Source organism: Schistocerca serialis, chromosome 3 (genome assembly GCF_023864345.2).
Source record: "Schistocerca serialis cubense isolate TAMUIC-IGC-003099 chromosome 3, iqSchSeri2.2, whole genome shotgun sequence".
NCBI classification, from domain to species: Eukaryota; Metazoa; Arthropoda; class Insecta; order Orthoptera; family Acrididae; genus Schistocerca; species Schistocerca serialis.
This window is the reverse complement of record NC_064640.1, coordinates 1,031,658,545-1,031,802,723: the sequence shown is the minus strand read 5'-3', so window position 1 is coordinate 1,031,802,723 and position 144,179 is coordinate 1,031,658,545. Positions and strand designations below refer to the sequence as shown.

General features: G+C 42.6%; 1 protein-coding gene and 1 non-coding gene across 2 annotated transcripts; both read left to right on the top strand.

Annotated features, from left to right (window-relative positions):
* The first annotated feature begins 6,730 nt into the window (after positions 1–6,730).
* Positions 6,731–6,805, top strand: Trnas-cga (transfer RNA serine (anticodon CGA)). The gene has a single exon. It is a non-coding gene; the product is annotated as a tRNA-Ser (tRNA).
* Positions 6,806–26,811: 20,006 nt separating this feature from the next.
* Positions 26,812–99,302, top strand: LOC126471378 (very-long-chain 3-oxoacyl-CoA reductase-like). The gene is made up of 5 exons (XM_050099500.1): positions 26,812–26,956; positions 86,285–86,331; positions 86,409–86,484; positions 93,557–93,897; positions 99,051–99,302. The coding sequence occupies exons 1-5, from the start codon at positions 26,812–26,814 to the stop codon at positions 99,300–99,302; spliced, it is 861 nt and encodes a 286-aa protein (XP_049955457.1).
* Positions 99,303–144,179: the final 44,877 nt, after the last annotated feature.

Sequence of the window (144,179 nt, the reverse complement as noted above, 5' to 3'; positions counted from 1 at the left end):
CCACAAGTCTCGGACGATCATGAGTCAAGCTTATAAGTTTTGGTCCCTGAACACTAATAGAGTTAGGACAGATTTAAAATTAGCAATGCTACGGCAGTTTATCTATGAGTCGGAAGCTGATATAGTTCTGTTACAGGAAGTGTCTATCTTAAGTTTTCATGTATCAGGATTTGCAACAATCGTAAACACCGTGGCGGACGGGGGTACAGGTACGGCCATTCTATCATGAGACGGAATCCCAGTGAGCAATATCGAAATGTTGGACTCCGGTAGAGGCATAGCTTGCCAAATTTTTGACGTCACCCTCGTCAATATCTATGCTCCATCTGGAACGACCTTAAAATCAGAAAGAGTTAACTTCTTTAAACAAGACATCATATACTTGCTACGCCGCAACCCAACCCAGTTGATAATTAGTGGTGATTTCAACTGTGTGATCCACAGGAAAGACCAATCGCCAAACTTTAATTACTGTAGGCAACTACATGATCTGGTGCGTCACCTTCAGCTGAAGGTCGCGTGGAAACTAAAATTTCCTACCCTGGTAAAGTACACGTACCTGACCACCACCGCATGTAGCCGTCTAGACAGTTTGTACATCTCTGAGAACATTGGCCAACATGTTCTGGACGCCGATGTCATTCCGGCTAGCTTCTCCGACCACTGCGCCCTCTGTGTCACGATAAATCTGGCCAAACAGCATACTAAATGGCATAGGATTCCGTGGAGCCTAAATATTTCTATTCTCGCCGATGCCTTTCTACAAGATGTCATCTCCACGACATGGGCGGATTGTCTCAAGCAATGCTGCAGATATCCGAGCAAGATAGCCTGGTGGAATGCTGTGGTCAAACGGAAAATGCGATTACTCTTAAGAAACTACAGTTGGCAACGGGCGCAAGATGTCAAACGCACGATTGATTTTTACCAAACAGTTCTGCGAGAGTTGTATGTGACTACGACACCAACCAACACACAGCTGACGACCATCAAACAAATAAAGGCGAAGCTTATAGGCATAAAGCGAACGCAGCTTGAAGGACTGAAGATCAGATCTAAAGCAAAATCGCTTCAAGAGGACGAACTTGCATCGCTGTATCACCCCATAAAACGTCGTGCCCATCGCAAGCGAGCTTTTATCGGGGAGCTGGACACAGATGATGGACTCCGTTTGACCCGACAGAGTGATATTCTTACTGCAGTTTACCGGTACTTCACGGATCTGTACTCGCAATGCTATACATATGGTGATGACGGCGGCGATATCGTGAGTGCTCTGGCCACCGTAGTCACGCCTGCGGACAACTCGGTGGTCGTACACGATTTTACTCCAGACGAAGTCCTTGAACTGATTTCTGGCTCGCCATCGAATAAATCCCCTAGCCCTGATGGTTTGCCACGGGAATTAACTGGAAATGGGTGCAGCAGAGGCTGGGCCTGATTACCCGCAGCAGCCCAGCCAGCCACTGCACCGACATCCTGCTCTGGCCGGACGCGAAACATTTTCCCGCTACCAAGAACAACACCGTGATGTGGATGTTAGGACAGTTTGTGACATATGTCTTCATCCACAATAGTGAAGATAATCTCGTTAGTTTCGAGGCTTACATGAGAACGGCACGCTGGAAGATGAAACGTTTCCCAAATTTCAGGAAGATGTTTGCTAACATGTTAGATATAATTTTTGAAAAACAAGGCGTAGGGTAATTCTCAATGCCGGTAAGGACACAAGTCTCATGCAAGACTATGTAGCGAACAAAATACACAACGAATAAGGGGTTATACCAGTTCCTAGGACTACTCCTGACTTCTCAATGGTGTTATTAACTTCATTATGACGTTTTCATTAGTTTATGTTCCTGTGCATCTCTTGTTATCCAAATGACTGAGTTTGGACGGTTATGAATCAAATGACAGAACTGTCATTCCAGTTAAGACAACCAATTATATATATGTTTGCGTTTCGGTTCTATGTCTCTGCCTGGACTGAAGAGGTTATTGTCAGTTGACTATTTATGTTCTATTTTGTAAGCTTACAAATGGCACTATATTGAAATGTGTTCTTCAGTCTATTGTAGGATACAATTCGTGTTGAATCAGTTCCAACACTTCAATATTTTGTTTTTGTGCTTATGTACATATTGTTGTTGTTGTTGTGGTCTTCAGTCCTGAGACTGGTTTGATGCAGCTCTCCATGCTACTCTATCCTGTGCAAGCTTCTTCATCTCCCAGTACCTACTGCAACCTACATCCTTCTGAATCTGCTTCGTGTATTCATCTGTTGGTCTCCCTCTACGATTTTTACCCTCCACGCTGCCCTCCAATGCTAAATTTGTGATCCCTTGATGCCTCAAAACATGTCCTACCAACCGATCCCTTCTTCTAGTCAAGTTGTGCCACAAACTTCTCTTCTCCCCAATCCTATTCAATACCTCCTCATTAGTTACGTGATCTACCCACCTTATCTTCAGCATTCTTCTGTAGCACCACATTTCGAAAGCTTCTATTCTCTTCTTGTCCAAACTGGTTATCGTCCATGTTTCACTTCCATACATGGCTACACTCCATATAAATACTTTCAGAAATGACTTCCTGACACTTAAATCTATACTCGATGTTAACAAATTTCTCTTCCTCAGAAACGATTTCCTTGCCATTGCCAGTCTACATTTTATATCCTCTCTACTTCGACCATCATCAGTTATTTTACTCCCTAAATAGCAAAACTCCTTTACTACTTTAAGTGTCTCATTTCCTAATCTAATTCCCTCAGCATCACCCGATTTAATTTGACTACATTCCATTATCCTCGTGTTGCTTTTGTTGATGTTCATCTTATATCCTCCTTTCAAGACACTGTCCATTCCGTTCAACTGCTCTTCCAAGTCCTTTGCTGTCTCTGACAGAATTACAATGTCATCGGCGAACCTCAAAGTTTTTACTTCTTCTCCATGAATTTTAATACCTACTCCGAATTTTTCTTTTGTTTCCTTTACTGCTTGCTCAATATACAGATTGAATAACATCGGGGAGAGGCTACAACCCTGTCTCACTCCTTTCCCAACCACTGCTTCCCTTTCATGCCCCTCGACTCTTATAACTGCCATCTGGTTTCTGTACAAATTGTAAATAGCCTTTCGCTCCCTCTATTTTACCCCCGCCACCTTCAGAATTTGAAAGAGAGTATTCCAGTTAACGTTGTCAAAAGCTTTCTCTAAGTCTACAAATGCTAGAAACGTAGGTTTGCCTTTTCTTAATCTTTCTTCTAAGATAAGTCGTAAGGTTAGTATTGCCTCACGTGTTCCAACATTTCTACGGAATCCAAACTGATCTTCCCCGAGGTCCGCTTCTACCAATTTTTCCATTCGTCTGTAAAGAATTCGCGTTAGTATTTTGCAGCTGTGACTTATTAAACTGATAGTTCGGTAATTTTCACATCTGTCAACACCTGCTTTCTTTGGGATTGGAATTATTATATTCTTCTTGAAGTCTGTGGGTATTTCGCCTGTCTCATACATCTTGCTCACCAGATGGTAGAGTTTTGTCATGACTGGCTCTACCAAGGCCATCAGTAGTTCTAATGGAATGTTGTCTACTCCCGGGGCCTTATTTCGACTCAGGTCTTTCAGTGCTCTGTCAAACTCTTCACGCAGTATCTTATCTCCCATTTCACCTTCATCTACATCCTCTTCCATTTCCATAATATTGTCCTCAAGTACATCGCCCTTGTATAAACCCTCTATATACTCCTTCCACCTTTCTGCCTTCCCTTCTTTGCTTAGAACTGGGTTGCCATCTGAGCTTTTGATATTCATACAAGTGGTTCTCTTCTCTCCAAAGGTCTCTTTAATTTTCCTGTAGGCAATATCTATCTTACCCCTAGTGAGACAAACCTCTACATCCTTACATTTGTCCTCTAGCCATCCCTGCTTAGCCATTTTGCACTTCCTGTCGATCTCATTTTTGAGACGTTTGTATTCCTTTTTTGCCTGAAAGCTGCATGTCCTCGGGAAAAATTATGGCTTTAGTTTCCCCTTGCTTTCAGCCGTTCGCAGTACCAGCACAGCAAGACCGTTTTGGTTAATGTTACAAGGCCAGATCAGTCAATCATCCAGACTGTTGCCCCTGCAACTACTGAAAAGGCTGCTGCCCCTCTTCAGGAACCACATGTTTGTCTGGCCTTTCAACAGATACCCTTCCGTTGTGGTTGCACCTACGGTACGGCCATCTGTATCGCTGAGGCACGCAAGCCTCCCCACCAACGGCAAGGTCCATGGTTCATAGGGGGTATGTACATATATGGTTGTTTTAAAAAAGGAAAAAAAAAGGCGTTGGGTTAATAAGCGGAAGGTGAAGAGTTCAAACCTTGTGCGGTGCTTGATATTTTCTTTATTTAAAAACAATATCGAAGTGTCTTAATTAACGAATTTCATTCGTTTGAATGCAATTTTTTGAAATTTCTAGTGCTTTGTCTCTTCATTAACCCTTTCGCTGCTGCAGACACGTGCTCCCCGCATTCCGCGCTGTGCGCGATTTTGTCATCACTGCACTCCTCGCCTGTGCAGACACATCGTGTTCCCACTGCTTTGACACACTTATCATTCGATTTCACAAAAACTATTTGGCCCAAAAATTCGATTTTTACACATCTTCTTGACTGATACCTTCCCCCCATAAATGACTTAATTTTGTTTCGATGTTCAATCCAGTTATTATGCAGCATTAAATGTAGTAAACCATTGCACGAAATTTTGAAGAGTTTGCAGAGGCAAAAGTCCATAGCGTATACTTTCGGTATGGTTTATTTTAGTTGTCATAATGTTGAGAATGAAATGTGGACAAGATACCTAAATTTCGTATAAAATTTACTGTATAACAATATCTCATTTAATTTAAGTGCCACATATGTGCCAATTCCTAAGAAGAGGTGGTGGGATGACTTAGGTTAGTGGAGGTAGCCAAAGTGACCTATTTTCCCTCCATTTTCTTAGGTTATTGGAGGTAGCCATAGTGCGTTGCATTGTCCTGATGGAATTTTAACTTCTCGCTATTTTCTGGGGGAGGGGTTATGTTAGTGGAGGTAGCCCAATTGACCTATCTTTCCACCAAAATTTGAAGTTCGTGCCATGAATGCATTGCGACGTTGCCATATCTATCGCCGCCATCTTGGATTCGCCATCTGGAATAAATTTGGCAACAATGAGAGAGGGGTGATACATACTTTGTCGCACTACTTATGGAGACGTGAAATCTGTACCTGAGGAAAGCAACGTAGATGCCCTGGACAGTTTTAACGTTAAAGGATTTGTCATTAAAATGGGGATTACGTTGCAGGTCAATCAGTTGAATCTGTACATGCACAGGGACGTCTGTAACTAAAGCAGCATTTGGTCTCGAAAACCGATTTAAGACAGAGTGTCCTCAAAATGCTTAGGAAACTATCCTTGTAATTCTTTCGAATCCACAATGAGTTCTTCAAATCATGCAATTAAAGAAATTTTACTATTTGTATAAAAAATTTCTTCACGTGTTGTGTGGTGTCACCGCCAGACACCACACTTGCTAGGTGGTAGCCTTTAAATCGGCCGCGGTCCGGTAGTATACGTCGGACCCGCCTGTCGCCACTGTCAGTGATTGTAGACCGAGCGCCGCCACACGGCAGGTCTAGAGAGACTTCCTAGCACTCGCCCCAGTTGTACAGCTGACTTTGCTAGCGATGGTTCACTGACAAATTACGCTCTCATTTGCCGAGACGATAGTTAGCATAGCTTTCAGCTACGTCATTTGCTACCTAGCAAGGCGCCATTATCATTTGCTATTTATCTTGTGATGCATGTCCCGTCAGACCGATGTTCACCAATTATGGATTAAAGTTAAGTATTCCAACAGATACGTACTATTTTTGCTAGTCTCATATCCCTGACCTGTTCCAGACCTCACGCCATCCTGCGTGAGTTTAAACGCGTGCCCTTCGGCCTCCCGTCCTAGTGGATTGGCTGTCTTGCCAGTCCACAAAATGTTGCATGCCTGTAAATTTAGCACAAAGCTCTTTGTGATGTGCTTAACAATGAATCCAGTCTGTCGATGGTTGTAATTTTTTGCTCTTTCGTTTTCAACTAGATCCTTAAATTCTTTTTGCGCAGTATCGCATTCGAATGTTGGTTGTTTATGCCCCATAGAAGAAGGAGAAACGTCTACCAGCATGAGGCAGGATCCAGGAGTGGCAGTATTGTAGCCTATTGAGACTTTGAAAGTTAACCCTATGGGGCTGTTATATAAATGATTGAGAATGAAGCAAAATTTACTAGAGTTCTAGCAACATTTATTTTTCAAAAGAAAAAACAGACATAAATTATGCTAAACAAGTTATGATTGAATACCGTAAACAACTAACAGTTTCCAGAATGAGATTTTCACTCTGCAGCGGAGTGTGCGCTGATATGAAACTTCCTGGCAGATTAAAACTGTGTGCCCGACCGAGACTCGAACTCGGGACCTTTGCCTTTCGCGAGCACTTGCCAGGAAGTTTCATATCAGCGCACACTCCGCTGCAGAGTGAAAATCTCATTCTGGAAACATCCCCCAGGCTGTGGCTAAGCCATGTCTCCGCAATATCCTTTCTTTCAGGAGTGCTAGTTCTGCAAGGTTCGCAGGAGAGCTTCTGTAAAGTTTGGAAGGTTGGAGACGAGGTACTGGCAGAAGTAAAACTGTGAGTACCGGGCGTGAGTCGTGCTTCGGTAGCTCAGTTGGTAGAGCAGTTGCCCGCGAAAGGCAAAGGTCCCGAGTTCGAGTCTCGGTCGGGCACACAGTTTTAATCTGCCAGGAAGTTTCATATCAGCGCACACTCCGCTGCAGAGTGAAAATCTCATTCTGGAAACATCCCCCAGGCTGTGGCTAAGCCATGTCTCCGCAATATCCTTTCTTTCAGGAGTGCTAGTTCTGCAAGGTTCGCAGGAGAGCTTCTGTAAAGTTTGGAAGGTAGGAGACGAGGTACTGGCAGAAGTAAAACTGTGAGTACCGGGCGTGAGTCGTGCTTCGGTAGCTCAGTTGGTAGAGCAGTTACCCGCGAAAGGCAAAGGTCCCGAGTTCGAGTCTCGGTCGGGCACACAGTTTTAATCTGCCAGGAAGTTTCAACTAACAGTTGTTGTAAGAGTTCAATGGACAAGAATCCTGGTTGGCAGAAGTGAGTCAAGTACTCTGGCCCTAAAAATTTAGATAACGCAATCTGAATTGATCTGACACTGAGCAGACCTTGATAAATCAAATCTACAGAAGTTTCTCTATATAGGTGCTGCTGAGAGCAAGTGGCGATTAAGATCTGTACGCCCTGACAATGCTGGATCAGCAGTATGTTACCCTGTTTGCTGCATTGGCGATGTAACTTGCAGCTGACGAGATGTCTGCGGCAGAGGAGAGACGTAAGGATGCCTTACAGAAGAATTCGTCGCCGCTCTAAACAGACAGTCTATAAAACCATCGAGAACATCGAATTCGCTACAACAGCTGGAGACAAGAAGAACCGCATACCAGTTAAGTGTGTTGCTGCTACTGCACTTGTCGACGGACCTTGTGTTTTCTGTGGTTGTAGACTTAATTTTAGTATTGACATTAACGATACATTTTCGCATGGTAATGGTTGGCTCACTGTAGCCATTGTACGTGGAAGTACAGGAGTACCTGTGAATCGATCACGGCCACGAAATAAATGCAAAGATATGACGGTCTATCGATTAGGCAGACGGATCGCAATTTACCCTCTACCAGAGCCGTGAAATCATGGTAGATTTCAGTGTGTGACGCACCTGTTCGCTGGTCGTACCAAGGACCAATTTAGCTCACTTATATGACAGAGCACACAAGGATACCAAACGTCAAGAATGGTAAACTAAAACCGAATTAGTGTGCCCTTGGCAAACGAGTAGTCCGAGACGTTTGAAGTCACACTGTCGGTACAGTAATAACTTCACCACAGGCTCCCCAGTCTAAACTAGTCACAAGTGAAGTTAGTCTTAGGACAGGTCCCAAGCACCAACTTCAACCAGAAGTGCTCTTACCAGACCAACGTCCAGCACCCGAGTGCTTCGACCTCCAAAAAAAAATCTGTTTTCCCACAAAGTGCATGAATGACACCACCTCCACGCCATCTTGAGCCAATCACAGGGCTCTAGAGGTGCTAAATCTCCCCTCTCACATGACAGCACAAACCATGTCGTACCAGAGCAAGAGTTAAGAAACTTGCGTCTCTGGAAAAAAAGAAACCCGCCAATTACTGGCTTTTTTAAGTTTTCATGGAGGGGTAGATGATTTTCTTCGAAGTCGTGTCACTTCCCACGCCAACAACTGAACAGTTACAATCTTAAATATCTTTATCTAAATTGCCTGTGCCTTGGAGCTTGTTAGTCCTAGCTATGAGGTGCAAAAGTTTCTCAGACGCCGGATTTTCTTACACAACTGAGACTGCCGATGGAAGTGGTTCACTGGTCTATTTGCGGTATCGGCGAACACGAAAACTTGTGAATTTTATTACATGTGGCTCTGCGCATAATGCCTGCTTTACGACTCCAATGTGTAGACACATTCCTTCAGTCTGTCCCCCCCCCCCCCAACCCAGCCTTCTGCTGGCGCTGCTGCAGGTAGCTTGGCATTGTTCTGCTGGAGACCTGTCTCAAGGAGGGGCTGCCCTGTCTGCCCTATATGGCTGTGGGCCTGTCCGGCAAGATTTACTGAGGGATAGGCTCGCTTTCAACTTCCAATATGCCATTTCTACGAGCTAAGAACCATAAAAATATCTCATGTTTTTAGCGCCCTACCAGGCTCCATCAACATCTGCTCAGTCTGTTAACTTTCTAGAGTTTCTGTCAAGGTGTGTCAGGTTGTGATAAAATCTTTAATGATTTTCCTTATGTGGAATATGGGTGAGAGAGTAACTTGTCCTACCTCAACTTATTTCTCGTTCTGTGATATTGCTGCCGCACTGGTCAGGATCTCATGACTGTCATGCAAATAGCCATATTACACACTGCCAAGAATCTCTACAGCCCCACCTGAGTATCGCCTGAGAGGACAAACATATTGCTCACTTTACCATACAGGATTGTACAGAGATGTCACATACCTTGAGTGAGGAAATGGGGTAGTTGTCAGCCTCATACACAGTGGTAAGGAGAGGTAGACTACAGAGTGGTAAGGCAGCTGTCGCCGTAGGAAAGCTGGACAGGAGGAGAAATGATTAGCAAACAATATAACGCGACAAACAGAAGATTTACTTAACTTTTACTTCTCCAAGCAAACGAAAACTCAAACAAATATTGCAGCAAGGAACAGACTGCAGCTATTACAACAGCAACAGAGGCAGAGCAGTGACTAGGTGGCTCCCGTCTAGTGTCCCGTGGCGAAGTGGCTCCTCGCACAAGTAGGTGAGTCGCTGCCAGTGGCAGCTGAGGGCACTCCTGTACAGAGTTGCTGGAGGCGTGACTCAGGGGGTGAGCTCCATTGGGTCCGTCGAATCCTGCACAACCACTATCGGTGTCTAATGGAAACTTGCTATTCCGTTACCTATGTTGACGCCTGCAATGTGGTATCGATACATGATACCACAGGGGTCATTTGCATCGAGACGAGCATTTGCACTGACAGTGTGATGACTTCTGGAACAGCACAGAATGTCAGCACGGTGACTATTGTGGCTTCTATCGATGCGGTAGCAGAGAGAGGCACACTGACACTGGTGCACCCAAACACGACACTGGTCGTAGGAGTGCCACCACACTGTATTTTCAAACCAGTCCCAATTGAGCATACAGCATAACAATGGTCGTGTCACTGGGTATAGGCTCTGAGGAGAACGAACGTTGCTGGTTTGCATTCGTCACCGACAACGGGCCCATCACCTGGTATGATGGTATGAGGATCCATTGGATACATAACACGACCATCTCTGGTTCACATATCTAGTAATTTGGGCAATATACGGTACATTTCTGATGTGTTAAGGCTGGTGCCTCTGCCCTATCGTCGATGTCTCCGTGCCGTTATCCTTCAGCAAGATAACGCAATACCACATGTTGCCGTACTGTCCTGACCCGCCGGCCGGGGTAGCCGAGCGGTTCTAGGCGCTACAGTCTGGAACCGCGCGACCGCTACGGTCGCAGGTTCGAATCCTGCCTCGAGCATGGATGTGTGTGATGTCTTTAGGTTAGTTAGGTTTAAGTAGTTCTAGGGGACTGATGACCTCAGAAGTTTAAGTCCCATAGTGCTCAGAGCCATTTGAACCATTCTTTTGTCCTGACCTATCTCAGTACAGAGGGTTGCCCTGACCAGAAAGATCTCCAAATCTCTCAACCACTGAAAACGTTCGATCGTGGGTTGCTGAGAGGCGGACACTTCACGACTCAATAGTCAGTACTATTGATGTACTGTAGCATGGAGTTTAAGCAGCATAGATGATGTACTTACTCTATCATCCAATCTCAAAAAATGGCTCTGAGCACTATGAGACTTAACATCTGAGGTCATCAGTCCCCTAGAACTTAGAACTACTTCAACCTAACTAACCTAAGGACATCACACATATCCATGCCGGAGGCAGGATTCGAACCTGCGACCGTAGCAGTCTTGCGGTTCCGGACTCAAGGCCTGGAACCAATCTCCATTCGACTATATGCCGATTCGGGTTGGAGCCACTGCAACTGTCAGAAGTGCGGCAGCTATGTATACTAAATTTCGCCTTCTGTATTCCGTCAAATAACCTACAAACTTCTATCATGTATTCCTCCTACGTTACTGTATATGAATAAATGAAAAGTGTTATTTTCTTTGTTTCCTCGTGTCGCAGTTTTAATGGCTTGCAGTGTATAAGAGAGATACAATAACAGCTGGAATGTTATCCTTAAGAGAAATTATATTAACAGTTCAAATATACCACTGGCCGTTTGCGCCTGAAAGTGGGCTAAATGGTTCAAATGGCTCTGAGCACTATGGGACTCAACTGCTGAGGTCATTAGTCCCCTAGAACTTAGAACTAGTTAAACCTAACTAACCTAAGGACATCACAAACATCCATGCCCGAGGCAGGATTCGAACCTGCGACCGTAGCGGTCTTGCGGTTCCAGACTGCAGCGCCTTTAAACGCACGGCCACTTCGGCCGGCTAAGCAGCATCGTCCACCGTACGACAGCGTACACAGCATGAATGCAAATAAATGAAATTTCTACGTTTGTCTCATTAGCATGTATACATCAATATCCGCCACTTTCGCCAAAGTAAAACATATCATCTGAAAAGTGGGTTCTGTTAAAACTTCGAAGCGAGCGCTATTTTGACTACTCAGTGTACAAAGACGGTTGCTTTGGCAATGAAAATATGCTATTTTTCTATATCTGCTGGAGAGAAGTTTACAGAGATGAACGAAAATAAAACGGGCGCCTAATCTATGTTTTGTACAGTTCTTTGCTTTCTGAATGCTGGCAAGATACACACAGCTACAAACATGTGAAGCTTGCGAGCCTGAGCAATGAAAGAATAATTTGATTGTTAACAGGTAAGTTGTACAGTTCAGGACGTCAGATCGTTGATAATGACGAACGAAGAGGGTGTAAGTTCAAAGAGATATAGAATCTGGTGAAAATATTTGATGAAGCGATTAGAGAAGATAGACGTTCCATAACAGCGGCATTTGGTATACCATTACGACACTATTGGAATAAAAACCAGCCGAACATTATATATAACAGGCAGTTAATTTCCACGAAGAGAACGTACAAAGCTCAATGAAATGAAACAATGAAAGCAGTTATGCAGAAAATCAGTTTGAAGTACGTATTTGATGGACTTAGAACGCCATAGTTATCGCTACGAGGGGTAGTCAGTAAGTTTCCTCAGCTATAGTCATAAACAGAATGAGAGCACAGTTACCAGATACACTCTAAGACGACGATCTAACGCGACAATTTGACAGAATTTGGCACTATATTCCTCACAAGGACATCCGACAACTCTGTCAATTAATACCAAGCCGAATAACTGCATGCATAAAGATAGAAATGAAGGACCGCGTTATTGACTTCCTAAGTTTTTAAAGCTGTTTCTCTTAAGGGGCTCCGGAACGCCCTATACTTGCAATGTTAAAATAACGCTTATAAATTACATCTTTCCTCACAAAGTATTTGAGGTAGGAAGTTGAACTTTTTACAGATTATTTATTGGAATATGGGCTACAACTTAACACAGGGATTTTACAAAATTTTAGTTCAGTTATTACAGATGATTTTTTTTTCAATTGTAATGAAAATTCACAACATTTTTTGCAATTTTTTATTTATATATTCAAAAATATACAGTTTTTTGGAAAAAGGCTGTGTTAAATTATGCAGAAGGTACTGTGTAACATTTACTGAAAGTTTGAAACAAATATGTTTGGAAGATCCTTAGAAAACATGTAATTAGTATGAGAAAATAAAAGTTTTGGGGATCGAGCGACAAAGATTGGATTAACTTTTTAGTGCATTCCAGGTCCATAGGATGGATTATCTTCATCCTCTGCAAACTCCTCCTCCAGCTTCCTCTTGTTCCTCCTCCTGTTTACTCTTGCTTGTATTTCTAGACTCTTTACAGCCCTGTCTGCAGCCCGAAGGCGTTCCTTGTCTAAAGCAAGCATCGCTCGTTGTTGTGTTCGTAGATTTTGCTACCATTTTCTTCAGTTGCAGTTACTGCAACACTGTTCCAAAAGGTGGTCATGTATGAACACTTATCACATTTCAGTTGTATTTCACTAGCAAGTCCTGTGCTTTATTATGGAGAGTTCCAGACCAACTTCACTACAATGAATACATCTTACACAGTTTGAAAAAATTCCTTTGAGAACCGACATATCAAATATTTCATTCACATCCGATTCGCCCATAAAACATTCATAGTTTTCACTCATTGAACCAAGCTTCTTCTGTGAAGTATTTTCTTTCCCACTTTGACTGCTATGGGCAGGTGTACTTGAGAGGTTAGGTTCACTCACTTGGTTATCGTCTTTATTGTTTACAGTAATAACACATGCCTTTGGCTTTCCAACATTTCTCCTTTTCTTAAAAGCCTTCAGAGGATTTCTAATAACTTTACTTTTACTCATTATTATACTTCAACAAAACAGAGACTCAAGGAACAGAATTAATTACGAATATTTTCGAGATAACGACATAGTAAATAAACATTAAACAATTGACCATCACACCAGCGATATATATTGAACCATCACAGGTTAGCCACAACACATACTTTATCTCACATCACTAAAATGTACCTGATGAACACGGACGTTAATAATAACACCATTTGACAGCAGTTTAACAGCGCCACAGTGGGTCACGCCCATGTAGAACACATTTCAAAAAAAATTTAAAAATAGTTGTAGTCTTCGGAATTGAATAAATTATATATCTATTAAAAGGTAATAGTCTGCAGATTCAGAAAACGCAAAAAAGTAAAAATTGAACTTTTCATGATTTTGAGCCTTTCCGGAGCCCCTTAAGTAAATCATCCTATTTTCCTGAAATTGTAGTAATTTATTTGTCCGTTCGTTTACATCACCTCTACCGATTTCTGTCCGAGGATAATTCCTTCGTGATGCGTCGTTTTTTGGTCTCACAGTGTGTAAACTGCCCGAAAAAAGGTGAATCACCCAGAGGGGGAGGAGGAAACGAAATGAAACTTCAAGGGGTTGAGAGGGTATGTGATGTCATTTCAGTGATTACAAAATCGAGTCAAAGCTACAAAGAATTTGGCAGTACAGACCCACTTATCAGTATAAGGTTGCACCCCCCACCTCCCCCTCCCCACGCCTTCCCACCAGCCTTGAATGGTTCATGCACTAATGCCGTTGGGCAGGGTGTCATAAAGCCGTTGTATACTCTTCCTCAAAGCTGTTGCAACTGGTCCTCGATACCTTGGATACTGGCATTGGAACCAAGCTGACATCCGAGATGGTCCCACATGTGTACTATTAGGGACAGATCTGGGGATTTTGCTGCTCACATGAGTACCTCAACATCATGAAGAGATTACAATGAAATGAATACCCTTAGCTGCATACAGTCGCTGATAGAAGTCAACAGGGACAGTTGAAAATGTGTGCCCCGACCGGGACTCGAACCCGGGATCACCTGTTTACGTGGCAGACGTTCTACCCATCTGAGCCACCTAGGACACATAGGATAGTGCGACTGCAGGGACGTATCTCTGACACGCCTCCCGTGAGACCCACATTCACAACTTATTGCCCCACACTATATTCATAGTGCCCCTGCCCATCATCCCCATTACTCTCGGCTTCACTGCCGATTCCCGTAAGACTTCGGGCACTGTTTGTGCATCCGCACAGAAGAAGATGGTCAAATGGTCGGTGAGCCTTATATATATATAATGCAGAGGGTATATATAGATGCACGTGTCGTGGGTGAACGAGCACTGTCCTGTTGACAAGTGGCACCACAATGCTGTTTTATGAGAGGTGACACATGAGGACACAGTGTGGTGTTGTGTCATCAGAGTTTCCTCAGTCACTACTAGCCGTCCAGCTGTGACCTGAAGTCATACCCGATGGCCCCCCACACCGTGATGTCAGGAGCTCCACCAAAACATTGGAAGAATGGGACCTCGACAGACTCGCCGACGACGGTCATCCAGGGTAGTGCAGAACCGCGATTCACGGTTGAAGACAATGCGACACCAGTCAGCAGAAATCCATGCTTCCCGGTCACGGTACCATTCCAAATGTAACCGTTGTATCAGAGTATTAATGGCAGCCTGCTGCTGGTCTCCTATCAGTGGTGCAGGATGACACAGAATGTTGCATAGAACTCACTACGTATTGTGCGTAGCAGGCGCAGAAGTGAGGGGGTTACGAAGTGCTCGGTGCGCAATACGGCGGTTCTTCCTTGTGACGTTCAGACGTAGTCGACGGGGAACCTAGACGACGACAATTCCTGCCCTCAGATCGCCGTGCAGCCCAATATCCGGACACTGTCCTATCCGAATGCCCCAAAAATCTGGATACTGCACGATTCGACAAACAGACCAATTGTAGACCCACAGTGAGGCTTCTTTCATACTCCGTTAGGTGCTGATAGCACTGTCTCACACAAATAAGCGCTATCTCCATGCCCTTCGCAGTGAGCGCTTATCATCTACGGATTTTCACGGCCCTTATTTACATCTACGTCTGCATCTACATGGATACTTCGCAAACTGAAATACGGTGCGTGGCGGAGGAAACCCTACTGCTTGTCATTTCCTTTCCTGTTCCACTCTCAAATAGCTAGAGGGAGAAACGACTATCTGTATGCCTCCGTATCACCCCAAATTTCTCGTATCTCATCTTCGTGGTCCTTATGTGCAATGTATGTTTGTGGCAGTAGGATCGTTCGGCAGTCAGCTTTAAATGCCGGTTCTCTAAATTTTCCCAATAGTGTTTCTCGAAATGAACGTCGCCATCCCTCCAGGGATTCCCATTTCAGTTCCCGAAGCATCTCTGTAACACTTGTGTGTTGTTCTAAATTACCGGTAACAAATCTAGCAGCCCGCTTCAGAACTGGTTTGATATCTTCATTCAATCCGACGTGGTATGGATCCCAAACACTCGAGCAGTACTCAAGAACAGGTCGCACCAGTGTCTTATAAGCGGTCTCCTTTACAGGTGAACCACTCTTTCCTAAAATTCTCCCAATAAACCAAAGTCGACCATTCGCCTTCCCTTCCACAGTTCTCACATGCTCGTTCCACCTCCAAACAGGACACTAGTAATACTGTATTCGAATATTACACGTTTTACCTTCCTACCCATCTGCATTTTTCCACATATAGGGTTAATTGCTACTCCTGATGATGATGATGATGATGTTTGGTTTGTGCGGCGCTCAATTGCGCGGTTATCAGCGCCCATACAAATCCCGAACCTTTGCTCAGCCCAGTCTCGCCACTTTCATGAATGATGATGAAATAATGAGGACAATACAAACACCCAGTCATCTCGAGGCAGGTGAAAATCCCTGACCCCACCGGGAATGGAACCCGGGACCCCGTGATCTGGAAGCGAGAACGCGACCGCGAGACCACCAGCTGCGGAGAATTGCTACTCATCACACCAACTGCAAATTTTGTCTGAGTCGTCATGTGTCTTCCTACAGTCACTCAACTTCGACACCTTACCGTACGCGACGGAATAATCAGCAAACAACCGCAGATTGCTCCTAACTCTGTCCGCCAAATCACTAATGTACACTGAACCACGAAAGAAACTGGTATAGGCAAGCGTATTTAAATACAGTGATATGTAAGCATGCAGAATACGGCGCTGCGGTCGGCAACGCCTATACAGGGTGTAACAAAAAGGTAAGGCCAAACTTTCAGGAAACATTCCACACACACAAATAAAGAAAATATATTATGTGGACATGTGTCCGGAAACGCTTAATTTCCATGTTAGAGCTCATTTTAGTTTCGTCAGTATGTACTGTAATTCCTCGATTCAGCGCCATGATTTCATACGGGATACTCTACCTGTGCTGCTAGAACATGTGCCTTTACAAGTACGACACAACATGTCATCGATGCACGATGGAGCTCCTGCACATTTCAGTCGAAGTGTTCGTACGCTTCTCAACAACAGATTCGGTGACCGATGGATTGGTAGAGGCGGACCAATTCCATGGCCTCCACGCTCTCCTGACCTCAACCCTCTTGACTTTCATTTATGGGGGCATCTGAAAGCTCTTGTCTACGCAACCCCGGTACCAAATGTAGAGACTCTTCGTGCTCGTATTGTGGACGGCTGTGATACAATACGCCATTCTCCAGGGCTGCATCAGCGCATCAGGGATTCCATGCGACGGAGGGTGGATGCATGTATCCTCGCTAACGGAGGACATTTTGAACATTTCCTGTAACAAAGTGAAGTCACGCTGATACGATCTGTTGCCGTGTGTTTCCATTCCATGATTAATGTGATTTGAAGAGAAGTAATAAAATGAGCTCTAACATGGAAAGTAAGCGTTTCCGGACACATGTCCACATAACATATTTTCTTTCTTTGTGTGTTTCTTGAAAGTTTGGCCGTACCTTTTTGTAACACCCTGTATAAGACAAATAGTGTCTGGCGCAGTTGTTCGAACAGTTACTGCTGCTACAATCACAGGTTATCAAGATTTAAGTGAGTTTGAACGTGGTGTTATAGTCGTCGCACGAGCCATGGGACACAGCATCTCCGAGGTAGCGATGAAGTGGGGATTTTCCCGCACGACCATTTCACGAGTGTACCGTGAATATCAGGAATCCGGTAAAACATCAAATCTCCGACATCGCTGCGGCCGGAAAAAGATCCTGCAAGAACGGGGCCAACGACGACTGAAGAGAATCGTTCAGCGTGAAGAAGTGCAAACCTTCCGCAAATTGCTGCTGCTTTCAATGCTGGCCCACAGACAAGTGTCAGCGTGCGAACCATTCAACGAGACATCATCGATATGGGCTTTCGGAGCCGAAGGCCCACTCGTGTACTCTTAATGACTGCACGACACTGGACTGTTGATGACTGGAAACCTGTTGCCTGGTCGGACGAGTCCCGTTTCAAATTTTATCGATCGGATGGACTTGTACGGGTATGGAGACAACCTCATGAATCTATGGACCCTGCATGTCAGCTGGGACTGTTCAAGCTGTTGGAGGCTTTGTAATAGTGTGGGGCGTGTGCAGTTGGAGTGATATGGGAGCCCTGATACGTCTAGATACGATTCTGACAGGTGACACATACGTGTGCACCCTGTCTGATCACCTGCATCCATTCATGTCCATTGTGCATTGCGAGAGACTTGGGCAATTCCAACAGGACAATGCGACACCCTATACGTCCAGAATTGCTACAGAGTGGCTTCAGGAACACTCTTCTGAGTTTAAACATTTCCGCTGGCCACTAGAGTCCCCAGACATGAAGATTATTAAGCACATCTGGGATGTCTTGCAACGTGCTGTTCAGAAGAGATCTCCACCTCCCTCGTACTCTTATGAATTTATGGACAGCCCTGCAGGATTCATGGTGTTAATTCCGGGGTCCCTATGCGATATTAGGCAGGTGTACCAGTTTCTTTGGCTCTTCAGTGTATACAGAGAACAACAGCGGTCCTACCACACTTCCCTGGGGCACTCCTGACGATACCCTCGTTTCTGATACCCTACTAGGTCTGGCAAAAACACGAACAAAACTGATGCACTCTATTGGCCGTTCTACTTGTCACGGAGAATTGAAACGCTATCATTTAGATAGCCACCTATGGTGTGTACGTGTACAAAGTCACAGTGGCATCCAGTCATGTCTTCACTTTTTTGTCAGGTAATGTATGTACTGGAACAGATGAGCTGCTTCTCAGGATACTCATACTGGGACTGAAACACCTCTCCTATCACAGAATGACATTTTGTTTTCCTGTGGCATACAAGATTATCATCTGGGATGGGAATCAATGTGTGATAAATGTCAGCACCTTTTCGTTCCTGTTGATACGTTAGCTGGGCAGGAACTTCTTCAGGTGTCAGAAAAGAAGGACATGGTCGGCAACACGATCATTTCTTGTGTAGTGATTCATCTGCAAAACTGCGAGGAGCCATTCAGAACAAAAGGCGACAAACGTAGAACAGTTGCTCTGGAGAACTCCGTTGTGAGGTTTCACCGATCCTGTAGTCCTGGATTTATTTCTTCGTATGAAGCCTGAGATAATCCTCTCTGGCCAATAAAGTAACGAACAGATACCGGCGATATTCACCATTTGTTTTATATCCAGGCGAGAAAATGTTCGTCATAGAACTACAAAAGACGTAGATCCTACTGGGATTATTTCTAATGTTATGTATCTTGAGATGTGGTTCAATGATTCCTTTATCTGGACCAATAATTTTTTCCAGGTAATTATGGTGGTTGCAATGGCTCTGAGCACTATGAGATTTAACACCTGAGGTCATCAGTCCCCTAGAACTTAGAACTACTTGAACCTAACTAACCTAAGGACATCACACACATCCAAGCCCGAGGCAGGATTCGAACCTGCGACCGTAGCAGTCGCGCGGTTCCGGACTGAAGCGTCTAGAACCGCTCGGCTACCGGCCAGCCAAGATTCGTATGTAATGAATTAGTTGTCTATGACACATTAAACCTAATCTTTCTTCCCTTCGCCTGCCGATGTGGCCGAGCGGTTCCAGGTGCTACAGTCTGGAACCTCGCGACCGCTACGGTCACAGGTTCGAATCCTGCTTCGGATATGGATGTGTGTGATGTCCTTAGGTTAGTTAGGTTTAAGTAGTTCTAAGTTCTAGGGAACTGATGACCTCAGCAGTTAAGTCCCATAGTGCTCAGAGCCATTTGAACCATTTCTTCCCTTCTGTAATACGGGAATACAGAAAGAAATAACTTGAGAATTAATGAAGTTCTTCATAGACATCTGAGTTTCCGTTTCAGACAGGTTTGGGGTCTCTTTACACTTACCGTCGAATTCATTAGACATAAATGTTGGTTTGTACAGGTAAAGATCACTGCTTGGGTAGATGGGATGACCGAATTGGAATGCTAACAACAATCGTCCCAGTTGTGGAAAGAGCAGCTTATTACTTCTACTTCTACACAAATACCCTGCAAACGATTATGAAATGTGTGGCGGAGGGTACTTAGCATTGTACCTTTCTTCCGGAAGAGTGACCTCTTGAATGCCTCAGTGTGAACTGCAGTTAAGTCAGACCATGTTAGTGTGGTCCCTATGGGAGCTACACGTAGGGTGCTGAAGAATATTTCTGGATCCTTCACTTAATGCTGGTTCTTGAAATTCTGTAAGTCGGCTTTCACGGTATAGTTTGCGTCTGCCTGTATAGTTTTTTCAACGTTTCCGTGACGCTCTCTCGTGAGTGAAACAAACCTGTTACCATTCGTTCTGCCCTTTCTGTAGACGTTCAACATTGGCCGTGAATTCTATTCACTATGGGTCCTACATACTTGAGGAATATTCTACAATGAAATACGTAACTCATCTGTAAGCACTCTCCTTTGTAGACTGGCTGCATTCTCCCAGTATGCTGCCAATGAACTGAAGTCAGCCACCTGCTTTACATATTTTGAAGGAAATGATCCGCACTGGCTGTAGAACACTTTTTTTTATGAAGGTCACGACCGGTTTCGTGCCATTAGAAGACGTATCCTCAGGTGATAAAGATCAAGCAGATCATTTGTTAATAATAAATTCCGTAGTATCGGCAAATGTTTGACTGCGAAAGTTGTAACGCCAGGTTTTTACATCCCAAAGAATAATAGGCATAAATTCAGGCATAGGGAGACTGCAGCACTGATTAAATGTAAGTGATCAGGGATATATAGTACTTGTGGTGATTTTAGTACTAGATACGCGATCAGACTCGAAAAAACTTCGGAACCCGCTTTAGAGACCGCGTCAACGATTCCAGCTCAAAGTCGTCACTAAGCGCTCATTTGCGCGAAGCTGGTCATCTTATCATCGACATTCGAAAGAATATGCAGGTACTACATCTCGAAAACAAAGGCAATACCCTTAATATTTTACTGAAGTCGAGATTTACCGTGCTCTAAAAGATTGCCTGAGTCTACCGTGAATGCACAATAGCTCTGTGACAAATGGGTCCTCTGGCAAATTTTGACTGTCTAAACAGAGAGGCATTACTCCTATAGCCCACAATTTCATTAACACAAGTCTTTAGTTTCCCAGACTAGCCCTGTGCTTTTGTCCATTAATATGGTATTGTAGTTGTAATATTTTACATTTTAATTATCCATTTTCAGTATTTTATAAATTGTATTTGTTAAAGAGGGAATTTGTATTATCGCTCAGATTTTATTGATGCGTTGCATTTTAATGTCCACTTTCAATATTTTTTAAATGGTATTCAGTATTTTTACATTTTTAAGTAGTTTAGTACATGTGCAGCCGTCCCCCACGCTTCACGCCCACGCCACCTCTAAACGTCTTCCCCATTGCACAGCGGTCAGTACTGCCTTGCCTGCTGCCGCTCAGCCACCGTCCTGCTTGTGGCGCGATTCTGCTATCCCCTCGGCTTTAATTAAGGATTACCGCTCTTAGCTCGCTATTTGTTTACAACATGACGTGATTGGTGGGGAGTGGCTCTAAGGCAGTTACCCTTCGGCGATGACTTGTTAAAAAGAATATTTATCAGCCGAGGATGGCGCGAAACCGATAGTGACTTAATAAAAAGTATCTGCAGTCCGTGCGGATTATTTCCTTCAAAATGTGGAAGTTTGGCTGCGGTTGCCCGCAGTTTAAAATATCGAGCTTCATATGTGGCTGAGTCTATGTGATCATTCTATTTCAAACACATACAAACTGACTGACTCCAACAGTGACTTATTGATAATGTACCCATACTTCTCTGCGTTTTGTAAAATGCAAAACTGTATACAGGGTGATTTCGTGATGTTACAAACTTCAAGAGATGATTGAGCAACGTGTATCAATCTGAGGCAAAGGACCCTGGTCCGGAAACGACCGAGTCGTAAGTTATAAGCGAAAATGTTCTACTACCTCTGACAGTGGAATACGTGTACTGGTACTGTTGCTAAGACTGTAAGAGCACTTACTTGTTGAGGCTGGGATGGTAACTCGACTAATCCAATGCGAATGTCGTACTGGAATACAATATCGGTACTGTAGCAGACTGCAATCTGTGTATACAAGCTGAAATAATAACGTCGACCAGCCCTAACCAAACGGAGTTGTAGCCGGTGACGGAACTGGGCAAACAAATTGAAGAATCAGGGAAGTGGCAAGGTTGTATAGGACCAAATATTCGGGAAGAAGACATCCGGCTCATATCATGTTTCCAAGACTGTTCCAACGGTTAAGTGAAGCGGGGTAATTGGTGCCACACTACAACGGCCGAGGAGACGATGATCTACACGGACTCCCGACTTGGAAGATATGACGCTTGCTCTAGTGGATCAGGCGCCTGCAGTCAGCATGCGAAATTCATTTTTCACAGAGTAGGGAAGGGCAGGGTACGTTTATGCCGGGGGAACGTTTACGCAGAGCACTTTTCTCGGGAACCGTCCTTGCTAGAGCGCTACCGACAATGCAAGATTAATACTGCCATCTACTGAGGCACCAGTTAATTGCGAAGAACATATGTGTATTTTTGTGAAAGGTAAGTAAATTTTATTACTCAAATATCGAGGCTCCTATGGAGCATAATTTTAGAACTGAGAGTGGATAAACGTAAGTTCGTTTACAGGAGAATATTTTACTTTACAAGGTATATTAGCACAGTTTGAAACCCTGAAAGCTATTACTGTAGTTTCGAAACTAATTCAAACGTGGCGATGGGGCACTGTTACGCATTTTTGTTGGGACGCGTTTACGCACTACTTTGCTTGCCATACGGACTGACACTCCCGTCGAGGAAACTTTTAAGACAACAGCAATTGTAAACGCAATCTAAAAAATTCGAGGCACAGGTGAATACAATATAAAAATGGCTAAGAAAGCTATTTGAATCTAATGAATCTGAAACACAAAGAATTATGCTCGAGACAGGCTTACTTCTAATATCGCCATTAGCGTTTACCCAAACGCATGTTTTCACATGGTAGCTCTCCATGCTCTCTTATCTTCAGCCATTCTCTTCAGACCCGCGTAATATCCGCTTTCCTTTATGTCGACCATCATCTTGTATCTCCTCTTTTCTCTCTATGGCCTCTCACAAACTAGTCCCTCCGAAGCATTCGGTGGCAAGCACTCCTGTTTCAACGAATGTCCCATCCAGTTCTTCTTCCTTTCTCTCATAAGCTACAACAGTCCGATTAAGAGGATGAAAATTGCATTTGTCTTTACTCTTGAAACAACAGAAGGAACCAAAAAGAACGCGAGAATGATTCCAGTACCATAGCATTAAAACGTGGGCTCACGACGATTGTCACACAGGAAATGCATTCTTTTTGTGTGCATAAATTGCAGCTCGGAAATGATGGATGGGCCTTTAAAATTAAACTTCTATGTAGGCTGTGTTATGCTAACAGATGGAAGTTCGCCAAAAAATTTGTTTAGTGTGCCAGTGAAATTTTTGTATTTTACCAAGTTAATTGGTGTAAATAAGCCTGTAATTTTGTTTACTGCTTATAAAACACATTTTCATACTTTTATTAGCCTGTTTTGGTTACTCATTATTGTATTCTGTGACGCGTTTAAGTGCCTCGATAGGTGCGTAAACCTGCCCCGTACCTGGGGGCACATTAATGCACTCGACTTGAGTCTATATAAAATTATTTTGAATTCTTAAATGTAATGTTGAGTTATAATTATATATACCAAGTTATGCTTTAATAACCGAGTTATAAGACTAAATAATTTTAAACACGATTAATCTAACCAAAAAATTTAAAAATTCAGAAATGAAATCCACGTAAATATGCCCGTGTATCCCTGGTATGGTGTTTACTATAGGAAATGCAGCTACATCCCTACCATTCACATAAAGTGCATGCTGACTTCGGACATCATGTCATGTTCAGCCAACGGTTGTTCTAGCGCCTTACAGTCGATCCTCACTTCCCTGCGTATGTACTTTCCACGGACGAAGTCTGGAATGCAAAATAGTCGCAATAGTCGTATTTGGACCAATGAGAATCCCCATCCTACAGTTCTGAAGAGTCATCAACACAGATTATCAGTCAGTGTGTGGGCATTTATAGCCATGATTACGTACTGGATCCGTTTCTTCTTCCTTCCCACTCAAATGCAGCAATGTACATAGTATTTATCAGAGACATACCACTCAGGTCCCTGGAACATTCTCCTATTGTTACTCGTCACCTTATGCGGTTCCAACATGATAGAGCCCGACCTCGCTTTGGACTGAGGGTTTGTGAACACCTGTATCAGACATTCCCTGTGAAGTGAATAGGCAGGAGAGGCCCTGTTTCGTGGCCAGCATGTTAACCTCATCTCACCCCACTTGTGGGGCCGTATGAGAAGTCACGTGTACGAGACTGAAGAGGATCTCCTGGCAAGAATTCTCACTGCTTCCAGCACTCATCAAACGAGGCCAGGGTTATTACAATTGGCACGGCAGAACTTTTTGCGACGACGCCATGCCTGCATTGTCGCTGGGGGACGTCATTTTGAACAACTTTTTTCAATGTAGCAGCTTGCGATACTTGAGTATGTAGATGGAATACATTTTTACAGTACCACGGATTTAGGATTTTTGGTCTCTCTGACATCAAGTTACATGCACCGTTACTAATCCATCAATCATCTGACGGTATTCGGGAGCATTCAGCTGGAATTCGGTAGGTCATGATCACGGGCCCTTAAATCGCGGTTCGAGACAAAGGCGGAACTTGAGTAGATTTTCGCTTGTACCTTTCGACTCGGGGGCCCATTTAAATCACGTTGTCAGTTTTTGCACCACTTTGAAATTTTATCAAGATCTACCTGGATATGTGTGCAGCCTTTTTCAGTCAACACATCATTACAGATAACTGCATTATCTGAGAAAAATCTACTGTTATTATTTACTATTATTTTTGTTGGTTCTTTGGTTGGTTTGGGGGAGAGGACCAAACAGTGAGGTCATCGGTCTCATCTGATTAGGAAAGGATGGGGAACGAAGTCGGCCGTGACATTTCAAAGGAACAGTCCGGACATTTGCCTGAAGCGACTTTGGGAAATCACGGAAAACCTAAATCAGTATGGCCGGACGCGGGTTTGAACCATCTTCCACCCGAATGCGAGCCCAGTGTGCTAACCACTGAGCCACCTCGCTTGCTACACTTTTGTCTGGAGAGCAAGATATGATATTTCAGTGCCTGTGTTATTCCGAATTACGATGCATGCATGCATATCTGAAGGAACAGGCACTGCGGCGACTACAACCGTTATGAAATACACGAAATGTATTCCCAGTTGCGAATATAGACTATGAGTTCGAGTCCATGTCTGGCACAAATTTTCACCGTCGTCATTCCGTTATACCGCTATGGTCCATATTCCGAACTGCGAATACATTTCATGTGAACGACAAGGGTCGCAGTACACTTCCCTGCGACGCGTCCGAAGTTAATTCATCTTTTGTTGAAGACTCTCCAAGCGAGGTAATACGCTGCGCCCTCCTTACCAAGAAATCCATAATCCACTTACAAATTCTGTTTGATACCTAATAATATAAGACCTATACGATCATATTTTTTAAAATGATTTCGTACCGACTCCAGCTGTCATTTTTATTTATTGGTTGGATTATTGTACAATTTCGGTCCTAGATCATTTTTACGTATCTAAAATAGAAGCATCACATACACAATGTGTTGGCATCAGTTAAGAATTAAACGCAAACTATGTCACATATCAAGATGTGGTACGAAAATTACTATTACATATGCCATACAAGTACTTGCTTCTGTGTGTAGTTAATTAGCGTTCATAGTTGTTGTGCTTATGACTATACGCAACTGTCATAATTTTGGAAATGTTAGCTCAGTTATTTATGGAAGCATGTCGTTATCATTAGTTGTAGAGATCTTATTCTAAATATACACTGATATACGGAGCTGATGTATTCAACGTCCAAAGATTGTGAACAACACAGGTTATTCTGTCATATGGACGTAAAAGTAGTAAGATTAATTAAATTAAAAGAAAATCAAGGTACACAGTTTACCATTAGAGCATTTATAGTCGTGCAAAGAAAAATGCATTAAAAATTGTGGAATTAGAATAAGACTGCCATGATTTATTATATGTTTGCGTAATCTTCATCGTAATGTGGCTCTACATGTTCACGATTATAACAATGATTGTGGTTTCTATGGCTCTGCGACGTTTAGTCGTAGAATTGGCGCAAAATTGTCCACAAATTTCTCATTGCGTAGTTCTCTTTGTTCGTTTAAAACTCTGTCAGAGGATTCGTTTAGATGGATGTATAGTTCAGTCTCTTCCATCACGTCAATGATTTTTTCTTTCTGTATTTTATGCAGGAAACACTGTGATTTATTAATACTCGGTGTTTTGTAGTGGGCGTCTTTTAAGTATGCAGCAGAGGTGGAGGGATTACTGTCACTTATTGTTGTGTACCCTTTAATCCAGTCGCTAATAATTCGTCCTGTTTGTTAATAAACGTTGGTGTCGTACAGAGTAAAAATCTTTTCATAGTTAAAAAATGCTATATTCAACTGCATAGTTTGATCCGTGGTTTTCAGTTCATGTGAGAAAAACTCGAGTTGGTAATCGCAAGACCGATTTTAAGAAATCCATGCTGGTTGGTATGGACGAGGTCATTCAGTTCGTGATGTCTCATTATGTTTGGGCTCAGAATGTTTTCTAGGATTCTACAACAGATCATTCCTGCTGCTCTTCTTGTAGACATGTGTCGTCTATGCTTTCTTCCAACCACTGGGCACTCCTATCTCACTGCTCATTTTGGTGAGCCGTAAATAGAGATGAACATGAGTAGATACATTTCATCTACGAAGAGATGTCTGCTAATGTAAAGTGACGACTAATTACGTGTTACTGCAAAACACACGTGTGCTTCGCGGCTCGTTTCAGTGTTATTTAGGACTGCGAAAGCGCGGCGCCAGGGAGGGGGCAGAGGCAGCTCCCAGCAGCCAATGATGCGAAGAGAAATTGGCCGAGATGCGCATGCGCAGCGCGAAGCTTTCTCTGGCGGTTAGCGTGCTCGCGGTGTATTCGTACGTCTCATTGTTGCGACGCGACGCGACTACTGAATTTTGACTTCGAAATGGACGCGTCTATGGCGACTGATGGTGAAGACGCTAGCGCGCCTTACGTGAAGATCGGCGTGTCGTGCCTGGTGGCCGCGGTCATCGTAGTGGCGTACACCGCCTACAGGCTTACTCACAGGCCGCCAAACTTCAAGACAATGGGACAATGGGCAGGTAAAATATCAGCATTTATCCTTTGTAAATAGTTTAATCGCGCCTCTATCAGATATTTCGTCATTATAATATATTGTAAGTCGTAGGATACACTTAGCAGTGCCAGTTGTGTTGATAGTGAGTGGAGAGGTTACTGTCCGACCAATCTCAATAAGAGTCCTGAAGAGAATACCATTAAGTGACTCCTTCCATTTAGGAATAAGTTTTACATCACTCGTCCTTAATTCCGAGGAGTGAGGTGGGTGGTAAAAGACTTACCAGCCCCATCGACCGAGCAAATCAGTCGCGACTTGCGCCATAAGCGCCCGAACATTGTCCTGCAAAATGATGGACAAGCCCTGCAGAAAATGTCGCTGCTTCTTTCTCTAAGCTGGTCACAAGCTGTGTTCCAAAAATGAACAGCTTAGAGAAAGAAACGCTGATGCTTTCTGCAGGACTCGTCTGTCATTTTGCATGACAATCCTCGGGCGCTGTTGTGAATGATTTATTCGATCGATGTGGCTGGGAAGTGTTGTACCGTCTACACACTCCACAGATTTAAGCCTTCATGACGTCAACTTAATTACTAAATTGAAGGTAGCATGCACGATATTCGCTTCAGAACTGTTATGGAGATTCATCGGGCAATAGACCGCTCCACTCGAACTACCAACAATTGACGCTACTAAGGATATCCTACAACTTCCACATCGCTGGCAACGGGTTATAAACAATCTTCGTGAATATTTTAAAGGACAGTGAAACTATGAATCATGCATCTATTTTGTATAAGTTGCAAATAAGTACAGCAGCTGCCACCAATAAAATTCCCCCTGGTAAATTACTGAATCTTATTCCAGTGCTAAATATTAAAATACGAAAATTCATTGCCATTGTAAAACCTAAGATCTGCAAGAGGAGAAGCGGAAAGAACTAGACCTACTGTATTACTCTAGCTTCAATAAAAATGTGCTATCTATTAAGCCAAGTGGAAAGAATGAAAATATAAAATGTCTGTTACCGTTTCTGGTTTAATACTGGAATTGTATAATTCTATAATTTACAAATTCTTTCACTTACCATCGGAAAAGTGGAACAGATGTAACATGCTGCAGTATATTATATTTCTTGTTAAGGAAGTCCTTGAGTGAATTTGAGTCCAATTAGATGGGGACTTAATCGAAAAATTGACATTTCAAATAATTTTATACAAACTGTAAAAATATTATATACTGAAGTCAGTGGCAGCTCGTAACCACACATGCGCAGTGACAGTTGTCACTACTAATTGTGATACATCCTGCACACTAGTTCCGTCGCGAATTCCAATCCAAAAAATGGTTCAAATGGCTCTGAGCACTATGGGTCTTAACGTCTGAGGTCATCAGTTCCCTAGAACTTAGAACTACTTAAACCTAAGTAGCCTAAGGACTTCACACACAGCCACGTCCGAGGCAGGATTCTAAGCTGCGTCCGTAGCGGTCACCTGGTTCCACACTGAAGCGCCTAGAATCGCTCGGCCACAGCGGCCGGCAATTCCTCTCCTGTGCCAATCTTTTCATATCAGAGTAGCACTTGCAACATATGTCCTCATTATTTGCTGGACGTGTCCCAACCTCTGTTTTGCTCTACAGCTTTTACCCTCTACAGCTCCCGCCAGTACAATGGAAGTTACTCCGTGATGTCTTAACAGGTGCCCTATCATCCTGTCCCTTCTTGTCAGTGTTTTCCATACATTCCTTTCCTCGACGGTTCTTCCCTCATCAGGCCACCTAGTTTTCAACATTCTTCAGCAACACCACTTCTCCAATGCTTCTATTATCTTCTGTTCCGGCATTCCCTCAGTCCGTGTCTCAGTACCATACAATGCTGTGCTCCAAACGCACATTCTCAGAAATTTCTTCCTCAAATTAAGACCTATGTTTGATTCTAGTCGACTTCTCTTGGGTATGAGTGTTCGTTTTGCCAGTGCTAGCCTGCTTTTTATTCCCTCCTTGCTCCGTCCGTCATAGGTTATTTTGTTGCCTAGGTAGTAGAATTCCTAACTCCATATACTTCGTTATCACAAATTATGATGTTAAGTTTCTCACTGTTCTCATTTCTGCTATCTTCTTTAAATTGGCTGTGCTGCCACTGTTACATTATTTTGATAACATTGTTGCACAAATAATAAAACGACTATTACTATTTACAATTCGTACTCCTACTACAGCAGCAACACTTACTACTGTGTGCCCCACCAGTACTGCTTCTATAACTACTGTTATCACTGATCACTTCTGTCTCCGCGGAATCGTCGTGCGTTTGCGACAGACTATCAAACGTCGTTTTACAGTTTGTCGAAAATATGGAGGTTGACACTGAACAATTACTTTAATGAGACCACGGTTCATTTCTCCTTGTAATGCTCCAAAGCAAGACTATCAGTTGAGTTCGCATCAATACTGCAACACGCATGAATGAAGCGCATGCGAGAAGCCAATTCCGTTAAGAGAGTTAGCGTTTGACATTCCAATAACAGCAGTTCCATCACGTGCATAAATAATGGGAGAATCGTTCGTGGTCTTGCTGTTGCTAAAGGAATTAATGTGGCTTTCGGTGTAGTTGATTAAGGAAACGAAAATGAGGACGAGCGGGCTCTAACTCGAATTGAAAGTAACTCCACTCTGTGACCAAGACGCCACTTTCTTCGCAACAAATGTGTTGAATAACGTATTTTTCCTGTCTCAGTTTGTGAACAGCTGCTATTAATGTTTCGTTGAGAGGTAGATAGATAGTTAAAAATCTTTCAGACGTAAATCGTGGCACATGTGCATCTTTTTTTGCATGCACCACACATTTTCAACAGTAATAAAATTTTCGGCCAATACGAAAAGCATGAACCTCACGTAGCGCGATAGAAATATCTCTACATTGCCGTTACAACTTCTACAAACTGGCGCGGAAAGGATTATTAGTATTGCCGCTGTCAAACTTCTTACTGTTTTGTACGTAACGCGAAATGAATAGGCTACAGTCTCAGCTGTCTTGGCATTATACTTCTGAAGCATAGTTAACGGCTGTTTTTGATTTGGGTGTAAAATTCTGTTCGCAATGACATGAATAGAGAGATCTCGATTTAATTTTATTTACGAACAGACCGGTTGAGGTGGAACTCGGGAACAGCCCAGTACTCGTGTAGAAGACTATGGAAGAGAGTACGAGATTAACATTTAGCCAAGCTGGTAGGTCGATAGCTATCTCCCAGTCAACTAATTCATTAACATCAGTCACAGACTCGTGTAAAAACAGGAAGACAGTGCGGGTACTGAGCCATACGTTTGACGGAGGGGTGAACTCTGACGATTCAACTTTCCGAATTAAAAATAGTGTAAACTCAATTAATGTCAAAAACTATATATGTCGCATGACATCTAAAACATAGTGATTTGTATGAATTAGAGAAAAACCGAAGGGCTTGAAACTATGGGTAATGACGATGAGGCAGACGAAGTCACGAATGGAGGTCTATCGATCGAGCTCTCACAACGAAATTTTGTTATTAATAAAGGAAATGAATCCTTGGAAATGATCAACTATGAAATTTTATGAATAATGTTATCTAAATTGCTTCATTAAGCGATCTTCTCAGTATTATTTGCGAAAATACGTTATAGTCGAAACCAGCTACTTCCTGTCTGGTCGTCTGCACTAAGGTTTCCGTAAAATGCTCTAGTAGAATATCTAGTCTGTGGCACAATCAATGGCGCGGCAGATTCCATGTCCAATCCTTGTTTAAACAGAGCTGTTTTTTTTATCTCAGTTTGTCCAGCTGTCGACGAGACAAGAATGCTATTGACTGAGTCAAACGCTGTGGAGCGCCACCCCTGCTTTGATGTCCAGAACTTGGAATTTTGGGTTTTTGAGCTACGACATCGCTTAAGGTAAATGCCGTGGTGGTTCCTTCGATAGGGTCGATTTCCTCCACTTTCCTTATCCGATCCCAGCTAATGTTCTGTCTCTAATAACTTCAACGTCAAGGAGACGTAAAACCTTAATCTCCCTTCCTTCCCTCTGAATAATGTTGTGAAGGCCTGTACAACAGTTTGGAAGCATTATTGTGGAGACTGGGAAGACGTAACTAATTTGTATAGAACGCTTCGCCAGTACATCCTTAAATGGAATCTGTTGACACAATTATCCAGAAACGTACGTCAGACAAACAGGCTCTTGATGAAGTGTCGGGAGGTATGGTAACCTTTATAAGTAATCGTGCTGTTTGTGTTCCTTTTAAATGAATAGACTGGAATACCGCTTGCTCATAAAATTCTTTCTTTCGGACAGTTTATCATCAACGGAATTTTATCAAAACTAAGCGAAAATGTTTAATGAATATGTTACTCACAAATGATCGGCTGATTATCAACGTGGTAAACTTTACTTGATGAGGATCCACGTGTAGCACGTCCCAAAACTGAAACCACACATTTTCATGTAGATTGCCTTATGAATGGTAAAACAATAACTGGCTAATACTAAGCACGTATTCTGGGCAAACTGTATGAAGAAGTATGTGGAAAAAGGCTTGGACTACAATTACCATCGTTGTTCAGGATAGTGCACCATCGTCACAATGATGCTTTGACAACTGGAAATTTTCGCATTCTATGGCTTTCCCCTATCCGTACGTCTAAAGAAACTGGTAGTTGTAAGGAGCTTTCAACTTAAACCAGTCGCAGAGGGACTTTTTTTTTAGATCTTCCATTATCATAGCACAGGGATGACAACTACTCATGGATAAAACGTTGGCAAAAGTGCATTGGTCTAAAGGGGGAATAAATCGAAAAATTAATATATTTAGAAAAGTCTCTCCCATTGTTAAACAGAGAATTTATCTGTGCTGCCTAGCATTCTACCTTAGGCATACGTTTCACGTCTCTTCAACTATTCATTTGTTCGTTCTCCATTTTTTTTAGACTGTCCTTTTACGTGTTAATGGACTTGGCGCCTCGTATGAGGTGTGTAGTAGATAATGTAAAACATTTTGCCACTTACTGTCCGTTTTTATTTTCACTTCGGAGAATTTCGTTAAATTTTGCTCGATATTTTCGGAGGTACACACTTGCAAGAGAAGCGCTAAAGCGAAGTGACCGAATTCTTTTATTCAGCTCGTTGCGGCATCACTGGCGAGAGTAACTCAAGAGCGTATCATATTACTTAAAACATGGCAAACTTGTAAGATTCCAATAAGCAGTAAGGCGCAGCCTGAACTGATTTTATGTCATTGTTACTCACCATGGAGCGAGAGCAGACCTGAAGGATAGTTCATATTTGTGTGTCCTGGTTTCCACATTCAGAAGACCAGTAAACCACTAGCAGACACAAACAACGCATGCTCGCCGCACTGTTATAAACACGGCGTCTAACGGTTTGAAGAAACTGTCCTTTCACATATTTTGACATCACACATGACAATGAGCGAGGAGAGTAAACAGGTGGATGGTTCGTAAACGCCTCAGGTCATCTATTTGGTAAAGGAGACTGATAACATGTTAATCAACAACAATCAAGGACTTCAACACTTCATGGAATCACATAAAAAGAAATAACTGAACAACACAAGTTATATGGATACATGATAATAAAGATATGGACGGTAAGGGATGTCACAAAAGTTAGTTTACACGTTTCCTCCACTTTTGTAATAAGGTATGTAAGTGATGAAGGATACGAGACTTTCCTTCAGACGCTGAAGTCAGGTGCATGGCTACAAATAACAGCTGCTATTATGTGTTACCTCAGTCTTCTACTTCGACAGTCTTACGCGTGGGTTTGGGTTATTTCCTCTTTCTCAGTAAAAGTTCCAAATTGACACGCAGCCCCCTTTCGATACGAGCCACCCAGTTGATAATATTCCTAAGCTGATTATCGTCATATCGCAGCCTCAGCATTTTACTGCAACCGAGTTTGTTATTAATGGGATGTTCGGTAAATAACTAATCTTCATGACTGTCAAAGCCGGCCATTGTGGCCGAGCGGTTCTAGGCGGTTCAGTCTGGAACCGCGCGACCGCTACGGTCTCAGGTTCGCAGCCTGCCTCGGGCATGGATGTGTGTGATGTCCTTAGGTTAGTTAGGTTTAAGTAGTTCCAAGTTCTAGGGGACTGATGACCATAGATGTTAAGTCCCATAGTGCTCAGAGCCATTTGTGCCATTTTTTGAGGAAAGGTTTGCATTTAACATGGGGCCCTGACGCTCACTCGGATGGTCAGGAGTTATATACCGCCACGTCATCTTTTCTAGTCGGCCCAACTCTTGAGAAGAAAATTTCTTTGACTAGTCGGACATCAATAAGCTTTCTCTGTATCGAGCTCCAGTGAATCGTCGCACTTCAGCAACTGCGGCCATCGAGGCACGAGCAGTTGAATATTGGCGCTATTTGTCTATTTTCGCTTCGGACACAGAGTATTCAGACAATTTAACAAGTAACATACATATCAGAACTTACATAATTGGCGACAAAAGGGGGACACAGCAGCTTCTCCTTGTGTTTTAAGTTAGTATTATTGGTGGTTGTATCATCTTAGAGGAATCACAGTGGTCTTGCCACTTCCGTCATACCTCAAATTTACAAGATAACCTCCAAAGCAATGCATGCTAGGCTGACGGAACAAGCAGACCACCAAAGTGGGAATCGTCAAGCAGATACGGAGTCTGAAAAGAGTACTGGAAAATTACGTTCCTAAGGGTCTGGTAGTTGTCTTCCTCGACCTTAAGAAAGCGTACGATTCGGTCGATCGGGAAGTATTTGGTGGCCTATTAATAGAATGCAGAGTGGGCCCAAAAGCAAGATAAATACACTAGAAGGAATAAGGAGAAAATGGTGGCCTCCAAATTTGTTTCTAAGAAAACAAAGTACATAATCAACACCCAAACAGCGCCTCATCGTCCAACAGCGGAATACGGTAAAACAAAGAAAAAAAGAAGAGACGGTTGCAGATACAGTATAGCTAGCGAAATAGAAGCTAATAATATCACTAGACAGAAGATAGCCGCCGGTTTTCGTAGCATGTATACAGCATACAAGAAAAAGGCAATCTCAGTAAAAGCTAAACTCAGGAACCATAACACTATGATCAAAACCGAATGTCTATACGCAAGTTAATGCCCCAAAATAACAAGAACGGCCGGACTGAGAGAAGCCGAGGCGTTTGTGCAAAATCCTTCGGAAAATAGTGAGTCCTAAGGTAATAGAGAGACAGTACAGGCTGGGAGGAAGAGAAGACTTATTCAGGGCTAATTGATGGCCGATGGAGTCAATAACACACTACATTTGTGGGCACGCGTAGTTAACGGATAAGTCTATGAGATACTGTTACAATACCAAGAAAATTACCTAACGAGTAAGACACAAGAAAGCTTCATCCGAGTCTCTGTGTTCCAACAAGACTTACAAGGACTTCCACATGTAGAATGGCATACGCAGGGTGATCAGAACGGGCTGAAAAGCTTGTAAGAGTGTCGCAGGGTAGATTGTGCTGAGAATTAATTGTTAAGAAAAAAATTCTGTACGTTGCGCCTTTTCCGAGTTAATTAACATTGAAGTTAGTGGATGAGGCAGCTGCGTGCGCAAATTCGTGCAAATTCGTTTGGTTTCCTAAAACCAAGCGATACAAAAATTGGACATGGGAGGTAGTAAGGATCGACCCCGAGCCAAAGGCTGAGCAATCTGGTGCTTTATCATCTACGCTACGAGAACAACTGACACGAATTGTATATAACGGGCAGGTTGAATTTGCGCATGCAATGGCCTGATCAGCTAACTTCAATGCCAATTAACGCGGCAAAAGTGCAATGTATCTAATTTTTCCCTTAACAGTTATTTCTCAGCACAACCTACCCTGAAACAACCTTACAACATTTTCAGAATGTTTCTGACCACCGTGTACAATGCGTGTGTGAGAACCAGTCAGGGTCTAAACCCAGTCCGCGCAACCACAAGTAGGTTACTGCGGCTACTGTAAATCGTTTGTGACAAATACCCAGATTTTTCGCTCGAAAAGGACGAGGCCGATTTCTTTCACCAGTTTTGTCGAATCCAGGCTTCTTGTTGCTCTCTAATTAGCCTACATTCTTAGTACAGAGACGTGGATTTCTGTACTATCGTAAGTGTGTGCAACAACATTTATATCTTTGTTAATTTTCGATGCGTGAGTTGGTTTGCAACGGTTTTTCTTCACTATTCTCTCCAGTCCTACGCCATTCTTTTCGATTCTGGCTACGAAGACCGCGAAAGGCCTTCTTTAACATTCTCAGTATACATCACCCTGTCTTCCTATTGCATTCTGTCCATCTGGAGAACACTCTACTTTGTAATAGATTCCCCCGCCTCAGTATACGACCCACCCCGGAGTCAAAATGGTTCAAATGGCTCTGAGCACTAAGGGACTTAACATCTGAGGTCATCAGTCCCCCAGAACTTAGAACTACTTAAACCTAACTAACCTAAGGATATCAGAAACATCCATGCCCGAGGCGGAATTCGAACCTGCGACTGTAGCGGTCGCGCGGTTCCAGATTGAAGCGCCTAGAACCGCTCGGCCACATCGGCCGGCCACCCAGGAGTCAACTGGAAATTTGTGGTAACGTCTTACGGGACCAAACTGCGGAGGTCATCGGTCCCTAAGCTTACGCACTACTTAATCTAACTTAAACTAATTTACGCTAAGGACAACACACACACCCATGCCCGAGGGAGGACTCGAACCTCCGACGGGGGAGCCGCACGGACCGTGACAAGGCGCCCTAGACCGGGCGGCCACCCGACGCGGCACCCAGGAGTCACTTCATGCCTTAGTGATACACACCGTATCTCAAAAGCATCCATTCTTCTCTTCCCCTCTAACAAGTTTTCTACGTTTCGAATTCATATAGGAAACACTCTTAATCAAAGTTTCAGTACACTGTTCGCTTTAGACCAAAGTGATGTGGACTGACGTGAAAATGCTCTCGCTGTTGAAAGCTGCCAGAGGCAGGTTTGTTTCGAACATAAGATCTTCCAGGCTGCGTCCGTGTGTGTAGTACTCAACATTGCCCAGCACTACTCGTGTAGACTGAACAACTCTTCCTGGCGTTTAGTTCGGTTTCGGTGAGGACGAGTGCAATGGACACCGGACCGCAACTGTGTCAGCGGGCCGGCCACTGACCTTGACGGCTTTCTCTATCGCTGGCAGCTGTTCCCCTCTCGGTCGCATTTCTCCTTTCTCCAAACTCCCTGTCGCGCTGTATCGCGGAAAACAACGCCACGTCGGCGCCTGCAGACCTCAGCCTCGAATAAACGTTTCAGCGGTACCTGGACTGAAGCATCTTCACTGTTGTGGGATTTACGCCGATTACGACTCTCCTAGAGGAAAAACTGAGCACCGATTCGGGACTCGAACCCCGCTCCTCGCCTTTTGCGACAACGATTTCCCAACAGAACCAGAACCATTCGACACCAACTTACAGCTTCAAATGCAAGTATTTCTCTCGTACAGTACCTAACTTCAAGCAGCGTCTCACACGATACCGGGTGGAGAGACGTCTCTGAGAGCAAGAAGAACAGTCATTTTTCGGTAATTGTCATCACACTTAGTTTTTGAACTCATAACTGTAATTTTACTTCCTTCGAGCTCTGAACTACTACTGTGGCAACCCTCAACTGACATCAGTATGAAGAAAACACGGAGCACATCCAAGGGTTGAATGCCTTTTTGACAAAAGGAATGAATGTCCCCACGTGGTCTGTGACACAGCTGAACCCAAACACTAACTGAAGTATGTAATAAGGAGAAAAACGTTACTTCACTGAATTACACCGACCGTGACAGTCGATGAAAAATGTTATAAATTTACAAACGTTTCTTAAGATTGGAACATCCAGAAATACGAGTGGGTGAACACAAACTCTAAGGGTATGAAGAGAAATGGCATACACGGAGGACTAGCAAACACTTCACGTATGTGACTGAAAAATTAGTGCTATATGAAGCTCAGCCGCGAACGAACCGGAAAAAGAAGTGGAAAAAATGATTCGTCGATATCCAAGGGCACAACATCAAAAAATGGTTCAAATGGCTCTGAGCACTATGGGACTTAACATCTGTGGTCATCAGTCCCCTGGGCTTAGAACTACTTAAACCTAACTAACCTAAGGACATCACACACGTCCATGCCCGAGGCAGGATTCGAACCTGCGACCGTAGCAGCAGCCCGGTTCCAGACTGAAGCGCCTAGAACCGCTCGGCCACAACAGCCGGCGCACGACATCAGTGTGAATGAGAAAATGGATGGGGTACAATGGTCGGACTATGGGAAAAGATTTCTCATGAGCGCAAAGGATAAGACGCTACAGCAGAGATGCATTTATGGAATCAGTCCCCTGCGACGAAATGGTACTGGAGAACGTAATGTGACCATAGTTGGGAACGATGGCCATGTTGTCTACAGGAGCGCAGCAAATCGTGTAATTACTGTTTGTCCGCTCAATGCCGGAACACATGTGGACCTGTCTGCGTCGACGGGTCAACGGCATCCGCTCTAGAGGAATACTTGGACATGCAGCTTTCGTTCCTGCCAAGAGCTCTCTGATATTTGAAACAAATGACTGGAATTCCATCGAAAGTCGCTTTAAGAAGTAAGGGCTATCCACTATTTATTGGTAGTGACTAGTTTCGGACATTATGACCATTTTCAAACCATCCTGTAAAAACAAAGCTACAATGGATGTTACAATAATGAGGCATCAATTTAGGCATTAGTTCTTGTTACATGAAAGGTTACATGAAAGATTACATACCATCTTCGTAAATAATTAAAACACAGTCAAAGGTGCATGCTTGGAAATAGCCATAGAAGCCGATCCGGAATAGCAGCATACATAGTTGAATACACAATAAACAAACCGTGGTGAACAGTACAGAGAGAAGACACCAGCAGGAAGCAGGTTAAGGTGCCAGAGGCCGCTACCAGCCGTGAGCACCAACGACCCAATTGTTTGTTATCGAAACAAACGTTCTTCTATTGTAATGATAACATTACAAATTACACAATGACAAATAAAATAAAACAACGTTTTAGTTTTAATCGGCTCAAACTCCATTAAAACAATAGCGAACCACGCGAAAATACTGCCAGTAACAAATCTAGCAGACCGCCTCTGAATTGCTTCTATGTCCTCCCTCAATCTGACCTGATAGGGATCCCAAACGCTCGAGCAGTACTCAAGAATAGGTCGTATTAGTGTTTTATAAGCGGTCTCCTTAACAGATGAATCACATCTTCCCATAATTAAACGTGAAGCTACGTTAATCAGTTTGGCATTTTAATTATCTCGAACAATCATGAAGTTTCTGTGATCAGGTACAGTGTTGTCAGAGGTGAAATATTCCCCGTAGATTCTTAAGCTGAGGATTCACAAATATTCAAAGTCAACTTAAACTCAAGATGAAATGTTATATCTAATGGGAACTCAGTTAATATCGCACTCAAATTCCGTAACTAAATGCCGTTCATTTTGCCATATGTAGGATCATTATATGTAGAACTGTCAGCGAATATGCAAGACGGTGAATAGTGTATATGCTTTTGCAACTCTAGGAAGGAGAGCAAATAAGACAATTTTACTGAGTATAATAAAGTTGAAAGAAAACAGGATTGAATTTTTATGTTATTTAAGGAATACGTGGTGCGAAATTTGACGGTCAGAGCTAGCCTCTGGCTGCAGCGAAGGCTGCAATCAGACTGAGCGTCGAGTCGAACTGAATGTAAATGACAGATAAGGGTACGCCATTCTCGTGCTGCTTATCTCTATGCCATTTTTCGTGCACGTTGGGATATTTTACATGTATTTTTCAGTGAGGAATTAAAATTTGCGCTTTTCGACTTTTGTCATTTCTCTTGGCAGGATACGATATATAAGTGTTCAGTGCCTTATTGACACAAAGGGCCCATTAGCTGATGTGGACTGCGATACTCTTGAATGTGAGTGCTAGCTTTAAACAGTCGATGTCGTGACTCATCTGATTATGTCTCCTGTTTCCTGCCCTCCACAGTACCACCAGTGGCAGTCAGTTAGAGTGGGCGAACCATTTTGAAGGCCTGTTAACAGAAGAAAGGACAGAGTACAAGGAACTAAAATTGGAGATACGAGAGAACTAGGAGGGTGAACAGGTAGAGAAAATAACTGCGAAAGGGGTACAGATTGCGGCTACACAGATGGAAATAGGGAAATCACCAGGAAATGTACCAGTAGAATTAGTGAGGCATTGCCCAGGCATTCTGTACGGATATCCAGGCAAGTTATTTAATAAACGTACGTGGGGTGGGGAGGAAATTCTAGCAGAATGGAACTTATCGTATTGAAGCCCCATACATAAAAAAGGAACCAAGAAAGTTTGTAGCAATTATCGTGGCATAAGTGTCACAAGTACAATAAGCAGGCTGTACGGGAGAATTTTAAAATCAAGAAAGGAGAAGTCAGTAAATGAAGTGGAAGAACAAAGCGGCTTCAGAAGAGGCAGATAACATCTTTACCCAAGACACATCATGGAGAAGAGACTGGAAAGGAATCTAAGCAGTCATTTGATCTTCATGGGTCTTGATAAAGCACATGACACAGTGCCACTAAAGCTACTGTTCGAGGTGCTGAGGTCAAGGGAACATCCAAAAATTAATGTAAGAACCTCTACAAGTCAGCAGAACGTGTCCTTCAAGTAGGGAAAGAAAAACTAAAGGACTAAAGCAAGGATGCCGTCTGTCTGTCACACTCTTTACGATATATGGACGGAAGGCACTGGATATATGGTGAAGAAAGTGCACGGGCATGGGGACTGAAGTAGGAACCAGTGTACACACATTTCTGTGCTAATGATCAGGTCGTTTCAGCAAACGATGAAGACGATATATCTCACAATCTTAGGAAGTTGTTGGAAGAGTTTAAGAACCTGGGTAGTACCCTATCACGTAATGGGAGATATGACAGAGATATTTAACAACAGATCAGGTAGGGAAAGGCGGCTATCCAAAAATTAAATCCTGTACTTTGGTTCTCAAAAAGGAGCTTAAAGGTTATAATCAGTTTACACAAATCCGTCGTGGAACCAATAACAAACTATGCGAGTGAGTGCTGGGAACTAACAGAGCGAAATAAATAGAGGCTTAGAGCTTTAGAAACGGACAACCTGAGAGGAGCTTGTAGAATTTCCCGAGTTGACCGCGTAAGATATGAGGAAATAACAGAAAGGCCACACACTCGTTATAGTATTACGGATAAAATAGAAGAAAGACACCTAGGACGGTTTGGGCATGTCAAAAGAATAGATGAAGATAGATGGCCCAACAGACTACTTTCGTGGCAACCTCCTGGAAGGAGAAGAAGAAGAAGATCACGGGAAATGTGACTGAGTGGTATCCAGGAAGCGATGGAGAAAAGAGGAATGGAAGAGGATGATGAAAAATGGCGATATCGACGTATTTGGCGACAGAGATGGGGGATGCGGCGGCAGCTGTAGGACCCTCTTTTCAAGAAGAAGACGCGGCTGGCGAGTGGTAGATGTGGAGAACGTGCTGGCCTGAGCAACAGTCCAGCATCCTCTGTATCCAGGTAGGTCAGGATAGCACGGGTAACATGCGGGCTTGCGTTACTTGTCGAAAGATAACGTCACGGAGACTCCGTGTTAGCGAACTGCCACTGATCTCAACACTCCAGTCATGTAATAGTTGCTGCCTAAATGACCGTTTATATCAACCAGAGGTACGTCCCTCGTCACGCTATATGTTGAGCCGGGACTTCTTGCCTGAAAAGACGTTGTGACTAGACTTGTCGGTGCGCCTCATTCCTCTTCCCCTTTGGGCCTAATGTCCACTAACAGCGTAAACTTGCGATGAAGCGTCGCACGATTTTGCACGACATGTGTAGAAAAAAAAATACTTCTAGAGTAATGTGGGCGTTATTAGCGAGAGCGAACTGGTCGTGCGTTGTTGAGTATTGTTTGGCGACCGCGCACGAGCTTCATATTAGTTTGAATTTTCCAAGCCTGTCGTGCAACACGGTGGTGGTTAGCGGGAAGCTAGTCAGCCTTGTGTAAGTACGTAAATGTTTATGGGCTCAAAAAACGCCTCATCGGATGACGAATGTTATTATAAAGTTGCGGGAGGAGGTGTCTATGGAATTAGAAGGGACAGGTAAGTTTTTTTTCTTTTGTTAGTGAGCAATGAAGACGTTATTACAAATTTGCTTTTCCTACACACACCAAAAAAAGTTTTGCATCATCCCGGTTCCCAGAAATCCTGAAGATAGACGTTAACTGTGGATATTGTATCACAGACACAGTCACTTTGACTGTTCAGAGATGTCACTAAATCCGTCCAAAGATGTAAACAACCGTGCATCAGCAGCGCTTATTAGACGGAGGGGGTCCGACAGTCTATCAGTTCCAGCCATTCCACCAGGAAGGAGGTACACGGTTCGTGTTGTATGTAGTTCAACCATGCCTAGAGGGTCAATACCACGGTTCGATCGCGTCCTCATTGTTACTTTGTGTCAGGAAGGGCTCTCAACAAGGGAAGTGTCCAGGCGTCCCGGAGTCAACCAAAGCGATGTTGTCCGGACATGGAGGAGATACAGAGACACAGGAACTGTCGATGACATGCCTCGCTCAGGCCGCCCAAGGGCTACTACTGCAGTGAATGACCGCTACCTACGGATTATGACTCTGAGGAACCCTGACAGCAACACCACCATGTTGAATAATGCTTTTCGTGCAGCCACAGGACGTCATGTTATAGGCTGCATGATGCGCAACTTCACTCCCGATGTCAATGGCGAGGTCCATCTTTGCAACCACAACACCATCCAGCGCGGTACAGATGGGCCCAACAACGTGCCTAATGGACCACTCAGGATTGACATCACGTTCTCTTCACCGATGAGTGTCGCATATGCCTTCAACCAGACAATCGTCGGAGACGTGTTTAGAGGCAACCCGGTCAGGCTGAACGCCTTAGACACACTGTCCAGCGAGTGCAGCAAGGTGGAGGTCCCCAGCTGTTTTGGGGTGGCATTATGTGGGGCCGACGTACGCCTCTGGTGGTCATGGAAGGCGCTGTAACGGGTGTACGACACGTGAATTCCATCCTCCGACCGATAGTACAACCATATCGACAGCATATTGGCGAGGCAATCGTCTTCATGGACGACAATTCACGCCCCCATCGTGCACATCTTCTGAATGACTTCCTTCAGGATAACGACATCGCTCGACTAGAGTGGCCAGCACGTTATCCGGGCATGAACCCTATCGAACAGGCCTGGAACAGATTGAAAAGGGCTGTTTACGGACGACGTGACCCACCAACCACTCTGCAGGAGAGCTTCTGTAAAGTTTGGAAGGTAGGAGACGAGGTACTGGTAGAAGTAAAGCTGTGAGTACCGGGCGTGAGTCGTGCTTCGGTAGCTCAGATGGTGGAGCACTTGCCCGCGAAAGGCAAAGGTCCCGAGTTCGAGTCTCGGTCGGGCACACAGTTTTAATCTGCCAGGAGGTTTCATATCAGCGCACACTCCCCTGCAGAGTGAAAATCTCATTCTGGAATGTTTATGTAGATCTCTATTCCAATTTTCTGTACAGGTTCCGGAAATCTCGGAACCGAGGAGATGCAAAACTTTTTTTTGATATGTGTATTTTGCCTCAAATTCTTAAAAGCATTTTCTATTATATTTAAACAATAATAACGGGAACAATTCTTGCTCATGTTAAGGAGTAGGTGTAGTCTAGCGCGTTCTCTTCCCCTTCCCTGTGAACTACCCTAAATAAAAATGAACTCTGGCAGGAAATAAGCGTCACATGCCAAATCTGAAAACGAATATTCGAGTCGTGTTAAATCCATTTGTTTCTGGACCACAAATACCATAGGATTTCTGTAATGACAAAATGAAGATTAGTAAAATAAGGTTTTACATTTAATTAGAAGATAAGTTTACATAAGCAAACTACTTGTGTAACTTAACTAATGAGAGAATTAACAGCCTTGTAAAACCATTCCTAATTTCCTCTGAGGTATCACATCATAGTATTTTATTTCATATATCGACAAACATGTTCACTTTATGCTACTATACATACGTAAATGATGACAGTATTATTTAATAATACAGTACATTGTCAAGTATCTGATATTTGGAAGCATAATTTTTGTTTTCGTTTCATAGTATTCTCGACAAAAAAGTTCTAAGCTTTTCTCTCACTTCTAACGCCGCAACCGCACTTCTGTTATGCGATATGCGAAGTGGTAAATGCCTGTACTGATTATTTGTTTCAGCCAAAATCGATCTAATGCCTGCAGAGCCTTCTTGGTTTATTACTAATGTTGTGTACCAAACTAATACATGTTACATTGTTTTATGCTTTGAAAGGGCCAACTTCAAATTTTTCAAGTAATAGACGCGATTTATCTGTCATTAATCAGAAAACGCATTCGACCACTTCTCTTGCGTGCGACAATACGCTGATGTGTCAAATTTCTGATGGAATATGGTTACATGAGATACTTCTTCGAGGATAACTTCTAGCAAGACATTTGGTAATCTTTCTTCACTTCCAGGAACCTGTTTCTCTCTGCTGAATTGCAGAGTAACATGTTCTACCAGTCTGCAATACAACTGAATTATTTATTGTAGTCATAGTACATACGTCCAGAATGCTTTGGAAACTTGACTATAACATTATGTTTGCCGATGCAATGAGGAAATTTTCATTTGCCCCAAAATTGTGTCGCGATGCATTCAATTTCTCGTGTTAATGATGGAAATGGCATGTGCTGATTGTGTAAAACTTCACCCATCACACGACACATTTCGTAAATGATCCTCCCAACTGTAACATTGAACAGCCGATACAAATAACCCAGATTCTTGAATGATGAGTCGGATACCAGTAAAAGTCTTAGACTCTATCAATAACATAAATAACAGACATCAGACGACCGAGCGAGGTGGCGCAGTGGTTAGACACTGGACTCGCATTCGGGAGGACGACGGTTCAATCCCGCGTCCGGCCATCCTGATTTAGGTTTTCCGTGATTTCCCTAAATCGCTCCAGGCAAATGCCGGGATGGTTCCTTTGAAAGGGCACGGCCGACTTCCTTCCCCGTCCTTCCCTAATCCAATGAGACCGATGACCTCGCTGTCTGGTCTCCTTCCCCAAACAACCCAGACATCAGACGGTATTATCGTTTTGTTGTTGTTACTGAAGTGAAGGAATGATGGCGAAGTCTGAGGGATTGCTTTCGGGGAGAAAAGAAAAACATGAGGATAGTACATGTGACTTAGGTGGGACTGCATCCAAACACTGGCCTTTCTTCTTTCGGATGACCTTCCTCACGGACAATGTCAGTTCAAACAGCACCCAAAGCAACATTAACGGTAAAACGCAAAGCACTGGTTCTGCTAACGGAGATATGAGGAATCAGGTTGACTAGAATGAAACCTGTCGTAGTGTAGAGCAGATTACCAATAATGAAGATCATTTACTCGCAAATGATATTCAGAGACAAGGATCACAACCTAAATATCATGCAACAGCCGCAACGCAAGACAAGAGTTTTAAGCGCTTGCGCGGAAATGAAATTCAATAGATAAATTACGATGAGAAATTGAAAATACGAAGGTTTTCTTGTTTCAAAAACAGGCCGCACAGAATTAGTATAGTAATTATCAGTTTTTGATGACTAAGTTGCCACTACTGTGTGAGGTTCCTCTACATTAAGAAGGTGAGTATACGTGCCTCGTAAGAGAACAAGAGCAACGGATCTTCATTCAACAATATTCAAGTTCGTCATCTGAAATTTTCATGTCATGTGTACATTAATAGAGACGACAACGATACTACGGATTTGTGCTACAGTAATTTAATCCTCAGCGTCCTTTTTACAAACTCGGTTTTACTTTACTCTGGGTGAACTACTTCTTATGTATACATTTTGCTTGAAATTTTTGTTTACGTAATAGCAATTAACAAATCACTTAACTTGAAGTAAGCGCCAGACATTCTTCGGGTGTAACAGTTTCTCTGAAGTTGCTATATTTTTTGACGCGATCCTCAACATGGGTCAGGACGTACACATACTCATTCTAAGGTAGATGAAGTAGTGCTCATCAGTTTCTTGAAAGTCCTTATGTAAGTGACGAAATTCTCCACACCTACTTCTTTTCTACAACATGTCATTCATCCATTCTTGCTTCTGTCTTTTATTTCTTCATGTAGGAAGCCCCGTTGTATCTTACGCATATATAAAAAGTAAATCGAAGAAAGACATGGAATCCTCATTATCCAAAAGGCCGACTGCACTCGTTTAGTTGCAATTCATCGTGAGCAAAGGACGCGGAGTTGTCGCGCTATAATGTGAGGCACATTGTACGACGGTCTGTCACATATTTACGCATCCAGTGGACACCTAGCCGTAAGGGAACCCGCAACAACGCTGACAGTCAGTGGAGTTCCGGACGTTGTCGCAGTTATGATGAATACTTGTCTCAGCGCGAACAAGCCCACTTCCTGATTTAAGGTACGTGATAAGCTGTACGATCCTACACGTTCGAGCGAATAGTGCGTCTGTCCTCTCGGGCGCTAGTAGGGTGGGGCCGCTGTTCCTACCCGCTTCATGTGGTTGCACTGAAATCATTAGCAGATGCAATTATGACAGTTTGACATTTTCTGCGTGCCACTTTCATGCAGTTAGTTTTAATAACCAGTAGTGTATATTGAATGTTCATTCAGTGTACGCTGAGGTGACAAAAGTCATGGGATACCTCCTAATATCGAGTCGGGCCTCCTTTTGTCCTGCGTAGTGCATCAATTCGGCGTCGCATGGACTCAACAAGTCGTTGCAAGTTCCCTGCAGAAATACTGGGCCAATCTGCCTCTATAGCCGTCCATCATTGCGAAAGTGTTACCTCTCGATTATGACCCATAATTGTTCGATAGCATTCATGTCGGACGAACCTAGTGGCCAAGTAATAAGCTCGAACTGTCCAGAATGTTCTTAAAACCAATTATGAACATCTGCGGCCCAGTGACATTTCACACTGTCATCCATAAAAATTCCATCATTGTTGGGGAACATTAAGTCCATGAATAGTTGCAAATGGTGTCCAAGTAAACGAACATAGACATTTCCAGTCAATGATCGGCTCAGTTGGACCAGAGGACCCAGTCCACTCCACGTAAACACAGCCCACACTATTATGGACAATATGGACCCAAGGCCTCGTGGGGTTGCACCACGCTCAAACCCTACCATCAGCTCTTACCAACTGAAATCGGGACTCATCTGACCAGGCCACGGTTTTCGAACCGTCTAGTGTCTAACCGACATGGTCACGAGCCCAGGAGAGCTGCTGCAGGCGTTGTCTTGCTCTTAGCAAGGACACTTGTGTCGGTCGTCTATTGCCACAGCCCATTAACACCAAATTTTGCCGCACTGTCCTAATTAATACGTTCGTTCTACATCCCACATTGATTTCTGAGGTTGCTTCACTCAGTGTTGCTTCTCTGTTAGCACTGACAACTCTATACGTAAACGTTGCTGCTCTCAGTCGTTAAGTGAAGGCTGTCGACGTCTGCATTGTCCTTGGTGAGAGATAATGACTGAAATTTTATATTCTCTGCACACTCTTGATACTGTGCATCTAGGAATATCGAATTCCATAACGATTCGGAAAAGGAATGTACCATGCGTCTAGCTCCAACTGCCATTCCGCGTTCAAAGTCTGTTAATTCCCGTCGTACGGCTATTAACACGTTGGAAAACTTTTCACATGAATCACCTGAGTACAAATGACAGCTCTGCCAATGCGCTGCTCTTTTATATCTTGTGTGCGCGATACTACCGCCATTTCTATATGTGCATATCGCTATCCCATGCCTGTTGTCAACTCATTGTATAATGGGCGCTATCTTCCTGTGTCATTAAGCTCCTACAGTCCAAAAGAATACGTTAGAATATCACGCACACTGTTAATCCTCTTATGTACGACCTGTGGTGTCACCGCCAGACACCACACTTTGCTAGGTGGTAGCCTTTAAATCGGCCGCGGTCCGTTAGTATACGTCGGACCCGCGTGTCGCTACTATCAGTGATTGTAGACCGAGCGCCGCCACACGGCAGGTCTGGAGAGACTTCCTAGCACTCGCCCAGTTGTGCAACCGACTTTGCTGGCGATGGTTCACTGACAAAATACGCTCTCAATTGCCGAGACGATAGTTAGCATAGCCTTCAGCTACGTCATTTGCTACGACCTAGCAAGGCGCCATTACCAGTTACTATTGATACTGTAATCATGTACCGTCAAGAGCGACGCTCATCATTAATGGATTAAAGTTAAGTATTCCACCAGCTACGTCCGTTTTTATAAAGCCTAAATTCCTTGTCCTGTTCCAGACCTCACGCCAGCCTGCGTGAGCTAAAACGCATGCCTTTCGGCTTCCTGTAGTCACCCGGTGTTGGCTCTCCTGCCAACCCACAACACGACCAATCGGCTCTTACAACAGAGCACTACGTAGCCTCAACGCAACGATAAAAATAGTAACAACGCACGCTAGATAAACGAAGTGTAGAGAGGCTTTCCCACCCAAAGAAAAAAAACTCGGTTGCCCATTTATATCTGAGTCGTGCGCTTCAGTAAATCGTTTCACTTGTATGGACAGACTGGTTGATTATAACATCGTAGGCTGTACATTTTAGAAAAGCTTTCACATTTTACTTAGCCTCCGAAGTTTGTAGGGCAAGTGAAAGAGAGAGATAGCGAGAGGAATTTACGTGTGTATTATAAATCCCTTCCCTCGAAATTTTTTTCCTTCATACATCCTCTATGTTATCATAGATGACTTATTTATTTATTTATTTATTTTATATATTATTTTATGATGTGTCTCTGATTTCATTTGTACTAAGACTGCAGAACACGCGAGGTTCCTAGTTGCTTCCACCGCCCTGAGTGGAATGCGTATGTTCTGAATAATGTTCACCAAACACCAGTCTTCCATAGTTGTCCGCGACGCAGAAAACAGCACGTAGGTCATGAAACCGTTATCTTGAGGCTGTAATAAATTGTTAGTGAGGACCTGGTATTGTATAAATAATTAAATTTTGAATTGGTTTATTTAAACAGGGTGCCACTCGTTTTTTATTATCAGAATACGAGAAACTGCACAATTATAGTCCACTTTATGAATTACAAATAATTTCCGTTCTTCACACTTTCACAGAGAAAAACAAAATAATGAACTGCTTGTTTATGTAACTACTATGGTACTAGTTCTCAGTTACACGTCCAAAAACCAGAGACTGCCATTTAAGTTCTTAACCAGAACCAACGGCGGCAGACAACATGTTTGTCCTCCGAGAGTACCGATCGAGCCCTGATCTGACAGCCGAACCAAATCGCCCGCCATCCAAGGCAGACGCGACACGAAGATCTCAGAAGTGCTTCGTCTGCCTTTTTGTTTAGCAATTGTTTATTATTTGAAATAATGGAATGATAGCCTGATATTGAGATATGCTTTTATATTAAATGCAAGTAAATTCACTGTTTAGTTTTTCTAATATTAATAACAGAAGTTTATCATTCTGGCGCGCTGTTTGCGAACACAGAAGCTAATAGCGGAGTAGAACCACAATTTAGGCGGTCTTTCTCACGATACACATACCGAATAAACCAACTGGCGCCGGTACCTCGCACCACATTACGTCATTTTCCCACTACTGTCATCTCAACTGCTCTAAGAAAAGGTTCTTGTACCTGAATATGATGGCAGTAAAGCCAGAAATATTACAAGCTGTCACTGTTGCTGAAATGACGCATCTACCATACAGAGAATTCCTCACTACAAACGTTGTTGCTTCGACTTTTTTTCCAATTACCGGGTGTAGAAGTATGAAACCGGAATTTGGTTGGAATAATTACACATCTGTTGTTTGAGACTGATAAACAATATGTTATTCAAAATAATTTCCATCGCTATTCATACATTCCTCCACCTCTCTAGAAGGCTGTGAATGCCACATCAAAAAAATAAAAAAAATAAAAAGAAATCAGTTCTTCTTTTGAAGCGAACCAGTCAGCGAGCCATTTTCATACGAACTGAAGCATTGTTCGGCGAGATGGTGTCGCAGTGATGCAAATACAAATAGATGATAATCGGACGGAGCAAAGTCTGAAGAATAAGCCGCATGCCCTAGTGATGTCTTTTTCACGCAACAAAGCCGTCACTCAACAGGTAATAAACCTTAGACCCTGATCAAGAATTGAAAAGGTCTGTCGTTATTTGATATAGGACATATCATAGGTATCTGGAGGACCAGTACTTCGATTCTTCGACTTAAAGGCATCTGTTTTCACATGTATCGAGGTAGGTATCAACGAGGGAGGACGCTAAACACTCAGCACAACTGTGAGGGCAGGGAGTTGTCCACAGTTGAGACGACCACCGAGATCCCTTTCAATAATGAGTGGGTTAATTTATCGCTTTGCTAAATATAGTAAGTGAGAATTTTTCTCCATGAAGGAGAGGGCCTCTTTGCGACGACTGGCGTCATATGCTGCTCGTTCTAAAGTTCCAAACGATAAAACGGGCGACAAAGGTCGATGGGCTAATGAATCACGAACTTTGCTGGACCATGGAGAGGCTGTAAGATTTGTACATCTACCAGACAAGCACATACGGTGAAACCAATACGTACTAGTCCACAATAACAATGTGGCAGACACTAGTCTGATTTCAACTCCGATGAAAGATGAAAAATGGGAGACATGAAATATAATCTGAATTGTGAACGAGGAGGTGTGAACATAAGCTTCGATTTATATACGGGGACAAGATGAAAATGGTGGTACATGTACGAGAGTGATAAAAATAGTTAAGTTTCACCTTAACTGCCGAATAGTTTTTTTGCACGATTTTTAAAACGTGGTCGTGCTCGAGAAAGCTTCATACATGATGAATGTGGCATCTGTGAAATGCCGAAATAATGCAAATACGAAAATACATGTCTCAGCAATAGACAATCCAACTGATTTTGAGCGTCTATTTTTTGGTTTTGATGAGACGTCGGTACAGCACTTCACTCATAAACGAAACAGCAAATAAAGCAATCGGTGAAAGCCACTAAACTCGCACCAAAATGACGAGACAAAGTGTATTTCATTTATCAGAAAGGCAAAAGGGATGATTGACTGCCTTGCAAAGAGTAAAACAATAGCTGGTAAATACTACGCAAGTCTTCTAGGCCAACTGGGAGAAAAAATACGTGATAGGAAACCTGTAATGCCGGCCGGTGTGGCCGAGCGGTTCTAGGCGCTTCAGTCTGGACCCGCGCGACCGCTACGGTCGCAGGTTCGAATCCTGCCTCGGGCATGTCCTTAGGTTAGTTAGGTGTAAGTAGCTCTAAGTTCTAGGGGACTGATGACCTCAGATGTTAAGTCCCATAGTGCTCAGAGCCATTTGAACCATTTTTTTGAAGCCTGTACTACAAAAGAAAATAATTATCTTTCGTCGGAACAATGCACTTGCCCACAAAATTACACTGAAAGTGGTGAAACTGAGAGATTTTAAGCGAGAACTGTTAGAACATCCATCTCATTCGTTATATTTGGCACCTTCTCACTTGTGCTTATTCTCACATCTAAAAAATTTGTGAGTATAAAATTGTTTGAGTCCAATGAAGATGGTACAGTTCCCGTATATGGATGTTTTGAACATATTACAAAGTCGCACATCAGGAGTTGAATCTACCCAAGGAATATGCTACGAATAGTGTGCATCGACATACAGGATAATTTCTCAACCTGGAGGTTCGTTTAAACCCCGGAGAGTTTTTCTAGGGATGGTCCTATGGAGGGTGCTACGCTTTTGCATTTCTATGACGTCTAAATTAACTTACACAGCAAGCTATATCGGGACCTACAGTTTAATATGACCTCCGAATGAAGGTATAACTTGTAATTTTTCACATTAACAAATCAGTGCCAAAGGTTAAAGAAAAAAAACGAAAAGAGACAGAAACACGTCCAAGGACAGACTGGTGATCTAATCTCTAAGTTTTGTTGTCTGTTTCGTAACTAGTGATCCATCGAGCCACTACATAGTTTAACAAGTTTGTTTAACGTTATAAATACATTATTTTGCTTCCAGGAAGAGATTGGGTTGGGTTGCTTGGAGGAGGAGACCAAACAGCGAGGTCCTCGGTCTCATTGGATTAGGGAAGGATGGGGGAGGAAGTCGGCCGTGCCCTTTCAAAGGAACCATCCCGTCATTTCCCTGGAGCGATTTAGGGAAATCACGGAAAACCTAAATCAGGATGGCCGGATGCCAGGAAGAGAAATTTCATGTTTCCACAGTAGAAACGGCCAACTGCTGTAGTCCAAGATTCTGACGTTTTACCGCCACAAGAATGAAATGCTTACCTCGATGTGGAAGAGTAAAGGGTCAGCCGCTAGTTGTGGCCACCTCTACGTTTTATCAGCGCAGCACACAGTTTGGAGTTCAGGACGTGTATCCTAATTCCATCCTGACTGGTGGGTTTTCGTTACACGGTTCAGTAGTTGCAGCACTGCCTACAATTACCATCACTTCGACTGTTATTTGTGATCCGCGATTTAATATTCAATTGCAGTCCTGAACATTCTACAGATGATGTGCACGTGATAATAAAAAATGTTTCACTGACATTTTAATGTTGTTTTCGAGAGAAAAAAATTAAGTATAACCTCGGGAGCGCATATAGGAACCGTGATAGCACCCTGCAGTACTCAATATAGACGTATAAACTATATGTGAACAACTCCGTTAAATTGTTAGCTCATAAAGTTGCACATGGTTGAGGCCAACCACGTGGAATCACGATAGAGAAATTCAGAACGACTTAGATGTAATGAATATCAGCTTACCTTAAAACAGGACACGTTCAAACACAGTGTTTTGTGGTCTGCCGATGGTCTCCGTCTCAACCGTTGAACACCTGGACGTTCCAACGAACTCATAAAATCAGTTATCCAGAGGAACACTGGAAGCTTCGATATAAAGGCAAAATTCTGGGACAGTGTTGCCCACACACAGAAATGACTGCGTACACGACTTCGTTGTTGTAGTTATGGTCTTCATTGTGGACACTAGTTGAATGTAGCTCTATGCGCTAGTCTGTTTTGTGCAGGTCTCATCATCTTTGAGTAATAACTGCAACTACTTTAACCTGTTTTACAATTCCTATAAGTTTATAGCGGAATCTCCGAACATGTCTTTAACAAAACAGTTTATTTCTTGCTGTATAGGTGCTCCTCAAACGACTATGTCAACGTAAAGAAAAGTAACCATTGTTTTAATTTTCGTGCCCGTAAAATGGAATATGTCTAGTTTCACGGTATTACTATGATATTCTATACCTCATGGAAAGGGTCTGTCGTGGTTTTTCCTATCCCGTTCTCTTAATCGTGTCGGGAAAGGCATAGCACTAGACAGTGTTTCAAAAGCGGCTTCTCAGTTTCTCGTAGGTGAATATAGATTACACTCTCTAGTACAAGAGAAACGACTTTCGCTCATACTTCTCAGATTGGGTTTCCTTCCCAGCCGTAACCCGCAAAATTTAAAACTCCTATGCGAAGTTCACTGCCGATCTTACTGTGATTACCTCCGTTATTATTGCCAACTTTTTTTTCAATAGTCCGCGATCTCCTTTCAAAACTGTAAATATCAGCTCGTAGATAGATGGAGTGCACAGACGGTCGTGAAATGTAGTACTGCAAAAGGACAGCAGGTTGTTCAAATCAGCGTACTCAGACATTTGGTATTAGTTCAAAACCAATGTATTCTACGAATTACATTGTAACGTATTTATGGGATACATCCAATAAATTTCCAATCTAATATGTTTTTGCGATTAAATTCTAATGTATATAGCTGTCACACAAGCCGTAGCATCACATTTAAACCCTAAGGCTAGACTGGAATCCGTTACCAACACTTTATTAATCTAAGATGATCTATTTGGAGAGACTAAAAACTTTTTGGGAAATAATCGTACCTTAAAACAAGGTTTTGTGCGCTATTTTATCGAAATAATGGTTTGCACTACGAGTGACAGCAGTCTACATTATTGCTTTTTGCTCAGTAATATAATTTTATCTTCCTAGTCCTAAGGCACGATTTGATGTGATGCTCTAGCAAACTCTTCAACACGTGCGAGAAGGAAAACACCCATGTGTTTACTAAGAGGTTTTCTACTTTTTGTTCCTGTTGCGCTGCGAAGAAAACGTTGCTACTGTTAACACCAGGTGGATGGGCATTATCTTGCTGAAGTGTAGTACCAACGGAATGCTGACGGTAGGTTTTTTTATTTTATTTCTTCTACCACTAACACTTCTTTGGAACAGTGGTTGCTGCTGAGGGTACCAACAACAAAACCAGCAGTGATCATTGATGATAAAGCATGGTACGTCCTGAGTCATGTGCATTGTTAGTATAGCCGAACTTTACAACAACCACAAATTCGTCACCTCAGGCTACAATTAGCACAAGAACACATGTACTGCCTTGCAATGACAGGTTTTCATACTTCTCTGGGATTACAATTTTTCAAATTTTTGGAAGAGGAGATTAATGTTTAATGTCCCGTCGACACCGGGGTCAATAGAGACGAGCACAAGCTCGGAATAGGGAAGGACGTAGAAGGATGTCGGCCGTGCCCTTTCAAAGAAACCGTCCCGGCATTTGCCTTAGGCGATTTAGGGAAACCAGGAAAAGCCTAAATCTGGATGGCCGGACGCAGGTTTGAACCGTCGCCCTCACGAATGCGATCCAGTGTGCTAACCAATGCGCTACCTCGCTCGGTTTCAAATTTTTGACGCTTCTTTCACACACGCCATATACTTTTTCAAACTGAATCGTTTTTTATCGACTAGAAACATGTCTGATATCACTTGATGACCCTGGAGCGCTGCAAATGTCACTCCCAAAACTATGGACGCACGCTGATAGTGTGTAGCAGGAAAGATCTCTGAAACGCATACCTGATTAGATGCCAATTTATATAGTTCTTATTGCAGCTCCCGCCTTCTGCAAATATTGCTTTTAGTCCCAATAACGTGGAATGTACAGCGTATTTACTACACAATATGGGATAAGTATTATCGACGCTTAAACGAAAATAATGATGATGATTTATTGATCCATTTTCATCTACAGCTGCACAATGCGCAAGAGATATTTGGATTTTTATGTTAATATTAACAATTTTATATATAATTATAACCTTGTACATAATAACACACAATAATATATCAATTAATGACGAATACTTAAATAAATGTTGTTACGCTTATACAGAGTGATAATATGCAAATGTTCTTTTGTATGAGACTACATTGGGTTAACATAGACCAAATTATTTTGGTAGATATTCATTTACTGTGTAAAAACAGTGATCAACCAAGTACGACTTCAATTTCGATTTGAAGTGACCAATGTTCTGTGTGTGTTTAATGGTATCTGGTAATGCATTGTATAGTTTGATACTAGGATGGATAAGACTGTTTTGAAATAACTTTGTGTTGGCAATTTGAATATGAACATCCAATTTTTGTCTTTTATCATTGTGTAATTTTAGGTGATGAGTGGTCTTTTTGTGTATAAGTTTTGTTTTAAATACATTGTATTTTCAAGTATATATATACAAGGAAGAGGCAGGATCATCCTTTTTTGAAACAATGGTCTACATGATTTGCAATTATCTACCCCTTCCATTATTCTTATAAATTTATTATTATTTTTTTTTATTATTTTGAATGTTTTGATGGCATCTCCAGAATTTCCCCAGAACATGATCCCTTGCCGGAGGTGAGATTGTACGACTGGATAATATACACACTGAAGAGTGTTGTAGCTGATACATTTTTTTAATGCACGCAACACAAAACAAGAAGTACTTAATTTTTTGTTCATTTGCTCAATATATGCTTTCCATTTCAAATCATGAAGAGTAGTAGAACGGAGAATAACGATTTGTTAACGGCAACGCTTGGTAGGAAGATAGATATTGTAGTAGAAGAAAGGAAACAATAATTCCCCTATCCAGGAAGCAAGATTACACAGAATGACCGAAGCGGGTAAGATGTCAAAAATAGATTGGTGCAGATGAAGAAAGCCTGCTTCGACAAAAGAGCTCTCCAGATGTCAAATATTGACATGGAATTGAGAAAGGAGCTTCTGCAAAGGTACGCCCAGAATTAAAGCGCGGACAGTTCGAAATCAAGAGAAGAAGAAATCGGAAGAAACATTTAAAATGTGGCGCTATTGAATGATGTTAAAAATGAAGTGGACAGATACCGTATAGGATGAAATGAATGGGTACAATGGATAGATGAACCCACAAGTCCCTCGTTAGTGTGGTGTCAGCTATGGCATTCAAACACAGTCAGCGCTGAAAAGAGCGGAATAGGAGAAAAATTGCTGGATCGTACAAAATCTTAAATGCAATAAACAAATTAATGAGGATGTTAGTTGTAGCACGTCTGTGAAGATGAAAGCATAAGTGTTGTTGGTGTCATGAATCCGACGACTAGTTTGATATCTGTTGCCAAGCCTTGATCTTCGTTTACAATTTTTACCCCTTATACTCCCTACCATTACCAAATTAAATATTCCTTGGTGCGTCAGACTGTGTCATATCAACCTGTCCGTTCATTTTATCAAATTCTGTCATAAGTCTCCTGTCTGCTACGGTGTATTCAGTACCTCTTCATTAGTTACTCGATTTGATTGCCGAATCTTCGGTGTTCTCGAATAGGAAAAGATAGAGGACGCCAGCAAACCAGTCCACAAACTACGATTCAGTATATCAACATCCATCTCTGAATCATCATTTACGTGTTGCATAAAGTACACACTTTTCTGAAGATTCCCTAGTAGTAAATCAATATTGTCTGCGATGGTGGGCCTTTAAACGCGTACTGTAGTGTGCCCATAGAGTCTGGGTACATACGGAATTCTAACAAATAATAAATCATTTTAGCCACTTTTATGTTAACAAATAATATTTTCAACATGAACTCCGTGCGTTTCAATGCATAATTTGATGCGCTTTGCAAAATTAAGGCGAACCCAATCGAATAGGTCTGAATTGCTGTCAATTTTAGCACGCTGACTGGTAATGCGTTCTGTCAGGTGGTTTATCTTCCTCTAGTAAACTTTCTCTTTCAGCATACCGCACAAAGAGGAAACGAGGGGAGAAATTTCTGGTGGACGAGGGACCACTCCACATGGCCACTTCTCCCAATTTAGTGAGGGAAATTGTCATTCAAGCAATCTCTAACAGCTGCAGCAAAATAGGCAGGGGCACTATCGTGTTGAAACCAGTCTGGAAGTCCCTCATCCAAAAGCTCCAATTTGAAGCATCAATTTGTGTCTCAGCGCATTCAGATAAGTCTCACCGCAATTTTGCGATACGACCATCCTTCTCGTCCACTTAAGAGTATCAGCTCCACTTCTTCTTCTGTAGACAGAGCAATCATTCAAAAAACAAAATTTATTAGAATTAATTTTATTATTATTTACTTATTTATTAATATTTATAGAATACAGAATATTTGTTACAGTTTATTAGAACTCCCTATGTACCCAGACTTTGTGGATTCCCTGTACATTCGCGATAAACGAAACATACAAAACTGAATAAAAGTTGCACACAATATTTGGCGTATACGTCTATGAAATTAGAGTGGCGTTAAATTAAATGTAAGACGTGAAATCTTGTTGTCTGCCTGGCAGGATATATGGCTTGCAGTTGCCAGTGTGACTGGTCTTGCGCACTAATAAACATACACATGCAGTTAGTACTGTGGCCGGCACCAACACTTCCGCAAGAAAAAACAGCAGCTAGAAGTGAGCAGAGCAGTGCCGAATGCTCCTGCGCCTGCGCCGTTAGCAGATCTACCAAAGCGCCCTCTCCCTCCCCCCCCCTCCCCCCCCCCATCCCACCCATTCGGTAAAATTAACTTACGGTAATATTTTCTAGAGATGTAGCAAATTAAAAATTTAATAATTTTGTAAAAAATTTTTATTAAAATGAAGCATGTTCAAAAATATTCTTAGCATCAGTTGCCATGCACACCGATCTCTCGTTTCAGTTGCGGTTTGAAAATGACGGGTTGTCCACCTGCCGAAATATTGGTGTTCGATACGGAAGAGGCTCAAGTTTCGAGTGAAAATATTAGAAATATTAGTTAGGGGGACTAATAGACTACATATACCCTCGGTCTTTCCTACTTATTCCCTCCACTGTCGTGTCTCGCTTCAGTCATCAGAAGGCAGAGACAGGGTAAAATCGGAAGCATTCGGAGGACAAATAGTACATATGCTTCGGCACCTGCGCGCCACTCTGAAACCTTTAAAATACCGTAGCGCAATAGCAGCAAGAGTTTCACAGTCGAACGTAGGTGGACTGTGTAGATGGCAGTTGTATCAACCGAGCGCACTGTTGCCTCTTAAACCACGTTAGTGGCAGATGTCTCTTCGGTAGTAATCGCTCTTTTATGATGCTACTTGGACGAAGCGACACCGTAGAAATAACAATACGACAACAGTGTGCGTTTACAGTCGCGGGCTGACGGGTAAAGCTTCTTATCGTGGTCAGAGGATAAGAACATGAGAGACAGGCGAACTAGCATACCTCTCCCGGTTAATTCTTAAACCATATCGTCGGTGAAGATACAATACTGCGTAAGTAGCAAAATAAGAATTTTACTTGAAAGACAAAAAACTCTCTAAAATGCGTAATACATTTCACAGCGGCGCTATATTTGCATGTAGCACTACAAGGAAATATTGGATCAAAAAAAAATATGAAACAAAAAAAATACGCTTTAGAAAGCTTAATTATGGCACACACGCGGAACTGTCTCGGTATTTATGCCATAATCTGCTACTTACGGGGTATTTGTTTGTCAGTCTCCCGGCACGACTTGACACATTCACGTTGGTACCTGGTGCTGAGAAGGCTAGTAAGAACACGTTTTGGAGCATTAATCATTTTTATTGAAAGATTTCATAGAAACATTTTAAATAATATACTGTTTACATAGTTCCGATAATGTCTGCACATTTCTTCAAGAAAAATCCTAAACGTCACTCAAAGCAGCAACAGAGAATTACACTGCACTGACACTCGTCACACAGTTACCTCCGCGATAATTTTCATTCATAAGGAATGTTGTCATAATAACTACGACAATTTTTAGGAGGAACAGATTTAAGTTGTTGTAAATGATTCCATTTGGATTTCTTGATTTTCAGTCTTTCCTTGTGTAATTTCGGGAGGCAAACATCTCCAAGAATTTTCCTCGGACGCCTCGCTTATTCTTGCCATACCTCGTTGAAAGAGCACTTGTAGTAAATAATACCATTTGGGCGGTACTGTAGCGCCCTCAGATCGGTAACTGTTGGCTCATTTTTTACAGCTCTTCCAGGCCTAATTGAGTCGTACAGCCACAAACTTTTCTCTGCGTAGTTGATGAAAAAGGAGTAATCTAGGTAATGGACTTCGTATGGCTGTGGCTTTCTTCTCGCTTCTTTAGATATCATAGCGTATTGGCTAGGAAGTGTAACGTCACGCCCTTTAAGCTTGCACTCAATGGAACCGTGAACTGAGTCACATTCCATCTGAGTATGCCCTTTCTCCAAAAACTTTTGTGTAATTGATACTCCAGTACCAATTGCTAATCTTAAAAGAGCATTTGATAATATCACATTTTTGTTCTGATATGTGCAGACGTCAGAATACAGAATGACTTGAACGGGATTTGCCTTAATCGTTCTGGATAGGGTGTCCACAATGCATGAGGCAAAACATGATGCAACCAAATCACCTTGCGTTTCATTGAACCAGTACATACTGCATCACGACTTTCTAAATTATACATTGTAAAGTTATAAACAGCCAACTTTGTTTTATAATAAACTGCACTTGCACTTAAAAATGGAGCTACTTTCACGGCCTGTAAGTCCATGGTGTACACTGAACAGAGCTTCTGCTGGGCTTCTTTCTTGTCAGCATTTTTTTGCATCCTTGCCTGCTCTTTCCGTTCTGTGTGTTGCTTCCACACGTCTTCACTCAAGTTACCATGCCTGTTACTACAACACAAGTCGCACTGGTCTTTCTTGGGGGAAAATAAGCTAATATTACCAGCTTGTAAAATGAAGTTAAAGGTAGCCCGACTTAATGGTGAAACCTTCTCTGCATGACATTTTGCCACATAGAGTTCATACAGCTGTTGTTTGAATTGTAGAATAGGCTCAAGGTACAACTTAGAGGAGGATTTCCTGCAGTAATGCGACGGAAGTTTCGGAAGAGAGTCCAGGAATTCTTTCATGAAGGTTCTCTCATCTTTCTTCTTCGTCTGTTTGATTCGACGTCATGACGATTCTGTATCAGGACTCATCCCGTGTTTGGAATTACCCAGCCAATATCGGACAGTCCATTCTTTAATCCCAAGAGTATTGACAAACATCTTTTTGCAAACTTTATGTTTCCCCAGCTCATTTTTCAAATGATAAATGAGAGTCCTTTTCTGCTGGATTCGTCAGTGTTCTTCCCTGGACGTTTGGTTAGAATTACGTCCACAAGCTTGATAACGTAAACCTTCTTCTGATCCCATGACATCATTTCCCAAACTGTGTTAAATACTGCCTGCCTATCAGCAGCAGAAAACTGATGACACTTCCTTTGAACGGATTTCTGGCACATCTTCGAAATACATGTTGGACCTAATTTTATAGCCTCTCTTGGAGTATCATGAGTGATTTTACCAATTCGACTTCTTTTGTATCCAATATACGCCTCTCCACGCATTCTCAGAATTTTATTGGCATTTTTCTTCCAATCTTCAGGATGTGGTTTGGACTTCCTTTTCCTGTCACTGATTACGTCACCATAAAATTCTTGGCCTTCACTGTCAGCATCATTATTGCTCCCGTGATCTTCCGATAATTTATCCAGAGTGTTTGGCAAACAATAAGCACCATCGCATTGCAATGAGTGTGAAGTACTTTCGTTTCTAATGGAAAATGTGACTGTGGTTTCATTTTGAGCATTGTTGGATACAGCCACTTAAGTTTCTAGATGGAAAAATATTTATAAATTACTTTAAGCAAACAAAGATGAAGCTCAAATTCATGTATTTATGAGAACGACGGAATCAGTAATACTATTAACAATAATCCCAAGAAAATTTACCTGCGTCATTAGACTTTGCAGGAACAGCAACCGAGAACCCCACATACGAAATTAATTCTTCTTCGGTAAATGTAACTTCAGCCTTGCGTCTTTACTCGCCTGTTGTTCGTTCTGCATTTACGGGAGATCCTACAAGAAACTGGACAGTCTAGAAATCTTTGGCAGAAATGAATAAAGCACAGAACGAGTCAAGCGGGGGCGTTCTGGTTTATACCATAATAAGACACTTGCGGTGCTACTAACATTCAAAGGTGAATAATAAAACAATTTTCTTACCGCTGTCAGTGACTCTCAGGAACGATTCTACGCTTTTATAAGCTGATTTCAGCTGAGAAACAATTTCTTCTTCAGTAAAAAGATCGTCATCTGTATCGATGCCCATTATCACGAATGAAGCTACAAGCATGGAACCACTTTTGAGCACTGTTAAATACGTAATAAGGCAGTAACATTGTGCTGTGGCTGCGCGTGCTTTTGTATTTACGCGGTATTGTCTACAGTATCCATAGATTGTAGATACGCGGTATTTAATTCTCTACAGTTCCGCGGTATTGCCATCTATTTATTTGCTGTGTCACATACGTGGTATTGTTTTAGATAATTTTATCACGGTAAATAATAAAAAATTCGGCATTATGGCGTTAAGAGCAGATGTGCGTACGGTCAACGACATCATCTGACTGAAAAACGAAAAATCGGCAATTTGTCAGTTCGCGGTATTGTTTCTTCATCGACGATATTCCGTCCTTGGATTCTTTTGCTGGTGAGTTTTGGGCCACTGGTGGGGGGCCTGTGTCACCATGCCCTCAGTACGGCCCTGCAAGTGAGAAGCTTCCGTTAGAGAGAACACAGGTAACAAATATTTACATCCTCTTCAGCAGAAGTACACTCGTACGCTCTATAACAAAACCCCTTGGTTTTCATACCGTTTGCAAAATTCTATCACGCGTCAGTGGATTGTAAACTGTAATGAAAATTCCTCACGGGGTTCCTACTGAACGTCGGATCGATATATAGGTCCGTGATTTTGCGATTACAGGTTGGAGAGGGGAACTGCCAGACAGAGAACTTTGAGTGAACCGGTGGAGCATTCTCCGGTAGCTCAAATGGTAACAACGTTCCCCACGAAACGAATATTTGCGTTCGGTTCTTGATTTGGCACATAGTTGTAATCTAAAAGGAAGTTCCAATGTCGTCCACTTACTGAAGATGTACACTTGCTGAAATGTTTACTACCGTTGCGCTATCAAACAATCGACTGAAGTATTGTTTTCGATCCGAGCTCGCCAGCTGCATGGGCTTACGTCTTGAGTTAATTTCCGAATTCTTGATCCCAAGAACTAATTAGCTATCGTAAAACTCCCCTCTATTAACGGCACTGCAGAATGCTAACAACGTGTTGGAATAAATCTTTAACCATCAGTTAATTACCCTTAAGGTCCAATTACCAGAAAATACCTGCCCTTCATCATCATCGCTGTAGCAGCACATAACTTCCCATCACTTTAAGTGCAGTGCCTCAAATAAAACGTCACAGAATTTGTGCAACAATCCTGCGACTGCTATCGGTACTTACAGCTCAAGACGTATGTGCAATAATATTTCAAACTTTAATCCTTTTAATTCACAAGGTTCACTCCGCAGAGAAAGATATTCTGCTTTCAACCATTCCTTTTTCCCTTTAAAAGCTGCAAAAAATATCAGAGATTTTAGCACTGAATTTGTAAAAAAAAAAAAAGTCAAACTTATTACTTGGTTCTCAAGATATTAAACATATTTTCTTTCACCCTAAATTAAAAGAAAAAAGTAAGTTCATTGAACTCTATCTTTTTGAAATTATGCTACCCACTTGTCAACGAGAAGTAATTGTTTCATCCACGCTTCGGAATTCCGAACACGTAAATTCATTGAACTATCTTGGATGTATTATTTCACGTATACGGTATATCATACGAAGCATATTACACACTAAATCATTTCATATCACATGAAACATTACGTAAATCGGCTTTCTGTTATTTCTTTACTTAACATTATTAAAATCATTCATTCGGCGCATGCTTCTACGCGCGGATGGTTGTCGCAGAAGCGGCAATAGCGGCCAGAATACGGTCTCTAGATTTCTCGTTGAAGGCGTCGCCCATACCGTGCTTACCCTTATACCACTCCGAGGCTCACCAGATAACAAGAACATAACATTTATGTAGATAAAAATAATATAATAACTGAAATGAAAGGTTGTGTGGCTAAGGCTTCCCGTCTGGTAGACCAGACAAGGCGGGCAGGGTCGGAACCGGAGGCCGCGATGCCTCCCCCCTCCCATCCCTGAATCACTCCCTCAAAGTAGCTTTTTTATTTACCAGGAACATGGTAAATGGGCAAAGTATCTAACAAGGTGTAGAAAAAAAGAATAATAATACTGATGTAAACTAAGATGTGTGAAGCAATAGACAGTGGAGTGGGGGAAATACCAGCGTGTTCTGGTATAGTGCATAAAAGAAAGGAGGCGCGTGTCAATGCGCCTTCTCCACTGTGGGTTACAATATAGAAAGTAGCGCAGAGGGTCTCAGATGTCAGCAGGGGGGCGGGGGTGCTGTAGGCGTGTGGCACCATCCAACTGAGCGGGCGTGACGTAAAGATCGCGTGTAGGTAATTGGCGAAGAAGGCGCGGTAGCGCGGTCGGTGCTCGACTTCACTGTGGGCGGTTTGTAAGTACTGCCAGAAATCAAGGCGTGATTTGTCACCATCATAATACATATAGGTGATCGTCCATCCCTTGACCTATACAATCGCATGATTTTTGGTGTCGGGGAAATAAGCGTCCTCAGGATGGATAAAAGTCCATGGGTCAATCGAGACCGGTGAAACGCGGAGGTAACAGGGAACGAACTGTCGGCCAAGTTTCCAGACGTCACTGGTGGCAGCACAAGTCAGTTGGTGGACATCGTCATCCATGACGTAGCAAATGGAAGAAAGTGGAGAGTCCGTTAGTCCGATGGCGTGAAGACGTTGATTTGTGGCGAATTTTCCACTTGCGACGTGGTACCATGTTGCCCGGACGTTGGAGGGAAGAAAAGGCTGGTGGATATGACGCCAAACCGTGGGCCACCGCTTGGACGGATGTCTGAGTTCGATATTGTTGCTGGATATGGAACGAAGCAGTGGGGTGTAAAAATCTTTAGGTCGAGGAGAACGCGTGGTCGGTAAGTGTGTGTGAACATAACTGAAGTCGACGATGAAATTAGAAATGTGCGTCAGATGGTGCTTGATGTGTTCGACTGGTACTGGTGGTGTTATGGTCGCGGGCACAAGAATTTCCAGCAAGCTGCGCGTAAGGGAGGTGCCCCTATGCCACTGATTGTGCATGGTGGACATGTACAAGGATGCCGCTCGGAGTCGGACTCTGACAAGGCCGAGGCCTCCTGCTCGCAGGGGAAGGGTGAGCGTGTCGTAGCTGACCTTAAAGAGCGTACCGGGCGTAAGAAAGTATCCGAAAGCAGCCTGGAGGCTGCGTCCTATAGTCGATGGCAGCGGGAGGACCTGTGCGATGTGGACCATTCTGGACGCCACATGTTGATTGAGGTATTGGACACGTTGTAAAGAATCGAGCCGGCGGAATGGATTTTGTCGCACCATCGTGCGGATAGTTTGGAGTGCACGCCGAAAATTGATGGCAGCGGAGCGGCGGACGGTGAAGGTGAAAATGATACCAAGGTATCGTATTTTTTGTACTCACGGGAGAGGTGCTAAGTCGTCGTGTGAGAGGCCGCGTCCAATGGACATCGCCTTGTATTTAGCCACATTCATGTTACTGCCCGCTGCAGTTCCGTACGTTGATATCAAATCAAGTACCGTTTGTGTTTCACTCCGTGAGCGGACCAAGAGGAGGGGGTCGTCCGCATACGTACGACATCGAAAACTTTGCTGTCGCAAAGTGAGACCAGAAAGGTGGCTCGTCAGACTCCCGATGAGTGGCTCCAGGCTTATGGCATAGAGTAGGGTCGAAAGTGGGCAACCTAGCCTTACGGAACGCCGGATCGCCACTAGTCCCGCCACACGGCCATTAACCTAAATCAGTGATTCGGCGCTGCCGTACAGGCGCCGGATGACATCGATAAAGGCTGGTGGAAAACCCATGCGGTTCATCACTGAGAACAGAAAACGATGCCGCACCTTGTCGAATGCGCTGTCAATAGCAACCACCGCGGCGCGGAGTCTGCACGCCGCTGCCAGTGCAATTAAATCGCGACATTCTCCTGTGGCCGTTTGTATATTAACTGAGCCACCCGGAGTTGTCTGTTCCGGGGATAAAATGCTAGGCAGGACCTTGCGGCATCGCGTCGCCAGTAGACGTCCAAAAATTTTATAGTCTGCGTTAAGCAGAGTCAGGTGACGGTAATGTGCTGTCGTCACACCCGGTGTCGGTTTGTGGATGGGGATAATAATTCCCGTGACAAAGGGCGGCGGTACGGCTTTCCCCACCGTCATCAGTTCACGAAACATCGTCGTCCACCGTGACGCCATTAGTGTGACGAAAGCGCGATAAAATTCTATCGGCAATTCGTCGACACCAGGTGACTTATTCAGAGCACCTTTGTTGATTACATCGTGGACTTCGTCACGCGTAATTGGCTCCATCAGCTCGTCCGCTTCGTCGCTGGCAAGGGTGCGAGTTACATGTGGTAACACAGACTCCTCAGCATGGTTGTTGGTAGTCTCCTCCTGGTACATTGTGCGGTAGTGGTCTACAAAGGCACTGACGATTTTGGCCTGGCAAGTGACGTGCTGGGCGCGACAGGTGTTGATCTCGGTGATGAGTCGTTGTCGTCGATGTTTCCTATCGGAGGGGATATGATGCATGGTGGGATGTTCTTGTTTCGCCGAATCTTGACACCGGGTTCGCACCATAGCCCCCTGTAGTCTACGGCGTGTCAACGTTACAATTTGCGCCTTAATCCTGCTGCGTTCCCTCTGGGTGTCGGGGGTGGGCAGCTGGGCGTCCAGGTCGCGGAGAACTGCGTAGAACTAGTCTGTAGTGTGCCGGCGCCACGTAGCAACTTCCTTGCCATACTGAATCAAAGTACGTCGAATGGCAGGTTTGGCACATTCCAGCCACCAGGTCAAGGTCGTGCAGTACTTAGGTAAGCGACGTTCCCAGGTGGCCCATGTCTCGGTAACACGTTGAAGACATTTGGGATCATGAAGATGGGAGGTGTTTAGCTTCCACGGTGCACGACTACGCCAGACCACTTGCTGGGTGAGGAGAATGTTGCAGATGTAGGCACAGTGGTCCGAAAAGGCCAAGCACCAAAGTTCTGCACCTTGGACTGCAGGTGTGAGTTCCCGAGAGATGTAAATCCTATCAAGGCAGCTCGCGTAGTGACTCGTCTGGTAAGTATGTCCAGGCCCATCGCCATGCCGAATTTCCCAAGTGTCGCAGAGCAACAGATCTCGGACGACAAGACGCTATTCGTGACAGGTGTTGTAGTGGGGCACTTGATCCTTAGGGTGTAAGACACAATTAAAATCACCCCCAAGCAAGTAATGGTCGCAACGTCCAAGAAACAAACGGGCGATTTCTTCTGAATAGATGAGTGCCCTGTCGCGTCTGCGGGTGGAGCCTGACGGAGCGTAAATGTTGGCAATACGCGTCCCTATGACGATGACAACCATGCCTCTGTTGGATGGAAGGTATATGATATCGGCCACTGGAATGCCTTCTCGGGCATAGATGGCTACGCCGCGTCCCAGGTGGTCACCAGGAGAAGGATAAGTGGTATATCCCGCGATGTCTGGAAGTGTGTCCAAGTGTACTTCCTGTAGTAGTGCAATGTCGACGTCCAACGCCCATATCATCTCTTGCAGCAGTTGAAGTTTCAAGAGTGAGGTGGTAATGGTGTTAGTGTTGATTGTCGCTACTCGGTAGGTTTGGAGCTGTACCCCGCGGTGGAGTGGAACTCCACCAGGGGAGGATGAAGAGGGGCGAGGCAACGGCGAGTCGTGCCGTACACCACCTGACAGCGTTATTAGCAGCGTAATGAGGCTTCCGTCTGGGGTAACTCTGTCCCCAGAGTGTGGTCCGGGCTTTCATCGACGTCCTCACTCCACGCCATTGAAGGCGCTGTCGTTGTGATGGTCGTACGTTCCACTTCGGTCGTAGGGGCGGAGGACGTCTCGGCGGCAGTTGCAACGGTGGAGTCCATTGGTTCAGGAGCAGCTGGGCGAGCCAGTAGAGTAAGGAATCGACACAGCCACAGTCGGCGTCATGTTGTCGTCATTCGTATCGTCGTGCAGGTTCTCCGAGGCCTCGTCGGATCGGACGGCCTCTGGAGCATCAGGGGGAGGTGATCCGCCTCGTTCTGAGACAGTACGGCGACTCCTCTTGCGCCTCTTAGGTGAACGAGAGCGCCGATGCGTAGGTGATCGGTAAAACCGTCATCGGAGCCGGAGGTGCCATGGTAGCGGCTGGAAATTGGGTGATTCGTCGCTGAAGACACTCAGATCTGAGGTGGCCTTCTTTGCCGTACCCGGAACAGGTCTTGGGTTGGCCGTCGTATATGATAACGCGCGGCACTCGCTAATTTGCAGGTAAGATGGCACTTGGCGATGGAGATCGATGGTGATCTGCGTACACCGTTAAGAACGCGGTACGTTTGGAATTGCGCCCAGCGTTCGGCAGTGTGGCCATGTACAGTGCCATAGGGGTGGAAAGCCGCGATAACGTCTTCCGCCGGGATCTCGAATGGGAGTTCGAAAACTCGTATGGTGCGTATTGTTGTTGTTGTTGTTTTAGGGGAATGGGACCAGACAGCGAGGTCATCGGTCTCATCGGATTAGGGAAGGACGGGGAAGGAAGCCGGCCGTGCCCTTTGAAAGGAACCATCCCGGCATTTGCCTCGAGTGATTTAGGGAAATCACGGAAAACCTAAATCAGGATGGCCGGACACGGGATTGAACCGTCGTCCTCTCGAATGCGAGTCCAGTGTCTAACCACTGCGCCACCTCGCTCGGTGGGTGCGTATTCCCAAGCCTGCATGGTCGACAGTGACCGCACCGACATTGTTTCGGCGTGGCAAAAGCGTAATCCATGTTCCGTGTAACGAATTATTCTTTCACATGCCGTGTCACTGACGACTTTGACGTACACTGTACTGCTTAATATGGACAAATGGATGCCCAAGATGTCAGAAGCTGGGATCTTAGCAACATCGTGTAGGAAGCGTTTCACTTACAGGGCCTTTGGTCGTGCGTAGTCGCTGCAGAAGCTGAATCGTAGTGTTGATTTTCTAAAACGGTTGGCCATGTTTCTAGTACACGTAAGCGACACGTAAGTGACGGCCGCTGAAAGGTAAACAACAGCGAGCGCGGAAACAACAACACGTCCGCACTGCGTGGCGGCATGCCGGACTGTAAAAAAGTGACGAACGGGACTCGATACAGCGACCGAGCCACTCAGCGGCGGACATGTATAACAACTTTTAATATGTATATTAACACAATATCATTATTATACCACAAATACCCTGTGTCTTATCATCCGATCACGCTGGCTGGTAAAGTGTCGTGAGGCAGGAAAACATATTTGTAGCACTACACCGTATAAGCGATTATTGAAACAGGTTCCCTTTAATTTAGTGGCTTGCTGTCCATAGTTGTAGTTCGTAAATACACTGAGGTGACAACAGTCATGGGATAGCGATATGCACATATACAAATGGCGGTAGTATCGCGTACGCAAGGTATAAAAGAGCAGTGCATTGGCAGAGCTGTCATTTGCACTCTGGTGATTCATGTGAAAAGGTTACCGATGAAATTATAGCCGCACGATGCAAATTAACAAACTCTCAACGCGGAATGGTAGTTGGAGCTGGACACATGGGAAATTCCATTTCGGAAATCGTTATGGAATTCAAAATCCCGAGATCCACAGTATGAAGAGCATGCCGAGAAACCAGATTTCAAGCATTGTTTCTCACCACAGTCAACGCAGTGGCCGACAGCGTCCACTTAACGATCGAGAGAAGTGGCGTTGGCATAGAGTTGGCAGTGCTAGCAGACAAGCAACAAAGAGAGAAATAACCACAGAAATCAATGTGAGACATTTGACGAACAGTGCGTCGAAATTTGGTATTAATGGACTATGGCAGCAGACGACCGACGTGCATGCCTTTGCTAACAGCACGACAACACCTGCAGCACATCTTCTGGGCTTGTGACCATATCATTTGGACCCTAGATGACTAGAAAACTGTGGCCAGGTCACGTGAGTCCCGATTTCAGTTGGTAAGAGCTGATGGTAGGGTTTGAGTGTAGCGCACACCCCAAAAAGGAATGGACCCAAGTTATCAACAAGGCACTGTGTAAGCTGGTCATGGTTCCATAATGGTTTGGTCTATGTTTACATGTCATGCACTAGGACCACTGGTCCAACTGAACCGATCATTGAGCGGAAATGGTTATGTTCAGCAACCTGGAGGCCATCTGCAGCCATACATGTACCTAAACATCGATGGAATTTTTATGCATGACAGTGAGCCATGTCACCAGGCCACATTTGTTTGTGATTGGATTGAAGAACATTCTGGACAATGCGAACAAATGATTTGGCCACCTGGATTGCACAACATGAATCTCATGGAACATTTATTGGATATAATCAAGAGGTCAGTTCGTGCACTAAAACCGGCACTGGTAACACTTTCACAGTTATGGGCGGCTGTAGAGGCAGCATGGCTCAATACTTCTGCAGGGTCTTCCAACAACTTATTTATCCCACACCAAGCCAAGCTGCTGCACTATGCCTAGCGGAAGGAAGTCCAACATGATATTAGGAGGTATGCCATGACTTTTGTCGCCTCAGTTTATTTTAGTTGTGGTTGGTTTTGCAATTGTAATGAGTCTGTTTAGATTGGTCCAATACAATTCGCTTTATTTCAGACCATCACCAGTGTTTAAGTTGTTGGCTTCTTATGTCACACTAGTATATTTTCGCAGGCATTACAGTCAGTTTTTCAGTAGCCTTCACACTGCACTGCACATTATAGTGTTTATGTATAGTATCGCACTATTTTGTTACAAAATTTCAAAACATTAATAACAGGCTATGTTTCATTGTGAATGAGATTATTCTTCATAGCAAAACCATTTTGTCTATGATAACTTTTTGTTTGCTGTTGAGCAATTTGAAATCAGACAGGAGTATCCAGTGGTGTTAAATGGGATAATATTCAAATGATGTCCCTGTCATTAACAGCAGTCGATACAGAAATCAATGAAATGTGGGAACTGAGTTTAAGCTAAATAATATGTCAAAATGGAGAGAGTTGGCACATAATGGACGTTTTGTAGAGGAAATATTGATGTTTCTAATTGGGTTGGGACAGATAATGAACTCTGCAATTGTTCGAATTAGGAGCTGCATAAGCTGCAACAGAATACAGCAACACTCATTGCTTGACAGCAGGAAAGGATGAATTTGGAAACATATTGTCAGTTTTGAGCAATCATTGGCATCTCAGAATCCACACAAAAGTCAGTAGTGCACTCAAGTACTAAAGGATATACTGCTATTGTAAAAACTGCTGAACTGCTTCATGGATTTGGGAGTACAGAGTTACAAGTTAACATATTGGATGAATAAAATTGTGTGGTTATACATGCAGAGAATGGTCAAGTGCATTTCCGAATAACAATTTGAAATCATCCTGTAAATAAGATGTAAACATAACAATGAAATACTACTACATACATGTATAATCAATTTGTTGCTTGTTGTACTGAGATCCTGCAGAGGTATTAATAAACATGTGGGGCATGCAGAGAAAATGACAGAACTAATTCTGACAACAAGAGACTATGTATACATACAGTTCCCTAAGCTGAGGGCTCTTCCAGAACCACATTATAATATGAGACTTGATGCCAATGTGTGCACTAGAGGGGTTCCCTGGTAACATTGTGATGCATAACCCACTGTAATATCTGCAAAGCACAATGGAAAACTGGCCAGTGACTGAAGATGTCCCTCCTCTGGATGTATACAGAACATCAATACAGAATATGACAATACAAGGTTTATAATGGGGTCCAATACTGTGGAAGATGCTGTCCAGCATGGTTTTATGTAATGTCTCCCATTGCTAGACAAGTGCCTTCTGGAGGTCAGTCCTTTGACTCATATTAAATTGTATGAAGTCTGGAGATCAAGCCTGCCATTCTAGATGTGTGATGCCCTCATGTTGCAGATAATATTGACACTACCATTCCCATAGGTTCTAGCTGTTACAGTATACCAGCAAACACAAAAAATAGTGTATGTGCTCCAAACATGATGCCAGTCCAGATGAGAAAATTGGCACCATCATACTGGTCAATTTCCATAATGCTGGTAGTGTTGTAACTTACATCATGGGCACTCCAGATGAACGGACTGCCAGAATCATTCCTCAGGTCGAGCTGTGGGTCATCCATCCCTCTGTCCATGCATGGTGGTCTAGACACCATGACTGATTATAGATTAGATTAGATTAGTACTTGTTCCATAGATCATGAATATGACATTTCATAATGATGTGGAATGTGTCAGGTTAATAAAAGGGGTCTATACAAGATATTACATTACACAAAATATTACATGACACTGTACAATTTTTTTTGGTGAGGGCTGGGGAAATTACCCACTTACTATATCCAAAAATTCATCTAATGAGTAGAAGGAGTTGCCATTCAGAAATTCTTTTAATTTCCTTTTAAGTGCTATATGGCTATCTGTCGGACTTTTGATGCTATTAGGTAAGTGACCAAAGACTTTTTTGGCAGCATAATTTACCCTCCTCTGAGCCAAAGTTAGATTTAACCTTGAGTAGTGAAGATCATCTTTCCTCCTAGTGTTGTAGCCATGTACACTGCTATTACTTTTGAATTCGTTCGGATTTTTAATAACAAATTTCATAAGTGAATATATATATTGTGAGGCTACAGTGAAATAAGTGTCTGAAGGATGATCTTGGATGAGCTCCAGCAATTATTCTGATTACACATCATGCAATGAACACTCTTACTCAATGATGAGTTACCCCAGAATATGATGCCATATGAAAGCAGAGAATGAAAATAGATGTGGTAAGCTAATTTACTGAGGTGTAGATCGCCAAAATTTACAATGACCCTAATAGCAGAAGTAGCTGAACTCAAAATGTTTCAGCAGATCTTCAGTGTGTTTTTTCCAGTTCAATCCCTCATCAATGCATACACCTAGAAATTTTGAATACTCTACCTTAGCTACCGATTTCTGATTGAAGTCTATATTTATTAATGGTGTCATTCCATTTACTGTGTGGAACTGTATATACTATGTTTTGCCACAGTAATGAGAGCCCATTTGCAGAGAACCACTTAATGATTTTCTGAAAACATCGTTTATAATTTCATCAGTTAATTCTTGTCTGTTGGCTGGCTTGTATCGTCGGCAAAAAGTACCAGCTTTGCATCTTTGTGAATATAGAATGGCAAGTCATTAATATATATTAAGAACAGCAGAGGACCCAAGGCCGAACCTTGTGGCATCCCATTCCTGATTGTTCCCTAGTTTGAGAAATCACCAGTTTTTTGCAGATTATGTGAAATGCTTATTTCAACTTTCTGCACTCTTCCAGTTAGGTATGATTTAAACCATTGGAGCACTGTCCCATTCATACCACAGTACTTGAGTTTATCTGGAAGTATTCCATGATTTACGCAATCAAAAGTCTTTGAGAGATCACAAAAAAAAATCCCAACAGGTGACTTCCGGTTACTCAGAGCATTTAATATTTCACTAGTGAAAGTATATATAGCATTTTCCGTTGAAAAACCTTTCTGGAAACCAAACTGACATTTTGTCAAAACTTTATTTTTACAAATGTGTGAAACTACTGTACAATACATTACTTTTCAAGAATTTTGGATAAAGCAGTCAGAAGAGAGATTGGGTGGTAGTTGTTGACATCAGACGTATCCCCTTTTTTATGCAGTGGTTTAACAGTGGCATACTTCAGTCTATCTGGGAAAATACCCTGCTTCAGAGAGCTATTACGTATGTGGTTAAGAATCCCACTTATCTCTTGGGAACAAGCTTTTATTATCCTGCTGGAAATGCCATCAATTCCATGTGAGCTTTTATTCTTGAGAGAGTTTATTATCTTCCTAATTTCAGAAGGAGAGGTGGGTGGAATTTCAGTTGTATCAGATTGTGTGGGTAAGGCCTCTTCCATTAACTACCTTGCTTCTTCTAATGAACATTTAGATCCTATTTTCTCTACAACACTTAAAAAATAATTATTCAAAATGTTTTCGATTTCCAGCTTGTTGTTTGTCAAGTTTCCATCACTTTGATGGTAATGCCATCATTCTGTACTCCTGGTTGCCCTGTCTCCCTTGTAATAATATTCCAAATTGTTTTGATTTTGTTATCAGAGGTATTAATCTCAGACATGATGCACATGCTTCTGGACTTTTTAATAACCTTTCTTAATGTAGCACAGTAGTTTTTATAATATTTGGCTGTTTCTGGGTCATTACTCTTTCTTGTTGTTAGATACAGTTTCCTTTTGTGGTTACAAGATATTTTTATTCCTTTAGTAAGCCAAAGTTTTTTGCATGGTTTTTTATAATTAGATTTATCTACTTTCTTGGGGAAACAGTTTTCAAATTCTCTTACAGTGTATCATGAAATAAGTTATATTTTAAATTAGCAACTGGTTCCTTGTACACCTCATCCCAGTCTAACTGCTGAAGATTTTCCCTGAAATTTCTAATTGTTGAGTCATTAACTGAACGCACAACTTTGGAGGGTAGTTTTGAATTACTGAATGGAGCTATGTCATATACTATAACTAGCTGAGCACCATGATCAGAAAGGCCATTCTCAACAGGACAAGAATTTATGGTTTTAAACTTATCTTGGTCTATAAAAGTGTTATCTATCAATGTGCTGCTGTCCTTTACTACCCGAGTAGGAAAATTAATGACAGATGTCAAATTGAAAGAACTGAGCAAGACTTCCAGGTCATTCTTCCTATTACACTCTTTCAGTGAATCAACATTGAAGTCCCCACAAATAATAATTTGCTTTCCCCTATCTGACAGATAGCACAACAGGGCATCCAAGTTTTCCAGGAATAAATGAAAGTTTCCTGAAGGGGACCTACATACTGTTACAATTATAAAAGAGCCCTCCTTCAGTTTAAGTTAACAGGCACATGCTTCTATGTGTTGCTCCAGACAAAACTTTTTTGTATCCAAGCTTTTTACACAGTGATAACTTTTGACATACACTCCTGGAAATGGAAAAAAGAACACATTGACACCGGTGTGTCAGACCCACCATACTTGCTCCGGACACTGCGAGAGGGCTGTACAAGCAATGATCACACGCACGGCACAGCGGACACACCAGGAACCACGGTGTTGGCCGTCGAATGGCGCTAGCTGCGCAGCATTTGTGCACCGCCGCCGTCAGTGTCAGCCAGTTTGCCGTGGCATACGGAGCTCCATCGCAGTCTTTAACACTGGTAGCATGCCGCGACAGCATGGACGTGAACCGTATGTGCAGTTGACGGACTTTGAGCGAGGGCGTATAGTGGGCATGCGGGAGGCCGGATGGACGTACCGCCGAATTGCTCAACACGTGGGGAGTGAGGTCTCCACAGTACATCGATGTTGTCGCCAGTGGTCGGCGGAAGGTGCACGTGCCCGTCGACCTGGGACCGGACCGCAGCGACGCACGGATGCACGCCATGACCGTAGGATCCTACGCAGTGCCGTAGGGGACCGCACCGCCACTTCCCAGCAAATTAGGGACACTGTTGCTCCTGGGGTATCGACGAGGACCATTCGCAACCGTCTCCATGAAGCTGGGCTACGGTTCCGCACACCGTTAGGCCGTCTTCCGCTCACGCCCCAACATCATGCAGCCTGCCTCCAGTGGTGTCGCGACAGGCGTGAATGGAGGGACGAATAGAGACGTGTCATCTTCAGTGATGAGAGTCGCTTCTGCCTTGGTGCCAATGATGGTCGTATGCGTGTTTGGCGCCGTGCAGGTGAGCGCCACAATCAGGACTGCATACGACCGAGGCACACAGGGCCAACACCCGGCATCATGGTGTGGGGAGCGATCTCCTACACTGGCCGTACACCACTGGTGATCGTCGAGGGGACACTGAATAGTGCACGGTACATCCTAACCGTCATCGAACCCATCGTTCTACCATTCCTAGACCGGCAAGGGAACTTGCTGTTCCAACAGGACAATGCACGTCCGCATGTATCCCGTGCCACCCAACGTGCTCTAGAAGGTGTAAGTCAACTACCCTGGCCAGCAAGATCTCCGGATCTGTCCCCCATTGAGCATGTTTGGGACTGGATGAAGCGTCGTCTCACGCGGTCTGCACATCCAGCACGAACGCTGGTCCAACTGAGGCGCCAGGTGGAAATGGCATGGCAAGCCGTTCCACAGGACTACATCCAGCATCTCTACGATCGTCTCCATGGGAGAATAGCAGCCTGCATTGCTGCGAAAGGTGGATATACACTGTACTAGTGCCGACATTGTGCATGCTCTGTTGCCTGTGTCTATGTGCCTGTGGTTCTGTCAGTGTGATCATGTGATGTATCTGACCCCAGGAATGTGTCAATAAAGTTTCCCCTTCCTGGGACAATGAATTCACGGTGTTCTTATTTCAATTTCCAGGAGTGTATATGGCAATTCCTCCTCTCACCTTATTCACTCTACTCATATGTGCAGCTAGTCTATAACCACTGATATTTACCTTTTCCATGTCAGACACAATGCGATGCTCAGACAAGCATAGTATATCTATTACATTATCATATTCAATGTCATCTAAACGAACCAGGAGCTCATCTACTTTATTCTTCAATCCTGGAATATTTTGGTGAAAAATGGTAACATGAGTCACACAGTGAATTTGTGTGACTGAAATGCATCTAACATGTCGCCAAGAATACAAAGCAACCTTGCGAAGCCTACAATACTCAGTATATCTGAAAATGTGTGACCCATCAGCTGCCGAGTGGGCTCTAGCTAGGACACGTGCTATTCTAGTTATATATCTCTGGTCATTTAAGGCAAGATAATGATCCTGGCGCTGAACTGAAGCACATAGTCACCATTACCCATACTGTAACTGAATGTTTCCTTCATCCTGGAATCTTCTCCACAGCTGTGAAATATGATATGGTCAACTTTATACTTGCAGCCCACATTTCCAGGCTGTGTCTGCCAATAATGCAGCTGCTAGTTATGTCATCAAAATGTGTTTACTGCACCATCTTGCTTCCATATAATTCAGATAAAGTGTTTCAAATGCACACAATGCACAGTAAGAATCACTACACCAAATAATTCCGTGGGATGACTAGGATGCAGTAGCCAGTCAGATGATCCAGATTTCGATTTTCCACAGTTTCCCTTAATTGCTTATTGGCAAACATTGGGACTGTTTCTTTGAGAAGGTCATGGCTGATCTTCTTCACCAGTCTGAACTTGTGCTCTATCTGTAATGACCTTGACATTGCCTGGACATTAAACTCTAATCTTAGTCCTCTGTTTACATGGACTCTTATTGCAAGCACTCTAAGCAGTCTTGTACAGCATGTCATCTACATCACATCTTTTCGTGTGTCCCACCATAGTTTAGTCCACATTGTGTCCCCATAAATCACATTTTTACAGAAGTTTATAGGTCTCTTAGCTTATGGAATGTAACTGCTCAGTACTATGCATTTACATTATCGCTCACCATGTCATAGAATGGTGTGTGGTCAAAGTACAATGGCAACGTTACCCCTCTATATTTCATTCACTGATGCTATGTAGGGAGAACCATTGTTGGTATCATTCTGTATGGCCCTCAATTTCTTTAATTTCACCACTGTGGTCACTATGCAGTCTGTATGTAAGGGTAATGTGTTTCTTGACTCACAGAGGAAAGTATATTCAGGGAATTTTGAAAGTAAGGTCCCACATGGTGCACAATTTATTTCTTGCAGTGTCTCTACAGAAGCTGATTGATTATTTATGTTATGTTCTCATACTGATGACACAAATCTGTGATGAATCATGCAGGTCCTTTTTGCACCTTCTAAACCTCTGTGGTTATTCCAACTTGGTGTCAATAACAAACTATCCAAACAACACTCAAGCATTGGTCTAATGTCAGTTCCATAAGTGATGCCTTCAGTGGGTGAAATGCACTTCCACCAAATTTTTCCAATATATCACAATGTAGTATGTGTCTTCCCCATAGCTTGATTTATACAGTTATTCCACATTAATTTGCAGTCCTAGATTCTTGACAGAAACCTTTACTGTTATAAGAAGGTAAGCTTGTACCCACCTAGGATCAGGAGAGGGCAGTTGAACCCCCATCACCCAGAAAAAAATTGTACAAACAGAACTTGCATTCTACCCTTCTCAACAGGTAGATGTATTAATTATGTGGAGGCTGAAGAAATAGATATTGGCTATTAACAAGTGTACTTGGAGCCATTTGTGGGTTCTTGTAAGAAAGTGAAATGTTTTCGTTAATGAATGAGTGTCAGTGCCCCCATGTGCCAAACCCAACACATTGGGAGAGTTTACCTCCAATGAAGCATTAATCATTCCATTCCCGTGAGCACCGCCCCCACAAGTATGTACAAGGCTTATATAACTGAGGAGTGGAAATGACCCAGATGTAGCCCACTATCAACTATTTTGCCCCAACAGATGTCCACCATGTTGGCACCTGGCTCACCTTGATGTATAAGGTTATCTTTTAAAGGTTTCAAGTATCATTGCATTTGCTGTGGGTAAGCTATGCCCCCTTACTTACAAAAACAACAGAGAACTTCAATCTAGATTGTTGGATGTGGATTTGAAGCCTGTTCATCTACATCTACATTTATACTCCGCAAGCCACCCAACGGTGTGTGGCGGAGGGCACTTTACATGCCACTGTCATTACCTCCCTTTCCTGTTCCAGTCGCGTATGGGTCGTGGGAAGAACGACTGCCGGAAAGCCTCCATGCGTGCTCAGATCTCTCTTATTTTACATTCATGATCTCCTCGGGAGGTATAAGTAGGGGGAAGCAATGTATTCAATACCTCATCTAGAAACGCACCCTCTCGAAACCTGGACAGCAAGCTACATCATGATGCAGAGCGCCTCTCTTGCAGAGTCTACCACTTGAGCTTGCTAAACATCTCTGTAATGCTATCACGCTTACCAAATAACCCTGTGACAAAACGCACCGCTCTTCTTTGGATCTTCTCTATCTCCTCCGTCAACCCAACCTGGTACGGATCCAACACTGATGAGCAATACTCAAGTATAGGCCGAATGAGTGTTTTGTAAGCTACCTCCTTTGTTGATGGACTACATTTTCTAAGCACTCTCCCAATGAATCTCAACCTGGCACCAGCCTTACCAACAATTAATTTCATATGATCATTCCACTTCAAATTGTACCGCACGCATACCCCCAGATATTTTACAGAAGTAACTGCTACCAGTGTTTGTTCCTCTATCATTTAATCATACAATGAAGGATCCTTCTTTCTATGTATTCGCAATACATTACATTTGTCTATGTTAAGGGTCAGTGGCCACTCCCTGCACCAAGTGCCTATCTGCTGCAGATCTTCCTGCATTTCGCTGCAATTTTCTAATGCTTAAACTTCTCTGTATACTACAGCATCATCCGCGAAAAGCTGCATGGAACTTCCGACACTATCCACTAGGTCATTTATATATATTGTGAAAAGCAATGGTCCCATAACACTCCCCTGTGGCACGCTAGAGGTTACTTTAATGTCTGTAGACGTTTCTACATTGAGAACAATATGCTTTGTTCTGTTTGTTAAAAGCTCTTCAATCCAGTCACACAGCTGGTCCGATATTCCGTAGGCTCTTATTTTGTTTATCAGGCGACAGTGCGGAACTGTATCGAATGCCTTCCGGAAGTCAAGGAAAATGGTATCTACCTGGGAGCCTGTATGTAATATTTTCCGGGTCTCATGAACAAATAAAGCGAGTTGGGTCTCACACAATCGCTGTTTCCGGAATCCATGTTGATTCCTACAGAGTAGAGTCTGGGTTTCCAGAAATGACATGATACGTGAGCAAAAAACATGTTCTAAAATTCTACAACAGATCGATGTCAGAGATATAGGTCTATAGTTTTGCGCATCTGCTGGATGACCCTTCTGGAAAACTGGGACTACCTGTGCTCTTTTCCAATCATTTGGAACCTTCCGTTCCTCTAGAGACATGCAGTACATGGCTGTTAGAATGGGGGCAAGTTCTTTCGCGTACTCTGTGTAGAATCAAATTGGTATCCCATCAGGTCCAGAGTACTTTCCTCTGTTGAGTGATTTCAGTTGCTTTTCTATTGCTTGAACACTTATTTCGATGTCAGCCATTTTTTCGTTTGTGCGAGGATTTAGAGAAGGAACTGCAGTGCGGTCTTGCTCTGTGAAACAGCTTTGGAAAAAGGTGTTTAGTATTTCAGCTTTACGCGTGTCATCCTCTTTTTCAATGCCATCATCATCCCAGAGTGTCTGGATATGCTGTTTTGAGCCAGTTACTGATTTAACGTAAGACCAGAACTTCCTAGGATTTTCTGTCAAGTTGGTACATAGAATTTTACTTTCGAATTCACTGAATGCTTCACGCATAGCCCTCCTTATGCTAACTTTGACATAGTTTAGCTTCTGTTTGTCTGAGAGATTTTGGCTGCATTTAAACTTGCAGTGCTGGAGTACATCAAGAATGTTCAAAGAAGGGCAGCACATTTTGTATTGTCGCAAAATAGGGGACAGAGTGTCACTGAAATGATATAAGACTTGGGGTGGACATCATTAAAATAGAGGTGTTTTTCATTATCGCAGAATCTTCTCAGAAAACTTCAATCACCAACTTTCTCCTCCGAATGTGAAAATGATTATCATAATAAAATAAGGGATATGAGAGCTCACACAGAAAGATATAGGTGTTCATTTTATCTGAGCACTGTTTGAGAGTGGCGTAATAGAGAATAATTGTGAAGGTGGTTTGATGAACTCTCTGCCAGGCACTTAAATGTGATTTGCAGAGTATACATATAGATGTGGATGTAGGTGAATAGAGGAGATGAGACAGCACATTGTGCACACTAAGTAGCTAAAGAACTACACTGAAATTCAAACAAGGACAATGATGAGCAGCATGATGCAGACACAATGTATAACCCTTCATCCCTACATATGCAAATGTATCATTGCAAATGCCGTGTTGACACAGTGAAGCACTCTAATAACATAATCTACAAAGGCAACATTTCAATTTCTTTAGAACTGCACCAGCTCATAGATGGGTGTAATGCAGACAGTTCCATATGTCAGTCATCCTTCAGTGGCCCAGAAGAAGTATATCTGTCAGCAGAAGCTGGCTGAAATGAACTGAGATGATAGGATATATGTCTTTAATTACTTTGGTCTTGAGATGATTGGGATTCCTGTACATTACATGGACTCAAACTCAATTCCCCCACCCCACCTTCAGAGTCAAATGCCACAGCTGAACAATACGTTTTGTAAACCTTCATTGCCAGTTTTGTAAAGGCTTCATCACTACTGCTGTGGAGGCCGACTTGTCACTGTTGTTATGGTAAGCTGAGTTTGGGAGTTCATGAAGTGGCTTCTAGTACAGTACACTGCTAAGACAATTTCTCCCTGCCACTATTACACATCTATGCCCCAGGGTCAGATAACAGGATAGGAGAACAAAGGTTCTACAACACTCCAACAAATTAGTCACACAGTTACACAAATGAGTGAAAAAGTTTGCTTATCTTTGTGACTTGTTGAATAATTAAGTCTGCAACAGTGCTTGTAATATAACTCAAAAACGGCCCTCAATGGCTAAATGCAAATAATTGTATGTAAACTTCACAGTACACAGCAAATGCAATTTATAACAACTGTCTGTTCATGTCCAAGAGTTCACTAAACAATGTTCCCTGTCAAAGTCAGCCCTGGATGATTATCTATAACCAAGTGGGTGAGCACTGCTCTTCTATCTTTTGAGTACCCTTCTGTCTGTTGTTGCGTGGTCATTGGTGGATTGTACTTGGCCAGCAGTTGGCTGAAGTGAAGTCGATATCTTCACCCTCAGCACTGCCTGTGGTGCTGGTAGAACTGGCACAAGTGACGAGTCTCTATGGCATCGGCACCAGCTCACATTGTACAAACATAAAGCAATTAGTCCTCACATGAAATGTGAATTAAATGTTCACTATGATCCCAAGAAAATATCACTCCATACTAACAGCTCAACAGCTGGCTCACACTGTTAAATAAATTATTCAATTCTTTACTACCATCTTTCAAAATATGCACTCCACTGAGTGCCCCCTTATCCTTGAACAAGCTACACTGGCTACTTGCTCCACATTTTCTGAAAATGCTACCACCATGTACCAGTTGATCTAATTGTACCTCCATTCAATCCTGTATAGCAGATGGCATCTTACCTCAAACAATACTCTTTTCAGGCATGGAAATATCCTTTTCTGTAATGACAACATTACTCACTAAATACATTCCACTTCCATCTCCTTCCTCATAATCTTATTTCTCCAAACCATAAAACCCTAAGCTGATTGTGAAGGCCTAAAATATCATCTGCCTGCAACAGTGCCATCATCAAGAAATTGTCAGCAGTAATGCATCAATTCCACAAAGGCATCTTGGAAGCTGTTATCATTTTCAAATCAAGATAATAAAATTTTAAAATTACATGACTCATATTTGTCATGTATTAAATATTTTAATACTTATTTTTACTAACAAACATTATGTATATTACATCTGAGAAGCAGGTAAGCCAGTTTGAATGGAAAGCAACAAAGATAAAACAGATGAGTGATTCCAATACTTTTAAAAAATATTTACAGATTTTCAAAAAATTTCATTGTCCTTTGTCATCATTCAGCGCTCTTTGACCAGTGCAATAATTAAAATTTATATGTGGCAGGTATACTTGTACACTAATATCACAGGCACAGTAAGTTTTCAGATAGTGGCACATACAGGGCGTTTCAAAAAGAAAGAGCAGATTTCAAACATTTATTTCTCAAAAACTACAAATGATAGAAACACAATTCAAACGTTTCTTGTCAGAGAAAGGTTCAAAGTTTTTCAATGGTCCGCGCAGAAGTTCCATGCAAATCCGCAGTGGCGCTGGCGTTTGTTTGTAGGAAAATGGCGACGACACCACAGGAACGATCATTTTGTGTGCTGCAATTTGCAAAGTTAGAGTCCATTGTTGGTGTGCAACGTGCATTCCGCCGTCAATTCAACAAACAGCCGCCTCGTCATAAGCAAATTTATGAGTGGCATCACAGATTCGTAGAAGATGGTTGCATCTGCAAGCGAAAAAGCACGGGTCGTCCACGCACATCGGATGAAAATGTCAAGCGTGTCCGTGCAGCTTACGAAAGGAGCCCTAGAAAATCCACGGCACGGGCAAGTCACGAACTAAACATGTCTAAAACAACGGTATGGCGCGTTCTGAGTAACCGTCTGCACATGAAGCCGTACAAACTGCAGTTATTGCAAGCATTGCGTCCTGACGACCACAACAAAAGGTTCGAATTTTCAACTGCAATTCTACAGGACATGGAAGAGGACAATTTTGCCGAACGATTAATTTTTTCAGATGAATCAACGTTTCACATTTCTGGTAAAGTTAATCGGCATAACGTACGAATTTGGGCGAGTGAAACTCCGAGGGACGTTATTCAACATGAAAGAGACTCACCAAAGGTTAACGTCTTTTGTGCAATTTCGGTAAACAAAGTTTATGGACCTTTCTTTTTCATGGAGAAAACTATCACAGGAACCATTTACCTGGACATGTTAGAAAACTGGCTATTTCCTCAACTTCAGGAAGATTCAAATCACTTCATCTTCATGCAAGATGGCGCCCCACCACACTTCTCTGAACCTGTACGACGGTACCTAAATAACACCATTCCAGGACGGTGGATTGGAAGAGCAGGAGCACAAGATCAATGTCATCGTCTGTGGCCTCCCAGGTCACCAGACCTTACTCCCTGCGATTTTTATTTGTGGGGGTACATAAAGGACTGTGTTTATGTCCCACCTATGCCCGCTACTCTTCAAGAGGTACGACATCGAATTGTTGCGGCCGTGAATTCGGTAACTAAAGACCAGTTGCGTCGTGTGTGGCAAGAAATGAGATACCGGTTTGATATTTGTCGTGTAACAAATGGTGCTCATATTGAGGTACAGTTTTGATATTTGTTGTGTAACATTTGGTACTCATATTGAGTGAAGGACCGTTGGAATTGTGTTTCTATCATTTGTAGTTTTTGAGAAATAAATGTTTGAAATCTGCTCTTTCTTTTTGAAACGCCCTGTATTTAATACACATGTTTATGAAAAAATGGAAGTATCTCAACTAACATGATTAATAGTCATCTTTGTCATGCAGCAAGTATTATTTATGGATTGATATTGTGCAGTAATTATTTCTTTCTATCAGACATGAACTGCAGTACTTTGTTTTGTCAGCAAGATGGGGAAGGAAATCTGAATCAGGTATACTACTCTCTAAATCCAAACACAGATTTCAGTTATGTTAAGATGGGATGATTAAAGTGAGCAAAAATATTAATGCTCATCCATATCTCAGTCAAGCCACATCTGAACATATCTACCAGTAGGAAGTAGGCACTGTCATCAACATAGTGTGCTCATTCAGAATAACATTTGTACCATGAGATATAATTGGTAACCAAATCAATCACAATTTGTACTACAAGAATAACAAAAGGAGCAATTGAATACCATTAAACTGTGGCCCAGATCTTCATAAACATATCTCCATCTTTACTGTAGCAAGAAGGCAGGTTTCTTTGTGCATCCTGAAACATAATCCCCACCTTTTGATTGCAAAGAGACAACAGATGGTTCATGAAACTACATGACTCTTCTGAATCACCATTCATTCACTTGCATCAAACGAATATGTTTTTGGTGAAGGTAAAAGGTTTTTGAGGTTGCTGTCTGACTTTGGTAATTTATAATGTGCAGCTCACATTGGACTGTGATTGCAGAAACAATTGTTTCTAATGTTATGTTCTGACATTATTGTACCACATTTTATGTGAACAAACAGACACACATCAGAATGGAACTATTACTACCACCATCATATGCCTGAACAGCACTCTTTTGACTAGCAGGATGGATTACCTTATCTAGATTCTGCTGTACCTATACCCTGGCATCAATGTGAACCAAAAAGTACTACAACTCATCAGTGCAGACAACCTTTTTTGATGTTTTGTGCATCCAATGGGTGCTTTGTGCATCCACTGGGGTGTAAATGGTATAGATGCTCACTGCAATTTTGTGTGTGTGTGTGTGTGTGTGTGTGTGTGTGTGTGTGTGTGTGCGTGTGTGGAACTAGTGACTGATCTCTCCTGATATGCCTTAGACATGGTGACATGTGAAATGCCCAGTGGCTGCGCATCCTGACACATCGGGTGTATTGTATATCATGCAACTATGATCTGGACTGATCATATACACTGGTGTCGTGTGTATTGCCACCCCTACATTCAGCTCTCCCACTCATAGCTAGTACAAGATTCAATGATATCCCAGTCATGTGAAGCCACTGAAGTATTTGATCTGCTGTGTTGACAGTTCTGTCCCTCCAAAACAGAATTTGTATCTGATTCAATTACTCATTAGCATTTATCTCAACATCATGCATGAAGGCACAACATGCAACAGGGCAAATCTCACTATTCTGTGCTCTTGAATCAGCTTATTCACAGTCATCAAATTCCTTGAGTCCATGCAATAATCCCTTCTTTCCTTCATGAAGAAGAATATTCTGAATGAAACTTCCTGGCAGATTAAAACTGTGTGCCCGACCGAGACTCGAACTCGGGACCTTTGCCTTTCGCGGGCAAGTGCTCTACCAACTGGGCTACCGAAGCACGACTCACGCCTGGTACTCACAGCTTTACTTCTGCCAGTACCTCATCTCCTACAGTTGGTAGAGCACTTGCCCGCGAAAGACAAAGGTCCCGAGTTCGAGTCTCGGTCGGGCACACAGTTTTAATCTGCCAGGAAGTTTCATATCAGCACACACTCCGCTGCAGAGTGAAAATCTCATTCTGGAAACATCCCCCAGGCTGTGGCTAAGCCATGTCTCCGCAATATCCTTTCTTTCAGGAGTGCTAGTTCTGCAGGTTCGCAGGAGAGCTTCTGTAAAGTTTGGAAGGTAGGAGACGAGGTACTGGCAGAAGTAAAGCTGTGAGTACCGGGCGTGAGTCGTGCTTCGGTAGCTCAGTTGGTAGAGCACTTGCCCATGAAAGGCAAAGGTCCCGAGTTCGAGTCTCGGTCAGGCACACAGTTTTAATCTGCCAGTAAGTTTCATATCAGTGCACACTCCGCTGCAGAGTGAAAATCTCATTCTGGAAACATCCCCCAGGCTGTGGCTAAGCCATGTCTCCGCAATATCCTTTCTTTCAGGAGTGCTAGTTCTGCAGGTTCGCAGGAGAGCTTCTGTAAAGTTTGGAAGGTAGGAGATGAGGTACTGGCAGAAGTAAAGCTGTGAGTACCGGGCGTGAGTCGTGCTTTGGTAGCTCAGTTGGTAGAGCACTTGCCCACGAAAGGCAAAGGTCCCGAGTTCGAGTCTGGGTCGGGCACACAGTTTTAATCTGCCAGGAAGTTTCATATCAGTGCACACTCCGCTGCAGAGTGAAAATCTCGTTCTGGAAACATCCCCCAGGCTGTGGCTAAGCCATGTCTCCGCAATATCCTTTCTTTCAGGAGTGCTAGTTCTGCAGGTTCGCAGGAGAGCTTCTGTAAAGTTTGGAAGGTAGGAGATGAGGTACTGGCAGAAGTAAAGCTGTGAGTACCGGGCGTGAGTCGTGCTTCAGTAGCTCAGTTGGTAGAGCACTTGCCCGCGAAAGGCAAAGGTCCCGAGTTCGAGTCTCGGTCGGGCACACAGTTTTAATCTGCCAGGAAGTTTCATATCAGTGCACACTCCGCTGCAGAGTGAAAATCTCATTCTGGAAACATCCCCCAGGCTGTGGCTAAGCCATGTCTCCGCAATATCCTTTCTTTCAGGAGTGCTAGTTCTGCAGGTTCGCAGGAGAGCTTCTGTAAAGTTTGGAAGGTAGGAGACGAGGTACTGGCAGAAGGAAAGCTGTGAGTACCGGGCGTGAGTCGTGCTTCGGTAGCTCAGTTGGTAGAGCACTTGCCCGCGAAAGGCAAAGGTCCCGAGTTCGAGTCTGGGTCGGGCACACAGTTTTAATCTGCCAGGAAGTTTCATATCAGTGCACACTCCGCTGCAGAGTGAAAATCTCATTCTGGAATATTCTGAATGTTTTACACTATTTTATCTGCTATTTGCATTTGTTTAGTAGGCAATAGTTCATTAAGGGAATCTGTGCATGTGAGACTTGTTTGTTTCATTATCTTTGAAATCATATGTACTTCTGTATCAAATACAGTGTATTGGTTTTATAAGGTAGTCATACAATTGAATTAACAGCCAAAGGCTGGACTCATCTTGTTTAGGCCCATGAGTGCAAAGAAGAACAATAAAAATGACAATGCTTATTTATGATACTACAATATTTCACACACACACACACACACACACACACACACACAGAGGGAAGGGGGGAATGGAGGAATGAGAATGAGTATGAGTGGGGGGGGGGGGGGGGGGGAGGGAGAGAGAGAGAGAGAGAGAGAGAGGAGGTGTTTGGTGGAACAATAGTACAGTGGCGATTCAGACTTGTTACATTCTAAGTATCATGGGTACAATAGGGAGAAAAAAAAAGTAAAGACGTGGAATTTCACCTTCCATACTAACAGAATTGTACATTAGTGATTTATTTACAAAAGTGAAGATTTTCTATAAGTAATTTATTCAGTTTAAAATGTGTCAGTACTGAAACTGGTTTCAATTTACTTTTTCAGTTGTCACAGGAGCAACAGATGGAATTGGGAAAGCTTATGCATTTGCTGTAAGTATTAAAATTACTTTTACACTCAGAGACAGCTGACAGATCCTTCTCTTATTAACATTTTATTATATTTTCAGCTTGCAAAGAAAGGACTGAACATTTTGCTTATTAGCCGATCTCGTGAAAAGTTGATAGCTGTTGCAACAGAGATACGTAAGTTATTCTAAGATACTTACCATTATCAGATGTCCTATTTGTTAGGTTGCAGTTATAATTAGTATTTCTGTGAATTTCCTAGTACCTACTGCACCTTTCACACTACATGGGTTGATGAGGCATGTATGAGTAACATAACAGGTAGCACATTATTTTAACTTGTTCATCACAACAAATACTTACAGATTTGTAATTCATTTCCGTTGATAATATTGCAGTTATTTCTCACAATTTGCTTTTAAAACACCAGTAACCTGCTGCAAACACACACACACACACACACACACACACACACACACACACACACACACACGGTTCATCTATCAGGTGAGCACATTAAGCTTCTGGCTTTGGAAAAAAGACCATAAACAGCAACATTTAGTGTGCCTACAAAGCATGAATAAATATGAATTATGCATTTGATACAATATCACTGTTCAGTTATTGGGAAGCCGATTGTGGTTGATGGTAGTGTTTAGTATTCAGTGGTTATTTCCACAGTCAACAATGAAGGTGAATGAGAAAGCAATATGTCTCAGTTGCTCAATACATTGTTACTTATTTTGAGACAAAAGGGTATAAAACAGGAAACAGAGAGTGCACAATATAACTATGATACAATTTTAATGTTACAAATTGTGTAAGTATAGGATGGTGTCCTAAAGTGAAACACCTATGTTAGAAGTATGATCCGAGTTGTCGGCTGACAAGGTACTGATTACGAAAGATGTAGTTAGTAGCTATTTGTTTTTGAAGGATTTTTTTAAATTCAGTGTTTAGTGGAATTCTGAGAGTTTCATCTCTTCTTCCATCAACTTGTAAGCTGTGAAGTTACTAAAGATATAAAAACTCATATTAAATGAATTTTTGGTAAATGTTTTTACCAAAAGTTTGTGGGAATTCCGTGACAACAAAAAACATCACTGACAGTCAACTGAGACCATGTGTGAGAGATCTTTGACTGTCAGTTCACTAATTGCTTCTAAATATAAATATGTACTGTGATTGCACCACCTCAGTGAAAATAAAGCATGTGCCTACTCAGATTCAGGTTGTGTTATTATACATCCTATATCTCATTCATAGTGTGGCTCTATATTGGTGACCTATGATGACCATGTTCACGTTTAGTTTGGGACATGTACGGTTACTGTGCAACTACAATATTGCCATTGTGCCTCCATTGCACAGCGCATTTCACACATCTGGACAGCAGTTCTTATGTTATGGTACCCAGGGTTATGGACAGCACCCTTCAAGCCCCTCAGGTTATCAAAAGTAGTAGCAACACTCTTCATGATAGTGCTTTGACAGTTAACAATGGTACTGAAAAATTGAGTACGTCAGACAACCTATTCTGTGATTTCACAATGGACTCCACTTCTCTCATAAACCAGGCTACTTCCGAGCCACATCAGTCCAGTTGGTTGAATTTGCATTTGATAATTTTTGCTGGGGTGCTCAATGTGCACAAATTCTTTCACTCCAGGACTCATGCAGCTGGCTCCTTTGTGTTCCAACTTGTCTTCTGTGCATCCAGTTATGCCACTTACAGAACCTAATTGCACTGCTGTTCTCCCTCTATGGATGTCACTGTGGCGACCTACTGGACTAAAGATGCATTTTAAGCTACCACTTTTTTTCTTGATCAACCAAATCTGTGGTTTGCCATCGTGGACAACATTTTTATTTTGAGTGATGCCATCAGTGATAGCACAAAATTCAACACACTGCTTAGTCACCTGGGTAGACAGGTGGACGTGATAAGTGATATCATCCTTGCCCCACCCTCGTGTAATAAGTACAAGCTTGCTAAAATGGCACTCCCTCACCACCTCATCCACTTCCTGTAAGAACAGTTACACCATATCATCTAGAGAGAAGATTTAAAGGATAGGACTCTGTCACAACTATGGGTTTGGTTAAGCACTCAATTTGATTTACACCTCATGCCCTGTCTTACACTATGGACATTGTGGGTCATTAATCTGCTCGGAAATTCAACTGACCATGTTTACCCATGAGCAAGAGCCATTTGATGCATGCTCAAACTAATAGACAGACTATTTCCATCATTCAGCATCAACAATGTATTAATAACATTGACAACAATGGTGTCAAACATGACTTGCAACCATGGTAGGACCACAACTGACCTTCTGCCTATCATCAGCTGAGCTGATCTCACCCAACCTCTGCCATACCTAATGTCACCACACCCAACCAGACCAATGACCTATGCACCATCACAACAAACCCCTGCCCACTCACAATCTGCACCACACCCATGTCTGTGCAGAATTCCTTCTGCCGGTACCATACACAATTTGATTACTCCACTCACAACTGGCATCCACCATGTGACTTACCAAACTCGAGGTATGGATTGCAGAAGCTGCTCTGAACCTAGCAGGTTATCTAAGCCAAGTAGATACCCAGAACGATGATGCCACCTTGCTCTCATCAGGACAACAAACTCTTCATTCTCGGACCCATCAGTGGCACTGCTTCCTTGTCAACTCCAGCTTGGAAGTCCGTACTTTGCTGCCCTCTTCTTCATCCCTAAAGCCTGTCTGCTCAGCTGTCCAGCTCTGAGCAGCAAACAACTATTATTGAGTGTAAGGATCTCAGACATGTACACTGGACCTCAGTTTGATGACATTTTCACCTAGACATTTTTAGTTAGGGAAGTGGGCGAGTCAGCACTCGATGCAGACTTCCTCCAACATTTCTGTTTGGTTCCCAATCTGCCCAGTGGTGTTTCAGCTGCTCTACAATAGACGTTGATGGCCATATCCCCTCAGCAGACCAGTATAATGGCACCACCCACTTTATGCAGCAGCTTCTGCCACTCATGATAACGCCCAATAGCTGTCGATAATGACCAATAGCCTCCACATCATGAGACATATTCAGAAGGAACAACAACTCTATTTTGACATGCATGTGGCAAATATCCACATGCAACATAACAATAATGCTATCTTACATAATAATTCATTAAGTCATGGAAGAACTCCACATGGCACTGCTCCATCTCAACCAGCTATGTGAACCACCTCCACCTGATTCCAACATAACCTCTGCTTCTCTGATCGAGTTGACCCTGAAGATCTTCTGCCACCTGTGGATACACCTGGAACACCATGTTCATCTACCAACACAAAGTTCAGTACTGTGCTTTTCATTCAGACCCCTCCCGCCTTTCTCTAATGTGTGTCTGTGCTCTTCCTCGTAAGACTGGCTTTGCACAAACTTGTGCACTCCCCCCACCCCTACCCCCCTCTGTTGTGCATCATAGACTGTGTAGACTACCACCACATTTACTCTGGGTCACTAAGGCAGTGGTAGATGAACTACAAATTGGCATCATAAGACCATCTGACTGATCCTGGGCTTCACTCAACAAACTGGTTCCCAAAAAAGATGGGTCTGTCAGATTGTGTGGTGATTACAGAGTTCTCAATGCTTGTACTATACTGGACTGCTACCCAGTTCTGAACATGCAGGATTTCACTCATTATTTGGTGGACACCTCTGTGTTTAGTTTCACTGACTGCAAGAAATCTTAACTGCAAATCCCTATGCACCTGGGCAACATTCACAAAACAGTTATTATCACACCTTTTGGCTTCTTTGAATTTATGTTTATGCTGTACCAACTTAAGAAAACTGCTAAAATCTGGCAGCACTTCATTGACGGTGCACTATTCAAGTTTCTGTTTCGTTATCCCTATCTCGACGCCATCCTAATTTTCTCAACAAATGATGACTCCCATAAGATAAGTCTCAAACAAGTTTTTTATTTGCTCACTGACAGTGGAGTTGTGATCAACAAAGAAAAATGCCAGTTCTGAGAGGAGGAAGTTGTTTTCTTTGTTCATGTAATAAACACCTCTGGCATTCACCCTACACCACAGTGTTTAGAGACTATTCAACAACCGCTGCCATCGCAAGACTACCAACAACTATATCCATTTTTAGTCACAGTAATTTTTTATTGTAGGTACCTTCCACAGGCAGCTTCCTTCCACATGCCATTCACTCAAGCTCTTACTGGCAAGAACACTACTAGCAAATGCAAACTCACGTGGACATCATAAATGCAATCTACTTTCAAACACATTAAAGACTGCCTTGTCCATACATCAATTTGGCACATCATCTCCCTGACTTCCAGATCATCATAACAGTCGACATGAGCACTTCTGCTATTAGCACTGTCCTGCAGCACGAGGTTGGGGGTGTGTTCAACACCCACCCTGGTTTTATCACACAAGCTCCCACCTTCGCATTGTTTGTGGTCAGTGTATGATCAAGAGCTACTAGCAGTTTACAAATCAATACATAACTTCAGGAAATACATTGAAGGATGCTTTCTGATTATTTGTGTGGATCACTGTCTGCTCACTGACTTTCTCTGAAACCCCCCAAGGGGCACTTGCCTCGCGACAGTTTTGGCACTTGGATTACATTGTACAGTTCACTACCGATGTTTGTCATCTCAAAGGTGCAGAAAATGTCATGGCAGATTACTTCTCATGCATCAACGCCATGTCATCCCACTTTGACTATGAACAGCTTTCCAAAAACCAACAGCAAGACCACTAGATACATGCTGTTCTCACAACCCTTCCATGAACCTACAGATTGAACTTCGACCAATCCTGGGTGCAACCCACCTGATTCTCTGTCACATTACACAAAGAAGATCATGCTCTCTTGTTCCCCACCACCATGTCATCTTTGACCAGTTACATAACTTGGTGCACCTGTGCATAAGTCCAATTATGTGCCTGGTGATGGACCATTTCATATGGCCTATTGTGAAGGAGAATGTTAGCTTTGGACCTGTTTGTGTGTCCCGTGCTGAAAGAGCAATGTTTCATGCCATCTTCAACTGCCCCTGGGTCACTATGAAGTTCCAAGAGGATGTTTTTAGCACGTGCATGTCAATTTTGTGGAACCAATACCCATCTCTGATGGCTATCAGTACATCATGTCAAAGATCAACCACATCACTCAACAGGTAGAAGTTGTACCACTCAAAGATATAACTGCTGACTCTACCACAAAAGCTCTTATTGACATGTGAATTTTATGCTTCAGATGTCCCAGGTCTAAAATAACTAACGAAAGTCAGCAGTTTGAATCTGCTCTCTTCCTCGAATTGTGCAGCATGGTCTGCACCTGTCACTTTAGAACAAGAACCTATCACCTACAGAGTAACTGGCTCATCGAGCAATGGCACCACACCTTAAAGACAGCTCTCATGTGCCACAGTGGACTTTGAACAAAGACATTACCGCTGGTACTTCTGAAAGTGATAACCTCGGAGCTTCACCCACTAAAACTTTGTACAGCAAAGTGTTCTCCCTCTGTGCGGACTTTGTGTCCCAATAACCTTCAACTATACCCTCACACTTGCTCAGCCTGGTATCATAAGTAAAACAACACATCACTCATCTCTGCATAGCTCCCCTTCTTCTGCACTCAGTGCCTAAAGTTTTCCTGATTGTGAAGTCACGACGCTGTGTGGTGATAACTAGTCTTGCAAGCCTCATTCTCATGTCACCACAAGCTGCTTCAACAGGATGACCACACCTTTGACATATTATTACATGGGAAACCTACAAAAGGGTCCATTGATCATCTTAAACTGGCACAGACCATGCAAGAAGCTTTACTGAACAATGTTCTCTGGCAATCTCCCCTCACTAGTCTGGCAAACAGCCCTCCCACCAGCAGTGACATATCTCCAGTCTTCAAAATGCACCTTGATATCCACAACTTTCTCCTGGAGAATCCTAACATTGAGTTGCCTGACAATGACCTTCTCATTGAAGGGCAGCAACCTGGCTGCCAGACTGCAGACAGCTCTGTTGCCCATCACTTCAGGGAAACAGTTAACACACCACATGATGTCGATGCCACTGCTCTTGCCTTCCACTTCTCCATTGATGGTAACTTCAACATCATGGCTTCACACCTACACCTTCTGAATCACGCAACCTCACTGGCACCTGGTGAACTCTCTGCCACCCCTCCAACTTCTGACACCACCACGCACTCACACTTTGGCCACATGCATCGGGTACTGGTGCGCCTTCACAACTACCACCTTAATGTTGTGCAGTGTACTTTGCCTCCCAGCGTCGACCCCACAGCAGGCTACAAAATGCCTGGCATGTCCACATGGCATCCTGCCAACCTCTCTGTCTTCACATTTTCTCACTGCCCCTGCACTCCACACTCTCCCCTCACTGTGCTAAACACTATAGGTTGGACAAGGGGAGGGGGGCAGGGGGGGAGGTGGGGTAAGGGGCTCTGTGGGAAGTACATGACAACAAAGAACTTCGCTGGTGGTCAACTGAGACAACATGTGAGTGATCTTTGACTGTCATCTCACTTAACAACATCTGAGTGTAAAGATGTAACTTCATTGTACCTTATTAGTGAAAATAAAAAGTGTACATACTCTGATTCAGGTTGAGTTATTATACATCCTACATCTCGTCCATAGTGTAGCTCTTCAAATTCATTTAATATGAGTTTTTTATACCTTCAATAACTTCTTAGCTCCAAAGAATAAATTGTGAAGTAGAATACAATAACTGCAATGGATACTGGCAAGAAGGACTGAAAAAGGCAGAGCAGTATACAAAAAGAATCAGAGAGATACAAAGAGAAGAGATCATGGAACAAAAGTGGAGAGAAGAACAATGTGATGATGGAATTTGGACAAAGACACACAAGGAACACTAGCAAAGACACTTCACAATTTTGTTTAGTTTAATGTTGCCTCCTTGAAACGATAATTTTTGAAAAAAAAAAAATCTCTCACATTAAATTACTCCAAATGGATACCAAAATAGTTCCCTGAACATCTCTACAGACAATTTTTAGCATTTTTGTCTTTATGGCCAGAATTAAAAAGAGGGAGATGTAAAGTCATAGTTATTAAAAATATTTAGTAAGTTAATAGTATATTTCCAGAAACCTATTATTCATTAAATGATTAAACCTATTATTCATTAAATGATTAAAACCTTTTTATTTTTTCTTTCAGAAAATATCCATAGAGTCTCCACAGAATTTGTACAAGTAGATTTCACAATATATGACAACACTACCTATTCTCCTATAGCAGAAAAGTTATCAAGTTTGGATATTGGAGTTCTTGTCAACAATGTTGGAATGAGTTACTCTTATCCAGAGTACCTGCATGATGTGCCAAATAAGGAAAAACTGTTCCTAAATATTATAAACTGCAATATTGGTTCTGTAACTCAAATGACACAGCTAGTCATTCCTAGCATGCTAAGCAAGGGAAGAGGTGTGATAATCAATGTATCATCAACAGCAGCACTTATTCCAAGCCCGTTGCTAACTGTATATGCAGCATCTAAGGTACTGTATAGCCTTGACACAATAATTTTTTACAGTATTGATTTATTTTAAATCTACTGTCCAATTGACTACATGACACAAAAATGTATTTCATCAAGTCTCGCCTTAAAGCTCCTGTCCAACCGTGTTCCCACTATATTAAATGTAATCTGATCTGAAACCAAACTATATACATAATAATTTACTTCTAGTGAGACCTTGCCTGTTCCTATGACTACACAAGATTCACTAAACCACAGAGCATAAATTTCAGTACGTTTTCTTCGAAAAGGTTGCCGGTGATAGCTGGTTTTCTACTCTTCACTCATCCTATTGAGTTATCATTCCATTTTTAGTAATCTACCTGTCAACACAGCATTACATGCTAACATCCCTTCCTTTTTCTTCTATTTTAATGTGTTTTACTGTTTTTGGTAACATACATTACATTTTCTGCGCTATATACTGCCCAGCAGCCATTTCTCAAATTCTGATATTGCTGAGCAAATCATTATGTCGATCAATAGAGACCACAAAATGGCTTGTCCACACTAAATATACTTAAATCTAAGCTGAGGCCCTGATAGTAATGCACTGCTGACTAGCTGGAATGTCATCTTCTGCTAATGGAATTATTGGGGTGTGCTAAGGAGAGGCGCTTAGTCAGCGCATGACCCTCTCCTGTCTACATTGGCTATCCAAACTCGGAGCTGCTACTTGTTCCAGTATCCCATCAGTTGGCCTTACAAAGCAGAGTGCATTCGCTCCTCATATTCCAACCGAGGAAAAATCAGTGGTCGTACTGCGAAGAATCAAACTTGAGTTCTCTGTGCGGCAGTTGGACGTGCTGACAGCTTGATAACAGAGGATGATGTAACACATTTTCCTTGTGGTAGGATAATCCTTGCTTTCCATTGTCACCGTAGCACATGTACTGCACAAGCAGTTAAGGCACTGGACTCACATTCAGCAAGATCAATCTCCAAATTCCAAATCTGACTATACAAATTAAGGACAAACTTTCTACATATTATTTTGAAAATTTATTTTGTTACCAGAAAATCTGTTCATCTCCGCATACTACATTCGACTAAAATTTTCACTTGAAGAGAAAGTATCACATCCTTTATTATGGTAGCAACAGCATTATTTTTAGGTACTTCTGACTGAGTATTCTTCAGATTCATTTCAAAATTATCTTGCATCAAGTTCATCTTTATCTCTGTAGGTGACCCTATCGTCCCTATTTTGTTCCTCTCTGTAGTCGAGTGGTCAGCACAACTGACTGCCATGTGGAGGAACTCTGTTCAATTTCCAGTACTAAAGGGTTTTGCTTCATGAAATGACATGAAAGGGTGCACTCATCTTCGTGATGCCAATAGAGGAGCCACTTGACTGAGTAGTAGTGGCTCCAGGTCATGAAAACTGTTAACAGCCAGACCGATGCCCCTCGATATCACATCTGGTGGTGCCATTGACAGATGACACTGTGGTCAGTTGATACCGTCAGGCCCACTGAGGCCTGTGGGCAGAGTTTACATTTGTATTTATTTATCCTACCTATTATGCTGCAATATCCTCTCTATTTTGCTGATGACATTTTGTGTCAATTGCAATTGTCAGTAAATGCTGTTCTGCCATCAGACCGGATGAAGCTGGTGACAGAGAGAAACTTGCTACGGTCTGCACATACAAGGCACACCACTGCCTGAGTGATAGGCTGAACCTCAGTACCTAGCCACATCTAAACTGATGTGCAACATATTGAAATGTAAATAAGCCTTGCTACTTCAGACTCTCTTTTCAGATTTTCTCTGATGCTGTCAATGCTCACTATGGTTGATCAGATAAATGAGAATTGCATCCTCATTTGTAGGCTCATCTTTCTCAAATTAACTTGTAACTGAAGCTTTTAGGGTGTGGACAAGTAAACTGCAACACCAGTGTCCAAAAGTTAAATGTAATTAAGAAAAGAGGAAGGGTGAGCAATCACATTACCATCAGGATTTACTCACAAACCAGGATTACATTACCTAAATAGAAAAGCTGTAGTGTGTGGTTTGAATAAGAACAGAGAAAGATAAAAATCAATGATAACTCAATATGTCCCATATTAGCATTTTTTATGAGCAAATTTGGTGAAATTTATAACTCATTGCCAAAAATATGTCATGTGGACCTAGTTTAATGAAATAGAATTCTCTGATGTACACTTCATTCTCAGTAGGATTGGTTATGTGAGAAAATGTCATTTTAAGGCTTTAATGATGGTTGCATCATACTGGAATTGTTAGCTGTAGGGCAATACAAGGTTGTCCAAGAAACCAGCGCACAAAAGGGCTGGTGTCTGCATGATGAAATCCATCAGTTTCTCTATAACAATTATATGCAGAGCTTAGAATTGTGCCAGTAGTTGTGGTTTCCCAGAAATCTATCTATCAGAGGCTGACAGTAGTTGCTGTGTATGTGTGTCATTCCCATCATCCACCCCATCCTCTCTTCTACATGTTCACTGTGGAATCAATTACATCAAGATGGACCATGAAGAAATGTACACTTTTACAGATAAACCCAACTTTTGTTTGCAGAATATGTCTTGCCATACATTACTGCGGAAAGAAATTTGAAGGCAGTATAATCACAGGAATATTGTCAAAAGAGATCTGTTTGGTGGCTGATGTGGGAGCTTATTATTTTGAGCGTGACTGTATAAAGCCATATTTTACTTCGCGGGTGATGGAATACTGTTAATGCCCAAAGGCATAGAAATGTGGTTCTGCAATAACATGTATAAGTTTTCAGCAGTGCAGTCGGTTTGGACTATTGCAAGCGGGGGTGATAATGATCATCTGCATTACACTGCAATAGCATACGGCTTTCTCACCAGTGAGATTTCTACTGATGGGACTGGCCAGTGCAATCTTCCAGAATTTAACACTATAAACCAAGAGCTGACAAACTGTGAGGGACACGGCAAGGGGAGAACAAAAGGTGTTTGTATAATTTAGAATTACAATTCTGCTTCATCATTTGAAAAAGAGATTTAACAGACACTGACATATTCCATACAACAGCTTGATATATAACAGTTATTTATTTCTAATTTCATTTAGAAGTGATAGAGGAGACTGCGAGACATGAATTTCAAAAAAGAAAATTTGTCATTCAATTTGTTAGGAAAAACAAGCCTTTATTTTGAAATTTATGATATATAGCTCTGAAAACACATATATATTGATTTTTCCTGAAAATCTGAGAGAAAATACTAAAGTTTCATGACCATTTTGAAATCTTTATCTTAAATTTATGACATATAGAAGTGTAATGTTACACTGTTAACATTTTCATACATACATATGGAATTTCAATTCAATCAAACAGAAAGGGGCATAAATATTGATTTTAAAAGGTTTTAAATTACAAAGACACATTTGCAAACACATAGGGTTAATAAATCTTTTGAAAAGCAAGGAGAGAGTGGAGGGATGATTTTTCACCAGGTCATATGTTTGAGAAAGTCCTTACAGATGGGGAAGCTCCGCTGTAGTTTATGTTTGCAATGAACAGACGAAACTGATTATAGCCCATCAACCAACACCAAGCACTCTTCCAGACTTGCTCACGACTTTACCTCAAGAATGGGATTAACTGCCAGTGGAATTTTTAATGAAGATCATTACAACACTATCATATTATAACATAAAGATACCAGTTATCAAAGCATAACTGCAATATGTATCATCTTCTTACAACTTAGCTTTCCTCGGCTGAAATGTACAAGGCGTGTTTTTTAAGTACTTACCATTCTGCCACGCCGTGGCCGCAGTGCAGTGGTCAGCGTTCTGCACATGCGCACTGGGTACCTACATCTGTTGTCTACGCACTGACACCATTACAGTCTGATTCTTCCTTGCTTACATTGTGTACTGAGTATTTAAGATGCCTCCGATAACCGTGAGTCCTGCCGACTGTGAAGTACGGGCTGTTATAAGATTTCTTAGTGCTAAAGGCCTAAAAGCAATCAATATTCATCGTGAGATCTGTGCAGTTTATGGAGAAAACATTATGAGTGGTGGATTGGTAAGAAAGTGGGTGAGAGTATTTAAAGATGGCCGCACAAATGTGCATGATGAACAACGGAGTGGACGTCCTTGTGTCGTTAATGAAAGTTTGGTGCAAGAAATGGACAATAAGGTGAGAGAAAACAGATGCTTTATGATTTCCTCCTTGTGGGAAGACTTTCCTAATGTTTCTCGTAGTGTTTTGTATGGCATTGTGACCGAGCACTTGAATTACCAAAAATTGTGTGCACATTGGGTACATTTAAGAGATCCTTTGAGCACATTTGGAGACTTATGCATATGGTGTTGGCTCTGGATTCCATTTCATGCTCATTAAAGCCTGGTCACATGTACTTATCATCCCCATGGAAGTCTTGTGAGCATTGCATGTTCACATGGTGGAATCAACATTGATATATAAAACATGTGTAGGGCAAACTCAATTGGTGTTTGTGGTCATCTTGTTGCATCACAGGTTTCAAAGAACTCTCATTGAAAACCGCAGACAGATACAGCAGAGTGAGCTCTATGGGCTTTTATCGAGCAGGTCACATAGGTATCAGGCTATCAAACACCCATGTACAGCAAACTAGAAACTAGAACTCTCAAATTCTGATGAAAACTGCCTGGATTAGTGATCATTCCCATTTTGTTTGAGACTGTTTGATATGGTGGTATCTGTTGAGGAAATGAATGATGATCTGCTTATGTGTTTTTGTGTAATTTTTCTGTAAAGAATAAAAGTTTGCTTGTTAGCATACCTAGCTACTTTTCTATGCAGTTCAGTGGTTCAGTGTAGGTTCCGTAACATTTTCCACCTAATCTTTTGAATGGTGTGCATCCATGGATGAATTAATGAAGATAAGACTTGATACGTTTTATTTTTGTTTGTTCTTTGTCATGCATTTTATTTGACAGGTGCTGTGCAAACTCTCTCTCTCTCTCTCTCTCTCTGTGTGTGTGTGTGTGTGTGTGTGTGTGTGTGTGTGTGTGTGTAGAGAGAGAGAGAGAGAGAGAGAGAGAGAGAGAGAGAGAGAGAGAGAGAGAGATGAAGAATATATTGTGCTTCCTACAGAAAGATTAAAGATCTTGAATTAAATAATATAATTTCAGGCATACACAGAAAAATTCTCGAGAGACCTTGCAGATGAATACCGGCACAAAGGTCTAGTAATACAGTGTGTTTCACCTGGATACGTGGCTACCAAAATGAGCAAAATTCGGAGACCATCTCTCATGGCACCAGATGCCAAAAAATATGTTGACAGTGCTCTAAAAAAAGTGGGAGTGACAGAAAGTACAACTGGATATTTTCCACACAGTATTCTGGTAGGACCATACTCAAAAAAGCCTTTAACTTTCTGAAAAAATAAAATGATTTTACAAAAGAAATCATAACTTTTGACTTTTCCATTTGACACTGTGTGACACAAACTATTGCAATAATAATCAATGATACTTTGTGTAAATGGGCCTGAAATTATCAAAAGCTGATTTAACGTACACAAGAGCTCACAAAGGAATCTTGCATAAGGGTACACAAGGGTGCTGTCAGTGATACTTAATAATGATGTGGAAACAAAACAGCATTTGAAAGACACACTACATTCAGTGGTATTCCATTTGATGATGAGGTCTTCATTGGAAAAGAAACAAAAGTTTGATTTTAAAGATGTATTTTGCATGAGCCTTGTCTTATTTTCAAATATGACATGTTATAATTTTGTATACTTACTGCTCCATAATGACTTCAACTATAATTTTTCTCTACATATAATGTAGCAATTCTTTGAAAATAATTTTAATTTCAGTTACATTATTTTCAGGTCTTTACTGTGAAGACAATAAATCTTATCTGCCCACCACTTATAACATTTATCATCAAAAATACACAACATAATATACGCAGGAGGTTTTTAAAAAAGGGACTGACTTACTGAAGCAGATAAAAATGTTTAATAATAAGAATTTCTACAAACAACTAAAATCCTGGCAAGCATCTGAAATGTCAGTCAGGAAAACAACCAAGTGTCTGTTACAGGGATAACAGAACTTTCCTAAATATGTGGACTTGTGAGAACTGCAAGATGGAACCAATGCTACAGTCCAGAAGCATGCTGAAGAAGGGCAAAATATGAATTCCATGTTCTAATAGGACACACGTGTGCCCCTTAATTTGTCACATTCTTGCCAAGAATTTAAATATTTTAGAAGTGATACATAATGCATCACCGATTTTAGCAACACAAATATGTACCATAAAAAGCACATTTTCATGGATACATTACATGTTGTTTGTTATTTAAAATTGTTACTTGAATAAATAATGTTGTACAAAGCGGTTAAGATTATTGTTAAGTTCCCAATTCTGTCTTTTTATTTTAACACCTCTCTGTAACAATCAAATGAGGCTGATGGTAATACTGAAATTCAGCTGTGTCAGTGTCTCTATATACTGTATAACCATATGCATCAGTTATTTTGGAAACAGAACAGAAATGAAATCAGAAATGAGAGGACCGCAAAGTTAAGTTAACTAACAGCTTATATGTTTTATTTTTAACTGATTTTGAAGTAGATAGAGTCTTTTCACAAGAAAGTATGAGAACTTAAATTATTGCATTGAAAAGGCTAGCAATTATATGAAAAACAGCTGTTACAAAAAAAAAAAAAAAAAAAACTACACACAATGGAAACAGGAAAAGGAAACAATTCACTGATATGGATAAACAGGAAACAAAAAAGCATGACATTGAAAGTAACAGTAAGTGGACTAGAATATTCAGTAGGCCTGAAATATGAGAGGGAAGAAAGATAATACAGTAAATACTAACAAGTTAGCTACTACATAAAATTGAAAAAATCATTTTAAAAGGAAAAAGTCACCTAAACAGAAATAATGTAGCTCACAAGCGCAGTATGGGCTGGAAAGTTCTTTTTCTAAGTCAAGTAAAATATAGATCAGCATGATAATGCATGCTGCATGTATGAGAAGAATTTAATTTCAAAGTATCGCTGTTTTCCATACAAATAACACACTGTGTTCCTAACCTCTTGGAACAAAATAGGAGAGGTGCTGGAGCAGTCCAAATAGAGAACTTTGAGATACAAAACAAAAGGTCAGAAATCTGCCAGGCACAACATTTGGAGGCTGTGGGGGGGGGGGGGGGAGATGAGGGGGAAAACAGGGATCAGAAAGGAGAGGGGCATAGAATGGGAAAAGACAGGTGGGTGTGTGGCATAGAGCTGCGCACAATGAGAGTGCGCATGCGACCCTGCTTCCCCTGCTGGAACACATGTCTTTGGTTGTATGAAGAATAATGTGGACACTACATGATAGTGTTCTAGTACATCTCTGCCTTTCAGTGTGGAGACATCCCAACAACATCAACAGTGGATGATGATTTGGTCTAGGTGTCAAATGACATGGCCTACCTGTTTGTTGGACCTCAACCCTTTCAATTTCTACCTGTGAGTCCATCTGAAAGAAGCTGTGTACGCAGAGTTCATCCTGCAAGTGCAGATTACTGTTAAAGAGAATGAGTCCATCTTAACCAACAGTACACAGGCAGCCAATGTATTTAACAATCACTTCTTAAGTGTAGGAGAAAAAATTGTTGAGAATAGTTCAAAAGAAAAAGCCAGGCAGTACATGGAAGAGTCAGTTTTGAAAATTTTTTGTCAGATCAAGTTTCATCTAACAACCTCTTGTGAAATAAGGAAAATTATTAAATCTTTGAAAAATAAATGTTCTGTTGCAGCAGATGACATCTCTAACAAGTTATTAAAACAATGTGGAGCAATTACAGCTGATGTTTTGAGTCACATATGTAATGCATCACTGAATCAGGGTATTTTTCCAGACAGGTTAAAATACGCTATTGTCAGGCCTCTCTACAAAAAGGGGGAAACCACAGATGTCAATAATTACTGGCCAGTATCCTTGCTTACAGCATTTTCAAAAATCTTTGAGAAAGTAATGTACTCAAGAGTGGTTAGCCATCTCAACAGTAATGGGATACTTAGTAAATAACAGTTCAGATTTCAGAAATGCTGTTCCACTGAGACAGCAATATACAATTTCACTGAGTCTTTAGATAGTAAAATGTCACCAGTAGGAATAATCTGTGACTCATCCAAAGCATTTGATTGTGTGAACCATGAGATTATGTTACAGAAATTACAATTCTATGGTATCAATGGAACAGCATATGAGTGGTTTAAGTCATATCTACAGAACAGGAAGCAAAAAGTCTCTTTATATGCTTCAAGTGATTCAATGGAGTTTGCCACTTCATCTAACTGGGGTGAAATTACATTAGGTGTTCCACAAGGTTCGATCATGGGTCCCCTCCTGTTCTTAATATATGTGAATGACCTCCCTTCTTATGTGAAACAAGATGCTGAACTGACACTGTTTGCTGATGATACAAGCATAATTATTAATCCAATAAAAGAAAGTACAATAGAAAATGATACAAATAAAGTCTTTGGAAAAGTTATTAATTGGTTTTCTGTGAATGGGCTTGCTCTGAACTTCGAAAAAACACAGTACATCCAATTTTCTGCTGCAAAAAGTATAATTCCTTCAATAAACATAACACATCAAAAGAAGTCAGTAGCCAGGGTAGAGCATACTAAGTTTTTGGGTGTACATATAGATGAGAATCTTGATTGGAAAAGTCATATTTTGGATCTCCTAAAGTGACTAGGTCCAGCAACTTTTGCAATCAGTATAATTGCCAATTTTGAGGATGTAGAAATTAGTAAGTTAACATACTTTGCATACTTCCACTCTCTGATGTCATACGGAATAATATTCTGGGGCAACTCAACACCAGGCAAAAGGTATTCACTGCTCAAAAGAAACTAGTTAGAATAATGTGTGGGGTTCATAGCCACACATCTTGTAGGCATCTGTTTAAAAGGTTAGGAATTCTTACAATTGCTTCACAGTACATTTACTCAGTAATGAAATTTTTTCTCAACAACATGGACCAGTTTAAAATCAACAGCGACATTCATGATTACAGCACCAGAAAAAAGAAAGACCTGCACTATCCTCCTTTACTTAACCTATCTTTGGCACAGAAAGAGGTGAAATATGCTGCTATGAAATTTTTGATAAATTACCAGATGAAACAAAATGTTTGACAGTCAGCAGTAATAGTTTCATAAACAAATTGAAATCATACCTCCTGGACAACTCCTTCTATACCATATATGAATTCTTGAATATGAGTAAATAAACCTGGAGATATAGTATATGCATTTTGTGCCATTTAAGGGAATGGGATAGATAATAGAAATATTTGGGTATAACACTATAATGTAAAAAAAAAAAAACCTTGTTTCCTGTGAACATTTCTTGTGCATTTGACACGTTCCACATCATAACGGTTTTTCCATGTTATTTATCAATGGAACACGTAACTAACTAACTGACACTGAAACAACATATTCATACTGCCAGTGATGCCATTCAGTTGCAGGATGGCACATTTCAACATGTGAGAGAACAAATCTAGCCTTTGTTAATCCTGCTGATTATAATTTATTGGGCATCAGATGTTTCCTCATTGATAACTACAAAGACCACTGACAGAAGGAGAAAAATCACATATTAAACAATGACTAAGCAGATATTACCAACAAATAGCTAAAATGCAGAATTTTGCTAGTATGAATTTAATGCAAATCAACTATGAATAGACACAGGATTTTTGTGCTAATCAATACTAAAATGACATATATGTTATTCCAAACACACAAGAAATGCAAATTGCTGAAATAATCCAATTTAATAATAACACGGACTACTAGTTTTTGGACAGCATGATGCTTTTGACTTTATAGATCCCAATTACATTAGCAGCTAATATCGAGGACTAAGTGACAATGTAAACAAGAAAAGAGGCTCAGTTTGGCATAAATAAATACTGAGTATTAATTATCATGGGCAGGATCAATAGAGGATTAAGGGGTTGGACTAAAATGTGAAAACAGAGGCTGCATTTACTATTTAATTCCTGTATTTACCCATTTTTCATTCTCTATTATAATAAACACAAATTTCTTTACTCAATTTATATGAATAAACACTACATGGTATGCTGAACAGTGACAATAAACAGACCAAATTAAAACATTAAGTTCAATTCATGGAGTGTACACAATGGGTCAACTATTAAGGAGAATATCTATCAATTGATGAAAACATAGTGTGCTCTAACAAAGACAGCATCTCAAGTAAAATCTGTGAGCAAAATATCTCTTTTAAAATGAAAACTAGTGTGAGACAGGGGGATGGGTTAGCACTTTTGCTGTTAAATTGTGATTTAGGAAAAAAATATTAAGTATTGTGAAACTTCCTGGCAGTTTAAAACTGAGACTCGAACTCGGGACCTTTGCCTTTCGCGGGCAAGTGCTCTACCAGTATTGTATCCCCACAAGCTAGCAATGATGATATCCTACCGCCGAGCAGCAATACAGAGGGGGAATTGACTAGTTTGTGTGGGTGCCTCCTGCCTGGCGAGGATAGATGTGATAGGTTTTTGAAAAATAAAAATTTTCCTCTTTGTTGAAATATGGTATCTAGCTTGGATACTGGGCAGCCACTCACAGCCTCACACCTTCACTGTGGGATGCTGACATGTCAAGAATTCTCGTGGGGAGGGGTGCTGAACAAGGGACACTTTCAGTGAAGGAGGTGCCACACGGTGCCATGGGGCAGGCATGCAAGGGTCTGCATGGATACATGGCTCTCTCTTGCTCACCAGTGCTTTTAGCACTAAGACACACCTTTTCTGCTATCCCATGCCACCATTTACACTTTGCACTTAGTGATTATTTCAGATACATGGGATTCACTTCATAATCTGAACTGGAATAGTGGTCCTTTTAGGTTGAATGTCACCAGTACGTCACATGTTGGTAATTGGCAAGCACCTGGCACAACTTCTGGTGCAGCCTGTGGCCACCACTGGATTGAGTTACACCAGGGCTGTGAAGCATACTGACTCTATCCTCAACACGCTGTGTGTATCTCCAGGATAGCACATGCAGCACACATGCAAGCATGAGCTCCCCATTTTGCTACGTGTGAGCCAACCTGACTCATGCTGTACTCATTGCTACCTCCAGCCATACTGAACTCTAGCTGGCCACTTCCTCACCACTGCCCAGGATCTGTTCATCTCAATGCTGGTTGCTGCCTGCCTGTTGCCTAATGCTGGGCCATGTTAGACGACCTTGCTGCCATTGCCGTGAGGATTCTTGACTCCACCACTGTTTCCGTATCACTGCTGTCCGCAGGCTGTCCAATCCAATGTGACACACCACTGCCACCATCATCACTGCTGCCTTCATATGCAACACTGTTAATGTGAGTATCACTCTGCTTTGACATACTCTCAGCAATCTGCTTGTGAATGTACAAGCCACCTAGCAGCCAGGAGGCAAAGAGAATCTTTGCACTCTAGGGTTTGTTTTATTTCCTGTGCTATTTTGAGTCAGTATTGTTAACTGTAGCCCCCCCCCCCCTTTCTTTTGTAACCATGACTCATACACACTATCAGAACAATAATACCTCTGAAACTGAGGAAGAAGACTTTGTTGGGTCCTTGCAATAAAACTTAACAACCTGCTCATCAAAAATATGGGATTAGAAGAACAGAATGTTAATTTGCAAAGACAAGCCCATCCACAGGAGGTATATTTCAATGTTGAAGCTACCCTTGGTGAAGCTAGAGGAGTCAAAACCAGCTCGGCTACTACCCTGCCTACCAGTGCAAATAGTTTTTCTGCAGTTAATTTTATTTCCCTTCTTGGCAAAACTCAAAGACCATGTGAAAAACTTTTTGCAAAAGTCCACAATGTGGTTCACATCTGCACTTGGCCGGACACTTTTCTGTTGAATGTGGCATGATTTAAGTTAATCAGGGATGCATGCATCTATGTAGAGTCAGTTGACACATTGAAAAATGGCAAAAGATTTTAATCCTTGGCAAAAGGCTTAATAGAGCAGTATGCTGATAAGCAGGGTGATAGTTACTACTGCAAGAAGCTGTTCACCCTCGTTTAAAGATCGCAAGAAGATCTCTGTTAGTTTGTGAACTGGATAAAGGCTACCTCATGCAACACTTATAGCCTTTCTCCGGATACAAACTGCAATGATGTACTCCTTGAAGGATCTGATGCCAACAAAACTGATATTTTCACCTGTGGTATGAACCCACAAAATGGTAGAGAAGTGATGTTAGCCTCCACCACCTCACTTTATGAGGCAGTAAACCTGACTTTGTTATATGAAGAAGCTGGATGCTTTGTTGCTGCCCCAGAACTTAGCAGTGAGCTGTGCCATGTGCCTACTGATGAATCAGTTTGTGGCCAATGCAAGCTCACTGGTCACACAGCTGATACATCTATAGCACTGCACTGTGCCAACTGGCAGGAAATTGGGCATTTAAGAATGCACTGTTCACAGTACTGAAATAGATCATTTTGTGGTCAAGACAGTCATCACTGTGGCCGTGAAAATGTGATTTTTAATCAGGGATATAGCAAGGGGCAGGCTCATTCACACAATCCCACCCACAGTACAGCCAGTTAACCTTGCAAATTACAGAGGTTAAGTAGGTGGCAAACAGGATTATGAGAAATGCAAAGAAAACCAGTCTGAATTTTAGTGTACATGGGCACCCAGATAAGCCTGGTGTTTCTTTCTCCCAGCAACAAGCAGCCATTAAAACTGCCCTAGTGTCACCATAGTGGTTTTGATACTGAAGTAATAAACCCTGCAGGTGTGTGTTCAGTTGCAAACAAAGCATTCCGTTGCAAATCAATTACACCACCTATTAATTTGAGATGGAAGAGATTAGACAGAGAAGGCTTGATTCTGAAGTCATACTGGGAAATGATTTACTGAGCCAACATGAAGACTTGATTGATTTCCAGTCACACACTGTCAAAATTGGTGGAGCAATAATTCACTATTTTGGTGGTGACAGCACCTCACAGTCATGAGAAAGTCTCAGGAAGGGGACCATTCCCTTAAATTCTGACACAGTGCATATCTCGGTGTTGAAAGCATCCAGCTCTGTAATGATAACTGGTGGTACCAGAAAAGTTCTCTGGTTGACTGTCAAAATGCAGGAGCCTAAGTGGACTGTCTTTATGACTGAACTGTTCACTCAGAATTATGTCCTTGATAGAATGCAAGTACATGTGAAATAAAGCCTGGGTAGAGCAGAAACCATGGCAGAGAAAATACAAATTCCTGTGTGTTTAGATAATTTTGGAACTTGAGATGTAACAATACCAAAGGCAATTATATTTGCCAGCGTGCAAGAATATCCACAAATAGAGAATCTGTTTCTGCAAGGCAGGATAAGAAAAGAGCAAAATAATTGCCGGTCCAAGAAGTGTACACAAACATGCCACACTTGAAGGAACAGTTGCAGAATAAGTTGTTCCATTTAACTGACTCTGAACAAAGGTTGTTATACCAGGTTTTAGAGGAGTATTGGCAGTTATTCAAAGAGAGGCAATACTACTGCTACTGATCTTGTATAGCATGAGATCCCTACTGGAAATGCAAGGTCAGTTACCCGGAAACCACACAAAATTCCATATCAACTATAGTTCATTGTGGAAGAAACTGTGGTGTCATCCAAAGAGCGGGGTGCCAAAGCAAGACTGGTACCTCACAAGAGAATCACAAGAGAGGATAGTTGCTGACAGCTACAGCAACAAATATGTGATGCTGGTGTAGCCATGCCCAGAAGAGTTTCAAAACACTGCTGTTTCCACTCTCCTACTTATGGTCAACCATAGTACCACTCAGCCAAGCCCGTGACCATCAGTGAAGATGACAGCATTGTCTTCCTACTGCACCAGCAGTGCAAACATTGAATTATTCAGATCTCTACATAGAAGTTATTGTCAATTATACTTTGAGTGAAGGGACTTGTATCTTGTCAGCATCAAGTGCTATGTTAATGTTCAGTGACAATTATAAATACTCATGACATACCTGTGGGAATGGATGGTACAGAGTTAAGTAACTCATCTTCTTTATGTTATAATAATGTACTCTAATATTTTATGTATTATAATATCCACTTGAACTCCTCCCAGTGAAACAAAAAGAACCCACTACTGTACCAATGAGTGTATTTTTGTCCCCAAAAACAACTTGATGTAGGAATTATTTAACCATCAGCCAGCACCTGGTTGAGTTCGACTGCTGCTGCTGGGAGGGGGGGAACAAGGTCACCACATCTGATACCTATTCACTGCTGCATATTCATGAAACATAGGACAGGTTAAGAAACAGTAAGTTTTCACTACTCCTCATATGTCATATGTGCTCAGGCTACCAACAGATCCCAGTAGCCCCTCAGGACTGTCCTACACAGTCCAGTCACATTAATGCAATCACCACCTACATTCGATATCAACCTGCAATAACCACTCACAGATGGCAAGCAGCAGCACTAGCAATGCAGCATATATAAAGTTTGTTGTGGGGATACAGAGAACAGTGAAGCTGGTGTCATAATGTGGAAACGTAGCAATTTACCAGATGTCCTAAAGGGTATGATCATTGGCTTTCGGGCCAAGGATGGAAACATTTCCAAAACAACTAAGCTGGAAACTGTTCCTGTGCTTCTGTAATTACAGTACACTGTGCATGGCAAAATGGCACTATCCAAAACTGACACCGAGACAACTGTGGGGCACCACTGGCCCTACATGATAGGGGTGAATGATGCCTGCAGAGATGTGTACGGGCGAATAGACATACAACTGTTGAACAACTAACCACCCAGATGAACCAAGGGGATACCAACAAAGTCTCCTCAATGACCTTTCAGCAAATGTTGTGGCATATGGGTTTCCACATTATGCACCTGGTTCATGCATCCATACTGGCTGCTTTCATTGGTGACGAAGGTGGAATTTGCACACCAGTACCACAACTGGACATCCACTGAGTGATGAAAGATGGCCTTCTCAGATGAATCACATTTTGTGCTCTATCAGACAGATGTCATTGGCATGTACTGTATCAGACATCTGAAAGTAAACACCCTGCAACAGCTGCTGGAAGAATTCAAGTTGGAGGAGCAGGCATTATGGTCTTGGGAATGTTTTTTGTGGATTCCTTGAGTGATTTCATCATTGTGGAAAGCACAGTGGACCGAAACAACTATGCTTCTATCCTTGGGGACAATGTCCAGCCCCACATGCTGTTTATTTTTCCCAGCCTGCAGTGTATATACATGGTTTGAAGAGTATCAGGATGAGTTTACTGTACTCCCCTGGCCACCAACTCCTTGGATTTAAACCCAATCAAGATTCTGTGGGACCTCCTCAGTTGGGCCATTCACGCCAGGGATCCTCAACTGAGAAACATAGTGCAGCTGGCCATGGCACTGTAGTCAGCACAGCTCCAAATTCCTGTTGGTACCTTCCAGAACTTTGCAGATTCCCTTCCTGCTCATCTCACAGCAGTTCACACTTTTGACAAGTGGCAATACAAAACAGCTTCATTGTACCTTCTGGCTTGTACATGTTTTATGGATGCCATTTGGTTTGAAGAATACACCTGCCACATTTCAAAGGTTTGCTGATTTGTTATTAATAAGTCTGAAACCCACTACCTGTCTGATTTATGTGGATGATATCATCATTTTCTCTAGAAATACTGAAGAACTTGCAAATTGATTGAAAAAACAAATTGATGAGGTTAAAGAATGCCCTTATACATTTGAAATTAGAGAAGTGCTCTTTTGCAGAGTCACAAGTCCAGTACTTGGGGCACATTATCAGCTCTGATGGGGTATAATTAGACCCACAATTGGAGGGGAGCCATGGATAACTTCTCTTCCCCAACCAATGTAAAAGAATTATAAAGCTTTTTGTGATTAAGAAATTATTATCATCATTTCGCAAGGGATTATACCATTACAGTCAAGGCTATTAAAGAAAGGAGTAACTTTCAAATGGTCTGCAGAATGTGATACTACCATGCAAAATGTTTAAGAAGTTTTTATAAGTTTATCTCTATTGATAAATCATAACTTTGAAAAACCATTTATACACTTCTGTGATGCCTCAGTCTTTGCTGCTGGTATTCTTTTGAACCAATAGCACCACAGTAAAGGAAAATCTATTGATTATGACACAAGCACTTGGGTTCCTGTTCTGACAGCTGGGTCCAAGGGTGACAGTGGTAAGACTTATGCCACGTGCATGTGCTCACAATTGAGGTTTACAATTAGGGCAGTTAACGGTGAGGCATAGATTAAAGGACTGGTTTGTGTAACATATGAAGTAATGATAAAACTTTCCATAAGTGATGCAGTAATGGAGCAGGTAACCTCTGTTCACTCTCTCTCAATACAAATATCCAAAAAGGCTCAAAATAAAGTATATACAACAGTTTGTATGCCACAAGCAGATGGCATTTAATTGAGTGACATCAATTATATTTAAGATTAATGGCATTTCACTAAAGCATTTAGACTACTTTATAGGATTCATAAAGATTCTTGTCACACAACCATAGCACATAAGGATGCGTAGATCAGAGAGTGTATCTAAGCCATGCCTGTGGTGGTGGATTCCATTTCTTCTTCATTGCACTGTTCTGACAGCAGGTGACTTGTCTCTAGGTGGATCAATCAAAGCAACAAGTTGTGGTGGCACAGCATTCCCCGGATATGGTTTTAACCTACTAAAGGGCGCTATCACAGGAGGATCTGGTAGTTGTATTTCTGCATTAACAGGGGGTCACATGTGTAACTTGAAAAGGGCCTTCAAAAGTTGAAGTAAGCTTTTTAGTTTGCCTTTCTTAACTGCACGATTGTGCAATAGCACTGAATTGCCTGACTGTTATGGAGGCAGTACTGCTCTTTCATTTTTCATCTGTAGTTGCCTGGCTGTAGCCTTAATGTTGTTACATCAGGCTTGCCACCAGAGGCTTTAAGTCTGTGTGCTAAACTCCTCACTTCTTTTGAATCCACACTCGGCAGTAACTTGTGTATTTCAAAGGGGAGCTCATTGGGTGGCAACAGATTACCTCAAATGATGTATGCCCTCTTGACTTATGAATTCTAGTATTTTAAACTGATTGTATAAAAGGAATGTATCTGTCCCATTCAGAGGATGTTCATTTGATGTAATAGGATAACATCCGTTTAATGGTTTTATGAATCTGTTCAATGTGGTCATTAGCCTCTGGATGAAAAGAGGTACTTCTCTGCTTTTTAATTCTAAACAGTTTGCACGGTTGTTCAAGTAATGAGGAGTTGAAATTTGTTTCCTGATCAGTCAGAATAGTGTCAGGGCTGCCAGGCTGTAGTACCAGGTGACTAAGAAATGCTTTAGCCACAGTTACAGCCACCAAATCAGCAACCTGCACTAATATTGGGTATCTGGAAAGGTGATCAATTACTGACGGTAATTCTCTTGCTGGGTTTGAAAAAAAAAGATCCCATTGCATCAAGGGCTGTGGTTTCAAATGGTTTGGATGCTTCTGGTAAGGTGTGCAAAGTAATACATGACTACACTGGTTGTGACTGCTGAGTGAAAGGCAGACACTTGTGAATATAATTATCAATGTCACAGAGCCAACTGGGCCATGAATACCGCATGGCAATATAGATGTTCATAGCGAATCTGCCACCATGGAAAGCTTGTATGCCATCATAGCATTGAGCACTGATACAGGTCTGGAGTGACTTTGGTATCACCATCCAATTTCCCAATGAAATTTTGCAGTTCAATACACTGTCCTGTGGCATATTGTGGACATTCAGAGTACTTTTCCTGAGTGTCTTTTAATTCTGCTATTAGTACTTCAGTAGCTTGCACTACTTGAACCTTTCTACTAAAGGTATCTGCATTCTGGTGCATTTTCCAGTTTTATGATACACAGGGTGATTGTAATTAAAGTTAAACTTTCAAAACGCTGTAGAAATAACACCACTGGTCAGAATGGCATCAAATTGCAACAGAATATTATCGGAGAATGGGGAAAACATATAGCAGGAAAAAAATAGCGTGAAAATTGATCAATAGATGGCACTGTATGTCAGAATACATAAATGAAAACACCTGTCATGTGCGACCCATTGAAGTTGGTATAAACACGCCGGATACACTGATTTTCCTCCTTTCATGTCTGCAATGTTCACCATGACTGTCTCAATGTGGGATCTCACTCTGCTTGTAAAGCTGTATTAACAGAATGATGACTGTGCACACATTGCTCTGCAGAAGTTCTGGACACTGAAGGGTTTGAAAAAAGGCACTGGACTGATGACTGCTGTGGGTCTGGAGAAAACGATTCAGAAATTTGAAAAGACAGGTTCTTTTGGTGTGCAACCTGGTAGAGGGAGGAAACGAATTGATTCGACGTCAGTGGAAGCAGTGGCCACAGCAATGCAGGAGGAGACAAGTGGTGGTGTGCAAATGTGTAGTGCACAGAGAATTGCCCAGACATTGGACATACCCGTGAGTACGGTGCATAAAATCCTACGAAACATGCTTATTTGCTATCCATTCAAAATTACTCATGTGCACAAGTTGCTTCCTGTTGACCTGCCAGCAAGAATGACCTTTAATTTAGAATTTCTTGCTCGCATGGTAGTGGACAATGACTGGCCATGGAAGATTTTGTGGATAGACAAAGCCCACTTCCATCTGATAGGATGTGTCAATATACAGAATTGTCAAATACAGACAACAGAAAATCCACACGCAAATCAACCAGTACCACTTCATCCTGAAAAGGTCACTGTGTGGTGCGGGTTTATGGCACCATTTATCATAGGGCCATATTTTTTTCGAAGAGACAGGTGCTTCCGGTCCTGTTACCTGTACCATCACTGGTAAGCGCTATGAGTGTCTTTTGCACAGCCACATCATTCCAGCTCTCCAACAGCATGGATGGGATCATTTTTATGCAAGATGCCACACCTCCTCACATTGCAAATCCAGTTAAGCAGCTGCTGAAGCGCCATTTCAGAAATGCTAGAATTATCAGCTGCCATTTGTCTACAGCCTGGTCGTCCTGATCACCTGGTCTTAATCTGTGTGTCTTCTGGCTGTGTGGCAATCTGAAAGCTGTTGTGTTCAGTGATCCAATTGCAAATTTCACTGCATTGAAGGCACACATTGTGCAACACATTCTGAACATGACCCCAGAAACACTTCGATCAGTTGTGGAATATGCTGTTTCTTGATTTTAACTTGTTGCAGAGGACGGTGGACAGCATATTGATAATCCGATTTGATTTTGATTGAGGCCATTTCTGCAGTATTTAGCCTCAGGACAATTAAAAACTGATGTGAGTGATGCTTTTTATGTGGTTTTTGGGCTCAGGACAATTAATAACCTATTTTTCCATACAATGTGATAGGACCTTGCTGTGATGGATGGGCTTATGTAACTAACAGTATCACACCTGTACACCCAAGCACACTGAGTAGTACAGCTTGTTTAACGTCAAACATACACCTTAGGAATTGTTCTATGATTCATTTGTTGTTTGTAGTCAACCGCTTACAGTGCCATCTCTTGCTACATTTTTTAACTACCTATTTTTCTTCTGCCATACATTTTCCCCTTTCTCCAGTAATATTCCGTTACAATTTGACTTCATTCTGACCAGCGGTTTGAATGATTAACTTTAATTATAATCACCTTTTACTTCATAATCATAGTTCACTAGTTTTAAAGAATAATGTGTCAGTCAGCTACTGGAGTCCTTTAAATTCAATAGCCACAACAAGGTGATGACATATACATGTACACAAACAAAGCTGAAGAGAAAATTACTTACCATAACTGGTCACTGTTTCAGTTCTACTAACTTTTCCTTTTGAAAATGCACACAGTGATGTAGATTGGTATCAGCTGGCATTAATATTCATCCCTGCATGTAACTTGCACTCTCTCTCTCTCCATTCCCAAGTTTGGCATCGAATCAGGCACATTTACATCACATAATTTCTTGTTGCAGAAGTCACAGTATACTTACAAACATGTTACACTTATAATCAATATATGAAGTACAACTGAAGATTTCAGCAAATGGAAGCTAAATTGAAAGCCTCTATGTAATGATCCGGACAGCAGCATGCTGTCTCCCCCTGTTGGTATGAACTACCAACAGCTACTTTTGCAGAAACATCCAGTTCTAACAAAAATGTACCCACCATTGGCTCATCCCTGTCCTCAGTATGACTTAGACTACAGGTTACCTGTTGCTATCGAGAGTTATTATGTCGATTTGCATTTCCCCTTAAGATGAGTTGGCATTAAACAGCTAGCCATCACTGTAGTTTGAGGTCCCTGCTCACTCATTCACTGGCTAAGCTTATAGGTGACAGTGTAGTGGGTGGTGACGGCGGCAGTGGGGTCACTCATAGAAAAATTCCTGTAGTAGTTGGTGTTAGATCCGCACATTTTTAAGATTGAAGTCAGCTGACAGGTATACCTGCTTAAAGGAAGTCACTCTAACTAAGGGCTCACCTTCTGAGGATGTAAGGTTTCCAAGTAGAGAAGGAATTAGCATATTTCATCAAAATATAGGAGGTATTAGGGATAAAATTAGTGAACTGCTTATAGATGTTGACTCTGAAATTATTGGTATAACAGAGCACCACTTAAATAATTTGACAATTCAGAGGCTTTCCTTTACCAGGATACAGATTAGCTGGCTTTTTTTCAAGGAGTTCCTTGTGGGGGAGGGGGGGGGGGGGGGCATGGCTATGTACCTAAAAAACAGTATTCCATTTGAGTGCACAAACATATCATGACAATGCACCAAACACATATCTGAATGTTGTGCAGGGGCAGTTGAATTTAGTGAAACTAAACTTCTAATTGTTGTTATTTATAGGTCACTTAACTCTGACTTCAGAGCATTTCTGCTCAAGCTAGAGAGGGTTCTCGATTCACTTTGTAGGAAGTACCAGAAATTAGTTATATGTCGTGACTTCAATATTAATTTTGTACATGATGGTGCAAGAAAAAGAATGTTAGTAGATCCCCTAAATTCATATGATCTGGTGCAGACTGTATTTTTTCCAATTAGGGTGCAGTGGAACAGTAGCACAGCCACATACAAAATTTTTATTCATTCTTCATTACAAGATGGGCATTCTGTTAGTAGAAGTGTTAATAGCCTTTCAGCCCATGATACACAAATTTTAACACTAAAAGGCTTTTGTACTCAAACAAATATCATATTTAATTGCAAACTATGTAGGAAAGTTAAACCAACATCAATAGAGAGTTTTTTAAACCTTGTCAAGGAACAACAGTGGCAGGATGTTTATAGTGCCGATAACATAGATGATAAATACAATGCTTTCCATAACACATTTCTCATGCTCTTTGAGAGTTTCTTTCCATTAGAATGTTCTAAGCAGGGCACTAGCAGTAATAGGCAGCCCAGGTGGCTGACTAGTGGGATAAGGATATCTTGTAGAACAAAGTGGAAATTATACAAAAATGTTAGAAGTAGTCACAATCAAGCTACAGTAACCCATTACAAACAGTGTTGTAAGGTGCTTAAAAATGTTGTTAGGAAGGCAAAGAGTATATGGTATGCAAATAGAATATCTAATTCACAGGATAAAATTAAAACCATATGGTCAGTTGTGAAGGAAGTGTCTAGTCAGCAGCACAAGGTCGACGATATAAAGTCAGTTCACAGTAAAAATATTTCTGTTACTGATAAATCAGATATATGTACAGTATTTAACAATCATTTTCTGAGCATTGCTGGTGAATTAAATATAAATTTAGTTTCTACAGGGAATCATATGGCTTTCTTGGCAAATGCCTTTCTGAGATTCATGTCTGAAATACTCCTCTGTGATACAGACAAGAGGGAGATTGAGTCAATAATTAAATCACTGAAGACTAAGGACTCTCATAATTATGATGGAGTGTCTAGCAGAATATTAAAGTACTGTGCTGCACATGTTAGCCCTGTATTTAGCCATATTTTTAATTTTTCCTTTAGGAATGGTCAGTTTCCTGAGCGATTAAAGTATTCTGTAGTAAAGCTGCTTTATAAAATGGGAGAAAGGGATAATGTAGATAATTTTAGACCTATTTCTATGCCATCAGTGTTTGCAAAAGTTATTGAAAAGGCTGTGTATATAAGGGTAATTGCTCATTTTATACCACACAATTTGCTATCAAATGTACAGTTCGGCTTTAGAAGTCATTTAACAACTGAAAATGCTTTATTCTCTTTTCTCTGTGATGAGGAATCTGAGTGGGGTACTGTCAAGTGGGTGGTGCCCCAGAGATAAGTATTGGGGCCGCTCCTGTTCCTTATTTATATAAATTATATGCCCTGTAGTATTACGGGCAACACTAAAATATTTCTGTTTGCTGATGACACTAGCTTGGTAGTAAAGGCTGTTGTGTGCAACATTGGATCAGTTTCAAATAGTGCAGTACATGACCTCAGTTCATGGCTTGTAGAAAATAAAGTAACGTTAAATCACAGTAAGACTCAGTTTTTACAGTTTCTAATGCACAATTCAACAAAACCTGACGTTTTAATTTCACAGAACGGGCATATGATTAGCGAAACTGAACGGCTCAAATTTCTAGGCGTTCAGATATATAGTAAGCTGTCATGGAAAGCCCACGTTCAAGATCTTGTTCAAAGACTTAATACTGCCATTTTTTACTATTCGAATGGTATCAAAAGTGAGTGATACTTCGACACGAAAATTAGTCTACTTTGCTTATTTTCATTCGCTTATGTCATATGGTATTATATTTTGGGGTAACTCTTCCCATTCTAAAAGGATATTTTTGTCTCAGGAATAGGCGGTTCGGTCTATACGTGGTGCAAGTTCATGAACCTCTTGTTGACCCCTTTTCACGAGTCTGGATACTTTGACATTGGCCTTTCAATATATATATTCCTTACTGTCATTTATTGCTAACAATATTAGCTTATTCCCAAGAATAAGCAGCTTTCACTTGGTTAATACACAGCAGAAATCAAACCTGCATTTGGATTGGACTTCCTTAACTCTTGTGCAGAAAGATGTGCAGTATACTGCTGCATCCATTTTCAATAAGCTACTACTCGAATTCAAAAATCTTAGCAGTTTAGCAGTAATCCAAGCACTTTCAAATTGAAACTGAAGAGTTTCCTTGTGGGTCACTCCTTCTATTCTGTCGAGGAGTTCCTCGAAAAATTAAGCTGATTCGTATTGTATTGTTGATTGTGTTTACTTAATCTTATGGACAGACTTTTTTCGGGTTCATGAAGATTTATTTTTATCTGTTATTATTACTTTTATGTTGTAATTTCATGTACTGACACATTCCATGACCTTGGAGATTTGCTCCTCAATTTCGTCCTATGGAACTTGATGTGTGTGTGCAAAAAAAAAAAAAAAGAGAGAGAGAGAACAAATTTTGAAACAGTCTGGTCCATCATTTCAGCAGGTAATGCAAATACTAGATCAGTTTGATTCAGGTGCCTTGTCAGCTCATAAATCTGAGTGGCCAACTATTTGTTGGGTTGAGTCCCTTAGTTTCGATTGGCCCATTTGGCGGTGGCAGCAGCTCGCCACGCCAAGTAAACAACCTTCCACGCCACGTAAGCAGTTTGCTACACAGGCAAACAGAATTAAGTCTTGCCCTCAGTGCTATTCACAGCGCAAATGTCAAGACTGCCCTCCCGACAAGCTCAGTGTTACGCTTGTGGTAAGAAAGGCCATGTACAACCTGTATGTTTGCAACAAAAGAAACATAAGAATTCGGCCCACTCACAAAAATCTTGTTACAAGACCCAAGTCATTAATACAGTATATTCAAAGTCAGAAACAGGCATTCACAAAACTAGCAAGTGTGTAGTTTCTTCAGTGATACGCCAGTCAAACAACGTTTTGCTCAAGTACTTCTTTGTGGGAAACATGTGAAATTTCAGTTGGACATGTTGGACACATTGCTAAATCATCGCACATATAAACTATTAGACTCCTCATGCCTGACTAAAACTAGCACACACCTTACAGCTTATAATGGACAAGAAATTCCCATTCTTGGAACATGTACTTGGCCTGCCATGTATTGCTCACATACAAGAACAGTGACTTCTACAGTGCTACAATCATGTGAGTGTGAGAACATATTTTGTCTTGATTCATTTGATTTGATTGGCTTTAACAGTCAGGACATTGTGTTGTCAGTGTCTCCATTCAATGCTACAGTGTAGCTAGCTTGCTAAAAGAATTCCCAGAACTGTTTTCTGAAGGTTTAGGCAAGGCTGACAATTTTGTTGCACATATTACTCTGAAAGACAGTGCTCAGCCAAAATTTTGGCAGGCCAGAACTGTTCCCATTGCTTTATGGGACAAAGTTGCAGCTAAACTAAAAGAATTGCCGGATAGCTGAGTTATTGCACCCATATCAGCTAATCAATGGTCAAGTCCACTGGTTTTGCTCCCCAAATCTTCAAGTCATATTCACCTCTGTGTTGACTGTAAGTCTCCAGTCAACCTAAAAACTGTCACTGACACTTATCCATTGCCACACCCAGAGGATATCATGGGCAGATTAGGCGGTGGACACTACTTTCCAAAAACTGATTTGCGCAAAGCATATCCTCAAATGTCGCTCAATGAAGAATCTCAAAAAGTGTGTGTAGTAAATACTAATTTGGGCTTGTTTAAATATTTGTGTTTGTCTTTTGGCAGTGCTTCTGCACCCACCATTTTCTAATGGTATTTGGAACAGCTGACTGCACAAGCGCCAAACTGTTCAAACTATTTGGACGATATTGTTGTAGCAGGTCATACACCTGAAGAACATACTGCAAATTTACGTGCTTTGTTTCGTGTGTTATCTGAGGCAGGACTAAAGTGTAGACTGGACAAGTGTGATTTTTTTTTAAACCTGCATTGCAGTATCTTGGTCATGTCATAAACAGTCAAGGTGTACATCCTCTTCAGCTACATTTGTTAGCCATCCAAGACTTGCCAGTTCCTCACAATATCAGAGAATTGCAGTCAGTTTTAGGGAAAATGAACTATTATATTTGGTTCATACTGAATGCTGCACACATTGCAGCTCCATTGCATTGCTTCTGTTGCAAGAATGTCCCCTTTGTTTGGACAGATGAGTGTCAAGAAGCTTTTAAAAAACTTATAGAGGCATTGCTCAGTGATTGATGCTTAGTTCACTTTGACACTGACAAACCAGTTCTGTTGCAAATTGATGCTTCTTCTTACAGAATCAGTGCAGTGATGAAGACAGGCCTATCACTTTTGCATCAAAAATGTTGTCCAAAGCTCAGGGTAACTATCCATAAACTGAAAAAGAGGCTTTGGCTATTGTGTATGGTGTCACCAATTTCCACCGTTATTTGTATGGCAGAAAATTCTACTTAGTAACCAATCACAAGCCTTTGCAGTGCTTGTTTCATCTGACAAAACTGGCTCCTGTATGAACTGCTCAAAAATTTCAAAGATGGGCTTTGCTATTGCCTCAATACCAGTACAAGATTGTGTATCATCTGACAGCTCAACATGGTAATGCGGATGCACTTTCACACCTTCCAATTGGCCTGATACAGACTTTGACACTTCTGCTGCATCTTGTTGTCACATCGATGCTCAAGATTCTGAATTGCTTCAATCATTTCTGCTGAACTATAGGAAAATTGCACAAGCCATGGAAGCTGATTCAGACTGGAAAAGAACTCTGTGGTGTACTGATACTTTGCACGTTGGCATAGCCTCGCTATACAGCAAAGGTGTGATTCTTATTCAAAATGACAGCAGAGTCACGTGTGTTGATCCCCAACACTTTGCAAAAATAAGTGTTGCAGTTACTTCACCAAGGGCACTGGGGGATTGTTTGTACAAAACAGTTAGCGTGCCGACACTGTACTTGGCAGGAAATGGACACCCGTATAGAACAGATGTTGTCACAGTGTCGCGCATGTGTGAAAAATCACTCCACTCTGCCGCAATAATTCTCTGCTTGGCCTAAGTTTCAATCACCATGGCAATGTGTGCACACAGACTTTGTGGAACCTTTTTGGAACACCCCTTGGTTAATTGTGATTGATGCGTATAGCAAGTTTACTTTTGCTGTGCCAATGAACTCGACAATGTCATGCAGCACAATTCAGGTGTTGTCCTCTATTTTTTGCCTAGAAGGTTTACCTGAAGTCATAGTGTCAGACAACGGCCCTCAGTTCAGGTCAAATGAATTTGAAACATTCTGTGAATGCCATGGCATACAGCACATAACTAGAGCACCATTTCATCCACAGTCAAACGGCAAAGCGGAACGTTTTGTCAGAACCTTCAAGCAGCAGATGGCCAAACTTCATTCCGCACATACCAGGAATCAAGCATTGCAACTGTTTCTTGTCTCATATCGTTTGCACCCACGAGATGGACCATCGCCAGTGGAATTGCTTCATGGCCGCTGCCATTGGACACTGCTCCACCCTCCTCAGCATCCAGCACTGAAGAAAGACCGCAAGTATCGCTTCACACCGCATGATATTGCCTTTTACGGGGTTTCTAGTGGCAGCAGACGGTGGGCACGAGGCGAGATAGTCCGTTGATTTGGCACTTGCATGTATCTTCTTTCAGCTCCCGATGGCTTACAGTGCCACCATCGAAATCAACTTCACCTCTGTCATGTACACTGTAGCATCGTGGGTTAATCCGATGTAAACAATGAACAGAGTGACATTCCAATTTGTCTCTGTAGGACTGCTAATTTAATTGATGGCTGTAATGAATATGGTGAAAGGGAGGAAGTGGATCTTTCTGTACTAGAAAATGTCAGAATCAGGATAGTTCAAGAACTAGAGAAACTTACCGGATTAAGTGATATACAAAAGGATGATTTAAAACAAATTTTTAATAAACATTGTGAGGTATTTTCAGATCAGCCTGGATTAGTTTGAAATTACGAATGCTATTTAACAGTGAAAGAAGATGCAATTTTTTTCAAAAAACCATTTGCCATTCCAGAAGTGCATAAGGAAGCCATTCGAGACTTAATACAGAAAATGCTCGATAGGGGGATAATGGAAAAGGCTGTTAGTGTATACAATAACGCATTGGTTGTAGTACCTAAGAAGGACGGCTCAATTAGGCTGGTTTTAGATGCTAGGGTGTTGAATAAGATTGTTTTACCAGAGAATGACAGGCCAGAAAACACTGAAGAACTATTGCAGAAGTTTAAAGGGGCTAAATTTTTTACTTCTATGGATGTTGTGTGTGGATACTGGAATCTACCTCTGGCTAAGGAATCCAGAAAGTGTACAGTGTTCCTGTTTGAAGGATGATGTTACAAGTATAAGGTTGTGCCTCGGTTGAATATCAGTGTTTGTGCATTTGTCAGGGCAATGTCTCATGTTTTATGTGATCAGTTATTGAGGCGAATTACTGTTTACGTGGATGATGTATTGATTTATACTTCCACTTGGGAGGAGCACTGTTTGCTGTTAGACAATGTGTTAATTGCTATTAAAATGGGGAGGGGGGGGGGGGGGGGATGAAATTGAAGTTAGATAAGACAGAATTTGTCAAAAAAGAGATTAAGTTCCTGGGACATATAGTAAACGGGGAAGGAATTTAAGCCCGATTCAAGTAAAATAAATGCTATTAGCGACAATGCAGCACCAACCACACGTAAGAAACTAAAGGGAATGTTCGGTTTGTTTAGATTTTATCACAAAATTGTGGCAAGGCAATTATTCAAATGATCCTTGTTCGAGGGAATTGTTGAAGAAAAATGTTCCCTACAAGTGGGCCCCGGAGTGTCAAACTGCTTTTGAAAGACTTAAGGAAGCACTAGCGAATAGCCCGATTTTGAATCATCCTGACTTTTCAAAACCTTTTTGTTTAGGATCAGATGCTTGTGGTTACGGCCTGGAGGTAGAATTGTAACAGACTGAGATGGTTGGAGAAGAACAGGTCCACAAAACAATCACATTTGCAAGTCCATCATTACAACAAGTGGAGAAAAATTACAGCATCTCTGAACTGGAAGCTTTAGCGGTTATTTTCGGTTTGCAAAAGTTTGAGCAATACCTGTTAGGACATAAAGTGTTGATTTTTGTGGACCATAGTGCTCCAACTTATTTAAATACTTGTCAGCTCAAACATGGTAGACTCAGGAGGTGGTCTATGTATTTGCAACGATTTAACTATGAGATGCAGTATATAAAGGGTGCTGGAAACGTAGTGGCAGACATGCTATCCAGAAGTGTAAAGAATAAAGAGCAGGGGGTGGATCCTGTAATGAACAGGGATTGTGATTAGACACTGATAGCAGTCTTTCAACTACAAGAAGCAGAACTGATTTCCAGCACTGTTTCTTGGTTAAACCATTGACAGCATCCTTAGACGGTCTTCCCATTCCTGCCCAGGCCCTTGTACGGATTCATAATGATACCATCTCGTTACAGACTTGTTGAGTCATGAGACAACTGAGGCAACAATGCTCCTCCATCTTATCCCTGGCATAAGTGATCAGCAGAGTGGGTTTTCAACCAATCAGCACAAACCTACATTGACACATTTGTTCTAATAGTGAACTAAGGTACTGACCAAAACTAACATGAATGTAAATGAGATGACTTGAAAGCCAAAGGGAGGTGGACTTAAGTGTATTTAATATTGTCAGAATGTATGTTTTCTTGAATGAAGTTGTCTATGATGAATGTGAGAGCCACAGAAGTTGGCTTGAATGCTTAGTAGTTTCTGTAAGGACCTGTTGTATACAATGTCTGTTTAACCCTTTGAGTACTGCAGACGTGATATGCTGTGGCGCTCCACCTTGTCCCAGGGCCTGCGGACGTTGTTCGCCACTGAACTGGGCTTTCCCACGGGCCCTGCAGACGGCATTTGCTGTGCAGCCTGACCAGTACTTGAGTCCTAATGACGGCTTATGCCGCTGCCAATTCCACTGCCTGTGGGCCTGCAGACGTCAAGAGCCGCTCAGGGCTGCATGCTGACCTGTCACAAGTTTCTTTTGTCCCGTGCACTCCCTGGGATGGATGTACCCTATTTATTGTTCTGTGCTGTTGTCCCTGCTATCTGGGAAACACTCTGCTATGGATTTCACAGTTGCTGTTCGACATTCGTGCTAGTTGGTTCATGTGATCTTCTGCATTCTGCTTCTGTGGTGTCATTTATCCATATGCCGTTTCATCAGGATTTTTAAGACTGCTGTCACTTTTGAATTCCACAGACAAATGACACATTGGCGTCATTGCATTGATGAAGAGATACTGGAGATACTGACAAAGAGTGACAGTGACAGTGAGTGTGGCATCTTCAATGAATGTAGTGACAATGAAGATTCATCAGAAGAGTCTTGTACTAATACACCTCCACACACTTCACCTAATAGAACTCGCCATGACAGTTCTTCTTCAGATTCTGAAAGTGAAGATGAATTGATCAGTAAAAGGCCCTGCCATAGTGAGAATGATAAATTTGACTGGCAAAAACATAATTTCAGTCCAGCACTTCATGCATTTGATAACTCATCTTCAGGACATAATTGCCAACTAGCACCTGATTCAAGCGTTCTATCCTTTTTCATGCTATTTCTATCAGAAGATCTGTTGAAATTTATAGCACTTGAAACGAACCGATTTTTCACTTTCACCATGGCAAATACTTCAAAATCAGTTCGTTCTCAACTATCCACCTGGAAAGATACAGGTTTTGAGGAAATGTGTAGCTTCATTGATATTTAGCTTCTCATGGTTCATGTTAAAAAGCTGAGAGTAAAGGAATATTGGTCCAGAGATGTACTTATGAGTACTCTAATTTTTGCCAAAGTTATGTCCCATGACCATGAGCTGTGTTGTTTACAATTGCATTATTGCACACAAATGACGTTTTTGTCAATTAACAGTTGAAGAACATTTGTCTTACATGTCTTACATGTTGACACTGATACTGTTAAACATTAAAAAATTCTTCTTGGCAGACTTAGTTTGCAATGACTCTCAGTCAGTTGATTAAGGAGTTGAAGTTATCTGCCAAAGCATCTACTAAACAATTACATTAAGGAATAAATATTTACATGTTAAACCTGTCCATTGTGGCTCGTATCTGAGAGGCAACATTGATAGTATAAATCCAGACCTTCTTTTTCGCATGGTCACATGGAATTTCTCTCGTTTTTACAAATGTACTGAAAGGATGGCAAGCTGAGCTGAACTGCATCATTTTTGCAGTGCATCTTTTCAATGATACAGAATAACAGGTGATTAAAATAATTGAAACAAATTTCTGCACTTCTAGCATCTTATTTGGTGTGCACACTAACAATCTCTATTAGTAGTTCAGTAGTTTTAGTGATATCCTGTACGTTATGGCTTCAGCACTCTAGCCACTAGTACCCAATTCAAAGATAAGACGTGCATAATGAGATGTATGGTGTGTGTGCATAATGTGCACACAGACTGGGTGGAAATGTTAACTGAAAGATTTAGTGGAATTAAATTTTTTTACCCCACCTACCCACACTCAGTCCATGCAAATAGCATTTCCACATCAGGTACTGCAGACAGGGGATGTCACTACAAAGCACTGGTGACAGAGGGACTAATCCAAAGTACCCTCTACCAGACCAGCCAATCAGAGGACAGGGAATAGTCACATGGGGAAAGCAGAGTGGGCTGGCAAGAATGCACCGGTACCACAAAGGTTCTCTCTAGCTTGCGAGCTCTTGTCCCAACTAGATGTGTTACCCTTTTCCTCTTTCTTGTCAATATGACCCTCAGTCTGGCTATGGCAGCCTCCTGCCACACCACAGTTTGTATCTTCCTGTATCCCTTAGTAGTAGGACATGGAGAAATAAATAACAGTCATTGAACCAAAAACTTACATTTTTGTATTTTTGATGAGTTTCCTCACACTCTGGGATGTCCACATCCCACATAAATCTTAATCTCAATCCATCCATGCACAACTGGCATCAGACGCAGGATTAGAACTCACTGTTCTGCCCAGGTTATTGGCACACTCACTTGTAGGTAGTTGCCACATGGAAGACAGCTGGATGTACATTGTTAGCCTGTGGCTTGGCCATATTGGGCTGGGCTGCTTAAGTGCAAATAACTTTGGTGTCAGATGTACCTAGAACACACTACAGCAGGTGAGGATGTGTGCATGCATACTACCATTGTGTTTGGCCACAAATGGTCCTTTTCGCTGCATGGGAATGCTCTATAAGCTAAGCTGCTGCCATGCTGCCTTCACAATGCCTCCACACCAACTAGAGTGTCAGTCTGGCATGAGCCACCTGCTACACTGCTCGATGTCCAACTGAGCCCTGCCATCATGCCACTGTTGGCCCATGCACACACTGACATTGCCGCCCTCATTGCCACTGATGTGCCAACGATGTCATCTTCCCATCACTGCAACCAACATGAGAAAAGCTGAAGTCTCACGGTCATGCATGCCTCCTCTTTGCTGCCATCTTTCTGTAAGCTGCTGCCATTTGAATCTGTTGCAGTAGATAATGCCACTCTAGTTCGAGAGCAGGTTAATGGATTCTTGTTACAAAAATTACAGTTACAGGAACAGATTGCTGATTTACTTCATCAACGTGAATGCAAGACCAGGCAGGTGTCAAGCCAAACTACTGCAAGTGTGGTGTCACCGCCAGACACCACACTTGCTAGGTGGTAGCTTTAAATCGGCCGCGGTCCATTAGTACATGTCGGACCCGCGTGTCGCAACTGTGTGATCGCAGACCGAGCGCCACCACAAGGCAGGTCTTGAGATACTGACTAGCACTCGCCCCAGTTGTATGGACGACTTTGCTAGCGACTACACGGACGAAGCATAGCTCATTTGCAGAGCCAATAGTTAGAATAGCCTTCAGCTAAGTCAATGGCTACGACCTAGCAAGGCGCCATTAGTAACATTGCATGTATCTAAAGAGTCTCACTTGTATCGCCACAATCTCCAGATGTACCAAAAGGATGGATTAAAGTTAAGTATTCCAGAAGCTACGTACTTTTCTTTATAGCATTCATTACGTATCCTGTTTCAGACCTCACGCACCCTGCTTTGGCTTAGCGCGTGCCTTTTGGCTTCCTCTCATTGTGTCTAGGCTGTCTTGTCTAGACACAACAGCAAGTACCTCTAGGACCTCTGCAGTGAATCAGTAATTTTGTATCAAATGCTGATACCGTCCTTCCTGCAGTCTCTTTTGTTCCCTTGTTTTTGGGTAAACCTGGGACGAATTTTACCGTCTTCTTGCAAAATGTCTGAGATATAGGATGTATGGCTTTGCTTATTAAATTTAGCACTAGAAGAACAAGGTGTAAAATAATGTGGATCCTTCTTCACACTGGTAGCAGCAACCCCCTGAGTGTAATGTTGGACAAAATTGCCAATATCATGGGCAGGCAACAAAAATTAAAACAGAAATCTCCAGTGCTGCCCCATAATGTAAAGTTAACAAGTTCTTTTCTGGTGGTTGCTCTGGTTCAACCCCTTTTAGGGAAGCCCAGTGAGCATATTACTACTTTTTTTACAGAGCATTGTTCACGTTAGGAATTTATGTACTTGGATGGATGAATTCCTGTTGTTGATAACCAAATTGAAACTTTAAGGTGATGCACACCCCCATGAGGGTGTGGATGCATTAAGGAATGCAACAACATCTGATGTTCTCACAAAGGGGATGGTAGAGCACTATTTTAACAAGAGAGGAGTTAATTATTACAGAGATCATTTGTCCACTTTGCACCAGAAAAATGGTGAAGATTTTGAGGCTTTTGCAGATTACATACGAATCATATCCTATCACCTGATGCCAGATGCAGATGCAAAGAAATACTAACTGAAAAACTGAAAAAGCTGAGGTAAGAGCTATTAACATATTCATTCACAGATTAAACCTTCAGATCGGTTCTGAATTTAAGGAGGCCTCCCCTATCTCATTAGATGAAGCCGAAAGACTGGCTGTGTTATGTGAGGAGGCAGTTTGATTTGTCTCACTTTCCTCAAAAAACTACAAGCCATGTTGAGTTTTTGTGACTGATCCTAATTGCCAACGTTGTGGACAACCGAATCACACAGCTGAGTGCAATTGCATGCCATAATGTACAATGGGTTGTACAATAGGTCACACGAGTGATAGCTGCGCACAAAATTGGAGGCAAAATTATCAACAGCAGAATGCTATGCAAAATAACATATATGATGCAAAGGCCCAGATGAAAAATGACACAGGTAGCAGACCTCTAAGCAGCTGTGCTATAATATAACTGGATTAGGAGAGGAAATGGTTGGTTGGTTGGTTGGATTAAAAGAGGGAAAGGACGTCATCAGTCCCTTGTTCCAAATAAAACAATGCCACAAGTGTGAAAATACAACAAACAAGACTGACTACACAAAACGGAATGAAATGAAAAATCACAAGAATGATGAAGGGCAACAAATGTGTAATTGGAAGAAAGGGGGACAAGATAACCACAGAAACACAAGAAATGGGATGAAGAGCATAAAACAACAAAGCAGATGACCATGGCTGGCTGACAATGACAATAAAGAGGAAAAGTCAGCCACTCTGTGTAATATTCCTCCTTTTGACTTGTGTGTGTTATTTACTATCCGGATATGTAAAACCAGATGTAATACTTGTGTGTATTTTGTATTCTCTGAATTGGTTTACAAAACATACTGTCATGCAAAGCCAACTGTAATATTCTTATACTATACTGTTAATAATAAGCAATGTAACAAACAGAAATATGGTTACCTATCCAGACAGCAAAACCACAAAAACAAGTGTAATAACTGTGTGTGTTAAGCTAAGGAATAAGCATCAGACTTTAACTCATTTCTTCAAATAAGTCATTAGTTCAGAGGTATGGCAAATAACAGTAGTTAGACTACTATTCTGCATCGATAACAATATATGTGCTTGGTGGAACACTATTATTCGCCAGTCTAATTAGGCACACGTAATGAAGCTGAGTAGGACAGCTGAAAAGATTGCAACTCCCTACTTACCTAACAGACTTCACTTTAGATTTAGATAAAAGATTGTTCAGCAATACAAGAAAAGTTTAGCTGCTTGAAACAAAACTGCAGCACCCAATTGCTTAATCAAACAGAAGTAAATTTGGACCCGCGGGGGGCGGGGGGGTGGGGGGGTGGGGGGGGGGGGGGGAGGTTCTACATCAACATATTTGGTACTCAACATTTCATTGATTCACTATAAACTGTTTAACATTACTATTTATCACCATTAATCATCAACTTAGTATTTCCTTTCATTAATACGTAATGTGAAAGCAGCAAACAATTCACATAATGTGGTCTCTGAATCTGGCATAACCTTACGTAATCATTTTAACACAGAAAATAATAGCAATGTTAATTATGAAATTCTCAGTTATTCTTTCCCGCAATTGTTTCACTGATTAATCACTGATTTGCCAACAATATATTAAAGATTTCACAGTCTTGGCTGAATACAGGTCACTCGGAATTTTCATGTACCAGGTTAGGATCCTGTTTGGTTTATGAGCGGGATAAATTACCAGGTGGACACAATTGTTAATTTGGATGATGGTTATTATTCTTAAAGCACATTTCAACTTCCTGGCACACACTATAATACATAGCTAAAATGTTGTGCCCTGTAAGCTGTGATCAGCGATGGTGGCATTGGTGGCAACAACTGCATTAATATCAGAATGGCCAAGAGCAGTTATCCATGTCGGACTTATTTCCTCTTCATAGCGATGATCCATCTTATAATCAACAGCCCGTTTTTCTCCCCATACTAGGCTGTGATAAACTGCAGTTTCCAACCAAGGCAAGATGCAACAATATGGCACACCCCACACTATGCTGGTGCTGTACATGCTGCCTCTAAGATCACTGGCCACCGACTGACTTTGTTCGCACCCGCCAAAGCGCACCAAACCTTTCCGCTCCCACCTTTTCCTACGCTTACACAGCTTTCCGTTCCTAATGGAACTACTCCATCTTTTATACTACACATATCTCATACAGCCCTAAGTGAGTACCAGTAACTATTACATACATAATTACATTATAGCACCTTTTTACATTTAATAATTATAACAAATAGATATCTTTACAATATTTAAAAGTAAATATTACACCCTTTTTCTTAATATGTACATTCATCTTAATCTTATCAAAGAGTTTCAGTATCGATTTCACTTCAAACAAGATGTCTCTACTTCTGCTTTAACAGTTTCAATAAAATATTTACAAAAAATTTTTAAAAAATATGAACAATAATGTCACATCTGGAACACAGCCACTCTGAAACACATTAAAACCTCCACCATAAAAGCATTAGGGTGGAGGACACAGAGGGACAAAGGCCATGCGCTAAAACTTAGATCAAATGATGAAACCTACCCTCATGAAGAAAACGTAAAACTAAATAAGCCAATGAGGCATTGTCAGATGAAATTAGCTGCAACAAGGCCGGTAACCCAAGATTCCGTCGCTGGGCAGTCAAAGTGGGGCATTGCAGCAGAAGATGGGCCACTGTCAACCGGGCGCTGCACCGACACTGAGGTGGATCTTCACGACACAGGAGGTAACCTTGAGTCACCCAAGCATGGCCAATGCAGAGCCGGCTGTAGACAACTGATTCCCTGCGAGAGGCCTGCATGGAAGACTTCCACACATTTGTACTCTCGTTAATGGCACGCAGTTTGTTGTGTGTACTGTTATGCTATTCCGTCTCCCAAAGTCAAAAAACCCTGCGGCATAAGTCAGAATGCAGGTCAGGTTCAGAGATGCCCATCTCCAGAAGCGGTTTCTATGTAGCCTGTTTTGCCATCCTGTTGGCAAGTTTGTTGCCTGGGATTCCAATGTGATACCAGGTCCAGACAAAAACCACTGAACGACTGGACCATTCCATGGCACAGATGGACTCCTGGATGGTCACTACCGGAGGATGACGAGGGTAGCACTGGTCGATAGCTTGTAGGCTGGTCAAGGAGTCAGTACACAGGATAAATAACTTCGCCTGGGCATGAGCGGATGTGCTCAAGGACACGAAATATGGCCACCAGCTCTGCAGTGAAAACACAGTAGCCATTGGGCAAGGAGTGCTGTTCTATATGTCCTCCACGAACATAGGCAAAGCCAGCATGACCCATCGGCCATCGAGCAATCAGTGTAAATCATTTCATGGCTCCGGTACATGTCAAGAATTGAAAGGAAGTGACAGCGGAGAGTCGCAGGATTAACTGAGTCCTTAGGGCCATGTGGAAGTTCCAAGTGAAGCCACAGCCTAGGTTGACACCGTGGAGGTGTATGTGAATGGACCTCAAGTATAGGGGGTAAAGGGAAGTACTCCAGTTCAGACAGAAGGTATCGCACATGAACCACAATCGTTAGCCCTGACATGGGCAGCTAAAGCAGGAGACGGGCTGCCACAGGTGGGAAAAGGAGATGGTAATTCGGATGCACAGGAAAACTATGAACGTGTGCAACTTAACTGGTGAGCAGTTGTGCACACCTAACCTTCAATGGAGGGACTCCAGCCTCCACCAGGGCACTTGTCACCAGACTCATTCTAAAAGAACCTGTCGCTAGGCAAACTGCACAGTGGTGCACTGGGTCGAGTAAACGCAACGGCGAGGATGCCACTGAACCATAAACCAGACTCCCATAGTCAGGGCAGGATTGAACAAGGGCTCTGTAGAGCTGCAGCAGCATAGAGCGATCTGCACCCCAGTTGGTGTTCCTCAGGCAGCAGAGGGCATTGAGGTACTGCCAGCATTTCTGCTTAAGCTGACGAAGGTGAAGTAGCCAAGTCAATTGGGCATCGTAAACCAGTCCTAAGAATCGATAAGCCTCCACTACAGTGAGTGGATCATCAGTAAGAAAAAGTTCTGGTTCCGGATGAACAGTATGATGCTGACAGAAGTGCATGACACATGACTTCATGGGACAGAAGTGCACGACACACGACTTCGCAGCCGAAAACTGGAAACCGTGGGCTAGAGCCCATGACTCCGCCTTGTGAATGGCTCCCTGTAGGTGCCGCTCAGCAACACCAGTACTGGAGGAGCAGGAAGAAATGCAGAAGTCATCGGCATATAGAGAAGGAGAGATGAACAGCCCTACAGCTGCCACTAGACCGTTAATGGCCACTAAAAATAGAGAAACAATCAATACGGAGCCCTGTGGGACTCCATTCTCCTGGATACGGATGGGACTATGAGAGGCACCAACTTGGACACAGAAAGTAAGAAGTGTCAGGAAATTTTGGATAAAAATTGGGAGAGAGCCTCGGAGCCCCCACTCGTATAATGTGGCAAGGATATGATGTCGCCAGGTAGTGTCACACGCTTTTCGTAAATCAAAGAAATGGAAATCAGGAGTTGGCACCTGGAAAAGGCTGCTCAGATGGCAGACTCGAGGGACACAAGATTATCAGTGGTAGAGTGACCCTGGCAGAAGCTGCCCTGACATGGAGCCAGTAGGCCACGTGACTCCAGGACCCAACCCAACAGCCGCCACACCACACATTCCAGCAGCTTACAAAGAACATTGGTGAGGTTGATGGGCCGATAGCTATCCAAATCAAGCCGGTTTTTACCGGGTTTGAGCACCGGAATGATGGTGCTCTCCCACCATTGCGATGGAAAGACGCCATTGCACCAGATCCTGTTGAAGGTAACGAGGAGATGTCGCTTGCAGTCAGATGAGAGATGTTTATTCATCTAAATGTGGATCCGATCTGGCCCAGAAGCTGTGTCGGGGCAATGTGCAAGGACACAGAGGAGCTCCCACTCTGTAAATGGGGCGTTATAGGATTTAATGTGGCATGTAGTGAACGAGAGGACTTTCCCTTTCAGCCACCGTTAGAGAGTGTGAAAGGCTGGAGGGTAATTCTCTGACGCAGAGGCTCGAGCATAGTGCTCAGCGAAGTGCTTGGCAATCGTGTTTGCATTGGTGGATAACACGCCATTTATGTTAAAACCCAGAACACCTGTTGGGGTCTGGTACCCGAAAACACGTTTGATCCTTTCCCAGACTTGGGAAGGTGACGTATGGCACACAATGGTCGAGACATATCTCTCCCAACACTCCTGCTTCCGTTGTCTGATAAGATGGCGAATGCAGGCATGGAGCCGTTTAAAGGCTATGAGTTGCTCCAGGAAAGGGTGCCTCTTATGATGCTGTGGAGCTTGCCGACGCTCCTTAATTGCTTCAGCAGCTTCCGGCAACCATCAAGGGACTGTCCTTCGCCGGGGGCACCCTAAAGAGTGAGGGATAGCGTTTTCTGCCGCGGTAACGATTGTTGTAGTCACCTGATCAACCATCACATCGGTGTTACCGTGTGGGGGAGATTCAACAGTGACAGCAGATGTGAAAGTTTCCCAGTCCACCTTGTTTAAAGCCCATCTGGGCAGGCGTCCGTGGGCCTGACGCCGGGCAGTGACAGGAAGATGGGGAAGTGGTCACTACCACACAGGTCGTCATGTGCTCTCCAGTGGACAGATGGGAGAAGGCCAGGACTGCAAACCGAGAGATCAATGGCCGAATATGTGACATGTGCTACACTGAAATGTGTGGGGGCACCTGTATTTAAGAGGCAGAGGTCGAGTGTGATAGTAAATTTTCAACATCTCTGCCTCGGCCAGTAAGCACGGTGTCACCCTACAAGGGGTTTTAAGCGTTAAAATCTCCCAAAAGTAGGAAAGGTTTAGTGAGTTGATCAATCAGTGCAGCCAATGCATTCAGGTGTACTCCACCATCTGGAGGAAGATATACATTGCAGACAGTTCTTTCCTGCGTTGTCGTTATCCAGACAGCCACAGTTTCAAGAGGGATTTGAAGGGGCACAGGCTCATTACATACTGAGTTCAGGACATAGACGCAAACTCCACCTGACACTCGATTACAGTCACTATGGTTCCTGTAATATACATTATAGCCATGGAGGGCAGGGTTCCACATTGCCGGGAACCAGGTTTCCTGGAGGGCAATTCAGAAAGTAGGTGTAAAGCTTAACAGCTGCTGTATTTCAGTCAGGCGGTAGAAAAAACCGCCACAATTCCACTGGAGGATGACATGATCGTGAGGCTGGGAAGGCATGGAACATTCGATGAGGCAGTTTACGCCTCAAGGTCACCTGCTGCCACCGATTTATTTACTGAGCAGTCTTTATCCATGGTGTCTGAGGGTCTGGCGAGATCTAAGTCCTCAGTGAACGCCAGAATCTCCACGTCATCCTCAGAAGCAAAGCTTGTAGGTAGCAGTGGTGTGGGTGCCACCGCAAGTTCCTTGGTCTTGGGGGGTCTTCTTTTTGGATTTCTCTCGCTGCTCCTTGAGTTTCTCTGGCTGGGAGGGCTTGACTGATTCAGTCTCCGGGACTGAGGATGATGATGAAGCCCTACAACCATCTACTTTTGGGCAGTTCAGCCTCGGGCGGGAGTCATCTTTCCCACTAGCAGAAACCTGAGAAGGGAGTGACCCAAGGGACCCCTTCCTATCGAGAGGTGCCGAAGAAGACGCGCTTCTCCAGCTGAGAAGTGGGGTCTGGTGTCCCCAATGGTTGCGGGGCCAGTGCTCCTGAGGTAGGTGGTGTGGGAGCTACAGGGAGAGATGTGCCCCCCACCATCAAGGAGGCAGGTGTAGTCTTCCGTCTCAGAGAGCCGACTGGAATTCACGGAACTGATGGGGCTACAACTGTTCTTGTAGCGGCGGCATAAGAGATGGTCATAACCACAGGATGTAGGTGCTTAAATTTCCTCTTACCCTCAGTGTAGGTCAGTCGGTCCAGGGTCTTGTATTCCATGATTTTTCTTTCGCTCTCTTTAATCTTGCAGTCTGGTGGGCAAGGCAAATTATGCTCTCCGCAGTTGACACAGATGGGAGGTGGGGCACATGGAGTACTGCGATGTGATGGACGTCCACAATCTCGACATGTGATGCTGGAAGTACAGTGGGAAGATATGTGGCTGAACTTAAAGCACTTAAAACACCAAATAGGGGGAGGGATATATGGCTTTAGATCACAGCAGTAGACCATCACTGTGGTGTCACCGCCAGACACCACACTTGCTAGGTGGTAGCTTAAATCGGCCGCGGTCCATTTAGTACATGTCGGACCCGCGTGTCGCCACTGTGTGATCGCAGACCTAGTGCCACCACAAGGCAGGTCTCGATATACGATAGAGCACTCGCCCAGTTGTACGACGACATTGCTAGCGACAATACGGACGAAGCCTTCCTCTCATTTGCCGGGAGACAGTTAGAATAGCCTTCTGCTAAGTCCATGGCTACGACCTAGCAAGGCGCCATTAGCCTTACCTAGTTTGAGAGTTATCGTATAAATGTCTCAAGAAGAACGCTGTATTCATCAAAGAATAAAAGTTAAGTATAAAGCAGCTACGTACTTTTCTTGCTACCATTCAATAGTTATCCTGTTCCAGACTTGACACCAGTCGGCGTGTGTGTACGCGTGCCTTTCTTTCGGCTCCCTTCCCAGTGTGGCGTAGCAAGCTTGTTACGCCACAACAATCACCTTGACCTTTGCGGGCAATGTGTCACCCTCGAAGACCAAGATAAGGCACTGGTGGCAACCTGATTATCCCTCAGACCCGATGGACTCGCCGGACAAAATCAACACCTCGTTGCTCTAAGTTGCCAAGCAGCTTGTCATCAGACTGCAAAAGAATGTCCCTGTGGAATATAATACCCTGGACCGTACTTAAGCTCTTATGGGGCGTGATGGTAACAGAAACATCCCCCAGGTTGTTGCAAGCAAGTAATGCTTGTGACTTGGCAGAGGATGCTGTTTTTATCAAGCCCTCCACCTCTCCAAACTTGTCATCTAAACAGTCCACAAAAAACTGTGGCTTCATCGAAACAAAGGAGTCCCCATCAGTTCTCGTACATACGAATTACCAGGGTGAATAAGCATCGCTGCCATCCTTAGCCTGGCGTTCCTCCCATGGTCTGGCCAGGGAAGGGAATGATTTAGGGTCGTACTTCCTTGAATCGTACTGAGACTTAGAACACCAGCAAGTGATGATGTGGTAAGCTTCATCGTGTGTCATCTGCCCTGATGCCAGCCCTCCAACCAGAAGCCCTGCCCATGGGCACCACTCAGCTGCAGCAAAGGCCACCTGGCAGGATGGTCTTTGCCAGGAGTCTTGTTGTCCCAGGGTGACAGGCATCGGGAACGACTTCCTACACCTTTTTCAGGTGGTGATAGATTACAAGACACAAACTGTGCATTCAGTGTGAGGCCACTTCCACAGGCTCTGCAGAACTGAGTATATGGGTATTAAAAACGAAACCCCTGTTACAATCAGCAGAGGTATGGGAAAAGTTCTCTGGACTGATGTTAAAACCTGAATACCACTGAGGTCTGACTTTTTGGTTGATCCATTCAGCCAGAACAATGCTCTTGAGTGTACCAATGTGTGTTGATAAATTTGGCCAAAGACAGCTAGGAATTCCACGTGGAGCTATACTTGCTAGTGTGAACAACAAAAAAAAGTAGATGCCAGTAAGAAAGGTTCACACCATTGCATCCTCACTAAGGAATCAGTTGTATGAGAAGTTAGTGCACTTGTCCGAATCAGAACAGATTGTTTTGTACCCAGTTTCAGAGGAATATACATGGTTATTTAAGGAATGGCAGTACTTGCCATCAACTAACTTCATGCAGCATTAATTCCCACAGGAAATGCAAAGCTGATTACTCAGAAACCATACAGACAACAATTTCACCTATAGTATGTTGTCAACGACCCCTGATACTTACCCTACACCCCGTATCAGTGAAACATTGGACTGATTAGAGATTTTTAGGTATTTTACCACCTTGACAGGCACTCTGGTTACCACCAAATTCCAATTGCACCACAAAATCTTCCAAAGACAGCTTCGTGGTTCCATCTAGACTGTATGAAATTTTACACGTCTTTTGGTTTATGGAATGTGCCTGCCACTCTCTAAAGATTCGCTGACCTGTTGCTGCTGCTGAGAGATTTGCAACCCACTAAGTGTCACATGTGTTTAGAGGTTATAAGTTTTTCGAGAGCAACTGAGAAACATAAGGAGAGATTGCTTGGGGGTGGGGAGGAAGGTGGGAGGGGAAGGGGGGAACGGGCCCAAACAGTGAGGTCATCAGTCCATGATCCAAGTTAGCAGAAACCAAGGGAGGAACATCAACAGCCCAGCCCAGTCAAAGGGAAAGGAAAATGGGCAAATAAAGAGGCAGAAGGAATGTTGGGGTGGCTGGAAGAGTAGAGAGCGGGATGGGTGTGATGTGGGAAGGGGGAGGAGGGGGGGAGGTGGGCAAGGGTGAGAAGAGGGGGTATCCCAGAGGCACTACATGTGATAGGATTCCAGCACCACCGCTGCCTCATCCTGAGCCTTACACTAAATCGTGATCATGATGCATAGAGGATAACACCAGGGGAAGAAGGCACAAGAACAGGGGAACCAAAATGGCATAAAAGACCAGACAAAATGTTGGGAACAGGAGGTGGGGTACACAACCAGTGTGGAGGCGATGCTGAAAGCTACCAATTCAACAGCAATTCTATCTGAGGGACTATAATTCCAGAAGGAAATTTAGGTACTTAATTCTGGATAGACAAACCACTTTCACAAAGAAAGCTGAGGATCAATGTAACCATGTGATGGTTATCTGCTAGTACGTGAGAAGGCATGTTTGGTGCGAAGGGCCAAAAGGAGGGGTCAGTCCAGCAAAATATGGATCACTATGAGGAGGGCCCCACAACTATAAAAGGGGGAGGGGCAGCTGCTCATTATGGAGTAAAAAACCATAGGTCAACCTGGTATGGCAGAGACAAAGACAGCAGAAGACAATAGATTTCTGACAGAAGAAGTGGAGGGAAGAACATCATGTGGCAGCAGTGCCCTTGAGCACACAAAGTTTATCAGGCAGATGCCCACCCCCCCTCCCCCATAGCTCATTGAGCCTATGTATAACAAACATTGGGTGAGGGTGGGAAATTTAATAAAGTAGAGGGCCTGGTAAATGGCCACAAGTTCCGTGGTAAACACTGCACATGTGGCAGGCAAGAGGTGGTGTTCAGTGTTAAGAGAAGATGTGAAGGCATATCCCACATAATCAGCATATTTAGGGCCACTGGTGTAAAAAACAATAGCATCCTGAAACTCTCGTAAGAGCTGGCAGAACAAAAAACTGAACACCTTAGGAGCAAGGCTTTCAGACTCTGACCTGGAAGAGATCCGATGTACCTTCACTCATGACACGTGTGATTTCAGACAGCACACATCCATATAGCTCACAGGTCTGCTTATAGAGGTCACCTGCTCTGTTGAGCTGCCAAAAAACAGCATTATTTAAGTGGCTGCAGAGTGCTCAGCCTATTCTTTGCATTGTATTACTGCTGTCCAATCTATTTGTTCAGTGCTATGCACAACCCATATCTGATGTGCTGCTCTATGTAGTACTCTGTTCCATAACTCGAGTTCTTTTTTTTTTTGGTATAACTAGGCGATGAGTGAGGGTTATGTTTCCTCCATGTGTTAGTGTCATTTTAAGTCACCGCCAAATGTTTCGATGGAAGAAATTTTCCAATGTCTCATTGCCCAGCAGCAAGCTTTCATGGAACAGCTGGCTCTTGCCACCACTCTCAGTCAAGTGGCATCTGCATGTTTGTGGCAGATAACCTCCTGTCAGTGCAAATGTAGCCCTTTCCAGCATATGATGAATCGGCTGAAGACTGGGACTCCTATGAGACATGGTTACACCAAACTTTCCACGTTTTTTGCATGGGTGATACAAACCTGTTTAGCGCTTTCTTTCTTTCCTGGCTTTCACCATGCATGTATCAGTTGTGTCAACTTGTGCCTTTGCTAAGCCCGGCCAGCTTATCATTTGATGAACTGTGCAAGCTTCTCTCAACCAATTACTATGACAAAACACGTCATTGTGATGCATATAGACTTTTACCATTGTCAGAAATGGCCAAACTGTGATGCATGTAGAATTTTACCACTGTCAGAAACACCCAAACCAGTCGTACAAAGCCTAGGCTGCAGAATTCCACAGGTTGAGCTGTTGTCATTAATTTGTCGCTAGTACCCATCACATATCCTATGCTGATCACATGGTATCCAATGGCCCAGATAGGGAAATCTGCAAAAAAAAAAAAAAAAAACCATGATAATCCAAGACTTATGGATGCACTCAATATTGTACAGTTGAAGTGTCACGGACCACAGGTCATGAGATTGCTGCATGGGCGAGGGAAGGGGGGGAAGGGGGGGAGTGGAGTGTATTGGTAGATGCACATTCAACTCCTCTTAGACACACTGCAAGTATTCAGGATGCTGGGGAAGCCATTTCAGAAGTACAACATTCAACTCAGCATCGCATGGGGCAGCATCAGTTACAGCAACAGACCACATGACGGCAGTGGCTACGTGACCCCCTTCCATCTTGCTTGTACTGCTGCGTACAACGCGAGCATGCTGCATGCCCTAAGTGTTGGGCAATTTGCAGCATGTGTCAAAATAAAGGCCACATTGTATTGGTGTGTGACTCCTCTTCAAGCATGAGAGACACAGTATTACCAACGGACATAAACTGTACCTCTACAATGACTGTTTCCCCGAACAAATTGTTTATTGACTTGCATGTGTTTAATAAACTGCTAAAAATGCAAGCAGACTCAGGAACAGCAGCGACTTTAGTAAACGCAGAAACATACATGGACTTGGGCTCCCCTCCCTTACACAGGTTTCATGGAAGTTGGTTAGCTACAATAAACAGCAGATGCCGCTCCTAAGTAGTTCTCAGCTCCTGTCTCTAACAAATCTGCTGTTCGCCCTCTCACCTTCCTTGTTGTGGAACATTCCCATACCGAAGACCTGTTCAGGTTAGATGCATTTAATGTTTTTGGTTTCTCCAGTGCCGATGAAGTAAATTTAGTGTCAGACAAAGTTCCACATCACCAACTGGAGTCCCTCTGCTCTGAGTTTTCTTCTCTGTTTTCCCCTGGACAAGACTTTGCTACTGGTTTTCAGGCCCACATTACCACGAAAGAGTCCACCTGCCCCCCCCCCCCCCCCCCCCAGCCGCTACAGGTGCCTATTGCATTGTGCAACTCTGTCAATGCCGAATTAGATCATCTGACGTCGCTTGATGTCATTTGTTCATGAATAGGCTACACCACTGGTCATCATTAAGAAGCCGAGTAAGCTTTGCCTCTGAAGCAACTTCAGTGTCACGATTAATGCACAGTCCATGATAGATACACACTCTTTACTGCGCACTGATAAGTTGCTCGCAGAATTGTCAGGTGGCCACTACTTTTCCAAGATTGACTTGTCAGAAGCATACCTCCAGCTCCCCTTGGATGAGCCCCACGGCGCCTTCTCATTGTCAATACACTTTTCGGCCTATACCAAAAACAATGCATGCCTTTTGGCGTCGCTTAAAGTGCTCACAATTTTTCATCATTTTTTAGAACAGCTGACAGCCTGTGTATCCCGCTGCATCAATTACCTCGACGATATCATTGTTTCAGGTTCTTCCAGCGAAGACTGCCTTAGCAATCTCCGAACATTGTTTTCTGTTTTGCTCCGTGTGAGTCTCAAGTGCAATCTTACCAAATCTCAATTTTTTGAGCTGTCAATCGAGTACCTAGATTTCGAGGTTTCTTGCACAGGGTCAAACCATTGCATCACCATGTTGACATAATTGAAGCTTTGCCATGGCCAACCTCCATTAATGAACTGCAGGCATTTCTAGGTAAAGTTGAGTACTACCGTAGGCTTTTAAAGGACGCATCCACTATTCTCAGCAACTGCACGCACTTTTGAGTAAAATGTGCCTTTTCGTTTGGTCCCCAGCTTGTGACCAAGCATTCACATTGCTTAAATCTAAGCTCCAATCTGCCCTGTCTGGCCACTTTTCAGCTAGGTCAGCACCTCGTATTGGGTACAGGTGTCTCGCAGCATGGTCTTGGCGCACAAATATGCAGACGGGTCTTAACAACCCACTGCTTATACTACTAAGACTTTAACTTCCGCTGAGCAGTGGTATTCTCAGATTGGAGAGGAGGCTTTAGTGATTGTGTTCACCCTCAAGAAATTTCACGTCTTCTTGTAAGGTTCTAAGTTCCATTTAATCACAGATCACAAGCCATTTGTTGCTCTTTTTAACCCTTCAGTTCCCATACTGGACAAGGCAGTGCATCATTTGCAGAGGTGGGCTCTCTTCCACTCCCATTATCATTATCAGATCCATTACCAGCTGACAGTGCAACATGTCACTGCTGATGCCTTATCCCGCCTTCCAATTGGGATGGATCCAGCATTTGATCAGGACAGGTTGCTTTGCTTCTGAGAACCATAACGTGATCAATGGTTTTCCCACCACTAGTGCCATGATAGCACCGGCCATCGCCACAGATCCTATACGTAGTTCAGTTCTTTCTTTTGTGCAGCATAGCTAGCCAGCAAAAGTCCCAGGGACATGCATCAGATTCCTTGTGTAATTACTTCTCCCTCCAGCATCACCTTTCTGTGTTTGATGGTGTTCTTTTGTTAGCTATGGAGGATGCTGCTGCCCGGGTTGTGATTCCCACTTCCTTATGCCGTAATGTACTGCGGCTTCTGCATGTCAATCATTGGGGACCTCTCACACCAAAGCTTTGGCCCGCTGGCATGTGTGCTGGCCAGGCAAAGATGGGGACATTAGACAGTTTATCGCCACTAGCAATTACTGTGTTCAGGAAAAGGCAGCCCCAAGAGTTTCTTTTTCCCTCTGGCCGATGCAGCAGCACCCATGGGAGCGTCTACATGTTGATTTTGCTGGGCCCTTCCTAAATCAGTGTTGGCTCCTGGTAGTGGACGCCTATTCCAAGTTTCCCTTTGAGATGCACTGTCTGTCCACATCTGCGGTGCCCACAATTTTGGCGACGTCTAATATTTTTGCAATTGAATGAATTCTATATACTGGTTCCCAGTTTATTTCTCGAGAATTTGCATCTTTGTGTCAGGCTAGTGCTGTTCACCATCTGACACCTCTCATTTCATCCTCAATCTGACAGTGAGGCTTAACACATGATTCGGACATATAAAACTCAGATGCTGTAATATGTATCTGGAAGGTAACCTGAAGCTGCTTCAGACCATTTTTTGAGTTTGCACCATTTCAGTCTGGTGGGGAACAAGAGCCCGGCAGAGTTGTTACATGGATGCATCCAATGCCACATCTGTCAGCTTCACTGGCTGTGCGACAGATCTGGTGGGTGTGCCTGTCTGGGCTCATGACTTTGGCAGCCAACTGAACTGGATTCCTGTTGTCATCTAGCATTGCTGCTGCTAGCGCTTGTGTGTCACCCACACTTCTGTCAGGTGAACATCCCGTCTCTTCGACCAGCTGCAGTCATGTATTGTGGGGCCCATGCTGGAGGGCCCACCACCATTGGTGCCTGTTGCTGTGTCACAGACAACACGGTTCGTGCCGCAGATGGGGTTGCTGCCTGGCAGATCGCCATCAGGGGTTTCTGCCCCCACCCCCACTCCTCGACTGCTGCTGCTGGTGCAGCCCCCCCTGCATCCGACACTGCAGCCACCACTGCCACCTCCATTGCTGTGTCCTGTGTGGCTGTCGTCTCTGACACCTCTGCTGACACCTCTGGTGCCAACCGCTGACCTCGAGGACGTTGCTATGAAGACACCATGCCCAGTCCTGTCCTACAGCCCCTTATGAGATGGGGTGATGACGCACCAACCTGCCCCCTCATCATTTCCGTCCCTACCAGCAAGGGCCTGCCTGCCACATACTGCAGCAGTTGCTAGCATTGAGCAATGAAATGGACATCAGCACTGTCCTTGGTGTTTTCCGTGACTCATGATCTTAGTGCCTTGTGAGATCGGTTTGTTGTTTTCTTTTTCTTTTCTCCCACAAAACAAGTGATTTTTTTTCCTGTACTGTGCATTTTCTGTGCCTCATATTTTATGTATGTACGTATGTATGTATGGGGTTTCCCCATCCCCTAGAAGGGAGGAGTGATGTACCTTCCCTCATAATGCGCACAATTTCAGAGTGCGCATGTCCATACTGCTCACAGGCCTGCTTGTAGAGGCCAGGGGGTCAGCCCCCTGGCGCACTCTGGTGAACATTATCTAAGCAATCACAAACGAGTGACAATCATAGTCCAGACAGTACAGAACCAAGGCCCAATAAAGGCTGAGAAGAGTCAAACGATCCATGTCCCACGAGGTATGGGCAAGTAAGCAAAGAACATTCAGTTTATGGAAACAGCCAATCTTCCGAAGGTGGATGTGGGGCAACCAATTATGCTTGTTGCCAAAAAGAAGACCCAAGGGACAGAACTGGGGGACCAAAGTCAGGCAATGGCAGTCAAGGTAGAGCTCTAGATCAGGATGGACCATAGTACAGTGATAGAAATGCACCACCCACTATTTATGAGCGAGAACTGAAAATTATGCGAGAGAGTCCATGCGGAAGTGCATCAGATGGAAACCTGGAGCTGTTGTCCAACAGCGGCCACCAAGTGGAAACTAGCCAAGATATTGAAATCATCCACATACAGAGCAGGGTTTACCAACCGTCTGATAGGGGCCATGAGTCCATTAATAGTGATGAGGGAAAGAAGGATACTTAACACGGAATCCTGTGGAATACCATTCTACTGCATCCATAGAGCACTGAGAACAGTGCCAGGCTGAAATAGGAAGAACCGGTGGGATACGAACTGGCACATAAAAATCGGGAGGTGGCCTCGAGATCCCACCAGCGGAGTGTAATTAAGATGTGATGGTGCCAAGTTATGTCGTAGGCCCTCTGAAGGGTGGAGAAAACTGTGATAAGATGACAGTGCTGAGAAAAGGCCTGCCAAACTTCAGCTTCCCACCATAGTAGATGATCGATCAGAGACCATCCTCCCCAAAAGCTACATTGGTAATGGGACAAAAGGTCCTATGATTTGAGGACCTAACAGAGCCAACAACCCTCCATCGACTCAAATAACTAGCAGGGGACATTGGTCAGACTGATCGGCGGTAACTATTGAGGAACAATGGATCATGGATCATTACTGAGATTAAGGACAGGAACACAATACTGTCCCTTCATTGAAAAAAGAAAACAATTGAAGCCAAATATGGTTAAATACCTAGAGGAGATATTGTCATTGTGGAGGACTAAGATGGTGAACCAATTCATTACTCATGGATGGAATCGGGACCAAGGGCTGAATCTTGGGACGAGGATAAGGACAGAAGTAGTAGTTAAAATTCTCTAAAAGGTTCACTGCAGGATTCTGCATGAAATGGGGTAAAATATAAGTGGGAAGCTTCAGCCCACTGTTTCTGGAGGAGGAAGGCAGCTGGATGGGAGGCTGATGCCGATACCATCACATAACTGAGATACGGACTAGCACTCGCCCCAGTTGTACGGACGACGTAGCTAGTGATGCACACTGACGAAGCCTCGCTCATTTGCAGAGCAGATAGTTAGAATAGCCTTCAGCTAAGTCCATGGCTACGACCTAGCAAGGCGCCATTAGTAACATTGCATGTATCTATGGAGTCTCACTTATATTGTCAATAGCGATGTACCAAGGATGGATTAAAGTTAAGTATTCCAGAAGCTACATACTTTTCTTTATAGCATTCATTACGTATCCTGTTACAGACCTATCTCTTGCCTGCGTGAACTAAACGCGTGCCTTTCGGCTACTTCCGTGGCGTGGCTGTCTTGCTACGCCACAACAGTTGGCGACGACGATTAAAACAATTTTCTTCTTTATCCTTACTTGATTTACTTGTGTCATGGCTTCGCCAGATGTACTGTCCGAATTTTATCGCTTGCAGAATCAGCAGACGCAGGCGTTATTGGATGCCCTTGGACAGCTCATCCAGGGTCAACGTGCACTGCAAAACGATGCAGCCGCTGCCGCTTCATCGCTACCGCAGCCACAACATGCAGTTGCACCCCCATTTCGTCCCTATGAACCAGCTAAGGAAACATGGACGGAGTGGTCACGCCAGTTTGGATTTCATCTCGCCGCCTACAGAATTCAAGGTAACGAGCGGCAGCCTCATTTATTGGCGTGTGTAGGGGTGCAAACGTACCGTGTGATAGTGAAATTATTTCCCCGACGCGACATAGCAACTCTG

Bases quoted from the DNA above. Each gene is read 5' to 3' on its own strand.
- LOC126471378 (XM_050099500.1), top strand. From the start codon at position 26,812: ATGGCGACTGATGGTGAAGACGCTAGCGCGCCTTACGTGAAGATCGGC. The intron at 86,332-86,408 runs GTAAGTATTAAA...TTATATTTTCAG, and splicing joins GGAAAGCTTATGCATTTGCT to CTTGCAAAGAAAGGACTGAA. The intron at 86,485-93,556 runs GTAAGTTATTCT...TTTTTCTTTCAG, and splicing joins AGCTGTTGCAACAGAGATAC to AAAATATCCATAGAGTCTCC.